Genomic DNA, 136,760 nt, shown 5'->3' on the forward strand with positions numbered 1-136,760 from the left:
ATCTCTACCAGCCTTGCCCGGGGCTTCCTGCTTGAGCGAGGCGCTTGCCGCTGCCTGCCTGGCCTGAAAGTCCGAAGCAAGGCCACAGTATTATTAGGGTCAGCCCGCCAGTCCTCGTCCTGCAGGTCCAGCTCTTGGGGTGAGGCACAGGGACCAGCCCAGCATCTGCTCTGACCCCAGGCGCATGACCCAAACTGTCTGCATCCTGATCTAGTTCCAGAGTCAGGAGAACACTTAGCGGCCTACGTCCAAGGCTTCCAATTTTCACGTGGGAGCACAGGGGCTGATCTCCCCTCCCCTCCCAGTGCACGGGCTGCAGGCCTCCGGGCTCGGGAACATTGGAAGGAACTGAGGCTCTACCCAGGCCCAGGGTACCCAGCTCTCTGGGGACACCCTGTCAGCTTCCATCCCACGCAGCTGTGGGTCCCAGCTGTGTTCCTTACTGCTAACAGGCCCGGCTGCAGCGGGGGTAAAGAGCTCTCGTCGGGTGCTCTCAGCAGCCTATGGGGTGAAGTCCAGGCACCTTAGCCTGACGTCTAAGGCCCCATCCCCTCTACCTGTTGCCCCTCATCCTCTCCACTCCTCCCCCGAGACAGAGGGAAGCCGGCGGGGCCCCTCAGCCTGTCCTTCCCACAGAGACGCTGGGCCACAGGCCTGTCCATCCGCATTCACAGCCGACCCTTAGCGGGCTGTGGGTGTTGGCCCAATGCGCGCTCTCTGCAGCGTTCAGTGAGGGCTAAGACAACTGTGACTTCATTATCTCTGTGGGTCAAGGACACGGAAGGACCCAGTCGGGCCATTCGCAGACTGGTCTTCACATGGGCCCAGACTGGAGTCCCTGACAACACACCCCTTCTCTGTGGCCTGCCTGCCTGGGCTGGCTGGGGTTTCCCCGCAGCACGGCGGCTCAGGGCTTCCGGTGCTACAGCATGGAGGCCTTTCTCCTGCGGCTTCAGCTGTCCCGACCACCCAGTTCCACGCCAGCCACTCCCAGCCCCTGGGCTCTGCCTGGCCCTTCCTCCTCCGGCCCCCCAGGCTCTTCCTGCCGTCTCTGGTCAAACCCCACGCAAGGTTAGGTCTTCCAGGACTACCTCCCAAAAGAACGCGCGCGCCCCCTCCACAACCTCCCCGGCCCCCAGCGGGGCTGTGTTAGCCTGTTGGAGCTGACGTCTGATCCATTTTATACCCATTATTCTGCTGCCTGCTCCCTCTTTGGGTGGAAGGCTCCCTGCGGCCTAGCCAGGGCACCGCGCGGCAGACACTCGAGAGAAGCTTGATGAACAATAACTCATAGTCCACCCCCAGGAATGCCCACTTAGCTCGGCGCACGGTCAGTCCTCCCTCCAGACAAAGGGCAGGTCGCCCACCCGCAGCCATATTTCCTTCCATTCTCAAATCCCCTCCCTGAAGCCCTCCTGGCACTTGCCTCCTCCCTGAAGCCCTCCTGATTCATCCACTGCTTTCTCTGGTGCCCTCCTGAGGGGGACCACACACTCCGGTTGCTGTCTCAACTGGGGCTGTCTGCCCTGTGGCCCTGCTCCTGCTACCCTGTGCTCCCAGGCAGGGCTGCTGCACAGCCACAGCCCAGTGCTCACTCAGCCCTTGCGAGGGCACTTGGTTTAGTTTGATATCCAGGGGCCTGAACCTCTCAGGAGCCTTTTCTGCCTTCCCTTATGACCTGGGCCAGCTCTCCCTGGTCTCTTACCTGAGTCAGAGTGTAGTGCGGACCTTGCAGGGGGCTCTGGAGGGTCTCCAGGCTGGGCAGAGGGGGTGAGGGTGGTCCCTGAGCCACAGAAGGGGGGGAATCCATAGACTGGTGGTCCAGCCTTGACCTCAGATGTGTCCACCCACGGTAGACCCTCCTGGTCTGCCCTCGCCAGGCCCTGAGTGACTTCCCCAGGCTCCCCAAGTGCAGGGGGGCAGCTGGGAGAGGTGGAGGAGCCATTGTCTGGGGTCACCTGCCTATAAGCTGGGGTTCCTGGGGAAGGAAGTCCCTGAGACGGTTTGGGGGACTGCCCTGTCCAGTTTCTTCCCAGACTCAGAGGCTTGCGGCTCTAAAACCAGGGTTATTTGCAGAAAATCATGGAAAAGAACCAACTCTGCTCCAGAGGACTCTGGGAAAGAAGAGCCAATGCATGGGGTCCTGAATCAGACCTGGCCAACTGAATCTTGGACAAGTCATTTCCCTCCCAGGATCCCCCAGGACACCCTGGCAGCGTGACCCTTGGGCTGCAGGTTTCCCAGCTCTTCTCCAAGCTTCAGAAGCCTGTGGACCACGGCTGCCTAGATCAGCAGTGGAGACGACAGCGGCCAGTGCAAGGCCAACTCAGCACAGAGAAGGCCATCGCGGGGGGCCCTGCAGAGTAGCCAGGCTGAAGTTGCCCCAACAGGGAAGACAAACTTCCCATTTTGCAGAAGGGGAAACTGAGTCCCAGAACAGGAAAGCAACTGTTTCAGGCACTAGAGACCAGAACCCAGGAGACCTGGGTTTCTCCCCTCCACTTCATCCACCCCTGTCCCTTGCCACTCTCCAGAGCTTTCCTGGGAGGGGGGCAGCCTGGAGGCACCACAGGTAGAAGTGAAAGCAGAACCCCCTTCTGTGTGGATTGTCTGCCCCCAGGCCCCCCCCAATTTCTCCTCTAAGGATTGAAGTCTGTCTGCTTTTGTGGCAGCCTGGGTGTGTCTGGCACAACAGGGGGCCCGTCACCCCAAGTGCAAGGGACGCCAGAAGTGGGCCAGGCCAGGGGGGGCAGGGCGCCAGTGCCCCTGACAGTGAGAGGCAGCTGGACGGGGCAGCCGCCAAGAATGCCAGGAATGCGAAGCGGCTGCGTCCTGCCCGCTCCTCTTCCTCCCCCCACTGGGGAACAGGATATTCCCTGTCCAGGGAAGCCCGGAGCCAGGCCACGATGGGAAAGCCACAGGACATGGGTGGGCACTCCGGTGGGAAGCCTGGGGTCTGGCGCTGCAGGGGCGGGCACGGGGTACACAGCCCACCAACTCTGTGCTGGGGGCCCACTGGCTTCACGGCAGCCTGCGAGGGTTTGTGCCCGGAACTTGCCAGGGGCTCCAGCGGCCAGGGGCAGCGCTGGACTTCCTCAGGCCCACTGGATGCTGCTGCTCCGATACGCGAGGCCGGGGGAACCCGAACTCCAGCACAGCCCCCATGGCACCTGCAGGAAGGTGCTGGTGGGGCCTGTTCTGCTCACGCAGGGTTGCGGGGGAAATTTAGGAAGTTTAGGAACTCCATGGCTGTTCTCAAGGGGTCCTGGCCCTGGGGGATCCCCAAGGTCCAGGCCACTGGTTCCAGGAGGGGCTCCCCTGGCTCCTCGGCAATGAGCAGAGGGGGCTGTCACTTGGGGGCCCCAGGGAGAGGAAGCGGGGTTCTGGGAAGGTTGAAGCGGGTGTCAGGAGGGAGGGCAGGGGAGATGGGCTGCAGCTGGACGCCAGCTGTGCGATTCTAGAGGCGCCACCTCCCCTGGGCTGTGCACCCACCATCTCCTCCTGCTGGGCCCCTCAGCATCGCCCCGGGCCTGGCACTGGACTGTGTTCCGGGGCTCTCCACACCAGGCCCCTAAAAGCAGGGCCCAGGTGAGTGCAGAGCAAGGGGCAGTCCTCACAGGTGGGTCACTCCATTAGAAATGGGAGAAAGGGAGGCTGGGGCGCCAGGTGACCTGCTCAAAGCCACAGAGCTGTCGCCTGGCAGCACGGGGTTCTGGCCTGGAGCGCCCTGCGCTCCTGGAGCCTTGGCCTTGTCCCTGGCCCCCTGACCCCCAGGCCTGGCTGGTTCGGTTCTGCTTGTGGTGCTGTACCCGGCGGGTCCCCCGGGGGGCTGGGGTCAGGTAAACAGGATCCCAGACGCACTCCCTGACCTTGTTTACCTCCCGAAAGAATGCGAGGGCATTCTTCTCCTCCCCAGGCTGTGAGTCACCCCTCAGCAATGCACCAGGCTCCCGCCACCCGGCCCCCCATTCACTCCCTCCGGACCCCGGCCCCCAGCCTCCTCACCCGGTGATGTCAGCTTTGTCACCCCCTCCCCACCCCCTTGGAGCCCACCGGGCCTTGGGTCGCCATGGCAACAGCTCACAACAGGAAGCAAGGCCCCATGGCGGCCTGTGCTGGGGCAGAAACACAGGAAGCCGCGCGAGCTCTGTGCAGCTTCGTCAATCCCGTAAAAAACAAAACAGAACAAAAAGATTTAATGAGAACAATTAGCCCAAAGAAAAGGGAAAAAAAAAAAGGCCAAAAAAACAAACAAAGCCAAACAGCCTGAAGGCAGGAGGCTGGCTAGGCTCCAAGGACCCTGCGCTTCCCTCCCAACACAATGTCAGTTAAATAATACTTCCTTCTCGGAAGAGGGCTGGGGGGGGTCCATCGAGGGGCTCCTCTGCTGAGCCCACCAACTTCTGCAGGAGCCCAACTCCTCCTGGCACCCCGCCCCGGCACCCCCAGTTCAGGCCAGCTCTGCAACTTCTACTGAAGGCGTTGGGGTCCAGGTGGCTAGTCCCCCTATGCCCAGATAACATTGCTCCCCAGGTCCTGCCAGGGGAGGCTTCCAGCTCAGTGGAGGGAAGTGTCCCTTGGGGACCTGCAGAGAGAGACTCAACTCCCAGCCCACCCCCACCTTGACCCCATGTGGGGACAGCTCTGCAGCCTCAGTTTCCTCGGGATTCCCCCCCCATCACCACCCTGGCCCTGGTCCTCTCCGCCTCACTGAGCGGTTGTGAAGATGAAACGAGTTGGCATGCCACCGCCGCTGGCACGGCGTAGGTGCTTGATGAGTGCTGAGCGACTAGAGAAAGAATGAATGAACCGGGCCTCCCTGGGGGTGCAAGGGGCTGAGTCTCAGCACTATGAAGCTGTCCGCAGCCTCTGCAGCATGAGTTCCATCCCCGGCCTGGGAGCTACCCACAGGGCGCAGCAGACCTCTCCTGTCTCCCCGCTGGTCCTCTCAGCAGCGCTTTTGGTCTGTCTGCCTGTTCTGTTCCCCACTCTGTCTCTGGTGAGTCCTCTCACCCCCCGCATCTCTGGCCTGTACCCCAGCTCTTGTATGCATAAATAAATATTTTTTAAAAAATAAAAAGAATGAATGAACCAGAGGGGTTTCAGAGGGTGACTCAACCAGCCCCCAGAGATGGGACGGAGGCTGGGAAGAGGGGGCGCGGCCTGGAGCAGGGAGGGAGGCCGAGAAGTCTGTGGTGGTGGCGCCCCCGGTGGTGGGAGACGAGACTGCAGCACAGGAGGGAACTGAGGCTCTGAGCAGGGAGGTGGGGAGAGGGTCCGGGGGCTCTGTCCCCATCACCTGAAGGGCACCAAGGACCTCAGGAGCTAAGCAGGCCCTGGCGGAGGAGGCCGCATTCACGGCGGTAGCGCTAAGAGCACGACCAGTGAGGCCGCTGCACAGCGGTTGATGCAGCTCGTGCTGCGGCCTCACCCATGGTAGAGACAGCACAGGCGGTGCAGGGCTGCTGCTGGGTGCGTGGGGCAGAGGGTCCACTTGATGCCGAGGCAACAGGCAGGCCCCTGGCAGCCAGGGACACCCCTCCCTAGAAGGGACCAGGACAAGCCGATGGGAGATTGTCGGCTCAGGACACCGTCAGGTGCGAGACGGCGGTGATGAGAAGCCCGGGATGTGCCCTTCCAGGCCCGGCCCCTCCTGGCTGCAGTGGAATTGATGTCAAGGAATAAGGGGAGGCAGCAGCTCTCCTGGCCGCCCGAGACTCTGCAGGCGTTTCTCTTCACCCAGCATCTCCCTTTGCAGAGAGACGCGGCTCCTCCGAGACTGCCCGGTGCCTGCAGGCCTCTCTTTGAACAAAACTGCCCCTGTCAGGGGCAGCTCTTTCTGCCCACTTGTGTCTGTGCAAGTGTTCTTTTCTCTTCCTTTTATAATAAACCTGCCCTTTGGATTAAAAAAAAAAGGAATAAAGGGAGACCCCGGCTACAGAGGCCTTGAGCGCCACCCCCAGCCCCCCAGGCCCTTCTCCAGGCACCAGAGGTGCTGTGTGCAACACATAATCTAGGGCGGTTCCCCTGCCACACGAGGGGTGGGGAGACGCCAGGAGAGAGGGCAGGAAGGGAGATCGGAGCACCTGGGGTCTGCTGACTTGAAATCAATAGCAAGAACACACAGCAGGTGCGCAGTCGGTGTTTACCCACGACGGCGCGATGACCACTTAGCCCGAGGGCACGCACCCTCTCATTCCTGCTCACGACAGCCCCTGGAGAAGGCCTCATTCTTCTCGGATGTACAATGAGAAAGTGGAGGCTCAGAGAGGTTGAGGGACCTGCGCCAGGCTGCAGAGCATGCAATGGTGGAGCCAGACTCCAGCCCAGCTGACTCCACCCCACCGCTGGGGCTGGCTGCACGTCAGCATTCCCAGTGTCAACTCAGAGGCCGGCCGAGGGGCCACAGGGGATCAAGGTCCAGCCGTGCCCCCCAGGAGCCCCTAGGTGAGTGGCCTGGGCTTTCCCAGGTCCCTGTGAGCGCTCCCACCACCAGCCTGAGAGAGAGAACACATGCGCACGCGTATCCGTGGCCCAGCTGGCGAAGGTTAGGCTGAGCTGGAGGAGGGCAGCAGGGGTGTGGGAAGAGATCTAATAACCACGGGGTCCAGGAGGAAATGGAGCTGAGACCAGGCCTGGTGGGGGGAGGAGAACAGACGCGATGAGGGGCAGGAGCAGGTGCGGCGGGGCGTGGCAGCTGACATGCAGCTCCCGCCCAGCCCCTGGCCCTTCCTTCGGCCCCGGGCCTGCTCTGCCGGATGGCTGTCGCTGAGGACCTCGGGGGGACCCAGAAAGGACATGCCTGCCCACACCCATCCGGCGCTCCTCACGCACCTGCCGGGGTGGGCTGTTGAAGTGGGCCACGGGAAGGGCTGAGTGTCCTCCGGGGGCGGGTTGTGCCGGAGCAGGTGAGGGAGAGGGAGCTGGGCGGCGCAGGGAGGGGCCTCTGCGGTCCCATAGGAAAGAGGAGGATCCTCACAGCGCCCCCCTCCTGGCTAGGAGTCGCTGGGTGCATGCAGGAGCCTGGATTTCTCGGGGGTCACTTCACCTCTCCAGGCTCAGGGCACGTCTCTAGAGTGAGCTGTCACTGCAGTGACCCAGGACTTCGCAGTATGGGGTTCGGCACACCTGCCCCCAGGGAGCCCGGCGGGTCATCCTCTCCCCTGCCTTCCCGCATGGCGCGGCAGACCTCTCCTGTGTCCCCGCCGCTCCCCTCAGCAGTGCATTTCAGTCAGCCTGCCTGTTCTGTTCCCCGCTCTGTCTCTGGTGAATCCTCTCACCCCCCACACCTCTGGCCTGTACCCCAGTTCTTGTGTGCATAAATAAATCTTTACAAAAATATATAAAGCACTCTGAATGTGCCCGCAGACAGCCGCCAGGGAGTACCTGTCACGCAGCGGGTGGGGGCCACGATGGAGCCTGGGTCTCCTGGATCCCGTCCTGTCCCCTCCATGTTTCCTGGGACACACGCCTCCCTGGGCACGCCTTCCCGTCGTCTGCGGTCAGGGTCGCCCGGAGACATCGCCAGCACAGGAAAGCAATGGAGCAGCATCCCTGGAGGACCTGGGGTGGCCCCACGGGCCGCAAAGAGGGGTCCTCCTGTGTTGCTGCAGGACCTGCAGGACCTGGCTCTGGGCAGACGCCGCGGCAGCCGGACCCCTGGGCGCCTGGCGCCACCTGGTGGCGGGAGCGGGTCCTCGGGCCGTGCGGCCGGTGAGGCGCCCCAGGAGCCTGGCCCTGTCGCCCGCGCTCTCCAGTGGTTTTTTCAGCAGAGGCTGAGCCCTGCTCACCGCCCTCCGGCCTCCTGCTGCATGGCTGCCCTCTCCTGCCCTCTTCCTCGCTGCAGCGGCAGGAAGGCCACAGGGCAGGTTCTCTCTGACTGCGCAGGCGGGGTGAAGATGAGAGTCCTGGAGCCCTCGGTGGCTTTTCAGGCTTTTATTGGGATTTTACTGGGTACACAGCAGGCAGGGGCCCCGGGGAGCCTGGCGGCTGGCAGACCTCCCAGCTCCCAGCAAGTGTTCACTCTTTTCTGGGCTCTCCGGCGTTCTCTGGTTGTTTCTGCTTCTCTGCTTTCTGCTTCTCTGCTTCTGCTGGCGTCCCCGTGACGCCGCCCTTATCAGCCCAGTCTCAGCCCAGGTGAATCCCATCTCCATGCGCCCACACCCTACTCCAGGTGCCCGCCATCAGGCGTGCATTCGGGACCGCTGGGATCCATCATCCATCCTAATGGCCGGAGGGCAGAAAAGCCTGATGCTTTTTCATTTACCCTACACACTACACACGTGCCTTGCTGAAGGTCGGCCTCTGAGTATTTATATATTCATTCAACAAACACTAAACCCCTATTGTGTTCCTGGGCTTAGGACACCTGGCTCTTGAAATGAATCACACACGCTCTTTGTCTGCAGGAGCTCCCGATCTGATGGGGAGACACACACAGACCCACGGCTGGATCAGGGCCATGATGAGGGGAAGGCCCCAGGTTTTGCTCAGGCAGAGAGGTAACCCCGTCCCCTTGGGTTTTGATGGAGATTCCATGACATACACACCACTGATTAAATCACTGGCCATTGACTTTGATTCAATCTCCAGCCACAATGCAGAGGCCATGGGGGTGGGGAGAAGTTAGAACCCTCAAATTGCTGGTTGGTTCCCCTGGCAACCAGCCCCCACCTGTAGGTACTTTCCAAAAGTCAGCATTAGCATAAACTCAGATCTGGGGGAGGGGGTTTGTTATGCATATCAAGACACCTTTATTACTGCTCGAGACTAGCAAATTCCAAGGGTTTTAGGAGTTTTGTGAAAAGGCGAAGAAGACTAAATATACATTTCTTACTCTAAATCACAATATCACATGAATGGTTAGTAGGGACTGACACTGGTTTTGAATGCCTGGATGGATGAGGCTGCAGGAAGGGCAGGGGTCTGGGAAGGAGGGCGGTGGTGTTGGCAGACACCTGGTCTGGAAAAAGATGAGGGAATTGAGTGGGGGTAGGAGATGATCCCAAATGGATATGGGTCTGGGAGAGCCATGAGAATCTGCATTTTATATTTAAAATTCAAACTTAAAAAATATTTTATTATTGTTTTTAAAAACAAAATATTAATTCACCATATTAATCACAAAAATAAGATTACAAGCATAAACAAAAAAAACTATATGATCATCCCAACAGATGCAGAAAAAGCGTTTGACAAAAGCAAACATTCTGTTATAATAAAATTCTCAGCAAACTAGGATTAGAAGGAAACTTTCTATTAAGAACAAAAAAAACCTGTGTAACTGATATCATAAATATTAGTAAAAACCTGAGTGATTTCTTTCCTAAGATCAGGAAAAAGGCAAAGATGTCCACTCTTTTTAAAAAAAAAAAATTATTTATTTACTCATACAAGAACTGGGGTACAGGCCAGAGTTGGGGGGGAAGAGGATTCACCAGAGACAGAGTGGGGAGCAGAACAGGCAGACTGACTGAAATACACTGCTGAGGGGAGAAGAAGGCAAGTAAGGAGAGGTCTGCTGTGCCATGTGGGTAGCTCCCTGGCTGGCTGGGGGATCTAATTTGTGCTGCAGTGGCTGTGGATAGCTTCACAGTGCTGTGCTTAACCCCTTGTACCACCAGGGAGGCCCAAGATTTTTTTAATAATTTTTTAAAGATTTATTTATTTATTTATTTATACAAGAACCAGGGTACAGGCCAGATGCGTGGGAGGGTGAGAGGATTCATTAGAGACAAAGTGGGGAACAGAACAGGCAGACTGACTGAAATACTCTGCTGAGGGGAGCAGTGGGTGAGACAGGAGAGGTCTGCTGTGCCATGTGGAACCCTCACCGGCTGGCCGGGATCGAACCAGTGCTGCAGAGGCTGTGGACAACTTCACAGCGCTGCGCTCAACCGCCTGCACCACCAAGGGAGGCCCACCAAGATGTCCGCTCTTAATGTAACATGTGATACCTATAGGGAAGGGGCAGAAGGGGCCAGGCAAGTTAACATGCTACTGGATGCCAGAGCCAATGCAATAAGGCAGGGACAAGAAAGGCACACAGACTGGAAATGAAGGAAAACTGTCTTTATTCATAGACATGACCATCTACATAGAAAACTGGATGAAATTTGCAAAATACCTAATAGAATTAATAAGGGAGGGGCCTCTCTGGTGGCCTAGAGGTTAAGTCTCAGCGCTATCACCGCTGCAGCCTGAGTTCCATCTTGGCCAGGGAGCTATCCACATGGTGCAGCAGACCTCTCCTATCTTGCCTGCTGCTCCCCTCAGCAGTGTATCTCAGTAGATCTGCTGGTTCTGCTCCCCACTCTGTCTGGTGAATTCTCTCATCCACTCCACCCTGCACACCTCTGGTCTGCACCCCAGTTCTTCTACACACACACACACACACACAGAGAGAGAGAGAGACAGAATTAATATGGGAGATAAGCAATGCTGTAGAAAATAAAATCAATATAAAAAATCAAATTTAGTTCATATACTAGTCACTGACAATTGAAAAATGAAATTAAAAAATACCACTTACAACAGCAATAAGACACTTAGGGGGGCCTCCCTGGTGGCTCAAGGAGGGGTTAAGCACTATGAGGTGATCTGTGGCACGAGTTCGATCCCTGGCTGGCCAGGGGGCGACCCACATGGCAAAGCGGACCTCTCCTGTCTCGCCTGCTGCTCCTCTCAGCAGTGTGTTTCAGTCAGTCTGCTGGTTCTGTTCCCCACTCTGTCTCTGGTGAATCCTCTCACCCCCCATGCCTCTGGCCTGTGCCCAGCTCTTGTATGCATAAATAAATAAATCTTTTTTTAAAAAAAAGACACTTACGGATAACTCTGATGAGATGTTTAACAACTGTACCCCACAAACTACAGAACATTGACGATGTTGCTGGAGCTGCAGCAGCCATTTTGTGATCAGGAGGCAATACTTAGCAGGTGAAAGCACCTAGAATCAGAGATGCTAGCCCTAAAGCCGTTCATCTACTGAACAAGCAAACAATGCTTCCTTATCTTGTTAGATGAGGACAGTGGCCTCCTATCCATTTAAGGCATTATAATTTATATTTTCTGTCAATTCAAACATCTTTAACTCATCCAGAAGGTATATAATTTTAGGTTCAAAGCAATTTTCCCTTAGAATTTGAGGACCTTTCTTTGCTGTCTTCTGGCCTCTGTTATTGGTGATTCATGTTCCTTTCGTTGTGATTTTTGTAAACAGAGATCTTTTAAATTGATGCTCTTTCTCCCCCGATGTTCAGATATTTCTTAGTAATTATAGGTGTTAGTCTCTTAAAAATCCATCTTGCTCAGCACTTGAGGAGCCTTTCATTTCCATGGATGTGTTTCCACTCGGCTTAGGGAAATTTTTCCCATTTGCTCATTCCCTCCTCTTTGCTCTCCCTACTTTCTGGAACTCCAGATGTGGAGGTTGTTGCTCCGGTATAGAACTTTGATAGTGCTGGCCTTTTCTTTCATAGTCTCTATCTTTGTGTTTTATTTATTTTTTTTAAGATTTATTTATTTATACAAGAACCGGGGTACAGGCCAGATGTGCAGGAGGGTGAGAGGATTCACCAGAGACAGAGTGGGGAACAGAACAGGCAGAATGATGAAATACACTGCTGAGGGGAGCAGCGGGTGAGACAGGAGAGGTCTGCCTCGCCATGTGGGCATCCCTGCAGCCGGCGGGGATCAAACTGGTGCTGCAGAAGATGAGGACAGCTTCACAGCCTGCACCACCCGGGAGGCCCTATCTTTGTGTTTTGAATATTGTATTTACCTTTTCATTTTCTATGTGGTCTTCTGACAAATAAAGTTCACAATGCTAATGTAGTGGAAGTTATCGTTTCCATGTGACTCGTTTCTTGTGTAAGAAATTATTCTGTATCTCATGATAATAAAGATTTTTTTAATACTGTCCTTGATAAGTTTGAATTTCACCTTTCACACTTAGGCTTTTAAATCAGATGACGTTAATCCTTGTGATGTAAGAGGTCTAATAGTAATCCCAGCAGCATCTATTGAAAAGTTTATATTCACTGACCAGCAGACTCAGTCTCTGTGTGTATATACATGCATATCTATCTACCTGTCTGTCTATCTAATGTATTTATCTAGCCATCCAATCTGTTTACCTATATTTACCTACCTACCATAGATTTCTGTAAAGTGATTTTTATTTTTTTTTTTTATTTATTTTTTTTTTTTATAGAGGCATGTTTATTTATTTATTTATTTTTTTTTTTTTACATCAGAAGCGCATTTATTTATTATTTATCTGTTTGTTTGTTTGTTTTTGTTTATACAAGCACTGGGTACAGTCAGAAGCGCGGGAGGGTGAGAGAATTCACCAGAGCCAGAGCGGGGAGCAGAGCAGGCAGAAGGACCGAAGTACACTGCTGAGGGGAGCAGCGGGCGGCAGGAGAGGTCTGCGCGCCATGTGGGACCCTCCTCCGGTGGCCGGGGAGCAGCCGGGGATTGAACCAGCGCCGCAGAGGCCGCGGGCAGGTTCGCAACCCAGCGCTCAACCGCTGCGCCACTGGGGAGGCCCTGTAAAGTGATTTTTAAATTCAACAATTTTGTTAAGTTCTCTGATTAATACTAATAAAGAATCTGGAGAATTTTTTTCTACACAAAATCTGAAAATATTGTTTCTTTCTAATTCTTTTTTTTTAACATTATTTATTTTTATTTATTTATACAAGCACAGGGTACAGTGAGAAGCGCGGGAGGGTGAGAGAATTCACCAGAGCCAGAGCGGGGAGCAGAGCAGGCAGAAGGACCGAAGTACACTGCTGAGGGGAGCAGCGGGCGGCAGGAGAGGTCTGCGCGCCATGTGGGACCCTCCTCCGGTGGCCGGGGAGCAGCCGGGGATCGAACTGGCGCTGCAGAGGCTGCGGGCAGCTTCGCAACCCAGCGCTCAACTGCTGCGCCACCGGGGAGGCCCCCTTTCTAATTCTTTTACCATCATTTCATATTATTTTCCTACTGTCTAGAGCAGCACAGTCTGAGAGAAATCTATTTTGTCATAAATGCCAGCCTCCTGTGTCATTTGAAATTTTCTCAACACCACATTAAAAAAATTAAAAGCAGGTGAAATGAATTCTTATGTCATGTAATCCAACATACCAAAAATATTGTTTGAATATGTAATCTATATAAACTTATTGAGATATTTTACGTCCGGGGGTACTAAGTCTTTAGAATCCAATGTGCATTTAATTTTGCTATTCCATTTCAGTTCAAACTAGCCAGTTTCACGTTCTCAGCAGCTGTAGACGACCAGGGGCTACTGGTTGGGTAATGAAGGACGAGGGTACCCAGGGCAAGAGCTAATGGACAGGGGGATTGCGTCTTCGACTTGTGACCCGTCTCAAGGGGGGTATTTTCAACATTTCCCCCTTAATTAGGCTATTTGCTGTAAGTTCTCTACCAGGATAAAGACATTCCTTTGTCTTCCAAATTTGCTACAAATTTTCAAACATAAAATGATGTTGCCCTTTTCTTGCATTGTCATGTTTCTATATTGCCAGATTTTGGTTCCCTAATATTTTGTTTAGGATTTTTCCATCCATATTCATAGTGACAGTGGCCTATAATTTTCTTTTTTGTATTGTGCTTTTCACAAAAAGAATTGGGACATATTCCCTCTTCTGTTATGTGGAAAAGTTGGGGTAAGACTGGAATTCTTTCTTTTTGAAATAAACCAGAGGGGAAGCCCTACGGGCCTGAGTTCTCTTTGTTACGTTACTGATGATTAAATTTCTCGAATGATTTGGGGGAGGTCTGATGTTCACCCGGTGCCACAGAACAGTCTTACTGCTGGAAGTAGTTGTACACCAGTTGGTACGTTGCTAGGGCTCCCAACCGAAGTTAGAAACCCTCCCTCCCCTCCGTGGCGCCCTGGATGCCCTAGACCCTCTGATGGCTTGTGGATAAGGTCTGGACAGCCAGGAGCTTCTCTCACTTTTGTGCCCGTGCGACCTCCGGTGACCAATCACTGCTCAGCAGCGCCTGGTGGTCAACATTTTGGTGCCAAGACCAGAGATGGCACTCAGTCGGGTTTTCTCCTGAGTCAGTTTTCGTTTTTTTTCTTAAAGATTTATTAATTTAGGCATACAAGAACTGGGGTGCAGGCCAGAGGTGCGGGGCTGGAGGTGAGAGGATTCAACAGAGACAGAGTGAAGAGAAGAACAGGTGGATCTATTGAAACACACCGCTGAGGGGAGCAGCGGGGAGACAGGAGAGGTCTGCTGAGCCATGGGGGTCAGCTCCCTGCCGGGGGATCCAACTCACAGTGGCTGGGATGTAGTGATACAGCACTTGATAGTGTTGAGACTTTAACTCCTGAGCCACCAGGGAGGCCCCTGAGTCAGTTTTGATGTTATCTTTTTCTAGGAATTTTCCCATTTCATTAAAAATTTTAAGCTATTTAATGCAGTTATGAATAATATCTTTTATATTTCCTTCATGTTTCCTGACACCTGAGCGTTTCACTCCTGATACGGGCTAGTCATGCCTTCTCCCTCTCTTTTTTCTTGATCTGTTTCTCCAGCGGGCTGTCAATACCTAAGTCTTTACATAAAAATTACTTCTAGTTGTTCTGATCCTATTTCATTACTTTTTGCTCCTACCTTTATTCTATCTTTCTTTTTGTTTTGTTTTGTTTTGTTTTGTTTTTGTCTATTTTACTCTTCCTTTTCTAGCTTCTGAGATGAGGACTTATTTCTTTTAGTCTTTTCTCTTTTCTCATAGAAGCAGTAAAGGTCACAAACCTCGCTTTAAGTCATGTTTTAACTAATTCTGCAATTTTTAAGTACATATTTCCATTCTCATTCCGTTAAAAATGGTATCATTTTCATTAAGATTTATTTTATGATTCATCAGTTATTTAGAAACATACTTCACAATTTCCAAACAAATGGTACTTTTGAAGTTATCTTTTTGTTATTGATCTCTGGCTGCTTTATGTTGTGGTCAGACTTGCGATCAACTGGTTTTGAAAATATTCTGTATGTCCTGAAAAGAGAGTATTCTGTGGTTGTAGCTGTAGTGTTCGATAAAATTTCGTTAGTCGAGTGTCTTCACAGTAACATTTTTTAATACATTTCTGCTTTTTTTACCGATTGTAGGAGATGCTTGAAAATCTCCCACTGTGACTGGATTGGTCTGTTTTTCTGTGTGGTCCTCTCCTCCAAGTTCCTTCTGTTGTAAGATGATGGTCTACACATACAGTTTGGAAATTTTTTTTTCTGGTGAATTGGACTATTTTCATGATGAAGTGACCTTCTTTATCCCTCGTGATGCTTTTTCCCTGATATTAAGATAATTGCACCGGCTTCCTTGTGTAAGCCTTTGCACTGCAGCTTTCTCTCACACTTACTTCCCCCCTTTCGGTCTGTTTATATTTTGGAAGTATCTCTTGTAGAGTCTCCCTGACAAATTGTCTATATGATCGTTGTATTTTACCCAGTCTGATCATCGTTGTATTGTAGCTACAGTATTTAATCCGGTTGCATTATGTTTATTGAATTATAATACATTTGCCTTTAGATCTGTCATCTATGTGTCCCATCTGTCTTGTGTTTATTTTTCTCTCCATTTTTACTGGCTTTAGTGTTGAGTTGATTTTTCTCATTCTAATCCCCCCTTCTAATAACTGGGGTAAATATGGTGCAGGGCATTTCCATTCTTGTAGTGCTGACCTGGTAATGACAACTCGCCATGAACGCATCCAAGTTCAAGTGTATTTAGTATCTATCTGGACTTTCCCCGGAAGAATGTAAGGATCTTGGAAAGTTTTCAGTCCTCCCAGTCATGCTATCCCTTTGTTGTGTGTTTTAATTCTATTTTTATCCAGAAGACCTTGTTATTGTTTTATAATTATCCATGTTCTTCATTGTTCTTGACTCCTATCACATCTGCTCTGTCCGTGACATCTTCCTCCCGCCTCAAGTTCCTTTTGCTGGAATTTCCTTTAGGGAGTGTCTTTTAGCGGCAAAGTTTTGTTGTCTTTTTTTATAAAGAAATGCTATTATTTCACCCTTATCTTTTTAAAAATAAATGCTATTATTTCACCCTTATCCCGGGAGGATATGTGCACTGAGCACATCATTCTTGAAGGAACTTTTCACCGGGTCTGCGCCGCTGAGATAATGGCGGCTTTCCCCCGGGACACCGGGCGTCTCATCCCCCGCTCTCGCCGTCGGGCCTGATAAAAACCCAAGTGTGAATCCGGCATTTACTGCTCCTGTGCGCGCCCGCCAGGCGCCCGGGCTCCGCTGGGGGACAGCGCGCACAGGGAGGCTTTGAAGCCCCGGGTGGCCCGGCGGGCTCTGCCGCCGACGGGGCGGCCCCGGGTCGGGGCGAGGGAGCAGCGGCCCGGGGGTGGGGGAGCCGGAGGGGTGCCGAGGGGGTGCCGGGGGGTGCCGGGCGCGGGACTGGGGGCGGGCGCAGAGGCGCTGGGAGCGCGAGGGGCGCCGCCGAACCCGGATTCCAGGCAGTACGAATGGGGGCGCCGCGGGAACGAGCCGGGGTCCGGGCGAGGGGGGACTCGCGCTCCCCTCGCGGCCGGGTCTCCCCACCGCCCGCCGCGGCCCGCGCCCGCGTGAGGTGTCGGGGCGGCGGCCCCGCGCGCCCCGCCCGTCCAGGCGCGCCCCAGCGCCCGGGGAGCCGGCGCGGCTGCTGACCGCGGGGACGGCGGGGCGCGGGGCGCCCGCTCAGACCCGCCGAGCCACGCGGCCCCGGGGCGCGGGTCGGGGGGAGCGCGGCCCCGAGACGCCCCGACAGGTGGGGGCCCCGGGCCGTGCCGCCGCCCGGGCCAGGCCAGGCCCGGCCGCTTCCGGCCCGCCCGCCGCGCCGGGACCCGAGGGACGCGCCGCCGGCCTCGGGATCCCGCGCCGCGCCGGGGGCGGGGCCTCCGCGGGGCGGGGCCGAGGGGCGGGGCGCGCGAGCCCCCGCCCCGCCCCCGCCCGCGCGCCCGCTCGCTCGCGCCGAGGAAAACGTTGCGCAGGTTCAAAAATGGAACGTCGGTGGCGTGAGGGAGCGCGAGGGGGTGTGCGCGCGTGCGCGTGCGCGTGCGCGTGCGCGCCCGGGCGAGGGTGACGGGGTCCCGGCCGGCCCGAGCCTCGCGCGCCGCAGCCGCGGCCCCGCAGCTCCGCCCCCGGCCCGGCCCGGCTCGGCCCGGGCCCGCCGCCCGCGCCCCGCATGGAGCTGTCAGCCATCGGCGAGCAGGTGTTCGCCGTGGAGAGCATCCGGAAGAAGCGCGTGCGGAAGGTGAGGCGGCCGGGGCGGCCCGGGACCCCCGGGCCCCCCGCGCCCCGCACCCGCGGCCCCCCGCGCCGGGCAGGGAGGGGGCGGCCCGGGCGGCCGCGCGCGGCGGGCGCGTCTCCCCCGCGCGCCTCAGTTTCCCCCCGCCGCTCCGGCTGCGGCGCTGAAGTTGTGGCCGGGAGGGGGCGGCGAGCCGGGCGCGGGGAGACTGAGCCCCCGCGCCCCCGCGCCCCCGCGCCCGCCCCCCAGCCTGAGCGGCCGGGCCCGCGGGGACGGCGGCCGCGTGCGTCGCGCCGGCGCCGGGTCTCGAACTCGGGGCGCGGGCCTGTCGGCACCAAGTCCCGAGAAGTTGGAGGCGGAGCTCTGGGCCGGCCCCGGCGCGCGGGGCTCCCCGCGGGACCCCGGCCTCCGCGGCCCGCCGCACCCCGCCTCCACGTTCCTCCCGGGTCGGACGCGCACCCCTCGGTCTTCCCCACCCCAACTTCCAGCCCCGCCCCAACGGGCTCGGCGAAGCCGCCTCCATCGCCGGGGCGTCCTCGAGGCCCCGCCCCCGGCGCCCGCGCCGTCCACACGCCCCACCGTGGCCGGGGCGGGGGCTGCCGGCGGGGGCGCCGCGGGGCCCGGGCCGCTTCCTGCCCGGGACGGGTCGGGGGCAGCCCCGGGGGAGGCGCCCGCGCCGGCCGCGCCGCCTCCCTCCCCGCCGCTCCGCGGCTGGCGGCGGCCCCGGGGCGGCCCCGGCCCCCGGGCTGCCAGAGGGGCCGAGGTCGCAGCTCCGCCCGACGGGCCCGAGACCCAGACCCGGCGGGAGGCGGCGGTCAAGGTCGCCGGCGAGGGCCAGAGGGAGCGACCCCGGCGCCGGCGCCCCTCGGGGAAGCGCGGCCCGGCCGGGCGAGGGTGCGGGGCCGCGCTCCCCTCCCGGCCTCGTGTCCTCGGGGCGGGCGCCCTCCCGCGCCCCGGCGCTCCTGGGTGTTCACTGGTCTCGGCAGCCCAGTCCCCGGCGCGGGCCGGTGAGCGGCTCCCTCTGGCCACTCGCGCCGGCCGCGCCTGTGAGAGGCTGTTTTGTGCCCGCCGTCCCTCGGGGCGGCCTCCCGGGGATAGGGGGGCTCCCTCCTGATGGCGTGTGGGGAGGCCCGCGAGGTGGGAGGGAGCTGGCGCCCGGGCCGGCCTCCATGAGGAGGAGACAGATTTGGTCTTAAAGTTCGGGTGAGACAGGATTTCAACCTGGGGTTGGGGGTCACAGGATGCCCTTGTCAGCTGCGAAGGGGGCGCTGCAGAGGAGGGGCCGCCCCTTCTGAAGGTCAGACTTTGCCCGCCTCCTCCGCGGTCCTGCCCCGGCCTCTGAGAGTCCTGAGGCAGTTCATGGCCGGGCCTGAGCGGCTACTTGCTAGGATGGGGCTGGCGGGGTTAGGGCCACGGGGCACCCCTCCGGGAGCAGTGGGCCTCGGGCTCCTGTACTTCCCCATGTGTGCCCTGCATGCCCAGCTTCTGCCAAGGAGCCCCAGAGGTGTTTGGGGCCAGGTGCATTTCTGCATTCTAGGGGTATGCAGCAGCCAAGCTTTGGGCAGATCTGATGGGGCCAGGGGTGGCCCCCTGAATATGTGGGGAAGTTTGTCTGCAGGGGGGAGAGGGCCACATGGCCCGCCAGGCTTGTCAGGGCAACTGTGTCTCACCGGGTCTGCTTTTCTCTTCCCAGGGCAAAGTCGAGTATCTGGTGAAGTGGAAGGGATGGCCCCCCAAGTAAGGCTTCTTTGTGTGTCTGTCTGCCCGCCCCGCCACCTGCCTCTTGCCCTCTTTCCTGCCCAGCTTTTAGCTCCAGCTGCTCTAACAGATAGTGCATCTCGAGTAAATCAACCTCTGAGGCTCAGTTTCCCGCCTGCCAGTGGAGGGGCTCGGGCTCATGAGGGTGGAGGTGGGCCCCAGCTTCTCTCCTCACCTGGACCCTCAGTGTTGAGCTCTGTCTTCTGCTTGGCGCCTCCCCTCGCCAATTCCTAGCTTGTCTTGGCACCGGAAGGTGAAGGCCCAACATCTTGGTCCACAGATAGCTGCTGGCCAGGGGGAGGGGCCCCAAGCTACAGCAGGTACGGTACAGGTTTGGGCTTGTGGGGCTGGGCAAGGGAAGCGGAGCCGAGTCCTGGTGCCACAGGGGCCACCTTGCCTGGGACAGCACTCTCCAGTCTGAGGAGCAGGTTCCCCGACAGCCTTGGGAGGCAGGTGCGGTCCTGACCTCTAAAGATGAGGAAATAGGTGCGGAGAAGGGAAGCAGCTTGCCTTAGGTCACACTGCAAGTGGAGGCAGAGCTGGGGCTTGAGTTAGGCCTCCCCAATCCAGGTGCCTCCTGTGCCTCCTCCATCTCCTAGTGTGGGAGGCAGGGAGCTGGGTCCCAGACCTCTCCCAGATGCTCCACCTCTCCTGCTGAGACCCAATCGGTAACCTTCCCACCCACCAATCACCTCCCATTAGGGAGCTGTGGGGAGGGAGGGAAAGAGCAAGTCGTGGGGCCTTCCTATTGGTCTGTGGGTGTCCCACCCCCTCCCCTGCCTTCTAGAGACTGGCTTCTGGAAACCCCCTCTGCCCCGGCCACTACTGTCTTTACCAGGGTGAAGCTCCTCCTGGGCTGGTGTTGGGGTCCACCTAGTATCCCATCCTGGGAGCATCTCTGGGGTCCTGGTGGGGAGAGAGCAGTGAGGATGAGTGCCTGTGATGCCCCAGCTTCCCTCTGCGCGAAACGGGTTCAGGAGTCTAGACCCTGCTCACCTCTCTCTGGCCCCTTCACCTGTGGAGGGGAAGACCTTGGGTGTGTGTGCAGGGTGACCCACGGGCATCCTGATCACTAGCGATGGTGCTGGCCGGGCAGCTAATGCATGTCCTCTCCTGCTGCTGCTCCCCAAACACCCTGGACAGAAGGCAGAGCCCCACCTCCCCTGGGCAGATGAGAGGGGACTTCCTGTCCAGGTGAAGGGGTGGTGAGAGGAAGAGAGCTAGAGAAGGCAGATGCCCAGAGAGGGCAGCAGGAGCACTGGCACCTGGGTACTCACTCCACCCCCATGCTGGAGTGTGGTCACCAGCCTGTTGGCCCTCAGTGCAGCGCTGGCTGTTTTCCCCCTCTGTAGATGCCATCTTTGGAAAGATTTGCTTCTCTAAACAGATGTACTTATCAACGAAAAGCTCCTTCTCCCACTTTGATTAATCCCGAGTGCGCCTATGTGCCTACCAGTCAGGAGGGGGGACCCTGTGTTCCAGGAGCAGTCCCTGGGTGCTTCAGCTGGCCCAAGTGCCCCCCACCCCATACTGAGACCACCAAATGGCACCTCCTGACTGTTGGTTCTAGGAACCCTGTTTGACCAGATGATCTGGAGCACCTCTGGCTCTGCCACTCTTTGACCCTGGTCCAGTTGCCCAATTGGCAGCTGTGAGCCCTTTGGCAGGTCCCCAACATGGTGGGGCCCCTGTTGCCTCACCTTCAAATTGGAATAAGAAATCCTCCATGGCGGTGTTGTGGAGATGAGATGTCGGCTGTGAAGGGCCTGGTGCGAGTTTGTCAATAATACAAAGTCAGACAACTTGGCTTCTGGGCCCCTAGCTCTGCCTCCAAGTCAGGAGAGGGCTGGGGGATTCCATTTCTCACTGGAGTTCCAAGGAGCCTTAAAATCATTTAGCTAGGGCCTCACATTTTTCCCATAGGGAAACTGAGGCCCAGAATGGGGAGGTCATTGCAAGAATATAACTGCCAGCATCGTGCAGTGTGGTACCCACTTCAAGCCAGCCGCTGTTCCCCTCAGCTTCCCTAGGGGTTGTGGGGGGAGCTTGAGTACCATGTGCCTCCCTGCAGACCTAGCAGCCATGGCTAGGGCAGTGCCAACCTCTGTGGGGAGGGGAGCAGATTCTTCTGCTCAGTCTGGGCAGGGAGACATCTTAGTAACAGAAACTGTGATTTAAACACATGATCTGTGCCAGACCCGTTAAGCCTTCACATGTTTTGTCTATTTTCTGACCCCAACAACAAATGACTCTCCTTCCTTCCCAGCAGATGGGGCAGAGGACCTATCTTGATTAAGCTGGAAGGCTCAGCAAGTGGCACAGGGAGGACTTTGGTGCAGGTAGCGGAGGATAAGTCCTCATCTACAGGTGCTCTCAGCCACCGGGGACCCTCGGATACCCCACTCTCAGTGCAACTGCCCGAGATTGCTGTTGCCCCTTTGCCAATGCCTTCTTTCCTGCCTTGCCACTTGGGAATGCAGCCCTGTCTTTTAGGGAGGAGAGCCTCCATGGATCGTTAGTGAGGATATTGTTAGTGGGTACAGCAATCGCCAGGTTTGCCAAGGAGTCTGCCGCTGTTGTTACCGGGCATTGGCCCATTTTACAGATGGAGACACACACCCTCGGCAGAGGAGTCTTGCCCAGGGCACGGTGCTAGGCCCGTGTGAACTACTGGCTGCGGGACCCCAGGGCCGGGCCTAGCCCCTGGGATGCACGGCTAGATCCACCAAAGCTGACCAAGGATCCCTTGTATGTTGGCCTTTTCATGCGCCCAGGAGGGCGCGCTCAGGCTGTGCGACTGGGGCAAAGCCTTGGGCCCCTCCGCACCTCCCTTTCCCCACCTGGAAAAGGAGGCCTAGTCTCACCTGCCCTGCAAAAGGCTGCTTTTTGCCACGCGCCAGGGGCAGAGGCGGCGCTGTGGCCTCCAGGACAGGCTGGGCAGCGGGGCTGCCAGGCCGGGGCTCGTCCCTGGTGGGTGTTCGCGTTCTTCTTTGTTTTGAAGTTGATTGAACGAGCGCGTATTTGCTGTTAGTGTGTTTCAACCCTGACCTAAGTGTTTCGGGGGCCGAACGCATCCGATCTGATCTGCACCCTAAAGACGGGCTGTCGGGGGACCCCACTCACGGCTAGAGCCGCAGGCCCCGGGGGCGCGCCCCGAGCTCGCTTCATCCTGGCGGCTGCGAAGGGACAGGGTCGGGGCGGCCCAGGTGCCAGGCGGGCGGGGCGGCCCGTTTGCGGGCGCGGGGGCGGGGCGGCGGGTCACGTGGCCGTGTTTACTCCGGAGCCGCCGCCCCGCCCCGCCCGCCCCCGCCCCGCCCCCGCCCGCCATTGGCCGCGGGGCTGCGACGCCCGGTGCCCCTGCGCGTGCTGGGCCCGCCCGGGCGGTGGGGAGATCCAGCCCCCCATCTGCCCACTCTGCGGACGGCACTCTGCCTCCAGGCCAGGTCCGCCCGCGGCCCGCGGCCCCGACCGGCCCGGCCTGGCAGCAGGACCCGGCCACACCGCAGCCCCGTGGGGACCCAAATGTGGGTCACATCGGGGCCCGAAAATAGCGGGTGCCGTTCCGCTGAGTCCCGGCCGCAGACCTGCCGCTCGCCGCCTCCGCGACCCGGGCACAGGGCCTGCCTCCTGGGCCGCAGTTTCTTCCTCTCTAAAACTGGGGGGGGGACCCTGCCTCATAAGGGTGTTCTGGGGGCTGGATGAGGCCCCGGCGGCCGTGGTGTCCCCGCACCTTGCAGTCAGTGGGTGTGAGGGTGAGTGCTAGTAAACAAATTGGGGTCCAGAGGCGGCTCGGGGCTTGCCGGCAACCACACGGCGGCTGCCTCAACAACAAGCAGGTGGGGTGGGGAGGATTAGGACACTGGAGAAAGCAGGCATGGGGGGACTCAGCTCCCCCTTTCTGCACTAGTTAAGTTTACAAAATTCACACCTGGTGGGGGGCGGGGGGAGTCTGCCAGCATCTGGTTACTTGTAGTTTGGACATTTCCCAAACTATAAAAATTCCATTTTCACTTTCAGCATTTCTTCAGGTGAGCAGGACTGTGCAGCGGCTCCTACGGCCATTCCCCAGAGCACCAGCACCCAGCGTGGCTGGGCTGGGGCAGGTGACCCTTGCCAGGCTGAGTCCAGCTGGGCTTGAGTAATCAGGGCAGGTGCCGCAGCCGGTAGGGGGCAGTAGGGAGAGTTGGTTTTGCCACCAAGGGGCAGTTCAGGAAAACTACTGGGACCTGGCTCTTAAGGAGTAGGAGGGCCCTGCTGGGTCTGGCCTTCCAGGGGAGAGTGTGGCATGTACCACTCAGGCCGGGCATGAGGCGTGCAGTGCGGGCCTTCATCATGGAGTCCACAGAGCCTGACCCCAGACTGTACTGAGTACACGTGTGGAAAATGTCAGTGGAGAGGAGGAGAGGGTTCTGTCCTGGGGTGCTTGTTGCCCCAGTGTTGGGTATCACCGTGTCCCGAGGGTTTAGCTCAGCAGTCAGGAGGCAGCTGGGGCTCCCCTTGGCCACTTTTCACTCCTAACAGCTCCCTCTTACCCAGCAGAGCTGGGCAGCAGCTTAGCCAGTGTCCTAGACCAGTGGTCTGGTTTTGTGTGTGTGTTTGCATTACACATGTGCACACATGTAGGTATGTATATGGTAGTGGATATTGTGTGTTGTGTGCATACATATAGATGCACATACACATGAAAGTATTTTAGACCTTAGTTTATGGTGAGTGACACTGGTTTTTCCATATATGGAAGTCATAATGCTGGCTTTTAAAATAAGAGTCATTAGGGGGCCTCCCCGGTGGCGCAGCAGTTGAGCGCTGGGTTGCGAAGCTGCCCGCGGCCTCTGCGGCGCCGGTTCGATCCCCGGCTGCTTCCCGGCCACTGGAGGAGGGTCCCGCATGGCGCGCAGACCTCTCCTGCCGCCCGCTGCTCCCCTCAGCAGTGTGCTTCGGTCCTTCTGCCTGCTCTGCTCCCCGCTCTGGCTCTGGTGGGTTCTCTCACCCTCCCGCGCTTCTGACTGTACCCAGTGCATGTATAAACAAACAAACAAACAAAGAAAGAAAGAAAACATGCCTCTATTAAAAAAAAAAAAAAGATTCATTAGGGACTCCCTGGTGGCACCAGGGGTTAAGTCTCAGCATTGTCAAGCTATTGCCAGCCACTGCCTTTTAGCCAGGGAGGTGACCCACAGGGCGCAGCAGACCTCGCCTGACTCACCCGCTGCTCCCCTCAGCAGTGTATTTCAGTAGATCTGCCTGTTCTGCTCCCTACTCTGTCTCTGGTGAATCCTCCCACCCCCCCACCCTGCACCTCTGGCCTACACCCCAGTTCTTGTATGCATAAATAAATAAACCTTTAATAAATAATAAGATTAGTTTAACAAAAAAGGTGAGTTGCTTTAAGGCAGATATTAACAGCATCTGGAGGGTGGCCGCGCTGTCACTTCCCGGGCAGAGGATGCTCTGTGGTCTAGGAGTGCGGGGAAATCCCTGCGGAGATCCCAAGAGCTTCTGCTGGAGGTTCCCCCGCCCCATGCGGTCACTAGCAGTTACAAGATTCCTGCTGCGTGCCAGGCCCAGACACAGGGCCCTTCAGACCTGGTCATGATGGCCCAGATGTGCACCCGGGAGGGGGGGAAGGGGGGCTGCGCAGGCCATGCTGGTAAGCAGCACAGACCCGGGCGCTGTCTGCCGGGCAACGCTCTGTGCGCCCGGCCACATGAGCCGTGTCATCAGCGGGGGCGTCCTTCGCAGGTGGGGAAAGTGAAGCATTTCACAGTGAAATTGTCCAGGTTTGCACAGCCAGCGAGGGCACAGCGGGGTTTGAATCCAGACAGGGCTCTAGAGCCCCAGCCCTGTGCCACGTGTTCTTTCCTCTCATTGGAAGGGAATCCTGGGATTTTCGGGGCCTGCCCTCTTCCCTGGCACCCCGTACTTCTGAGGTGACCTTGGGGCCTAGTGGAGAGCTGTGCACTGGGGACCTCAGGCCATCTCTCCCTGAGGAAAGAACTCAGCATTGAGACCAGAGCTCAGCGGAAAAGCGACACTGATTGTCAGATAAGGAGGAGGACAGGAGGCTCTGAGCAGAGGGCTCCCTGAGGGGTTTCCCGGGAGTTCAAATGGGTTTGGTGGCCACGAGCGGGGTCTGCGCGTTGGGTGTCTCGGCATGTGTCTTGCTGACGGATGGAGGCCCGTGGGGTCTCCCAGGTTACTGGGTCCACTGAGTCTCCCGCATTACTTGGCTGCTTTCCCAGAAGGAGTTTGGTCTTAGGAGCTTAGGGCACTGGGCTTGGGGTGCCCTGAACCTGTACCCAATTCCTTACATCCTCATTCAGATGGATATGGTCGCGTATAGGGTGGAGTGGTCAGTGCTCAGAATGAGGGGAGTTCCGGCAGTGTCCCTGCCCTCGCCTGGGCACCCAAGGGTGGCTTCTGGGATTAAAGCCAGGACTGGGAAGGGGCAGAGGCCTGCAGGAGTAGGCCTGGCGTCTCTGGGGGCCTGGACTGTGGGGCGGGGCTCAGGGCGACTCTGACCTCATTTCTCTTCCCAGGTACAGCACGTGGGAGCCAGAGGAGCACATCCTGGACCCCCGCCTGGTCATGGCCTATGAGGAGAAGTAAGGGGGCTTGGGGCTGAGCTTGGCGTAGGGGGTCTGGCGGGGACGGCCCCGCCGAGTGTCGCTGGCTGGTGAGGGCCCTTCCCTGGCCTTCCTTGGCCTCCGTCTCCGCTGTAAGAGGGGCGGCCTCTACCAGCTGCTGCGCCTCCCCCGGAGGTGGGCCTCTGTTTCGGTGGAGATGGAGAGCTGCTCACGTCGGCGTCCTGGTGCGAGGGCAGCCCTCTCAGTGATGCCCGGTCCTGGCCTTGGTGTCGGGTCAGAGACCTTCTCCCTGGAGAGTCTGTCACCAAGAGGAGGAGAGTCTGAGGCAGCTTGAGACCGAGCGGGCGGGAAGCGGTCTTCTGAGTCTGGTCTGCCCCCCTCGGCCATCGCCCAGCTCCTGGCTGAGCAGACCCCGCCCCACTCCACTGCGGGTCAGCGCCCACATCTGCCGGGGCTCTGCTGGGGCTCCCCCAGGCTCCCCTGGTTGGTTAGTGAGTGGCAGCTCCACCCCATGGCCTGTAAGGGGCACACCTTAGTGGGGAGCCTTTGACCAAAAAAAAACAAACATCTCGACCGCTGTGGGGCTGCTCCCCTCTGCTGCGGGAGCCCAGGCCGCACTGACCTCTGCCAGCCGCCCCCTCCGCGTGGCCACCCTGTGCAGTACCGGGCATTTTGTCAAAAGGGTTTACCTACCCGCTGGCGGCAGCCTCCTGCGGCGGGGGAGGGTCTCTTTGACAGGTGAGGAGAGGAAGCTTGGAAGGCAAAGGGCGCCTCCCGGGACCTCCTGGGAGGAACTGGCTGGCCAGGACTTGCCTGGGGCTTCTCCCCTCGTTTTCCTGCCTGTCCCTTTCTGCTCCTCACCCCTCCTCCCCCAGGAGTTTCCTGCTGCTGAGCCAAGTCCAGGTTCCCACTGTCATTTCTTTCACATCCCGGTGTCCCTGCCCCTCGGCTGCTTTCTGGGGTTCCAGTGCTTGGCGGGGCCTGAATCCAGGAGGGTGGTGGCACTGGGGAGAGGCCTGCGGCGTGCCAGGCCACAGAGGCTTGGGTTGGAATCCTGGCCCTCCGCTCACCAGCAGTGAGATGTGGGGCGATGCCCTTCCCCTCTCAGAACCTGTTTCCCTGTCTGAAATGGGGCGGCAGTGCCGCCCTCCCAGCGCTCCCCTGGGCAGCGGGGGTGAGGGAAACACTGCGAACCAGTGACGCGGGCACCGCGTGGGCGGGGTCAGCTCGGGCATCCTTCCATCAGTTCTCTGAACCTTTGCTGAGACCCTAGCACGTGCCAGCCTCCATGCCGGCGCGGGGCCAGCGGCAGCCTCCCCTCCCGCGCTCGCGCTCCGGAGCAGAGACGGCGACAGGGACGGGCACACGACAGTCGCTGGTGCTCGGGGAGGCGACTGCAGCAAAGAGGGAGTGAGGGCGCGTGGGCTGCTGCTTTCCAGGGGGGCTTGGGTGGTGGTGACGGGAACCCTGGGTCAGTGAGGGCGAGAGCCCCTTGGGTGTCAGACAGCCGTGTGTGCAGGGCCTGGGCTAAGGAGCAGGGCAGGGCAGGGCTGCCTCTGTGGCTGGGCAGGTGGGAGCAGTGGGGGGAGAGCAAGGCAGCTGAAGGAATGGGGGTGCAGCCCACAGTCCCTGTGGAGCATTTGAGTGGGTCAGAGGAGCCGGTAGTTAAAGAACAGATGGGAGTTTGGAGACAGGCGGGAGCACCGCAGGCCTTTGCCCTCACCTTCTTAGACTTGGTGGGAAGGCTGCAGGGGTGACGTTCATTCTTACACCTGCTCTGCAGGGTTTTTCACAGGCCCAGGAGAGTGGGGCAAGGGCCGCTAATGGGGAGTCCTTGCTCACTGGGAGGGCTAGGGGGTGCAGAGGGCTTTCGTGGCCAAAACCCGAGGGGCCTTACCACCCTGCACAGTCAGTCACAAGCGAGGGCACGGGGCTGACAGAACCCAGGCCCCGGGTAGGAAAGGCTGGACGGAACGGAACCCCCCCACAGCCACTGTCCCCCCAGCACGCAGAGTAGGGCGCTGCAGACTGGAAGGCCGGCCTGCCCCTTGCGGGCCTGGCAGGCTCAGCATCTTCTCCGGTGGGGGACATTGTCCACAGTTTGGCTTAATGTCTCTGTGGCTCAGTTTCACAACTCTCAAGTGCAGACGGCGACAGCGTCTCCCTCTGGTCGCCTGTGAGGGCGAGGGCCGGGGCAGCACCTTGCGTCGGGCCCAGGCCGCGGCCGTGCTGCTGGGGCAGGTGGCTGGGGAGTGCGATAAACACGTCACTGGGCTGTTTCCTCCCAAAGCCCTTCCTTCCGCCTTCTACTCCTTCTTTACCTCTTTCACCTACTCCTCCCTCCCCCGCTGCGCTCTTCGGCCTCTTCCCCACTTGGACAAATACCAGGTACCTGTCTTGGCCCCCAGAGTGCCAGTGGTCAGCTGAGAGAAGCCTCTTGTTCCAGACAAGGAAACTGAGGCCCAAAGAGGGGAGGTGGCCCATCCAGGTCCCCCTGGGGTCGGGCACAGCAGACCTGGAGTGGGGTGTCCCATGGTCACAGGTATCACAGTGCCCCGGGTGCTCTTCCAGATGCTCCTTTCGACCTGCAGCGGGCCCTCTGCACCCTTGAACACCACGGTCCCTGGGGGCGCAGCAGCTGCCCCCGGAGGAGGGCCCCCAAAGGGTAGGTAAGGCTGAGCTGGGGCCGAGGCCTTGAACTAGGGAAGGGCAGGCCAAGCCCCTGGGCCTGTGCCCTCTGCTCAGGGGCTTTGCTCAGGGGCGTGCGGAGTGCAGTGAGAGGCGGGGGTGATGGGCCTGCTCACCTGGCACTGCTCTGCGTGTCTGTGGTGTCGTGTGCGGGCAGCACATGGCAAAGAGTAGGCACCCACTAGGCAGAGGCTAGTTTTTCTTTCCTTCCCAGAGGAGAGGGGGCTGCCCACTGGGCTCGTATCATCCCCGAGGGGGCGATCTGGGCAGTGCTGCTCTCCCAGGAGGACATGCGCATTCTTGGCAGGCCTCTGGCGCCTCCGTAGCCAACCTGGCCAATAGGTCTCTCCGCAAGTCTCCTGAGAGTAGAAGCTGGAGCTGCAGTGTTTTGGGGGTGTCCCAGTGTCAGGCAGAGAGCTCCAGTGTATGTCTGGAAATGCTGCCCGAGTCCCATCCCTGAGTCGGGACTGGCAGAGCGCCCTCCCTGGTGTCGGTTGCGGAGCCTGAAGCCCGGGAGCTGACACTTGACCACATTGTTATGGCCCAAAAAGAACAGTAGGGAGGAGCCCCTACCCCAGGAAGGGAGATGGCCTTGGAGGGTGTCCTCTCCCCCCCCAGACAGCAGAGGCTGGAGGAGAGGACACCTTATTTTCCCTTCAATGTCACCAGTGTTTCCTTTTCTTCTGCCATCTGCTCTGCACCTCAGGGAGGAGAAGGACCGAGCGTCGGGGTATAGGAAGAGAGGCCCGAAACCCAAGCGGCTTCTGCTGCAGGTAACCCCGCCAGCCTGGGTGCCGCCCGCAGGCCCCGCACTCCCCACAGCCTCTCCCCCACCCCGCGTTGGTGCTGGCTAGTGGCGCCTGCCCCCAACCCTCCCCAGACCCCCAGGGCACTCAGTGGGTAGAACTGGTGGGGAGGAGCAGGGGCTGTGGCTGGGGAGACAGCCTGGGGGGGAGGTGCCCTGGTGGGGGAGTCTATGTTGTGGAATCCTAGAATTTGAAAGTTTAAAATCTTGTAAGTCTTTCTGGTGCTCAGAGTCCCCAAGGCACAACGTTATGTTTGAGCCCCTTCTAAACATCCACTTTAGAACTGAGGTCATACGGGATTCTAGAATCCAAAACATGGAGACTTGCAGAATTCTGGAGTCACAGCCTTTACGTGCTCAAGAAATGTGGGGAGATGCCCGCAGGGCCACCTCACCCAGCTCCCTGCCTCATCCAGCACTCCTGGATCTTGGAGCGCTCTGCTGCCCTCGCTGGTGTGCAGCGAAGAGCAGGTGGAGTGTGACGTGAGCCGCGTCTCAGAGCTTCTCCGAGCTTGACTTCTCTGTAAGATCAGGGCGGTGCAGACGCCCGCTCTCCTGCCCTCAGCCAGGCCCACCTGTGTGTGTATAGCCCCAAACCAAGGCTTCTAGTCCATGGGCAGCGGGAGCCACGTCGAGCCTCCTGTCCACACTAGCCTGTAGATCACCTGGGGTTTTTGCCAGAGTAACAGGCCTTCCTCACGCCGCGACCGCGAGAACTGGGTCCCAGGGAGTTACACAGCCCGCCATGTCTGCTGCACGCTGCGCTCCGTGCTCGGTGCCCCTACAGGCCTGCACATCACCCGCACGCACCGCCTCGGGGAAGGTGTGTCAGTCACCTGCTGCTGAGGGGCAAGTGACCCCCAGCTAACTACCCACAGAGCGCAAGCCCCTGGCGCGGGGTTTGGTGGGTCTGCAGTTCCGAGTGTTCAGCTCTCCAGTGGCTCTGGTTCAGTCCTGGCCGTGGTGTGGGGGCTCCGCTCCTCTGGAGGTGGACGATCTGCTTCCAGGGCGGCCCCTTGTGAGCCTGGCGAGCCAGTGGGGTGTGGGCTGGAGGCCTGGCTCCTCACCACCGGCCCCTCTTTAGGGCTGCTGAGTGGCCTCCCGGGATGGCCACCGGCCTCCCCGCGAGCAGATCTGAGTGATAACAAGGAAGCAGCTCGGGGTCTGACCCCGTCTCGCCGTCTCACCCCCAGTGAGTGTGGGTGAGGACTCTCGGCAGCGCGTCCCGGGGGCCAGGACCAGACAGTGGTTCCCCCGCTTTCACTGACCGGGGAGGAGGCCTGTGGCTCGCCCAGAGTCACATAGCTGGGTTGACTCCTGGCGCTCCCAGGATCCCCATTAGTAGCTGAGGACAAAGACTAGTCCGCCACAGGATCGGACCAAAGCTCAGCGGCCTAGGGATGGCCTGTGAGCCCGGTGGGGGGACTGGGTTTTGTTAGGGTTGCGTATAAGGCCAGCCCTCCTCGATTTGGGTTGCCCACTCGCCCTGTTCTGCCTCCTCCCATCACCATGACAGTCGTTCCCCGTGCCAAGCGATGGGCCTTGGTGGTGGGTGTGGAGAAGGAGCCTTCACGAGTGACCTGCGGGTCTCCCTGGTGGCCGCTTTTGCCGGCGCTCTTGGCCTCTGGTGTCGGGGAGTGGAAGGAACCATCCCGGAGTGGTGTGGTCGCTCCCAGCCCTTAGCACCGAGGCTCTGTCTTGGATCTGTGTAAAGCCAGTAAGACAGAGCCCCAAATTAAAAACTCCAACCCGCAAATGGTGCAAGAATGCGTCCTCCTGCCCTATTCCAAGGAAGTGAGCCGGCTGCCGGGGCCGGAGGGCCTCTGCGGGCAGACTCGCGGGGCTCAGGCCGCGCGCCCTGGCTCTGTGCTCCCCTTGGTGGCTGGCCCCAGAAGCCTGGCCCCGCCGCCCACCATCCTGTGGCGAGCTGGCTGTTTGAAACCTGGGGTCCTTAGTAAAGATTCTTTATTACAAGGGGTGACTCCTGAATGGGTCAGCTCTGAAAGCCAGGTTTCTTTTCCCTTGGTCCATTTTCAGTTTGTCTGTCTTGTGCCCCCCTATTGTGTGTACCCAGGGGCTATGCCCTGCCGCCCTCTCCCCGCCACTTGCAGCCCCCCCTCCAGGGCAGATGCGGCTTCCTCGCCAAGACAGTGGCTGGGCAGGCGGGCTGGCAGCCCTCCGCAGGCCGTGGGCATGGGGTGATGGCTGACTCGGGGCGGGAGGAGCAGCATGAGGCCAGGCGTGGCTGAGGGTGGCGGGCAGGGCTGACCCGCCGTGCCCTGGCTTGCCCCCGCAGCGGCTGTACAGCATGGACCTGCGGAGCTCCCACCAGGCCAAGGGCGAGGAGAAGCTCTGCTTCTCCCTGACGCGCCCGCTCGGCAGCGGGAGCCCCGAGGGGGTGGTCAAGGCAGGGGCACCCGAGCTGGTGGACAAGGGCCCCTTGGTGCCCACCCTGCCCTTCCCGCTCCGCAAGCCGCGCAAGGCCCACAAGTACCTGCGGCTCTCACGCAAGAAGTTCCCGCCCCGCGGGCCCAACCCGGAGAGTCACAGCCATCGACGGGAGCTCTTCCTGCAGGAGCCCCAGACCCCGGACACCCTGCCGGCCGCCGGCGAGTGGGAGCCTGCCGAGCAGCCCCCGGGCGAGGAAGGTGAGTGCCGGGGCCCACCTGCCTGCTGCTCCGGGCCGGCGGGGAGGCCCTGCCCCTGCCCCGGTCGGGGCACCGAGGGAGACACGTGGGGGGGGCGAGTCTGCCCGCTGCCACCTGCTCCCGCTCCCCGCCTCGTGGTCAGCAGCGCCCCGTCTGTCTGTGTCTCCCGCGGCTGCAGCAGAAGCAGACTTGGCCGAGGGGCCCCCTCCCTGGACGCCCGCGCTCCCCCCCAGCGAAGTGACAGTGACCGATATCACTGCCAACTCCATCACCGTCACCTTCCGCGAGGCGCAGGCGGCCGAGGGCTTCTTCCGAGACCGTGGCGGGAAGTTCTGAGTCGCCGTTGTCGCTCCTCAGCTGTGGCTTTCGGGCTTGGGGTGGGGCTTCCGGAGATGGGGAAGGTAATTATTTTATTTAAAAAAGTTCGGAACAGAAAGGGGCGGATCCCGGGCGCCCCGACCCTGCCCCTTCTCCAGGAGTCATGTTTACAGAGAGGCCTGGGCGCGCGGGGAGGCCTGACCCCTGTCAGTCGGGCGTCACCCAGGCAGGATGGGGACAGGCCTCCTCGGACACCTGCCACCGTTCCTCTCCAGAGAGAGCCCAAGCCTCTCCCGGGGCTGGCCCAGCCCAGCCTTTCTGCTTGCTGTTCCCTTTCCTGGGGGCTGGGGGGGCTTTCTGACCTTCCACTCCAGCTGCTCGGTGGGATGCGGAGCTGGCTTTGTCCAAGCATGGCTGGTGCCGAGAGGGGGGGCAGGAGGAAGGGCTGGGGTGCTGGGGCGGCCCCTTCCCGGGCCGGCTGCCCACTGAGCCCTGCCCCTCCGGTGCCCTCCCCGGCGCCCTCTTGAGCGGGGGCACCTGACTGCGGACGTGTGCGGCGGGGCTGGCGAACTTTCTGCTTAGGAGCTCGGACCACGGGAGGGGGAGGCGGGTCACGGCAAACAGGAGCTTGCCATGGGCACCCCGCCCTCACCCCACCTGCATGCACACCCCTCCACGCTTCTGCCCGGCTCAGCAGCTGTCAGCGGAGGGGAGGCCGGCCCGGCGCGGTGGCCAGACAGCCCGTGTGGCCCTCGGCCTGCGCGCGGGAGCCGCCTCTCTGACTCAGGGGACTTCAGCCCGGCCCGCTCCTCCTTCTGCCCGCCCTCCAGTTCAGCCCAGCGCCAGCACTCAGGGCCATCCTCGGCTCCCTGCACCCCCCTTCTGTCCCGGGTCCCTTCCCAGCCCACCCTGAAAGCTGCAGCTGGGGCGCGGGTGGGGCCTCTGCCTGGCCTCCTGCGGGCGGCGGACAGGCCCGCGCTGGAGCGACCGCTGCCCGGAGGGGCTCCTTCCCCAGTCTGCACGCTCAGGCCTGGGGCTGGTGGCTTCCCCCGCGGTGAGAAGCGACCCCTCCCCTCCCCCAGCCCCGGACTGGAGGAAAAGCCAGACTGGGGGGCCCAGGGGGCCATGGCTCCCCCCTCCCCTTTGTCAGAGTGGGGCACTTAGGGGGAGTTGGAGCCCTGCCTGCCCTCCCAAAGGACCGTCCCCCACTCTGTGCTTGTTCTGAGGAAGGACAGGGCGGGTCTGGCCCCAGACTCCTTTTTTCCTAGTTCCCTAACCAAAGACAGCCTGCACCCCAGTTCTGCGTAGGGCGCCCTGCCGGCGAGATTCCCCAACCCTTGACTCTGCCCCCTTCCTCTCTCATCCGTAGTTGTCCAGGGTCAATTCAGTGCTTCCAGTGGGGGTCAGCCCCTCATCACCGCCAGCCTGAGGAGTGGAGTCTAGAGTGCGGGGTCAGGGAGAGGAAGGGCAGCCTCGAGCCCCGCCCCCCCCCCCCCCCCCCCCGGCTGTGGGACCCCAGGAGGGGCAGGAGCGTGGCGTGGGGGCCCTGTCAGCACGGGTGATGTTGCCCCCGTGCCTTTGGGTCAGAGTTGGCAGCTTCCGGTCAGAGTCACCCCCCCCTCCAGGGGTGTGGGGGTCTCTTTCGAAGAGCGGTTTGTGCAATGTGAAGATTTGGGGGGATCGTTTTGGGGGATGAGGCAGATGCTTTTGTCTGTGGCAGAACATGTTTTGCCTCTTCCTCAGCCTTTCGTGCCCCCGGTGCCCTGCATCTCAGGGAGGGCGGAGCCCAGGGGCCGGGCGGGCAGCTTCCTGGGGGAGGGCTGTGGGCTCTGGGGCTTTCCTGCCTGGGACAGAGGCCTCTGGGGGGGTCGTGTGGCCACGCAGGCCCCCTCCCAGCCCTGCGCGTTCCGGCGAGACAGGGGCAAGGTGGACAGTGACCTCCCCACAGCCCCCCAGAAGGCCAGTACTCTTGGGGGCGCGGGCCTCCGAGTTGGCCCGTCTGCCCGCCGTGCCCCACCCGATCTGAATGTAGAGAGACTGAGAAGGGCCAGTAAGTACTTTTCTTCTGCGGCGCGGGGGGCGCGAGGAGAAGCTTCTCCGTTCCCCCTGCCGCCTGGGCCCGCGCTGCCAGGCGCCCCCGGGCTGGAGGTGCCCTCGCCGGCCGCCGCGCCCGCTGGGGAAGGCGCTGCTTCTGGACGGTGGACGGGCTCTTGCGTCGGGAGTGGCCAGCCCGGCCCCCGGGGCTCCGCACAAGCGCCTTTGCACAGAACGAGCTGCAGCGCCAGACAGACTGAATGTAGGGGCGGCCGGCCGGCGAGCTGGGGCGGGTGCAGAGCGCGGTTTTATTTTTGTACTGATATTGGGAAGAGACTGTATAGCATCTATTTATTTAGATGATTTATCGGTAAATGAGGCAAAAAATATTAAAAAATACATTAAAGATGATTTTCAAAAAGCTCTCGGGCTCCTCCTCACGGTGTTCTGTCGCTCCCGGTGGCCTGGGTTTCGGGCCCAGGCCTGCCCGTTCCTGACCAGGACAGCTTGTGTCTCTGCGCCGCTGGCTGGCGGGAGCCACCTGGGCATGGGGGGTGGGGCGGGGAGAGGGAGGGGGAGCCAGAGCCTGGGGTGTGAGCGGCTGGCGGCCCCAGAGGCCCCGAGGCCCTTCTGCTCTCCGGAGCTTCTGTGCCTGAGCTGAGGTGGTCAGCACCCCAGGCATCTGCAGCCACAGGTTCTGAACCCAAAGGACAAAGGGGGGGGCAGGAGAGTCCTCTGGACCCATCTGCACGGGGTGGGGGCGCAGGGCTGGACACGGAGGCCCGCAGGGAGCAGGCAGGGGAGAGCGGGCAAGAGGTGCCGCGGCAGGAAGGGCCCGAGCAGGATCCCCGTGATCGGAGCGGACGGGTGAAGGAGTCCGGAGCGCTCAGTGGCTTTTTCAGGCTTTCGAGTTTATCAGGTACACGACAGGCCGGGGGGCCGGGGGACCCCCTCTTTCTGGGCTCTCCGGCGTGCTCTCGTGGCCTCTGCTTCTCTGGGGTGCTCTTCCGGTCTCTCGCGTGTCCTCCTGGTAGTTCTGTTCCTGCCCCTATAAGCCTCGTCTCAGCCCAGGTGAATCCACCTACGCGTGCCCACACCCTTCTCCAGGTGCCGCCATCGGGCGTGCATCCGGGACCGCAGGGATCCATCATCCCTCCTAATGGCGGGAGGGCAGAAAAGCCTGACATTTACCCTACAATCCACCCCCTCAGGGTTTTCATTTTTCTTTTTTTTTTTTTTGTGGGACCCTTGCCGGCGGCGGGGGAACAAACAGGTGCTGCAGAGGCTGCGGGCAGCCCCGCAGCCCAGTGCTCAACCGCTGCGCCAGCAGGGGAGGGGAGGCCCCCTCGGGGTTTTCTGCCACGCAGTCTGCAGCCTGTACACAAGTCACATGCAAGCTAAATACACATTTCCCTGAGCACTGCAGCCCCGGCCCGCAGAAGCACAGCACGCATCTCCATAGAACAACAGACCCCAGGACGGCAGAACACAAGTAAGCCCAGGCAGGGCACCAACCCAACGGCAAAAGACAAGATCCCTGGCATCAGCAGATGAGCCACCACTTCTGCCGAAGGCGCGGGTCATGCGAGGGGGGGAGCCACACCTGCCGTGGGGCTTCCTGGCCCCCTCCGGCCGTAGTCTCAGCCACAAGCCACACGCCGCATCCACCCCAGGACGCGCTCGCTCCTGGACTGGCGGTTCTGTACTCTTTGGGGGCAATCGCCCAACCCTCAGGGTTTCTGTCGCCGGGCACCCCAACGCTCGGCTTCATAGCCACCCACGCGACACGCAGGCCCTGCGCTCAGGCCAACCCACTGCACATGCTCATGGGTCGGGGAACTGTGAACACAAACGCCACACGCGGCCTCTCTTGGGTCCCCTCCTTGGCTGTGGGCCCCACCACCAGCACGTTCCCCACCCGTCCCCCAAAGACGGATGCCTCAGCGCATCACCCTCACTCAACCGCGAGCAGGGCACCAGCCACAGGTGATTTCACGAGACTCACTGGCCTTCGTCTACATATTTAAGCTGCTTCACAGCCGCTCAGGGCTTCCCAATCCCAGCACCAGCTTTTTGCCTTTCTAAGTTGGCTTTTTTTTTTTTTCTTTAAAGATTTATTTATGTGTGCATAGATGATGCGCGGGAGGGTGAGAGGATTCACCAGAGAGAGCGGGGACAGAACAGGCAGACTGACGAAATCCACTGCTGAGGGGAGCAGCGGGCGAGACAGGCGAGGTCTGCCGCGCCACGTAGGCACCTCCGCTGCCGGCGGGGATCGAACCGGCGCTGCAGAGGCCGCGGACAGCTTCGCGGCGCTGCGCTCAACCACCTGCGCCACCAGGGAGGCCCTCTAAGTTGGCTTTTTTGATCTGTCTCCTCTGCCTGGCTGCAGAGAACTTGGCAAGGGCACCCTCCCTCAGCCAATCTTGGGCTCTTGCCATGCCTGCCCCTTCCTCTACTCTGGCCATTGCCTCTCTGGGCTGTGGCCCTGGGAGTGCTGGGCAGTACCCAGGCTGCTTTTGGCCACCGAGGCCCAACTGGCCAGGCCTTTTCATTTCCTGGGGTTTACAAACGACACCATCCACCCCCAGGGCCCCCAAAACATAACATCAACCTGCCATAAGGTTCCTCGGCCTGCTGGCGGGGCTGTCCGTCCAAGTCCATCAGTTTTTCCCTTTGTCAGCACTGGGCGAGCTCCGAATCGTGGTCCTCTTTCTCCTATGATTCTGCTGCCTCGGGGGTCGTGGGCTGGTCCTCACAGGCCGCCGCCTCCTCCGGGCGGTCTCGTCCCGCAGCTCCTGGACTTTGTCCACCACCTGTGCTCCTGCCATGGCGCCTCCAGCGTTGTCACAGGCTCACGGTCTGCTACTCCTCGGTCCCTCCCGAGGTCTTCAGAGGGCTCCTACCCGTCTGCATCGAATCGTTCTGGTGACTTGCGCCAATTGCAGGGGCAGGAAGAGCACAGGGCAGGTTCCCCGTGATCAGAGCAGGCGGGTGAAGGAGGAGTCCGGAGCCCTCGGTGGCTTTTTCAGGCTTTTATTGAGTTTCCCAGGTACACGGCAGGCAGGGGGCCGGGAGGCTGGCAGGGCCCCCAGCGCCCAGCAAACCTTCACTCTTTCTGGGCTCTTTGGCCTTCTCGCGTGGCCTCTGCTTCTCTCCTGCTGCTCTTCCGGCCTCTCCGTGCTCTCCTGGTAGTTCCGCTCCTCTGGCGTCCCCTGACGCCGCCCTTCTAAGCCCCATCTCAGCCCAGGTTTTCCCAGTTACGCGTGCCCACGCCCACTCCAGGAGGCCGCCATCAGGCTGCCTCAGGGCTGCAGGGATCCATCATTGATCCTAATGGGGGGGGGGGGGGGGGGGGCGGGCGGGGCGCAGAAAAGCCTGACAATTACTCACCCTACAGGGCCTCTGCGGTTCCGCGGGCTGGGGGTGGCTACAGCGGGCTCCTGCCGGTGATGAGGATGGACAGGCAGGGGCACCCTCAGGTGGGGGGATGATCAAGGCAGGGAAATGGCATAGTGAGAGGGTGGGGGTGGTCAGGCCAGGTAGATGCTGGTGCCCCACCTGGGTGGAGACTGGAGGAGAAGCAGAGTGGAAGGGCCTCAGTCACCCCCAAAGCAGGGCCTGTGGTGAGGACTTAATGGGCAGGAGTTGCTGCGCATTGTGAGTCAAGGGGCAGGGAGGAGTCCCGATGGGGGAGGGCCAGGTGCTGGTGTCGACATGAGCAGTGTAGTTCCCGGGGGTCTCTCCTGAGGGTGCTGAGGTCACGCGGGTCCGCACGGGTCCTGGACTGGCCTCTGCTGTGCGCTCTTCCTCCAGGACGACGAGGCATTTTGGTGCAGTCTGATGACGGTGACAGTCAAGTGTGTCGTCCACATCCGGGCCCTCTGTACCTCTGTGGGTGCGGGGGCCGCTCCACTTCCTCTACAGTGATTTTCGGGTCTAGTCCAAACCAAACACTTGCTTTCCTTCCTCCACGTCTGCCCGCCCCGACTCCCCCACAGCAGGCAGATCTCTTGCTCATTTGCCACATGGCCTTGGCCCAGGCCCTCTGCCCAGCGCCCCACCCCTGAGGTCCTCCACGATGCCCACATAGCAGGCAGCTCTGTGGGGGAAAGCCTGCATCCACTGCCCGTTTGACCCTGAGTGCCCATGGGGCCTGTCCTGGCTCAGGCTGCCCTTCCACTTTTTTTTAAAAGGTTTATTTATTTATGCATATAAGAGCTGGGGTGCAGGCCAGAGGTGAGAGGAGTCACCAGAGACAGAGCGGGGAGCAGAACAGGCAGACTAACTGAAATACACTGCTGAGGGGTGCAGAGGGCGAGGCAGGAGAGGTCTGCTGTGCCGTGTGGGTAGCTCCCTGGCCGGGGCTCAATTTCCTGCTACAGTGGCTGGCAATAGCTTCATAGTGCTGAGACTTAACCCCTTGCACCGCCAGGTAGGCCCCCAACCTTACTTTTTCCCCTAAAGACTTATTTAACTGTAAATGTAGCTTTTAATTTTCTCTCTTGACTCTCCATCCCCACCCCTAGGCTGTGTCCCCTCCAGAACTTCACCTCTGGCCATGGCAGGTTGAGTGGAGGGAGGGTGGGCTGTGATGGTGGCCAGGGCGGGAGGGCTCCAGGGCAGCGAGGTCTGGAGAGGAAGCAGGCCAGGCAGGGCCAGGTGGGTATCAGCCAGCACAGACCCACCACACCTGCTCTGCCCGGCGTGCCCTGGGCCTCAGTGTGGGCAGAATGTGCCCCCGGCTCCTGCCCTGTGCCCTCACCCAGCCCCTGGGGGACCCCAGTGTTTGAGACAAGCCTCCACAGAGGTGACTCAGTTCCAGGTGGCCAGGGTGGCCCTGTGCCCCCTGGCTGGAAATGGGGACCCGCAGAGGGAGTGGGGGTGAGAAACAGGCACAGAGGGGAAACCAGGTGAGGCCCCCGGGAGGTGGATGCCCTGTGGAGACCAGAGAAGCCGGCCATCCCCCGGGATCTGGGCTCTGGGGGGCACACATGTCTCTCCATTCCAAGTGGGGAGGCTGGGATGGAGGCTGAGAAGAGAATGGGACGGGCCCCAGGGATGCTGAGGGCCCTGAGGTTCTTGCCTTGTGCCCAGGAATTTGTGCAGGGGTCCGAGGTCAGAAATAAAATGTTTTTTCCTTTTTGGGCCTCCCCTGGTGGCGCAGCAGTTGAGCACTGGGCTGCGAAGCTGCCCGCAGCCTCTGCAGCGCCGGTTCAATCCCCGGCCACCAGCGAGGGTCCCACATGGCACGACAGACCTCTCCTGCTGTGCCCGCTGCTCCCCTCAGCAGTGTATTTCGTTAGTCTGCATGTTCCGTTCCCTGCTCTGGCTCTGGTGAATTCTCTCACCCTCCCGCGCTTCTGACTGTACCCAGTGCTTGTATAAATAAATCTTTATTAAAAAAATGTTTTTTTCTTTTTATTAACTTTTTTACATTGTTGTTCATATTTTCACAGCATTTCATCCCCCCAGGTGTTGTCCACAGACCTCCTAGGAGCACACCACCCCATCCCCTGAGCTCTTCCCGCCCTGTGGTGATTGCCTTTCCCTTCCCCTCCTGCTTTAAACCTCAGAGCTGCTGTTGCCTGCACGTTTGTCTTTTTTTTTTTTTTCTGCTCAGAAATGAAGTTTTTACAGCAGGTGACAGGACACACTCCAGAGGCCCCGGGGCCCTTTGCTCTTTTCCTTCCAGACTTGTCTGGTTGTTTCTGGTCCTTCTCTGTGGGTCCCCACGGGAAGGTGCTTTAGACTCATGGCAGCTTTCGGGCCTTGCTCTGGGCCAAGCCCGTCTGGGTGGACTTTTACCCACAAGGGGACGGGCGGCTTTGGGTGCTTGATATAGAAACTATATTCCTTGCCTTTCCCGTGTTGTTTACCGATTGTAGATTGAATTAAGGTTCCTTTTCATTAGAGTCTCATGTTTTGTGTGGATGCGGCGGATGCCCCTCTCCCTGCCCTGTAACAGGTCAGCCAGGCCACGGAGGCGACCTCTCTTGACTGCTGCGTCCTCTGGGGACCTGGGTGCTAGTGATTTAGGAGCCAGGGCGGAGAGCAAAGGAGTCAGCAGATTCCAGGAACAGCAGCTCAGCTGCAGGAACCCGGGCTGGGTGGGCTTTGTTTAAACAGGTGGGGGAGGCAGTCTCTTTAAGGGGTTCATTCCACCTCTGGGGAGCGCTTCCTTCTGTGTTTTTAGCACTGAGCAGCTCTGTGGCCCAGCTCCAGGTTGTAGCCATTACTGGTTGTAAATACGGGCCTCAGAGAGAAAAAAAAGTTAGATAAGGTATTTTCCTTTTTGTGTTTTCAAGGTCGGAGCAATTTAACCTTTTAGCCTCCCAAGACCCAGGCTTCCTTCTCTGCAAGGAGCCGCATCTCTAAGTGGAAACAGCCTTGAAGGATGTTTCTCGAATCCCCTGATGTTCAGGCTCCTGGATATTCGACCCATTCAAGTTCTGTAAATAACCAGATTTGAATAATGTCATGAGAGGGAGGAGGCAGGTTAAGGGGATCCCTCCGGAGGCCAGAGACAGACCTTGTGGGGTGAAGGGGGCTGCCCAGGAGGCGATGGTGGGGTGACAAAACCCTTACCTGAGAATATCTTTGAGTATTGTGACCAGGGAACGATAATTTCGTTGCAGTTCCTTCCAAGGCCTAAAAGGCGTTCCCTGATTGTCTACAAAGTTGTCCCAGCAGTATCTGAAGTCTGAGAAGAGGGGTGTGGTGAGCAGCTGTGGGCAGGGCCTCCGGAGGCCCCTCCCCCCCAGCATGGGTCCCCCTCAGGCCTCTGTCCTCCCTGCCAGGAGCCACCAGGCTGGCCTCAGTTCCCAGGCCCCCCCCACCCCATCCCACCCCAGGCCCTCAGCCCTGCCCCCGACCCTCACCCTCGAAGGACATGATGTCCACCTGGGCCCCCAGGCGGCGGAGCCCCTCCCGGTACTCGGGCTCCCAGTGGTAGTAGAGGCGGGCAGCGAAGACGCTCAGCTGCACAGTGTGGTGCTTCTGCAGGAAGTCGGCCACCGCCCGCGCGCAGCCTGCGCAGGGGCTCCAGGACATGAACCAGGTGACGTGGTAATGCTCCCGGGGGGACAGGAGCTGCTCCAGCCAGGAGAGGAGGAGCAGTTCTGGGTGGATTTGAGGCCCGGGTTCAAACTGGAAAGATGGGGATGGAAGGGAGCCTTGGCATCGGGGGGCAGAGGGTCGGGGCCAGGCGGGCACAGGGTCCCAGGACACGCTCCTCACGGACGGCTCCTCTCCACCCGCCTCTCCTCTTCCCGCGCCATCATGGGCTCATGCATGAACCCCAACATCCATTCTCCATCTCTCCTACCCCCTGCCTTCCCCACCCTGAACCCCAGGCCTGACTGCCCTCTGCTGGGACCCCCACAGGGAAGCCGCAGGCCACCGGGGGCCCCTGAGCTCAGGGAAGGGGCTCCTCTGAGGGCAGGTGTGTGACACGTGTGAGCCCCACATCGCAGGTCAACGAATTAGCGTGAAGACACGCGGCAGCGCCTGTGGCGATCTGGGCTTCCTCTCCGGGGAAACACCCCACAGGCCACCGCCGCCCGCACCACCAGCATCTCCCCATTCCTCTCCCTTGTGCAGCAGCGGGTCAGGGCCAGGGGACATCCGCCTGTCTCCGTGGCGCCTCCACGGAGCACCCTGCGCGCGGTCTGGCCCCCACCCCAACAGGTTCCGGAAAGCGGGGGTGCCGAGGGGTGGGGCGCTGCCCGGGACAGGTCTGGTCGGCGGGGCTGCGGGCGCGGGGCTGGCTCTAGTCCCTGCTCGGGCTGCAGGTCCCGGGGCGGGGCCGGGGCTCAGGGCAGGCTGGGGCGGGCGGTCGGGCTCGTGGGGTCTCCCGTGGCTCCCACGCAGGCCCTCGGCAGGGAGGAGGCAGGGCGGGCCCGGGGAGGGTCTGTCAGCCCAGCAGCGAAGGGGGCACATCAGGCCCCACCTTCCAAAGATGCTCTTTCCTCCGGGCCCTGGGCGCCAAGTGCAAAGGCCAGACGCGGACACCCCGAGGCCTGGGAGTGTTGGCGCTTACAGGTTAGCAACAGCCCCTGCGGCTGGCTCGGCAGCGAGGACGGTTGATGCCAACAGATAAGGGACCCTCGGGTGCCGTGGGAGCCGGCGTGAAGCCTTGGCAGATAAGGGAGGCAGAAGCCTGTCACTGGAAGCCGCCACAAGCCCGGTGGCCAGCACAGGCGACAGGCAGGGCATCATCCCCGGGGAGCGGGGCTGATCCTGACCCCACACCCAGCAGGTGATCGCCAGGGAAGGCGGTTCCCCAAATGTCACAGGAAGCCCCTGAGACCTGAGGACAAGAGGTGCCCCGGCCCCGTGTGGACAGCGCCCCTCCAGCCTGGCCCTGGCCCCACCCCTAAGCAGCAGGCTCCGAACATCTGCCTTTCTGTGCCTGCACCCCCTCTGTGAGCTGCTTCACCTGCGCCGCCGCCACCGCCCCGGCTCCCCCAGGGCAGGGTCAGTCCAGTGCCGCCCTGTACAAGCGCCAGGCCGGTGGGAAGGGACACGGCTGCCCAGGACTTGGGAAGAAGCCCTGGGAGGAGCCCGGCCGGAGCCCGCCCTGGTTTCCTGATTCCACCTGCTCCCGCCTCCCCTGGCCAGCCCGGCCGACGCCCCTACCTGGTTTGTAAAGACCCCGCTGGCCACGTGGAAAAAATAGCCACGAAAACTTTTTTTCACCTCGTAGCAGATGAAGGTACGGTTTCGACCATAGGCTCGGAGTAGGTTTTTAAAGTGGAAGTAGAAAGTTGGTCTATATATGTAGTAGCCTTCTGGGACTCTGAAAAAGAGAGAAAATAAAATGCAAGAGGGGTCCCTGGGGTCACGCCAGGCCCCTGAAACCCAGCCTCTTGGGCCCACCTGGGCAGGGGCCTCCCTCCCCTCTCCCCAGCCCTGAGCAGTCCAGGCTTCCTTCCCAGGCAGCGAGGAGGGGGGTGGGGGTGCCAGCGGGACCCCAGGGCCAGGTGACCTCTCCACCCGGCCCCATGGGCTCCCTCCACCTGCACACCCCCCCCTCTTGCCCACGCACCCCCAACCCACTAGAAAAACAGAAAGGAGAATCAAAAGCCCCCCACCCCCACATGATAGTGGTGAAGGACTATAGAAAAAAACTGAAAAGGAGGCGCCACAAGCCCAGAAGCCTGGCTCACTCCAGGAGGTGGGGGCGGAAGAGATTAGCATAACCAGCACCAGCATCACCGGGCGTGGTCTAAACATATGGAGATTGAGCCCAACCGACCCCAAAGGTGAAGACATGGAGATGGAGCCCATCCTAGAATCTCCAGTCCCTTCCACATTCCGCAGTTATCCAAAATCAGCAACCAACAGACACCTCGCAAGGAGAGACTCCTCCCCAACAGAAGAAACCTACAGCAGGGCTGTCTGCACGGCTGGGGGCAGCTCCCACTGCCCACCTGAGAGTATGCAGGTTCCTCTTTTCACTAGCTCCCTCCCTCTGCAAGGCAGCAGCCTCCTGCCTGCCCATGCCCTGCCTAGGCCGCCCACCTGCAACCAAGCAGGCCTCTCTCAGCAAACCTGTCCCTTCTGGGGCAGCTCTTCTGCCAGCTGTGTCTCTGCAAGTGTCTTTAGCTGTTTTACCCCTTCCCTAATAAACCTGCCCTTTAGCCTCCCCGCTGGTGCAGCAGTTGAGCGCTGGCTGTGAAGCTGGCCCCAGCCTCTGCAGCGCCCTTTCCATCCTCCTCAACCTATGCAGCGCCGGTTCGATCCCCGGCCCCTGGGCAGGGTCCCACATGGCACGCAGATCTCTCCTGCTGCGCCCGCTGCTCCCCTCAGCAGTGTACTTCGGTCCTTCTGCCTGCTCTGCTCTCCGCTCTGTCTCTGGTGAATTCTCTCACCCTCCCGCGCTTCTGACTGTACCCAGTGCTTGTATAAATAAATCTTTATTTTAAAAAGTTTTTTCCTTTTTATTAACTTTTTTACATTGTTGTTCATATTTTCACAGCATTTCATCCCCCCAGGTGTTGTCCACAGACCTCCTAGGAGCACACCACCCCATCCCCTGAGCTCTTCCCGCCCTGTGGTGATTGCCTTTCCCTTCCCCTCCTGCTTTAAACCTCAGAGCTGCTGTTGCCTGCACGTTTGTCTTTTTTTTTTTTTTTTTCTGCTCAGAAATGAAGTTTTTACAGCAGGTGACAGGACACACTCCAGAGGCCCCGGGGCCCTTTGCTCTTTTCCTTCCAGACTTGTCTGGTTGTTTCTGGTCCTTCTCTGTGGGTCCCCACGGGAAGGTGCTTTAGACTCATGGCAGCTTTTGGGCCTTGCTCTGGGCCAAGCCCGTCTGGGTGGACTTTTACCCACAAGGGGACGGGCAGCTTTGGGTGCTTGATATAGAAACTATATTCCTTGCCTTTCCCGTGTTGTTTACCGATTGTAGATTGAATTAAGGTTCCTTTTCATTAGAGTCTCATGTTTTGTGTGGATGCGGCGGATGCCCCTCTCCCTGCCCTGTAACAGGTCAGCCAGGCCACGGAGGCGACCTCTCTTGACTGCTGCGTCCTCTGGGGACCTGGGTGCTAGTGATTTAGGAGCCAGGGCGGAGAGCAAAGGAGTCAGCAGATTCCAGGAACAGCAGCTCAGCTGGAGGAACCCAGGCTGGGTGGGCTTTGTTTAAACAGGTGGGGGAGGCAGTCTCTTTAAGGGGTTCATTCCACCTCTGGGGAGCGCTTCCTTCTGTATTTTTAGCACTGAGCAGCTCTGTGGCCCAGCTCCAGGTTGTAGCCATTACTGGTTGTAAATACGGGCCTCAGAGAGAAAAAAAAGTTAGATAAGGTATTTTCCTTTTTGTGTTTTCAAGGTCGGAGCAATTTAACCTTTTAGCCTCCCAAGACCCAGGCTTCCTTCTCTGCAAGGAGCCGCATCTCTAAGTGGAAACAGCCTTGAAGGATGTTTCTCGAATCCCCTGATGTTCAGGCTCCTGGATATTCGACCCATTCAAGTTCTGTAAATAACCAGATTTGAATAATGTCATGAGAGGGAGGAGGCAGGTTAAGGGGATCCCTCCGGAGGCCAGAGACAGACCTTGTGGGGTGAAGGGGGCTGCCCAGGAGGCGATGGTGGGGTGACAAAACCCTTACCTGAGAATATCTTTGAGTATTGTGACCAGGGAACGATAATTTCGTTGCAGTTCCTTCCAAGGCCTAAAAGGCGTTCCCTGATTGTCTACAAAGTTGTCCCAGCAGTATCTGAAGTCTGAGAAGAGGGGTGTGGTGAGCAGCTGTGGGCAGGGCCTCCGGAGGCCCCTCCCCCCCAGCATGGGTCCCCCTCAGGCCTTTGTTCTCCCTGCCAGGAGCCACCAGGCTGGCCTCGGTTCCCAGGGGCCCCCCACCCCATCCCACCCCAGGCCCTCAGCCCTGCCCCCGACCCTCACGCTGGAAGGACATGATGTCCACCTGGGCCCCCAGGTGGCTCAGGCGGCGGAGCCCCTCCCGAAACTTGGGGTCCCAGTGGTAGTAGAGGCGGGCGGCGAAGACGCTCAGCTGCACGGTGGTGCGGTGCTCCTGCAGGAAGTCGGCCACCGCCCGCGCGCAGCCTGCGCAGGGGCTCCAGGACATGAACCAGGTGACGTGGTAATGCTCCCGGGGGGACAGGAGCTGCCTCAGCCAGGAGAGGAGGAGCAGTTCTGCGTGGCGGTGGCAAAACTAGACAAGATGGGCATGGAAAGGGGAGACTGGGTCTCAGGGAGGCAGAGTGGTGCAGGGCAGAGGTGAGGGCAGGTGTGTGACACGTGTGAGCCCCCATCGCGTGTCAATGACGAGCGTGAAGACACGCGGCAGCGCCTGTGGCGACCTGGGCGTCGTCTCCGGGGAAACACCCCGCAGGCCACCGCCGCCTGCGCGCCACCAGCATCTCCCCGTCTCTCTCCCTTGTGCAGCAGCGGAGTCAGGGCCAGGGGACATCCGCCTGTCTCCGTGGCACCTCCTCAGAGCCCCCTGTGGCATGGTCTGGCCCCCACCCCAACAGGTTCCGGAAAGCGGGGGTGCCGAGGGGTGGGGCGCTGCCCGGGCCAGGTCTGGTCGGCGGGGCTGCGGGCGCGGGGCTGGCTCTAGTCCCTGCGGGCTGCAGGTCCCGGGGCGGGGCGGGGCTCAGGGCAGGCTGGGGCGGGCGGTCGGGCTCCTGGGGTCTTCCCTGGCTCATGAGCAGGCCCTCGGCAGGGAGGAGGCAGGGCGGGCCCGGGGAGGGTCTGTCAGCCCAGCAGCGAAGGGGGCACATCAGGCCCCACCTTCCAAAGATGCTCTTTCCTCCAGGCCCTGGGTACCAAGTGCAAAGGCCAGACGCGGACACCCCGAGGCCTGGGTGTGTTGGCGCTTACAGGTTAGCAACAGCCCCTGTGGCTGGAGACGCCAACAGATAAGGGGACCCCAGGGTGCCGTGGGAGCCGCGTGAAGCCTTGGCAGATAAGGGAGGCAGAAGCCTGTCACTGGAAGCCGCCACAAGCCCGGTGGCCAGCACAGGCGACAGGCAGGGCATCATCCCCGGGGAGCGGGGCTGATCCTGACCCCTCACCCCAGCAGGTGATCGCCAGGGAAGGCGGTTCCCCAAATGTCACAGGAAGCCCCTGAGGCCTGAGGACAAGAGGTGCCCCGGCCCCGTGTGGACAGCGCCCCTCCCGCCTGGCCCTGGCCCCGCCCCTGAGCAGCGGGCTCCGCACATCTGCCTTTTCCGGGCCCGCACCCCGCTCTGGTGAGCTGCTTCACCCGCGCCGCAGCCACCACCCCGGCTCCCCCAGGGCAGGGTCAGTCCAGTGCCGCCCTGTACAAGCGCCAGGCCGGTCGGAAGGGACGCGGCTGCCCAGGACTTGGGAAGATGCCCTGGGAGGAGCCCGGCCGGAGCCCGCCCTGGATTCCTGATTCCACCTGCTCCCGCCTCCCCTGGCCAGCCCGGCCGACACCCCTACCTGGTTTGTAAAGACCCCGCTGGCCACGGACACAAATGAGCCGCCATCCTGTCTCTCCACCTCGTAGCAGATGAAGGTACGGTTTCGACCATAGGCTCGGAGTAGGTTTTTAAAGTGGAAGTGGAAAGGTCGTTGATATATGTCGTAGCCTTCTGGGACTCTGAAAAAGAGAGAAAATAAAATGCAAGAGGGGTCCCTGGGGTCACGCCAGGCCCCTGAAACCCAGCCTCTTGGGCCCACCTGGGCAGGGGCCTCCCTCCCCTCTCCCCAGCCCTGAGCAGTCCAGGCTTCCTTCCCAGGCAGCGAGGAGGGGGGTGGGGGTGCCAGCGGGACCCCAGGGCCAGGTGACCTCTCCACCCGGCCCCATGGGCTCCCTCCACCTGCACACCCCCCCCTCTTGCCCACGCACCCCCAACCCACTAGAAAAACAGAAAGGAGAATCAAAAGCCCCCCACCCCCACATGATAGTGGTGAAGGACTATAGAAAAAAACTGAAAAGGAGGCGCCACAAGCCCAGAAGCCTGGCTCACTCCAGGAGGTGGGGGCGGAAGAGATTAGCATAACCAGCACCAGCATCACCGGGCGCGGTCTAAACATATGGAGATTGAGCCCAACCGACCCCAAAGGTGAAGACATGGAGATGGAGCCCATCCTAGAATCTCCAGTCCCTTCCACATTCCGCAGTTATCCAAAATCAGCAACCAACAGACACCTCGCAAGGAGAGACTCCTCCCCAACAGAAGAAACCTACAGCAGGGCTGTCTGCACGGCTGGGGGCAGCTCCCACTGCCCACCTGAGAGTATGCAGGTGCCTCTTTTCACTAGCTCCCTCCCTCTGCAGGGCAGCAGCCTCCTGCCTGCCCGTGCGCAGCCTAGGCCGCCCACCTGCAACCAAGCAGGCCTCTCTCAGCAAACCTGTCCCTTCTGGGGCAGCTCTTCTGCCCGCTGTGTCTCTGCAAGTGTCTAACTGTTTTACCCCTTCCCTAATAAACCTGCCCTTTAAATATAACTAAGGCCTCTGTCTCGTGGAGAAACTCGCCGCGTGCCGCTGAAGCCAGAGCTCTGGTGACACCTGCCCCAGAGTGACCCAAGGACCCCTCACTCCAAACCCAGACTCCAAAAACAATCCTTTGACATTTCAACTCAGTCCTCATTTTCCACCTGTGTCTTGCCTGCGAGTGCATGTGCGCACGTGTGCTGACGCCAGGCTACACCTCCGCCACAGGTGCAGACTTCCATTTTGCATCTGCACATTGGGGCCACCCCCACTTTAGGAATGAGGAAGCAGGGGCGCTGGAGCGTGAGGGCTGCCAGGAGGTGCAGGCCTGCCCAGGCAAGGCCCGCCCCTGCTGCTTCAGGCTGCCCCGCCCTGCTCCGGTAGCTCCTTCCTGCTAGTCTACGAAGGGGAGCCTACTGCCCGGGGCCTGTCTCCAGGGGGGTTTGGGCGCAGACCGCCTCCCCGCCTCCCCCCCCCCACCCCGCCCCTGCTGCTCACAGGTGAGGCGCCCTGGAGAGCTGAGGGAACCTCACCAAGCTCAGTTTGCTGGCTTCCAGAGCTGTACACACTACAGAGGAGCGAAGGGCTCTAGGAAAGTTCCCCGCTGCCTCCACCCCCTTTCGTCAGAGTCAGAGCGGGAGCAGAGCTGAGGTCCTGAGCCCGGGGTGGACTCCCTGCTGGGAGGAGGTGGCCTAGACGCCGGGGGCTAAGGGGCTGGGAGGAGGTGCGGGAGGGGCTGGTGCAGCAGCCAGAGAACAGGGTCAAGGCCGGAGAGCGAGTGGGTGTCAAAGAGAAGAGGCACAGAGACAGAGGGTAAGCCCGGGACTTCTTGGGGGAGACCTGGGGCTGGGGGTGGCGGGGGGGGCAGGGAAGAGCATGATGGAGCTGCAGAGGGGCCCAGTGGTACCTGATACTGGACATCTGGAGGCAGAGTCCGGGCAGGCCCGTCCCAGCCCTGCCCTTTGTCAGCGCTGGGGCCACTTTCCTGTAGAGGTCCCGGGTTTAGGAAAGTCCCTTATCTGAGAGGAAGTCACAGGCCACGTCACCGAGTGTCCTTCCTGCTCTGGCACAGGAGTGGGAGGGCTCTGGGGCTGTTGCTTCCTCAGGCCTCCCTTCTCCTGGACCCTCCTTCTTATGCAAAGCTCCACCTCTTAAGAACCATTTGTTTCTGTGCTAAAGAACCCAAAATTAATTGACAAGCCAAATGAAAAAGAAACCATGGAAAGCTGGGAAGTATCCTGGTTTGTGGGTCCTCACCCCAATGCTCATGTTACAGGCAGGAAGAGGGGTACCTCAGAACCCCCAAACTGCCTGCTCTAAACAGGTTCCGCCATCTGCTGCATCAAGACAAAAACATATAGACCTTTAATGGAAAGGAACTTTAACAACAATACAGAAAGGACAAGGAAAATAGTTTCCAAATCAGGCACCCAGAATTACCCATCCCCTGGTGGGGAAAAGTCCCCCCAAACGGGATTGGCCCAGAGCAAGGCCCAAAAACCTGCCACAAGTCAAAAGCACCTTTCAGTGGGGACCTGTAGAAAAGGGTTAGAAAGAGCCACAAAATTTGGGGAGGAAAAGAGCAAAATCAAAATCAGGATAAAAACTGCCATTGTTACCGTCCCCACGGGTCTCTCACCCGCATCTGCTCCAGCCAGTCCAGGGCTAAGAAGCAAAAGCAGCTTCTTCACTTGTCTCTGCTCCATGTGCCTCCTCCAGGCCTCCTGGCTCTCCATCCTGCTCCCTCCCTTCCCAAATCTCCTCTCCAGCTTCTTCTCTCCCTGCTCAGCTCCACCCTCCCTCGGATGGGGCAGGGAACTTGGAAAATTCCCTTTTCCAGGGGACCCCCCTGTTACTATAATTGCAATACAGGACTCAGGTTCACACTGCACTCAGGTCAACACAGGGGAAAATGGGACAAAGGAAAGTTTTTTTCTTTAATATTTATTTATTTATTTATACAATCACTGGGCACAGTCAGAAGCGCGGGAGGGTGAGAGAATTCACCAGGGCCAGAGCGGGGAGCAGAGCAGGCAGAAGGACCGAAGGACACTGCTGAGGGGAGCAGCGGGCGGCAGGAGAGGTCTGCGCGCCTGTGTGGGTGGCTTTGCTCGAGTCCACCCTGCGCTTGTCACCATGGCCATGGTAACCTGTTACAGGGCAGCCCCGATATAAAACGGGTTGCCTGACTGTGGGTCCTCACCCGCGCTGGCAAGGGACTTATTAATGCTCAACTGCAGGTACACACAAAAGGTTCATAAAAGGTTTATTTACAAAAGAAAGGGAAAATGAAGACATGAATAACTCAGGGAGAGAAAAGAGGGAGATAAACTCATGGATGCCTCCTACCTGTTCCACAGACCTGGAATCCCAAAGGCGCACGCTGAGAGGTGGCAAAGAGCCAAGCCCAGGGAGGCCAAAAGAGAGCCCCAAGGCCCACGCGTCTGGTTTTATACCACACCTGGCTGCTTAACTCCACCCGCAGGTCCCAGCCGCCCTCCCTTCGGTGGTGATGGGATCTGTCATTTCCAGTGTCTTGATGGCTTTGGTCTGGGGTGGGGGTGGCGTCCATAAACCTGTGTGGAATTAGCTCAGGACATCCTTTCCCCCTAACACTCCCACCGCCGCCATGTTGTTATAGGGCAACCCAGATATAAAATAAAACGGGCTGCCTGGCTGTGGGTCCTCACCCGCGCGCTTACAAGGGACTTATGAATACTCCACTGCAGGCACACACAAAAGGTTCATAAAAGGTTTATTTACAAGGGAAAAGGAAATAAGGAAAATGTACAACTCAGGGAGAAAATAGGGAAATAAAGTCTTTAATGCGTCCTACCCGATCCGCCTGAGACACAGGGCAAGCTAGGGTTATTAGGCAGTTTCAGGGACAGTGCAGGAGGGGACCTCTGAAGAATTTAGGGAGGCTTCAGAGATAAGGACAACCCAAGGAATGTAACCAATTCCACTGGGAAAAACAAACATCCCAGGACCACGGACAATATTGTTATCGATGGTCCTGGTTTCCTTCAGGTGGTAAAGGGAGGCAGAGATTGGCGAAATGGAGAGTGGTTTAATTTATGGACAACTTAGAGGGGCAGCTGTTTAACTTCAATGCAGGGATGCCCATCCAGAGGACTGGGCCATAAATTTAAAGATGCAACAAATGGGGAAAGAGAAAGCTGTTAGATAAGGAATGTGAAGATCCCCCGCTCAGTAGCAAATTAGGTGAGACAGCCGAGAACTAACCTGCTGCACCTCCCCCTGCCGTGACCTTTAGGGCTAATGGCTGTTGCCACGGTCCCTGAGGTCCTGCGTGGGCCAGGAACCATGCGTGCAGGGGGAGAACAGCAAACTCCCTAAGATGCAGAGAAGCCGGATGCCTGGCAAGAGATAACGACCCCCAGAAGCCGCCACAAAGGTGGTTAAAAGAAATGCTGACCACCTGGAACCTTATCTCGCTTTCTCAAGGCCCACACACTTTATTCTACTATGACTGTCTTTCTAAAATCTTCTCTTTTTCCCGGTCTAAAAAGGTTATTGGTTGCTAATTAAAAAACATACGTAATTTAATAACTAGGCTAATTCAAATGAAACATTACTAAACTCTGTGTAATAATGGAATTGTTAGTTTAATGATTTCTCTGTTGTGTGCTTGGCTTTGTTAGCTTTAATCTTAATGAAAAAATATTACTTTGTAAAGAGTAAATTCACCCATGCTAATTAATAATGATTTAGTGGTAGTGAGTAGTTATTAAAACAAAAAAGTAGTTACATGGAACAAAAGAAAAATCAATAGCCTGCCTACTTAGGAATGTGACTAGGTCCAGATATAACTTCGGACATAGATCACTGCCCTGTCAATGACAAGCTAAACCTATGAACAAGCTGATTTCGCTCACTGATGTTCGCCGTTCCTATGCTTTTAGAGAACATATACATACTGGCCACCGACTCAAAGAAAATTACACTCAGATTTTCACTCTCTTGAGGTGTGTCTGTGTGTCATTTATTCGCCTAATCCTTGACCACCCTGTGCGATCTCTCAACCCTGAGACTGCCTCGTTGTCCACTGCTGTGCTGGTCCGTGGCACTAACCAATCACAAAGAGATTGGTGGAGCTTTAGAATAATGAGGGAAAGAAGGTCTATATTCCCTGGGACACAACTCCACTTTGGCTTCCTTGCCCCTCCCTGGCCTGGTTTCCTGGCCTGGGAGTCCCACTTTATTTCTGCTCTTTTTCTCCTTAATAAACTTTTTCTTTCTCTAAACAAACCTGCCTCTTCTCGCTTGCTTGCCTGAGCGTCTGCAAAGTTCCTGCTGCGGCTTCGTAAGACACCAACCCGTGGGGGTCTAGTGGCTGGGGCTCAGCGCTGCCCTGCAGCCTGGGATCCGTTCCTGGCTGGGAGACTAGGCCTGACAATTCCGGTATCACGCCGACCTGGAAACCCAAGGGCACTCTCCGAGCTGGCCGGATGCTGCGAGCTGGCGGAGAGCCAAAATGGGGGACCCCTCCAAAGCCCACGTGTCTGGCTTTATACCAACCTGGCTTCTTAACCCCACCGTCAGGTCCCAGCCACCTTCCCTTTGGTGGGGATGGGATTTGGAGTTCCCATTGTCTTTGGCTTTGGCCTGGGGTGGGGGTGGAGTCCACAAAGCCTGTATGGAATTAGCTTTAGGACAGCCTTTTCCCCCTAACAATGTGACCACTCTAGCCCGCGGGAGTGCCAGATCCTCCACTGTAACTGTTCCCATCCCCATCCTTCTCAGGGACCCAATGATTACCTGTTCCATCCCTGCTGGAGCCTCCCATTCCAGAGCCTCCAACAGGGCCACACAGCAGCGGGCATCAAGAAGAGGCCCACATGGCATCGAATGCCATTCTTATCTTTAGACATGGTGTAGCGGAGTTCTGGCCACCTGTGACCACGGAATGCCAACAGAGACAGGAATTGAACCTTCAAGGTGAGCTTTACTCAGACAGGCAGCCGTCTGGAGATGGGGATGAAACTGGTGCGGTTAACACACCCTAAAGAAACTGCCTTAACATTCATTTCTGGCAGGCTTTTGACAGCGAGTTGAACAGACAGTTGTGCAGTGAGCGGCCCTCCTCACTGCCAGGAGCCGTGTGATGTCCAGCACAGAGGTCCCCACAGCCCTCCTGGGCCTGGCCTCCAGGGGGTCCCAGCGTGCTGAGGCTGGTCTGCAGGTATCTGTGCTATCTCCCTGCCCTCCTCCAGAGGTGTCCTTAGGCTGGAAAATCCACTCAGGGCAGACAGGCCACAAACAGTTGTGTTTGGATTACCTGCCACACCCTGCACAGGACGCCCTCCCCTCCCTAGCCCTATCAGTTTCTGGAAAGCAGGCCAGGTAACCTGGGAGACTCAGTGGGCCACGTAACCTAGGAGACCCCATGAGCCCCAACCAACAAGCAAGAGACACAACGTCCAGACACCCAACGGCTGAACCCCACTCCTTCCCCACTATACCCCCATAAATACCTAGTTCTTGCCCCATCCATGGCTAACGAGTTGCCCCTCTCTGCTCTTAGCGCTTTCCTGTCCTGCTGCTTATCTGTCAATAAACTGGTGCTTTTCTGCACTCTGGGCTCCATGTGGAATTGTTTCTTTGCTGAGAAAAGGACTGAGGGCCCTTTGGGGCCCTTGTGATGTTGTTTTTGGAGGTGTTGAGTTCGGGGAGCGGGGTCCTTGCGGTCACTCTGGGAGAGGTTTCACCAGAGCTCCCCTTCCAGCGGCCGGTGGCGAGTTTCCCAGGCGCGTTTGCGTTTCTCCACAACGCAGACTTTACTTGTATCCAAAAGGGCAGGTGTGTTATAGAAGGCAGAGAAGAACAAAGGACACTTGTGTAGACACAGGCGGCCAGGAAGGCTACCCTGAAGGGGACGGGTTTGCTAAGAGAGAGGCCTGCGAGGGCACAGGCCGTGGCCTTGAGGGAGCGGCCTCCGCTGAGGGGGTCAGTAAGGAGGCCGCTGGCCTGCGGAGAGAGGGTTGGCCAAAAGAAGCACCTGCACAGGCCCGGGTGGGCAGAGGCTGTGCCGAGGGTCTTCTCTGTGGGAGGGGATCGCTCCCACCGGAGTGGTTTGTTTGCTCTTGACTTTGAATAAACTGGAGAATTTGAAATGGGCCAGATTTCTACAATGGCTCCATCTCCGCGTCTGCCCCTGGGGTCTGCGCTCCTGACACCCGCCCACGGCCTCTGACACCCCTCGGGTCTGCGCTTTGTGATCCGGACCCTGGCGCCGGAGGCTCTTAGCTCCCCGGCTGGGTTGATGGTTATGCTAATCCCTTCTCCCCCTCCAGCTCTGGGTGGGGGGTGGGGGGGTGGGGGTGGGAGCCAGGTTTCTGGTCTTGGGGCGCCTCCTTTCGATTTTGTATCCTGACCCTCCATCACAGTCCCCACGCCCACCGCCTGCGCCCCCGCCCCTTGGGCCCCCGAGTCCGTGGCGCGGGGCCGTGCAGCGAGCATGGGTCCCCCAGGATTCTCCTCCACCTGGGGTGCGGGTGCCCAGGACACCCCGACTCCTCCAGGCCTGGCCTGAGGCCGGCCCCAGCGCCCCGGCCCTGCCCCCCAGGGTGAGACGGCGCGGCCGACTTTGCGGGGGTCGTTCCCTGCGCCTCCAAATAACAGCGTCAGCGGGAAAGAAACACTTGCGACGGCAGCAGCAGACTCTTCCCCCAGAGCGCGAGGATGCCCGGCCCGAGGCGGCGGCCCGGAGCTCGGCGGGCTGGCGGGGGCGCCGGCCGCGGGGAGACCCCGGCTCGGCGAGCAGGTCCGTGCGAGCCCCGCCTCTGCCTGTGGGATCTGGGGGTTCAGCCACCACCTCTGGGCCTTTGGCGTCCTCATCTGTAATTCAGATATTATCGCCGGCCTCATGGAGTGATGGGTTGGATAAAATTAGGGGGTTTATGGCGAGACCTTAGCACAGTCCCCGGGATGTCAGAGCACTGGGGGGTACGGGGGGGCGCTGGCACGTGCGTCTTAGTTAATTCCCTGGAGCTGAGTCCGCCGCCCGCGCTGGCACTTGCCTGCTCACCCCAGCTCCGCAGGAAACCGCGGGGCATCTTGTGGGGGGCTCTGCAGGCCCGGGGCCGGGAGTTGCAGGTCCTGGTGGACAGCCCGCCCCGCCCGGCCCCGCCCCGGCCCCGCCCGCCCCGCCCGCCCCGCCCGGCTCCTCCACGGCCCCGCCCCGCCCTCCCTGACCCCGCCCCTCCCGGCTCCTCCCCTCCCCGCCCCTCCCTCCCGGCTCCTCCACGGCCCCGCCCCGCCCCCGGCCCCGCCAGGCCCTCCCTGTTCCTCCCCGGCCCCGCCCCGCCCACCGGCCCCGCCCCTCCCTCCCGGCTCGGCCCCGCCCCCGGCCCCGCCCCTCCAGGCTCCTCCCGCGACTTTCCGGTCCAGGAGCCCCCCACTGCCCTCCACACACAGCGCCCCCCACTCGGCAGAACAGATGCCATGTGACATGCCCCCCACCAGAGGTCTGCACTAGCCAGGCTAGAAAAGGACACCTGTGTGCGTATGGGGGGGAGCCGGGGAGATGAGGTGCAGAGCCTGACTCACGGGAGGCGGGGCCCGGGGGATCGGCGCGAGCCATTTAGCCAGTTACAGAAATCAAGACCCTTAGGCATCAAGGCCCAGAACAGGAGGCGCAGCACCCAGGAACTGTCAGACTGCTGTGGGGAGCGTCAGGAGCACAAACCATCCACCCACAAGACGAGCCCCTCCCTGAAGATGATCACACCTAGCGCTGCCCCCACAACGGGGCAGCCGTCTTTCTACCCACCTGTGCCAGTGCAGGTGCTTCCTTTCACTCACCCTCTCCCTCCGCAGGGCAGCGGCCTCCTGCCTGCCCGTGACCACCTGCCAGGGCTTCTCCTCACTGACCCCCTCAGTGGAGGCCGCTCCCTCAAGGCTGCCCGCCTGCAACCAGGCAGGCCTCTCAGCAAACCTGTCCCTTTCCGGGCAGCTCTTCATGCCCGCTGATGTCTCTGCAAGTGTCTTTTACTCCTCCGTCCCTTTCCCTAATAAACTTGCTCTTTATTTTTTTTTTAAAAGATTTATTTATTTATGCATACAAGAACTGGGACACTGGCCAGAGGTGTGTGGGGAGGGGGTGAGAGGTTTCAGCAGAGACAGAGTGGGGAGCAGAAAACAGGTAGATCCACTGACACACTGCTGAGGGGAGCAGCGGGGAGACAGGAGAGGTCTGCTGCGCCATGTATGTGGCTCCCTGGCAGGGGATTGAACTCATGCCACCGTGGTAATAGCACTGACACTTAACTCCTAGGCTACCAGGGAGGACCTAATTTGCTCTTCTTCTTTTTTTTTTTTAAAGATTTACTTATTTATTTATGCATACAAGAGCTGGGGTACAGGCCAGAGGTGTGGGGTGAGAGGATTCACCGGAGACAGAGTGGGGAACAGAACAGGCAGAACTGACCGAAACACACTGCTGAGGGGAGCAGTGGGCGAGTCAGGAAAGGTCTGCTGCGCCATGTGGGTAACTCCCTGGCTGGGGATCGAACTCGTGCTACAGAGGCTGCTGATAGCTTCATAGGTTGCGTCTTAACCCCTTGAGCCACTGGGGAGACCCTCTAAACCAGTTTTATAATCAATTTATTTCAGCTGCCCAAATCATTCAGAGAAAGTAAAACTGACTTCCACTTCCTGAGAAAGTTAAATTCTAACACTTGCAGGGCTGAGAGAACTCACCTGAGAACCTCCTAGGCCATTAAATTGACAAGCACATGGTGCTCTGGCTTTTAGGGAGTCCCAGCTCTGTCCTACCCTGGGATGGGAGAGTATTGGGCTCTTTCCCGGGAAATGCTTAACCTGGGAGGGGAAGAGCCTTGTCATCTGCAAGGCCCACTCTGGAGGAGCTGCCTCCCCCTCTGGAGGCTTCTTGCTTTCCTGGGGCTTCTGCCTGGTCAAAGGAGGAGGCCAGGGAGCTGACCCACATGGCGCAGCAGACCTCTCCTGCCTCCCCATTGTTCCCCTCAGCAGTGTGTTTCAGTCCGTCTGCCTGTTCTGTTCCCCACTTTGTCTCTGGCAAATCTTCTCACCCCTGCACCCCTGGCTTGTACCCCAGCTCTAGTATGCATAAATAAATAAATCTTCAAAATAAAACCAAACTGCACACTCACTGTGGAACAGGGCTTTCTTCTCTTTCTTTGTTTTATTATTGAACAAATACCAAACAAACAAACTAAAAGACCAAAACACAAAACACCGTCCCTTTTCCTCCATGCACTCTCGCCGCCTCTGGGAAGCCCCCTCGGTTATCAGAGAACTGCCCGAATGGCAAGATGTCATCTCCCCGGTGGCCGGGCGGTTTGGCTCATGTGTCTAGACCACATCTTTATCCGGGTCTCTGTGGGCACTTAGGTTGCTTCCATGGCTTCGCTAATTGTAAATAATGCTGCACTAAACTTGGTGGGGCATGTGCTTCTTTGAGTTGATGGTCTCCTGTTCTTCATAAAGATACCGGAAGTGGCTTTGCAGGATCATAAAGCATTTCTCCGGGTAGCTTTTTAGGAAAGGTCCAGATTGCTTTCCAAAATGGCAACAGCAATTTATATTCCTGCTTCTCCCACACCAGCACCCTGTCTCTCCCTAGGGAGTCATGTGGTAACAATATTGTAGTAGAATTTGGTCACATATATAACTCCCTGGATTCTTAATCTGTATCGAATTTGTGGAGTGGACCTCAAACAGAAATGTGTGCCCTTAGAAGTAAATGTTAGAAGAGGAAAATACTTATATTTGAAGTTTAAGTGATCCATTTAAGAAGTTAGAAAGGGAAAAAGGATGAAAATCAAAACCTAGTACATTAAAAATAAAGCTGGAAAATCTCTGTAAACAAAGCAAAATTACACTAACTTGAATGAAAACAGGGTCGGAAGAGAAAAAAAACCATCAACATTTGCCAGTAACTGAAAAATGAGGCAAAATGAACAACTTCCTACAAAATATAAAAGTCATACAAAAAGGCAGAGGACACATGATTAACCCTAAACCACTAGAAAATTTTAATTAATAATTAAATTATTAATTAAGTACTCTCCCATCCCAGGGTAGGACAGAGCTGGGACTCCCTAAAAGCCAGAGCACCCCACTCAGGAGTTGCAAGCCTAGAGCTCTCCCTGGAATTACTTTCATTTTGCCTCTAATGAACTTTTCTTTTGCTTGTGCTAGAGCTTGGTTTCAGCTTCACAGCACATGGACAAGGAAACAGAAACCCCAAGCATGAAAGCGGCGGCCCACACCCTCCACCAGCCGGTCTCATCGAGACTCTGTCCACTCCACAGCGGGCGCAGAGTAGTGCAGCCAGCGGGGCTTGGGCTGGTGCAGGGGTGGCGGTCCCCAGGGTTGCAGGCGAGTCTGGTCTCTCCCCCAGGGCCTGCCCCATCATTACTTCCTGCTTTCACTTTGCAAGTATGTTGAGTCCATTTCAAAAAAAAGAAAACTGTCCAAGAGGAAGGGCCAGGGAGTAGACAGGGCGGGTCTGAGTCTGCAGAAGCGACAGCCCGAGGGCCCTCCCACTCCTGTGCCAGAGCGGGAAGGACACTCGGTGAAGCATTCTGTGAGCTTCTCTCAGATAAGGGACTCTGCTGAACCCGGGACCTCTACAGGAAAGTGGACCCAGCACTGACAAAGGGCAGGGCTGGGACGGGCCTGCCCAGACTCGCCTCCAGATGCCCAGCATCAGGTACCACTGGGCCCCTCTGTAGACCCGTCCTGCTGTCCCCGCGGCCCACCCATCTCCCCACAGCAGTCCCGGGCTCACCCTCTGTCTCTGCGCCTCTTCTCTGTGGGACCCACTCTGTCCCCGGCCTTGACCCTGTTCTCTGGCTGCTGCACCAGCCCCTCCCGCACCTCCTCCCTGCAGGGAGTCCACCCGGGGCTCAGGACCTGGGCTCTGCTCCTGCTCTGACTCTGACTAAAGAGGAGTGGAGGCAAGAGGGAACTTTCCTAGAGCCCTTCGCTCCTCTGGAGTGTGTACAGCTCTGGAAGCCAGCAAACTGAGCTTGGTGAGGCTCATCCCTCAGCTCTCCAAGTGCCTCACCTGTGAGCAGCAGGGTGGGGAGATCTGCTCCCAAACCTGCCAGCATCCAGGTTCCCCAGGTCTCTGCGGCATCAGCACCGGCCTGGAGACAGAGGCCCCGGGCAGCTGGCTCCCCTTAGGCTCCCCTTCGCAGACAAGCAGAAAGGAGCTGGCAGGGCGGGGCAGCCTGGAGCAGCTGGGGTGGGCCATGCCCGGGCAGGCCTGCGTGTCTCCCAGCAGCCCTCACTCTCCCGCGCCCCTGCTTCCTCTTTCCTAAAGTGGGAGTGGGGGTGGCCCTGCTGTTTGGGGTGGAGTCCAGATGCAGAATGGAAGCCTGCACCCGTGACCAGGGGTGTAGCCTGGTGTCAGCACACACGCACACACAGGCGAGACACAGGTGAAAAGCAAGGACTGAGTTGAAATGTCAAAGTTATCATGTGGGGGTGGGGGGCTTTTGATTCTCCTTTCTGTTTTTCTAGTGGGTTGGTGGTGCGTGGGCAAGAGGGGCGGGGTGTGCAGGTGGAGGGAGCCCATGGGGCCTGGTGGAGAGGTCACCTGGCCCTGGGTCCCGCTGGCACCCCTCCCCTCCCCCCTCCTCCCTGCCTGGGAAGGAGCTGGGACTGCTCAGGGCTGGGGAGAGGGGAGCGAGGCCCCTGCCCAGGTGGGCCCAGGAGGCTGTGTTCAGGGGCCTGGCGTGACCCCAGGGACCCCTCTTGCATTTTATTTTCTCTCTTTTTCACAGAGACCCAGCACACTTGCTAGATCCACACAATTTCTTCTTCCACTTTGAAAACCGACTCTATACCAATGGCCGAAAGCGCATCTACATCTGCTACGAGGTGGAGAGACAGGATGGCGGCTCATTTGTGTCCGTGGCCAGCGGGGTCTTAACAAACCAGGTAGGGGTGTCGGCGGGCTGGCCATGGGAGGCAGGAGCAGGTGGAATCAGGAAACCAGGGCGGGCTCCGGCAGGGCTCTTCCCAGGGCATCTTCCCAAGCCCTGGGCAGCCGCGTCCCTTCCCACCGGCCTGGCACTTGTACAGGGCGGCACTGGACTGACCCTGCCCTGGGGGAGTTGGGGCGGTGGCTGTGGTGCGGGTGAAGCAGCTCACCAGAGCGGGGTGCGGGCACAGAAAAGGCAGATGTGCGGAGCCCGCTGCTCAGGGCCGGGGCCAGGGCCAGGCGGGAGGGGGGCTGTCCACACGGGGCCGGGGCACCTCTTGTCCTCAGGCCTCAGGGGCTTCCTGTGACATTTGGGGAACCTCCTTCCCTGGCATTCACCTGCTGGGGTGTGGGGTCAGGATGAGCCCCACTCCCCGGGGATGATGCCCTGCCTGTCGCCTGTGCTAGCCACCGGGCTTGTGGCGGCTTCCAGTGACAGGCTTCTGCCTCCCTTATCTGCCAAGGCTTCTCCCATGGCACCCTGAGGGTCCCCTTATCTGTTGGCGTCTCCAGCCACAGGGGCTGTTGCTAACCTGTAAGCGCCAACACTCCCAGGCCTCGGGGTGTCCGCGTCTGGCCTTTGCACTTGGCGCCCAGGGCCCGGAGGAAAGAGCATCTTTGGAAGGTGGGGCCTGATGTGCCCCCGTCCTGCTGGGCTGACAGACCCTCCCCGGCCCGCCCTGCCTCCTCCCTGCCGAGGGCCTGCGCGTGAGCCACGGGAGACCCCAGGAGCCCTGTCCGCCTGCCCCAACCTGCCCTGAGCCCCGGCCCCGCCACGGGGACCTGTAGCCCGCAGGGACTAGAGCCAGCCCCGCGCCCGCAGCCCCGCCGACCAGACCTGTCCCGGGCAGCGCCCCACCCCTCGGCACCCCCGTTTTCCGGAACCTGTTGGGGTGGGGGCCAGACCGCGCGCAGGGGGCTCCGTGGAGGCGCCACGGAGACAGGCGGATGTCCCCTGGCCCTGACTCCGCTGCTGCACAAGGGAGAGAGACGGGGAGATGCTGGTGGCGCGCGGGCGGCGGTGGCCTGTGGGGTGTTTCCCCGGAGACGACGCCCAGGTCGCCACGGGCGCTACCGCGTGTCTTCACGCTCGTCATTGACACGCGATGGGGGCTCACACGTGTCACACACCTGCCCTCACCTCTGGCCTGCACCACTCTGCCTCCCTGAGACCCAGTCTCCCCTTTCCATGCCCATCTTTCCAGTTTGAACCCGGGCCTCAAATCCACCCAGAACTGCTCTTCCTCTCCTGGCTGGAGCAGCTCCTGTCCCCCCGGGAGCATTACCACGTCACCTGGTTCATGTCCTGGAGCCCCTGCGCAGGCTGCGCGCGGGCGGTGGCCGACTTCCTGCAGGAGCACCACACCGTGCAGCTGAGCGTCTTCGCCGCCCGCCTCTACTACCACTGGGAGCCCGAGTACCGGGAGGGGCTCCGCCGCCTGAGCCACCTGGGGGCCCAGGTGGACATCATGTCCTTCCAGCGTGAGGGTCGGGGGCAGGGCTGCGAGGGCCTGGGGTGGGGCGGGGTGGGGGGACTCTGGGGGTCCCCGGGGAGTGAGGGCCAGGGGCCTGGGAACCGAGGCCAGCCTGGTGGCTCCTGGCAGGGAGGACAGAGGCCCGAGGGGACCCATGCTGGGGGGGAGGGGCCTCCGGAGGCCCTGCCCACAGCTGCTCACCACACCCCTCTTCTCAGACTTCAGATACTGCTGGGACAACTTTGTGCACAACTGGGGCAGACGCTTCAGGCCTTGGGAAAATCTGCTGGAAAATTATGAGTCCCTGGTCTCAGAACTTGAGAGTTTCAGGTAAGGGCTCCTCAGGCCCTCCCCATGCCCAGCTCTTCCCCTCCCCTGACCTTCGCCTCCTGGGGTCCACTGCCCCCTCCTCCCCTGCCCTGGCCCTGCTCGCCTTCCTCCTGGGCAGCCCCCTTCACCCCACAAGGTCTGTCTCTGGCCTCCGGAGGGATCCCCTTAACCTGCCTCCTCCCTCTCCTGACATTCCTCAAATCTGGTTATTTACGGACCGTGAATGGGTCTGAATATCCAGGAGCCTGAACATCAGGGGATTCGAGAAACATCCTTCAAGGCTGTTTCCACTTAGAGATGCGGCTCCTGGAGAAGCGTCCTCAGCCTCCATCCCAGACTCCCCACTCAGGATGGAGAGACACGTGTGTCCCCCGGAGCCCAGGTCCCCGGGGGGTGGCCGGCTTCTCGGGTCTCCAAAGGGCGTCCACCTCCCTGGGGCCTTGCCTGGTTCCCCCACCCGATGCCGGTCTCCCCCGGTCCCTCTGCGGATCCCCATTTCCTTGTCTGATCGGTTCCAGAGAGGGGGCACGAGGGCCACCCTGGCACTGAGTCACCTCTGTGGAGGCTCGTCTCAAACACTGGGGTCCCCCAGCGGCTGGGTGAGGGCACAGTGCAGGAGCCAGGGGGCACATTCTGCCCACACTGAGGCCCAGGGCGCGCCGGGCTGGGCAGGTGCGGTGGGTCTGTGCTGGCTGATGCGCACCCGGCCCTGCCTGGCCTGCTTCCTCTCCAGACCTCGCTGCCCTGGAGCCCTCCCGCCCCGGCCACCATCACAGCCCACCTGGGTGGTGTTGGCATGGGGGCTCTGTCCCCTGAGGGGCCCCCAGCACACAGGGCCTGTCCATCAGGAGCCCAGACTCCTCGAGCCCCCCTCCGTCCCCAACATAGCTCCCTGCAGCCCACAGTGGAGGGAACTCAAGCAGGAGATTTGGGAGAGAGGGTCTGCATCAGGACCACATCCTTCCTGGGGTGCAGTGTTGGGGGAATTCCCAGGAACTCTAGGGCTCGGAACCCTGGGCTTTGTGAGACCCCCATAGGGGAGCGAGGTCTGGTGTGTTGCGTGTGCAGATGGTGTGCTGGGGACACATGCAGAACACCCCAGAGAACCTGGGCATGGAGTCTGGGAGTGGAGTCTGGAGGACAGAGGGACAGGCCTCGGGACAGAGGGGTGCTCAGGGCGCTGGCCGTCCCTCATGAGAAGGGTCCCACCTGACAATGAGGGGGCACTGAGCTGAGTCACCCAAGGGAGTGACCTGAGAGTGGGGCCTAAGCAGCCTGGCCTAGGGCGGGTGGGCAGGCCGCACCAGGGCGCCCAGCCTCGGGGTGGGGCACATCCCCTGGGGGGAAGCCCCAAGCCAGACGGGGTGTCTTTCCTCCAGGGAAATATCCCTGGAGGGGCTGTCACTGTGGTCAGCGGGGAGCTGAGGGAATGAGTGTGGGTGCAAGGGGAGGAGCTGGGAGAGGAGGGGAGGGGAGGGCAGGGGTCAGGGAGGCGGGGGAAGGGATTGGTGCGGGAGAAGAGTGGGTGTCCCAGGAGGCTGCCATGTCTGGCTCTCCCTGCTCTTGTCTGCAGACACAGGATGGACGAGGCCACCTTCTATCAGACCTTCGGGAATATGCATCGGCATAAGGAGACCCACCTGTGCTACGAGCTGGAGCTCTGGGAGGGAGGCTCCTGGGTCCCACTGACCAGGAACAAGGGCTTCCTGCAGAACAAGGTGCCCCCAGCCCCACCAGCAGTGGGGCCTCCACCTCATCAGGGTGCAGGCTTGGGTTGCACACTGGGTTGGCCCCCACGCCGCCTCTCATTGGGGTGTGGCTGTGGCTCTGCAGTCAGGTGGGGCCCTTTCTGGCAGTTTAGAGAGAGCGTCCCGGGCCTCGCATCACCTGTGTCTCCCCAGACACCACGCCTGTCCCTCCCCTCCTGCTAGGCCTCTGGGAAGGATAGGAAGTGGGCAGTGAGCAGTGGGCCTGGGCCCAGGCTGGGGGCCTCCTGCTGTGTGAGCTGGGGCCTTTGTAGAAAGCCTGAGTCTGGGTAACCTTGTCATGCAAACACTACCTGCCTGCTGAGCTGCCCCCACTACTCAGGTGCTTCCCACCATGCCTGGTCCTGCCCACAACCCCCCCCCCCCCTTCATAGCAACTGACCTAACTTGCCCTCCAGCCCTCCATCTGTGCAGGGGAGCCAGTCCACGCAGAATTGTTGTTCTTAAAACGGATCCTTTCTTGGATGTTGGACCGGAAGAGACACTACAGGGTCACCTGCTACATCTCCTGGAGCCCCTGTGTTAACTGTGCCTACGAGCTGGCTGCCTTCCTCCAGGAGAGGAGCCACATGCATCTGCGTGTCCTCGCTGCCCGCATATACAGTCTCCCGGGACACCAGGATGGTCTGCGGGCCCTGCAGCAGGCTGGGGCCCACCTCGCCATCATGAAGGCCCAGGGTCAGCGTGGGGCTGGGGGGTGGGCGGTGGCGGGAGGGGCCTGAGGAAGTCACTGGGAAGGGGTGGGCAGGATTAGAATCCCTGTGGAGAAAGGCCTTTGCCTGCCCAGCGGACCATGGCGTCTTTGGGGGGAGAGGAGGTGGGAGGTGAGGGCTGCTTCTAGAAAGGAGCATTGGGCTGGCTCAGATTCCACCTGGAACCAAAAGTAGGAGGGAGGAGCTAAGCCCCTGGGAAGGAAGGAAAGGAGACTGGACTCTGCTGGGAAAGCTGGCCCCTCTGGCCAGACATGGAGATGGGTGGGGCAGGGACTCCCCAGAGCTGAGCACACCATGGCCCTGTCCCCCACAGATTTTCAGCACTGCTGGGAGACCTTCGTGGACCACCAGGGAAGACCCTTTGAGCACTGGGAAGAGCTGGAGGGGAGGAGCGAGTGCCTGTCCGGAGAGCTGCTGAGAATCCTCCAGGTGGGGCGCCCCTCCCTGCTGCTCCTGCTCCCCCTGCCCTCCCCCTGCTGGGGTCCCAGTTGTCCCTTCTCACCTGGTGCCTCTGCCCTCCAGCTTCTCTCCCCTCCAGCCATCTCCTCCCTCCCCTTCACACCACCTTCTCACCCCAGGGCAGGAGAACTGAGGCTGCACTTGGGTCCCTCTGAGGAAGGCGGCACCACTGCTGAGCAGCAGGTGACACACTGTCAAGAAATGTGAACTGGGGCCTCCCCTGGTGGCGCAGAGGTTGAGCGCTGGGCTGTGAAGCTGTCCGCAGCCTCTGCAGCACCAGTTCGATCCCCGGCCACCGGGTCAGGGTCCCACATGGCGCGCAGACCTCTCCTGCCGCCCGCTGCTCCCCTCAGCAGTGTACTTCGGTCCTTCTGCCTGCTCTGCTCCCCGCTCTGGCTCTGGTGAATTCTCTCACCCTCCCGCGCTTCTGACTGTGCCCAGTGCTTGTATAAATAAATAAATAAATCTTTAAAAAAAAAAAAAAAAAATGTATGTGAACTGGCCCTCCACCACCATCTCCGCTTCATCCAGAAAAGTCAGCAAAGTCAATTTATTCATAAGAAAAACATATTAATTGAACAGATGGACTTTTCATTGAAATGTATCTGATATTCCCACTACGCAGCAGAGTGTCTATACCCAGTGCCATGTGAACAGGTTTTGATTTTTAGAGAAATAAATACTTGAATTGATTTGAAATCCTCTGGAATAAAGAGGGATGTGAACAACATTCCGCCAGCCTTTCCCCTGAAGCGTAGTATGAAGTTCACTGCAGTTAAACACTTGCAAAGAACCCAACACCTTTCTTTCTCGAGTGGACCTTCCTGGGGGGCCGTGGGCGCACTTTGGTTTCTCCCCCTCCTCAGCACTCCCCCACTTAAGTCCCTGCTTCTCCCCAGTCCTTTTTCCTCCCTGATTTCCTCCCACCTACTCGTCTCCGAGTGTGTCTTCCAAGCAGCAAGTAGCCAGACCCGGGCTCCGCTAACAGGCGGGAGGGAGAAGCCAGGAAGGGAGCCGGTCCTTACGACAGGTCACAGCCGCCAGCACTGCAAGGCCACCTCCCCCGGAGCATGACTGGAGCCGGGGTGGCACCGAGACCCGGAAGCACCTCCATGAAACAGGCGCGTGCCCTCCTGGATGCCCCTGACCCAGGCAGACCCTCTGCGCCAGGCAGGTGGCGTCAAATGGGGGGTTGTCAGCTGGGTGGGAAGCCGGTTCTCAGGACGCTTCACTGCAAATGACCCCCTCCTGCAGGCGCTCTTGGGCTCGCAGCACCCCCACCCTCCCGCCCTCCGCTGTGCTCATTCCCTTAGAGCCAGGAGCACCTACTCTGAGGCCAGGCCTCATCACCCCGCTTGCTGGTAAGAAGCCAACCCTCAGCGAGACTCCCTGGAGCTCTGTCTCGCGCTCACTTACAGGAACCCCACTGCTGTCGACCCGCTGGGGGCCCCAGCCTTTGTGGTATTCTTTTTTTGTTTTTATTTTATTTTACATATTTTTTACATTATTTTTCATTTTTGCACATTTGTGGTATTCCTGAGCAGGCTCTCAAGGACCCACAGCAGGTGACATTTGCATCCGTGCAAGTGTGTTTTCTGTGGCAGCCTCTGCCGCTGAACGCAGGTGAACTTACTGGAAAAAGGGAGGCTTTTACTCAGACACAGAGTAAGTCAGAGTAAATAAGGCCCCCTTCCCCTGTGCGCTGGACTGGACAGTCAATGACGGGTAAGATCGGGGGCAGACGAGATATAGCACTGACTAGTCGCATGTCTGTGACTCCTGACGACCTAAGACAGGCGCAGTCCCCGAGGGGTTTCATCTTTTGTTCTTTTGCTATCGCAATGGAAATCTTTGGCTTTCGATTCAGGCAAATGCCTGTAAGCCCAATCTAGGCACTAAGCCCGCAGTGAAAAAAAACCCTCCTTTACTTGAGAACATGGTTGCTGCAGAGCGTCATCAAGAAATAAGCCTGGGCCTCCCCGGTGGCGCAGCGGTTGAGCGCTGGGTTGCGAAGCAGCCCGCGGCCTCTGCGGTGCCAGTTCGATCCCCAGCTGCTCCCCGGCCACCAGAGGAGGGTCCCACATGGCACGCAGACCTCTCCTGCCGCCCGCTGCTCCCCTCAGCAGTGCACTTCGGTCCTTCTGCCTGCTCTGCTCCCCGCTCTGGCTCTGGTGAATTCTCTCACCCTCCCGTGCTTCTGACTGTACCCAGTGCTTGTACAAACAAAACAAACAAACAAACAAATAAATAAATAAAACATGCCTCTATAAAAAAAAAAAAAGAAAGAAGCCTAATGGACTTACCTACAAAGCAGTTTAACTATTAACCAGTTGGCCATTGTTCCTACAAAGAAGCCACCTAGTAACCACTCTATAATTATACTATTTTCTCAACTACTTTACCTTTTCTATACTGATGAAATCTTTTTCCTGGAAATGCATGACAAAGAAAATAATTTGTGCTAATGTTAATTTTTAAAGTAATCATAATACTTCTCACATGAGATAACACTACAAATATTAAAAAGCTTACATATATAAAAAATTGCTTATAATTACCTAACGTAAAATGTAAAACTAGTTGAATATTATAAAATCTCATAGGTTGTAGCCTTGGAAACAAAACAAGTTAAATTAGCTTAAAGAATGTTGGTCTGTGTAATCATTACTTGCAGATTGTTTTTTGTACTTTAGTATGAACGCTGCACACGTCTACATGAAAAATGAAATAGAATATCTTGTATTAAGTAATCATATATCACTAAGTAATAATTAACTTTGATGAAATATTGTATTGTTAAAAAAGTATAAAAGTGTATGATGATTTTGAGCACATTACATTCAGATCTTCACTCTTGAAGTGTGTCTGTCTGTCATTTACGTGCCGAATCCTTGACCATCCTGCACAGTTTCTCATCCCTGGGACGGCCTTGCCAGTCCACCGCTGCGCTGGTCCGCAGCAGTTTTCTGCTGGTTTGTCGCCAGCTTCCCGCCCCCACTCCTTCGTGCTGCCCGAAAAAGGGGGCATTTTCAGGCCTCCTCTTGCCCCTGCTCCCAGCAACAGCGCCACAGCCCACAGCCTCCTCCTCGAGCCCTCTCCTCTCCGCTGGAGCTCACACCCTGTCTGGCTCCCTCGGGCCTCGGCCGGTTCCCTTGTCCTCCCCTCTCTGGGATCTGGTCCTCTCGGTGTCTCCCAGTCTCCCCAGGAGACTCGGCCTGCCCAGGGGCAGAGCCTGCGTCTGCAGTCCCGCTGCTCCTCCGGGCTGGACACTGGGTGGACACCAGCTTCCTACTGGACATCTGCCCTGGACGTCCCAAGGGGAACGTGCACTTAACCGTGCTGAACAGACCTCCTTGTGGGGAACTGTCCATGCTTGGCTACCTCAGAGACTATCCTGTACAGTATGTGTGCCTAGTGTCTGTGGTAGCATTTCGGGGGAAGCAGTTGTATACACAAAAACAACATGGGTGGGGGGCGGGGAAAGGAGGGTTTGGAGTCAAAATAAGGGGGTTGTAATTGTAAGGGGAATATAAAAATAAAATTTAAATAATAAAAAAAGAAAATGAGATTAAACAGGAAAAAAAATATTCATTTGACAAAAAAAAAAAAAAAACCAACCATGGCAGGGGGCCTCCCCGGTGGCGCAGTGGGTTGAGAGCAGCACTGTGAAGCTGCCCGCAGCCTCCACGGTGCCGGTTCGATTCCCGGCCGGCCAGGGAGATTCCCACATGGCATGGCAGACCTCTCCTGTCTCACCACTGCTCCCCTCAGCAGTGTATTTCGGTCCCTCTTCCTGTTCTGCTCCCCACTCTGTCTCTGGTGGATTCTCTCACCCTCCCGTGCCTCTGGCCTGTACCCCACTGCTTGTATAAATAAATCTTTAAAAAAAAACATGGGGGGCCTCCCTGATGGCACAAAGAGTTAAGACACAACCTATGAAGCTATCTGCATCCACTGCAGCACAAGTCCGATCCCCGGCCAGGGAGCTACCCACATGGTGCAGCAGACCTCTCCTGACCCACCCGCTGCTCCCCTCAGCAGTGTATTTCATCAGTCTGCCTGTTCTGTTCCCCACTCTGTCTCTGGTGAATCCTCTCACCCCCCACATCTCTGTCCTGTACCCCAGCTCTTGTATGCATAAGTAAATAAATTTTTTTTTTTTAAGAAATGTAAAGGACTACTGAGAAAAAAATTCTTGATCTATTAGAGATCTATTAGATAGAGAAGGTCAATTTGTGGAATTTTAAATGTTTGCTTTTTAAAAAATCTAGAACTGGGCCTCCCCGGTGGCGCAGTGGTTGAGTGCTGGGTTGCGAAGGTGCCTGCAGCCTCTGCAGCGCCGGTTCGATCCCCGGCTGCCGGGCGAGGGTCCCACATGGCGCGCAGACCTCTCCTGCCGCCCGCTGCTCCCCTCAGCAGTGTACTTCGGTCCCTCTGCCTGCTCTGCTCCCCGCTCTGGCTCTGGTGAATTCTCTCACCCTCCCACGCTTCTGACTGTACCCAGTGCTTGCATAAATAAATAAATAAATTAAAAAAAAAAATCTAGAACTGATAATGACTGTACAAACAAAATAGCAGGATTCTGGGTGACCCTATTTGATCAGGCTTCATGATTTAGAAGGAAATTATGTCTGTGGTTAAAAGCTATTATCTGGGCCATCCCTGGTGGTGCAGGTGGTTGAGCGCCGCGCTGTGAAGCTGTCCGCAGCCTCTGCAGCACAGGTTCCATCCCAGCCAGCCGGCGAGGGTCCCACATGGTGTGGCAGACCTCTCCTGTCTCGCCTGCTGCTCCCCTCAGCAGTGTATTTCATTAGTCTGCCTGTTCTGTTCCCCGCTCTGTCTCTGGTGAATTCTCTCACCCTCCCGCGCATCTGGCCTGTCCCCGGTTCTTGTATGGATAAATAAAATAAATCTTTTAAAAAAAACTATTAAAAAAGATATTATCTGCTTTCCTCATCCCTTTAACAATTAATTTGTGAACTGAGGTTTATGTTTAGTTCAGCAGCATTTATGTTACAAGTCTCCAAAACAGTGGCACCAATTTTCCTTAAATGTAACAGCACCCAATTTTTAGTAGCAATTCTATTTTCTAAAGATTAGCAATTTACATCACAAAATATTTCCACTATCTTTGTTTTATACTTTCTGCTCACCCTTTGCCACAATATCTGCAAAAAACTGAATGTTCTTTACCCCTTCTTACTCAAAGGATTTTCCTCCAACCTCATTTTTTTTTAGATTTTTTTTATTTATACAAGAGCTGGAGTACAGGCCAGAGGTGCGGGAGGGGGAGAGAATTCACCAGAGACAGAGTTGAAATGAAGACACTGCTGAAGGGCCCAGGGGAGGAGGCAGAAGAGGTCTGTGGCGCCATGTGGGTATCTCCCTGGCTGGCCGGGAATTGAACCTGCGCTGCAGAGGCTGCGGACAGCTTCACAGCGCTGCGCTCAACCCACCCTCCTCCAACCTCACTTCTAACCTGACTGTGGGAAGTGGAGTTTTGAAAAGGTATTTTTAAGCAAGATTCATTTTATTTATTTATGCACACAAGAATTGGGTGCAGGCCAGAGGTTCAGGGCGTGAGAGGATTCACCAGAGACAGAGTGGGGAGCAGAATAGGCAGACTGATGAAATACACTGCTGAGGGGAGCAGCGGGGAGACAGGAGAGGTCTGCTGCGCCATGTGGGTAACTCCCTGGCCCGGGATCGAACTCATGCCGCAGTGGCTGGCGATAGCTTCATAGAGCTGAGACTTAACCAGGGACCGCACAATTATATGTTTTTAAGGCTAACTAATTGGTAGTCTTGGTTCTGCTGAAATCTGTCCAGGGGTCTCCCTAATTTCCCTTTGACCCGGGTGTGGGGTGAACCTGCTCTCCGACAGCCCGAGGCTCCAGAGGGCGCCGCTCGCTGCTGTTGCCGCCGCCGCCCCAAGGGGGCAGTGGCGAGTCGGGGGCGCGGGCGGCGCGGAGGCGGCGGGGCAGGTCTGGGGGCGCCCGCGGCGCCGCGGACCCCCCGCCGCGGCCGCGCCCCCCCTCGAGCGCGCCCACCCCCTCCCGCGACACCCCCACCGCCAGACCGGGGGCTCCCGAGAGCCTCGGGATAGTAATAAAGCTTTGTCTTTAACTGACCTCGGGGGGCGTTAGCACAACAGGAGCTTCGTCTTTAAAAAAAAAAAAAGGCGTTAAAATTATTTTTATTTGTTGAAAATCCATACCAGTACAGCAGTCCATGAGGGTAGTCCTGATTGCTGGTGCGTGATTGGCGAACAGAAAATGAAAGCAAGGCGGCTCGAGTAATGACAGCTTGAACATCTACGCGAGTCCCCCCGGGGCGCGGGGGGCAGGCGCGCTCGGGAAGCCCACCTGTTCTGCTCGCTCCCAGCACCCACCTGTCGGGTCCGAAGAGGCCGGGTAAGCTGCAGGGAAGAAGCAGGCCCCAGGGCGCAGGGGTTTACATCAGGGGAGCCTTTGTCTTGCCCTGGTGAACCGGGCACCGCAGGGGGTGGGGAAGGCTCACCTGCAGCCTCTGCCCGGCACACCTGTGCCGCCCGCCTGCAGCCTCCCTCTGGAGCCGGGCAGGGACACCCGCCTGGCTCTCTGGCTCGGTAAACTTGGCCTGGAAGTGAGGGGTCACCTCAGTCACCTTCCATTCCCCAGAGCAACTCAGATGTTCACATCTGACCTCAAAGGTGGGGGAGAGGTGACTCCACCATGAGCCCCAGAAGCAGGTGGTGTGTTTGCAAGGTGGAAGACCCCGCTGTCATCCTGCCACCGCACTGCCTGAGGGGCTGCGCCCAGCGAGACAGCACGGAAAAGGATAGCGGTGTGTCACCCACAAAGAAGTCACACTAGTCATTAAGTCCACTTGTTTCTCTCTCTGGTCTCCACTGGGAAGGACAGGGGTCACGGAAGCTGGCAGAAGTCGGCAGAGTGTCCCAGCTCAGGCCAGGCCAGTCTGGCGCTGCCCCTGCCTGGGGCGCTCGCACAAGACTTCCCCAGCGGCGAAGGCTTCCCTGGGGAAGCTGGTGAAAGGCCCCCACTTGCAGTTATAAGACAATTACATTCCGGGGGTGTCAGGTACAGGTACAGCGACTACTGCCGACAGTATTGTGTCTTTGAAAGCTGCCAGTAAATCTTAGTTCTCATGAGAAGAGAAAAAAATGGTGACTGTAAGGTGACCGATAAAAATGGTGACTGTAAGGTGCTAAGGAAATGCGTGACCATCTCTCACTATGTACATGAAGCCCTTGTGTCGTACACCTGGGACTCAGGACAGCTGTTTTTTTTTTTTTTAAGATTTATTTATTTATGCATACGAGAGCTGGGGCACAGGCCAGAGGTGCGGGGAGGTGAGGACTCACGAGAGGCAGAGTGGGGAACAGAACAGGTTGCATCTCAATCCCTTGCGCCACCCGGGAGACCCCCTTAGGCCAGTTTTATCTCAATACAACCAAAGAACAGCAAAAGGTTTCTATAGAAAGTTGAGAATGCAGGTCCTCCCCGGAGGCGCAGTGGGTTGAGCTGAGAAGCTGTCCGCAGCCTCTGCAGCGTGGGTTCGATTCCTCGCTGGCCAGGGAGATTCCCGCATGACATGGCAGACCTCTCCTGTCTCATCCGCTGCTCCCCTCAGCAGTGTATTTCAGTAAATCTGCCTGTTCTGCTCTCCGCTCTGTCTCTGGTGACTCCTCTCACCCTCCCGCACCTCTGGTCTGCACCCCGGTTCTTGTATAAAAATAAATAAATCTTTAAAAAAATAATAAAATTAAATTTAAAAAAAAGTTGAGAACGGAGGGGACGCGGCTTCAAAGTATTAGTGCTTTCATCATCCTGACAGGTTTTTTTTTCAAAGACTTGCCTGGTCCTTGCCACCTGCTTCCATCTCTCCTTCATCTCTCTCTGTCCCTCCCTTCCCCTCTCGCCTCTAAAAGCCACTGTGATGCTTCAGTATATCAGGAATGAAAATGAAATCTCAAAAGCTACTAGTTACAAAGTCCTATTGTTTAGAAAGGGACAAGAATGAAACTTACTTGCACACTGTTGTTCACATTTGCTTTTTGAGTATTTTGTGGTTACTGTGATAGGATATTATGTCTCTAGTTCACAAAAATGAATCAATGGCTCACAAGAGGTCCTTCAAGAAGTAGTGATGAAAACGGTACCAGAAATCTTCAGACAAACACTAGAAACATATTGAATGAAACTCCCTTGAAATTAGGAGCGATGGCACTGCACATTCTAGGACAAATGAATTTCAGGGCAATGATTTTACACATGTAGCCACAAAATAAAATCATGAATGTAATTTCAGTGATAAGTACTTAAAATATCCTTTTATGGGACTGGCGGTCCATGAGTCCCTAGTCCTCAATATGTTACTATTAAGATTAAAACTTTGAAGAGGGCCTCCTGGTGGTGCAAGAGGTTAAGTTTCAGCACTATGAAGCTACCTGCAGCCATTGCAGCATGAGTTCGCTCCCCCGCCAGGGAGCTACCCCCATGGCGCAGCAGACCTCTCCTGTCTCCCCGCTGCTCCCCTCAGCAGTGTATTTCAGTCAGTCTGCCTGTTCTGCTCCCCACTCTGTCTCTGGTGAATCCTCTCACTCCCCCCACTCCTGGCCTGCACCCCAGCTCTTGTATGCATAAATAAATAAAGCAAATCTTATGAAAAAAATGGAAACTTTGAATAGCCATTTAAGCCCCCCCAAATCTTTTCTGTTCTCTTCCAAAGGAGCCACCAATCCAGTTTTTTCCCAGAACAAAATAACGCTTTCTGAAGCCGGGTTGACGATTCTCATTGCCAGAGGCACCCAGGAGACCAAAGCTACCGAGGCTTCACTGTAAGTTGTTCTCCGAACAAACGCACAGAAAATCAGTCACACGGTGACCAGGACGGCGGGAAGCCAGCTGCAAAAACAAAGCGGAGACGATGCTTGGAGGGAGGGGTGGGGCAGGGACGTGGACGAAGCTCCCCGGCAGCTCTCCCGGCCGGGCCCGCCGGGCCTCGAGGGCACACCCGCGGGACAGGCCAGGCGTGTGCACACCCGCGGGCGCCGCGCGAGCGGCAGGGCCTGGGCACTCGGGGCGGGGCCTGAGGAAAACGCTGCCCGGCTTGCGGTTTCGGCGCCTGCGCCAGCGCGATAAGAGGCGCGCGCCGGGACGGAGCCTGGGGAGGCGGGGGGTAGGGGGGCGGGGGGTGGGGGGGTGCGGGGGGGCGCCGGGACGGAGCCTGGGGGGGAGGGGGGGGGGGCGGGGGGCGCCGGGACGGAGCCTGGGGGAGGGGGGGCGGGGGCGCCGGGACGGAGCCTGGGGAGGCGGGGGGTAGGGGGGTGCGGGGGGCGCCGGGACGGAGCCTGGGGAGGCGGGGGGTAGGGGGGGCGGGGGGCCGGGACGGAGCCTGGGAGGCGGGGGGTGCGGGGGGCGCCGGGACGGAGCCTGGGGAGGCGGGGGGTAGGGGGGTGCGGGGGGTGCGGGGGGCGCCGGGACGGAGTCTGGGGAGGCGGGGGGTGCGGGGGTCGCCGGGACGGAGCCTGGGGAGGCGGGTGGTAGGGGGGCGCCGGGGCGGGGCCGCGCGCGCGGGAGAGGCGGCTCGGCGGCTCCCCCGGGCCCGACTCGGGGTCACGGAGGGCGACGTCAGGGGCGGAGGCCCCGACACGGCAGGGGAAGGGAACGCTTCTCGGGGGGCTTGGGGGAACCCAGCGGGCCGGGCCGGGCCCAGGTCGGCAGCCGCGGCCAGAGCGGCGGCCAGTTCCCGGAGGCCCGACGCTGCCCGGAGACGGCGAGACCACGCGCGGCGGCAGCCCCGGCTCCTCCCGCGGCAGGTGCCCCCCCCGGCCCCGCCCCCGCCCCCGCCCCCGCCCCCGCCCCGCCCCCGCCCCGCCGCCCCCGCCGCGCCCCCCCCCGCGCTGGCGTCTCCGCAGACGCGCCTCCCTGGGGCAGGGCCGCCGGCCCGGGCCTGGCTCCGCTGATTGGACGGACTCGGGTCACGTGGAGGCTTCTCAGCCAATCACGGCGCGCGGTGTGCCGGCGGCGGGCGTCAGGGTGGCTCCGCCCCTGCCCTCCCGGCCGAGCCCCGCCCCAGCCGGCGGGCGCCCGCGGGAGGCGGGGTGAGGGGGGCTCCCCGTGACCCGAAGCTCTGCTCAGTGCCCGTCGTGCCGTTTCACGTCATTCATAAAGCGCCGCCTTTTACTACAAATCGGCGGGCTCTGTGAGGCGAGCGCGGCCCCGCGCCGCACGGGCGGGCCTCGAGGAGCCAGTGCCCGAGCGCCCCGGCGCGTCCGCGGCCCCGAGCGCGGCGCCCGCAGCCGGGCCGACCCCCCGGAGCTCCTCGCCGGGCGCCGGCGGCCGCAGGAGACCGCTGGAGGCGCCGCGGGCTTCCCGCTCTGCCGTCGCGGCGAACGCGGCCCTGGCCGGCGGCCCCTCCCCGTTCTGGGCCCGCGGCCCCCGCAGCTCCTTCGCCCCCACCCGCGGCCGGGCTGCTCCGTGCGCACGGGGGCTCCATGCCCGTCCCCCGGGGAGCCGCAGGCCTCCTGCTCCTCCAGGTCCGGCGACTAAACCAAACCCGGGGGAACCGCCGCCCCCGGCTCTGACGCTCCAGAGGGGCGCGCCTGCCGGCGGGGTCGCCTCAGGTGTCCACGCGGGCGCCGGGGGCCCTGGAAGCCCGGGGAGCGCAGTCCGTGGAGCGGGGAGATGGCACCAAAGGGTGTGTCGGCTCAGTAGGTACTTCAAAAGCGAGCTACTCATGTTGTGGAGGACATCCGGACCCCCTTCAGAGGACAGCTTGTAGGGTGAACACGTGACGATCAGTTACCAATTAGTGACGAGCAGTTGACCAAGCAGACAACCAAGTGGACCACGTGTGATCAGGACAAGCCCCCGCAGACTCGGAGAAAACCCTTCTCTGGGGATGTGAGGCGAGAGCCTGACGGATCCAGAGCCGGCTGCACCTCTGGGGCTGAAGGAAGTCTGGGCGGCTGCCAAGCCGATTCACCCAGCAGCTGGAGAAAACACCTGCCTGCAGCTCAGACGGAGCCTCCCTCCGCATCACCTGAGCTGTCCCTTGTTCCCCTGCCAGGTCTTCCGTGGCTCCCCTAGTGACTGCTCTTGTTAGGAGTTACCCATTGCTCTTGCCGTCTAGAGCGGGAACATGAGATGAAAGAAAACCCTGGGTCCTGCTGAGACCTGAGTCCACCCTCTTCCCCTCAGACCTGAGCTCCTGTCTCCAACCCTGGTCAGCAACAGCTGCCATCACAAAATCAGCTTTCTAATCTTTCCTCATGGTCTCCAGGCCTCAAGTAAGATGCTTGCCTGGACTGAAGCCCATTTCCACCTGAGGGCACGAGTGTCTACCTCTTTGCTTAAGAAGGTAACTGCCAGAGGGAAAGTATGTCCTTCGGGCGTAGCAAGATCTGGGGTGACTCCTAGGCTCGCCATATAGGAGCCATGGGGTCTCACTCTGGAGGCTCAGCTCTATGAGCCTGATTCTTGATGGGGAAGTTTGTGATCAATCTCCCATGAGGTTAAATTAAAGAACCTGATAGCAAATGACCAACAGTTGGCTCTCAAATGTTAGCCCCTTTGTCCTTCTTTGGAGTAGGGATGAAAGCAAATTTATTCTGAGTGCTTAGCCCAGGCTCTCGCAACATCTTATCTGTTCAACCAGCACTGCTGGACTCCTACCAAGTACACTGGTGAGGTGATAAGGGAACCCAATATGGACCCCGTTTGGACCCCAAACTCCAGCAATTCCCAAACCTGTGTCTTGGTTCTCTTCTATAACATACCCTTGGAGGGAAATGGTGGGGCCATGGTGACTGTAAAACTTAGTGAATGAAGACCAAAAGAAAAAGTCTCATTTTCTCCTCCCTGAAAATGTCTCTCTAGCAGGATTCTCCAAGGGACTCAGTCTGTTTTTTTCTCTTCCTGTCTCTCACTTGATTCCCAATCCCTGGAGGGGTAAACAGGTGTCACCGCTGCTTCAGTGGAAAGGTGGAGTAACGATGCTCTAGTGACCCGAAGCTATTTTTCAGAACCATGGACAGCGCCAGAGGGCCCCTCCCGCCCCAACAGGTGAGTCCTATTAGCCCAAGGTCCCAGGGCTCTGTCCAAAGCCTCCCGCCTCTCCTAGGCTATCCCTGCTACCGCAGTTACTGGAGCTACACCAGGTTCATGTTGTAAACAGTCCTTCCCATTAGGACTGGAAGATGGAGCCAAAAAATGCCCAGGAACACTTCCCACTTGGGCGTTCCATCCGACTATCAGCTTCTAGGGAAAGTAGGTGTTATAGGTCTGGGCATTTGTGATTTGCCTGAGAGCAATTCCTAAGCCAAGTCAGTGTTTTTTCGGCTTTAAGCCTCCTACTAAGCCAGTCAAAGACTTTCGGCAGATAAGTGTAAGGGCAAGAGAAGCCCAAAGCAAGCCCTTTATGGGATACCTAGGAGGGCTGGACTCCCCTCCTGAGACTCTGCTTTTAAAACAATGGCTTCTCATAGCAACTCCTGATGACACGTCTCTTCTCACTCAAGACCTCGAGCCATGTCAAGTTTGGGCCACCCTGTATGCTCCCTCTCTAGCCCTTCTTTCCTGCTGTCTTAAACTCCAGCCCCTTAGATTTGCCATGGGGACTCACTTTTGATTTTTTTCTATCCTCTTGTTAAATCTGCAAAAAAAAAAAAAACAAACCACCTTTCAGCCTTTCTTTAGAAAATTTTCTAAATCAATCAGTAATCTATCATTTTTCCGGATCAAAACATATGTAGACTGGAGAATAAGGATTAAATCCTAGTGCAGACTTCCAGTTGAAGTACAATGGCCTAGGCATTCAGCCCCTTCTCAACGCCGGAGATTCCTTCAAGATGAAAGTAAAGAATAGAGAGGGAAAAATCTACCATTAAAAAGATAAAGAAGGGGGCCTCCCTGGTGGCACAGGCAGTTGAGCTCAGCACTATGAAGCTTTCCACAGCCTCTGCAGTGCCGGTTCGATCCACGCTGACCACAGAGCAACCCACATGGCACGGCAGACCTCTCCTGTCTCACCCGCTACTCCCCTCAGCATGTATTTTGGTCATTCTGCCTGTTCTTTTTTGCTGCTCTGTCTCTGGTGAATCCTTTCACCCTCCCGCACATCTGGCCTGTACCCTGGTTCTTGTATAAAATAATAATAAAAAAAGATAAAGGGACATCATAGAGAAGAAACTATCTGAAAGACTGAAGATACATGAAGAGAAAGCAGAGAGGCTTAGAGTCTGCACAGACAGAAACCAGCCCCACCACAAGCTCTTGGCCCAAGGACACTTGGCCCAGTGGAGTGCCAGGCCCGGGCTCACTCTGACTCTTGGCTGGGTCACCCCAGATCTGCAGCCCAGGAAGGCTGTGACCAGGGACTCCGCCACCCTCTGATGTGTTTGTGGGTGTGACTGGTGAACCCCAACCCAAGGTAACAGCAGAACAGTGACCGCCCAAATTGCCCCTATGAGATGGGGTCCAGACTGGAGGCTTGAAAGGCCCAGTAACTGAAAAACAATGGCCAGGGAAGGTGATGAAAAGGGAGGGCTAAGAGAGAGAGCGAGTCCTCTCAAAAATGAGTCTGCAAAACCATAATTTCCAAAACCTAGAAAGAAATCTAATGCTAAGAAAGGAAACCACTACAGATTAGCAGCCCTTTTTTTAAAATCAGCTATATTTCTTTTTTAAAAGATTTTATTTATTTATGCATACAAGAGCTGGGTATAGGCCAGAGGTATGGGGGTGGGGGTGGTGAGAGGATTCACCAGAGACAGAGTGGGGAACAGAACAGGTGGATCCACTGAAATACACTGCTGAGGGGAGCAGCGGGTGAGTCAGGAGAGGTCTGCTGCGCTATGTGGGTTGCTCCCTGGCCAGGGATCATACTCATGCTACAGTGGCTGCGGAAAGCTTCATAGGATGTGTCTTAACCCTTGCGCCACCAGGGAGGCCCTCAAGGGTCTTATAAGACTGAGACATTGGGCCTCCCTGGTGGCGCAGGTGGTTGAGTGCAGCACTGTGAAGCTGAATGCAGCCTCCTCTGCAGTGCAGGTTCAATTCCTAGCCAGCCGGGGACATACCCGCATGTCATGGCAGACCTCTCTCACCTGCTGTTTCCCTCAGCAGTGGACTTCAGTAGATCCACCTATTCTGCTCCCCACTCTGTCTCTGTTGAATCCTCTCACCCTCCCACACATCTAACCTGTACCCCAGTTCTTGTATAAATAAATAAATATAACCAAAAAAAAAAAAAAAAGACCGAGACATGAGGGTTAAAGTCAGAAAGGGGAGAGATGATACTGACACCAGAAGTGAGAGCGAGGTGCTGTGAAGATGGGGGAGGCGCCAGGAGCCAGGAATGCAGGTGGCTTCGAGATGCTAGAAAAGGCAAGGGCTTGGATTCTCCCCTTAGCACCTCTAGAAAGAACCAGCCTGGCTGACACCTAGATTTTAACCCAGTGAAAATGATTTTGGACTTCAGATCTCCAGATCTGAATAAATGCATGTGGTTTTAATCTACCAAATTTATGGTAATTTGTTACAATAGCAACAGAGAACTAATATTCCTAGTGGAACAGAGTTTCTCAATTTAAAAAATGAGATCCAAAATCCAAATGCAGCATGTGCATATGCACACGTGCACAAAGACACACACCCAGGCACACACATTACTGCATGTGCACACACACATTGCACTCACACAAACTAGTTTTCTTGGAATATAAATCATGATCTTCAACAAAAAAATTCAGCAGGTATATTAAAGATTATCAACACCCAATTAGTGACCTGAAGATGACACGCAGGAAATAATCGGAAACACGGAGAAGAAAGATTACCCTCCCCAGTGTAATTTATGAGGAAAAGGAGACTTAGCGGGCAAAACCAGGGGAACTAATGGACAAGTAATAGCTGTTCCAGATGGAAACAAAACAGAAACAGATGGGAAGAAATCGTAACTGAATACGGGGAGACATTTTCTCTGAGCTGAGAAAAATAAGTCTATTCACTGATTAAAAGACTCTCTTGAGTTCGGTCTGGACTGAAGAGTAAGCCTCACGCAAATCCCTCTCCTGGTAAAGTGTGGATCTTGGAGGGTAAAAGAAAATCCCCTGGGCGTCCGGACAGAGCAGCCTGAGGATGGAGCCGTGTGCACGTGTGTGTGAGTGTATGCGTGTGCATGTGTGTGTCTGTGTGTGTTTTAACTGTTTTTTTCTTCTCCCTCTCCCTTGCCAGGACGACTTTATGTAAATTTTGCTGGAGGTTAACTTCCATACGTAGGTCACAGAATATTCCAGCAGGACTGGGGCAGGATTTGAGAAGTTACTCGCGGTGCCCGGGGTGGACATCTGCCTGGCGGGACTCTGTTTCTCATTTTGGGGAGAAACTGGGGATGTTTTTATTTGCATCCTGTTGAATGGAAACATGGCGTTGCTCTCTTGTGTGAAAGTCAGATTCTGCACGACGGTAACAAGTGTTGAGGTGCCCGGGGTGGACTCTGCGCCCCTGAAGGGTCACCGGGCAGGGCAGCCCTCACCCCGCTGCTGCCCTCAGCTTGGCGGGGCGAGCCCGCGGCCGCCTCCGCGGGCGCCAGGTCGGACCCCGCCGGCAGGGGGCGCGCGGGGAGCACCAGGAGGCGGGAGGGAGCGAGGACCCGGCTTCTCGCGCCCCGGCAGGTCGTCCCCCGAGGCCGCGGCCACCTCAGCCTCCCAGCCCCCTGCACACGCGCGCGCGCGCGCGCACACACACACACACACACACACACGCGGCCCGGAGACACCCGCACTGGGTAGCGCGGCCCCTCCGCGGAAGTCTGGTTTCCACCCCAGGGGCCTTCCCGCCCGCTGGGGGCACAGGCAGCCCGGCTGTCTCTCTCTCTTTTTTTTTAAGATTTTATTTATTTATTTTTGCATAAAAGAAGCCGGTGCAGGCCTGAGTGGGGGGTTGGGGGAGAAGATCCACCAGAGACAGAGTGGGGAGCAGGACAGGCGGATCTGCTGAAATGCACTGCTGAGGGGAGCAGCTCCCTGGCCGGGGATTGAACTCAGGCCACAGTGGCTGGGGATAGCTTGATAGCGCTGACTTTAACCCCTGCACCACCAAGAAGGCCAGGAATTAAATAATTTTTAAACTTGTCTAAACTTACAGACAACAGACTTGAGCCTAAAACCAAGATATTGAAAGTCAAAATAGAAAGAAGATGAAGCAGCCAGGAACTAGTAATTGCTGTGCAGGGTTCATTACTTTTTTTTTTTTTTTAAGAATTATTTTTATTTTATTTATACAAGCACTGGGTACAGTCAGAAGCGCGGGAGGGTGAGAGAATTCACCAGAGCCAGAGCGGGAAGCAGAGCAGGCAGAAGGACCGAAGTACACTGCTGAGGGGAGCAGCGGGCGGCAGGAGAGGTCTGCACGCCATGTGGGACCCCCGCCCGTGGCCGGGGATTGAACCGGCGCTGCAGAGGCTGCGGGCAGCTTCGCAGACCAGCGCTCAACCACACTGTGCCACCGGGGAGGCCCTCATTACTTTTTTACATATGTAGATACGAAAATTCTCATAGTATCAAACTTACAAAGAGAGCAAGGTCAATTTAAAACTTAACAGGGGGCCTCCCCGGTGGCGCAGTGGTTGAGTGCTGGGTTGCGAAGCTGCCTGCGGCCTCTGAGGCGCCAGTTCGATCCCCGGCCACCGGAGGAGGGTCCCACATGGCGCGCAGACCTCTCCTGCCGCCCGCTGCTCCCCTCAGCAGTGTGCTTGGGTCCTTCTGCCTGCTCTGCTCCCCGCTCTGGCTCTGGTGAATTCTCTCATCCTCCCGCGCTTCTGACTGTACCCAGTGCTTGTATAAATAAATAAATAAATCTTAAAAATAAAATAAAACTTTACAGGTAAGATAAAATAGAGAAAAGGTATTGGTTAGAATATATACGATAAATTGCAGGGTAGCCCCTGAGAGAATAAATACAATTAGTATAATTTCCAAATCAGCAAAGAGAAAAAAGAACTAAGAAAAATCTTTATCTATTCAAGAGTACATAAGACAGAAAGTTTTTAAAAAAGTAAAAAAAAGATATAGACATAAACTCATCTACAGATAATCATAATAAATATGAATTGAATAATTTTCCCATGAAAAGATAACGACTTAATGGCGTGCAGTGAGACTAATGTTTGAAAAGAAAGTTATAGTAACACATATTAAAAAGGAAGAAAGATCTTAAATCAGTAACCTAACTATACCTTAATGAGTTAGTAAAGGAAACGCAAATTGAACATAAAACTAGAAAAAGGAAGGAAACAAGCAATAAAAATAAAAGATTAGAGAAGAGATTAAATAAAATTGAGAATGGAAAAATAGAGTCAATGACATTAAAAGTTAGTTCTTTTTGGGGGGAACAGTAAGATCGATAGACTTTCAGCTAGACTAAGGGAAAAAAACCACAAATAACTAAAACCACAAATGAAAATGGAAACATTTCTACTGACCGCACTAGAAACAAAATGTATTATAAGAGAACAGTATCAACAGTTACACAGGAAAAAGTTAGGCAGATGAAATAGACACATTTCTAGAAAAAGACACATTGCCAACACCAATTCAAGAAGAAAAAGAAAACTTGAACAATCTGTAACAAATAGAGATTGAATCAGTAATAAAATGCCTCCTCCAAACAACAAAAAATGTCCAAGACAGATGGCCTTGTTCGTGAATTCTACCAGACATTTAGAGGAGAATTAGCATTAATCCTCTCAACTTTTCTAAGAAATAAGAGGAGAGACTGTCTCCTAATTCTCTATGAGTCTTCTATTTATTACCTTGTTACCAAAGCCAGGTAAAGTCACCACACACACACAAAAAAAAAAAAATACTACAGAAGAATGCCTCTTGTGATTGTTGACATAAAATCTCAACTAAATATTCACAGACTGTATTTAACAGCATATTAAAGATCATATTAACAGAATGAAGGAAAATGAGAGAGACACTTTACTCAATTGGTCAGTGTGCCCTGCTGAGAGAATGCAGGGGCGGGAGGGGGGCCACACAGTCATCTCACTCAATACAGAAAAAGCTTTGGAAAAGTCTAATGCACACTCATGATTTTTCAAAACGACACTCAGAATACTAGGAATAGAAGGAAATTTCCTCAACATGATAAAGGGCATTTATGAAAACCCACAGCTAACCTCATATTCAATGATAAAAGTCTAAGACTCCCCCTTAGCTAAGAGCAATACAAGGGTGTCCTCTTTCACCTCTACTATTACACTTGATCTTAGCCAAAAGGCCAAGAAGTGATTCACCTCGACTCTTCAATAGTATGTGAAAGTTTCAACTAGAGCTGTCAGGCAAGGAAAAGAAAGAAAAGATACCCAAATTGGAAAGGAAGAAGGAAACGATCTCTATTCACAGATGATGTCATCCTACAGATAGGAAACCCCCAAATCTCTCTCTCTCTCTCTCTCTCTCTCACACACACACACACACACACACACACTTCTAGAGCAAATAAATCAATTCAGCGAAGTTACAGGGAACAAGATCAACATACCCAAATCAGTTAGGTTTCTATACACTAGCAATTTGAAAAGAACAATTAGAAAAAAAATTAAGAAAACAATTCCATTTACAATAACATCCAAAAGATGAAGCCCACTTCGTAAAAAAATAAATTAGGAACCGTTGACATTTGTTCTGCTTTCTGAAAAGTTTACATTAGATTGAAATTATTGAGTCCTTAAATATTTGGTAACATTCCCTGGCTTCTTTTATTTTAAGTCTTGTTCTGGTGTTTCTTTGATATCAAGGTTTTGGATCACCAATTCAATGCTTTAAATGGTTGCAACATTAGTCATAGCTTTTATTTTTTCTGGAATCAGACTTTATTACTTGTAAACACTGAAAATGGAGCGTTTGATTTAAATTTTCAAAAGTGTTGGCAAAAATGGCTTGTAATGTCCTCTTACATTTTTCATTTATTCTTTGTCTGAAGTCATGTTTTCTTTCTCTTCCTACTACAGTTTATGGCTTCCCTCTGTCTCTGAATTTGTCTGGCAGGGCGTGGGGGTGGGGTGCCAGTTTTATTAGTCTTTTCAAAGAACCAGAATTTGGCTTTGTTACTCACTTCTATTTTATGGTTGTTTTTATTTCATTTATTTCTGCTCTTGACTCCTGGTTCCTTCCCCTGACTTCACTAGGTTTATTCAGCTGTCCTCTGCTAACTTCTTATGTTAAATGTTTGGCTTATTGATTTTTCAGTCTCTTTATCTCATATAAGCTTTTCTCTGTTCTGATATGTGAAATTTCCATTATTTAGTTCACTTCTAAGCATATTCTAAAATCTGTTATGTTTCTTTTTTATCTATGAGTTATTTAAAGAGGGTTGTTTTCTTTTTTTGTTTACTTATTTTTTGTTATCGATTTCTTCTTGAATTACATGGTGGTGAGAAAATGTGATTTATTCAATCCAACTTTCTGACATGAAGCAATGATTGCTTTTTGCTAAGGTAATGGTCAGTTTTCATAAATGATCCAGATGTCTTTGAAAAGAATGTGATATCTCCATTACTTGATGGAATGTTCTAGAATTTCCCACGAAGTGAAGCTTCTAATTCCATAGTTCTCACCTTCTCTAGCCTCATGGGTATTTGTTGTGTGTGTGTGTTTGTGTGTGTGTGTGGTGTTTCCAGGCAGCTTACTCCATCTGAGTTACTGGGTGAGGTATACCAGACAGGAGAAAGACAAGAGACCAAAGACCAACTAAAATCACATCAAGGAGCCTTTCAGACAAATCCAGAAGGTAGAACATGCCACAGGGCAGTAGTTTAGCCCCTGAGATTCACATTCTGAAAATAGGGGCTGTTCTCAATTAAAAGTGATTTATAGATGTAAACAGAATAGACTCTGGGTCCTTATTTAGAAAAACCAGCTGCTGTAAAGGAAATTTTTGGGATAATTGATTTTGGATTCTCTAAAGCATGCGGATCCTCTTGCCCAGGTTCAAGGGCATTCAAGTGTCCTGCCTTTCCAGATGGCCGGAGTTTGGGTCATGCAGAGGAAGGCTGACATCATCACAATCTGTCTATAATAAAATCTCCTGTGGGCCTCCCTGGTGGCACAAGGGGCTAAGCACTGCTCTATGAAGCAATCCGCAGCCTCTGCAGCATAAGTTCGATCCCCGCCAGGGAGAAACCCACATGGCGCAGCAGACCTCTCCTGCCGTGCCGGCTGCTCCCCTCAGCAGTGTGTTTTAGTCAGTCTGCTGTTCTGTTCCCCACTCTGTCTCTGGTGAGTCCCCTCACCCCCTGCATCTCTGGCCTGTACCCACCTCTTGTATGCATAAATAAATAAATCTTTAAAACAATAATAATAAAATCTCCTGTTGCTGTGATAACAGAAGTTGTCCCCAAGACCCAGAGAGAGTCTGAAAAATTTTAAACAAAAATATTGCTTTGGGTGATTTACCAGTGGACTTTAGAAGCAGAATGTGTTACTGGTCTTGCTAGGAAGATCGTCTAAAGTCTCTGCTGATGGAGTGGCCTCTCCCCTGCCCCTACCCCCCCTTCATTGTCCCACAAAAGCCAGAGCAGCCTGGTGGTTACCCTTGCAGCTCTCTCGGGGACCTGCTGATGGGTTGGTCCCTTCTACTGCTCTAACTCCTCCTGCGCAGGGGATGTGTCTAATTTCCCCACATCTCCTGGGCATCTAGGCTGGTTGTTGAGCAACCATAAAATTAGCGAACTCTGGAACCCAGACCTCTGTCTTGGCACAACCTCCACGGGATCTATTTGTAAAGTTGTGGGTCCAACTCCCTTCACCTCCTTTCAGAAAGGGACATTCAATTCCGCCACAAGCGAAAAACACACGGCACGCAAGCCTGGCCCCAACAAGTGGGAAGAAGGGCAGATGCAGAGGGGCCTTGTGGCCAAACTATGACTAGGTATGTATGTCCAAACGGGGTAATTCCAGGATCTGGAAATTCCCCAGCAGTGGACGGGCAAAAGATCTGTCCTGGCCAGTTATCCAAGCCAATGACCAGAGAGGATTGCTTCATTTGGGAGATGAGGTCCCAGCAGAATGAATCACTGTTCAGGAAGTTGAGTTGGGGTGTCCCTGGGTTTGTAGAGAAACAAGAATCTACAACTAGACTTGAAGCAGAAGCAGCGGTACACCTCCCACTGTCAGTCATTTCTCTTTACACTCTGTCTGCCAGAGGCATTCTAAGAAAATCGCCAGACGAGTGCAAGAAGAGGGGTGTGTAAGGATCTTCACACAGTTTGCTTGCAATTTCAAATAACTGGAAACAATTTGTAGATCTGTCAATTTAGGATTGCATGAATGGATGATGGCATAAATTATATGGAGGAACATCCATACAGGGGGTTGCTGTACAGCTGTTAGAAAGATAATGGGGATCAATAGTTACTGATAGGGAAAGGAATAGATGGATGGATGGGTGGTGGGTGGGTGGATACATACATACACAGGTATATAGAGATAAATAGATCGATACCCAGACATTTATGTGTATGAGGAGATATCCAGAAGGCCATTCAGCGAACTATACCAAAGGTTATCACTGGATGATAGCATTTATTTATTTATTTATTTATTTATTTTTAAAGATTTATTTATTTATGCATACAAGAGCTGGGGTACAGGCCAGAGATGTGGGGGGTGAGAGGATTCACCAGAGACAGAGTGGGGAACAGAACTGGCAGACTGACTGAAATACACCGCTGAGGGGAGCAGCAGCAAGACAGGAGAGGTCTGCTGGGCCATGTGGGTTGCTCCCTGGCCAGGGATCGAACTTGTGCTGCAGTGGCTGTGGATAGCTTCATGGGGTGCGTCTTAACCACTTGTGCCACCAGGGAGGCCCTGGATGGTAGAATTTAGAATGCTATTTTACCTTCTTATTCATACTTTAGGTACTGTGTAATTTTTTTCACTGTGGGTATATATTGTTTTTATTATCAGGAAAAACAAAGTCAGTCATACTTGGGAGTAATGGTCACATTTTGGTGTCAACAAAATTTTCTTTTAAAAAAATTAAAAAAATTTTCTTTTGGCATTTTGAAATGTCTAAAAAGAATTATTTTATAATATATACATATAGCAAACCATTATTCACCTAAAAAACTAATACAATGTTGTATCTCCATCATATTGCAATAAAAAGGAAGCAGTCAATACACATAAAATTCCATTCTAAAAATGATCAAACTCCAGTACACTTTTTTCCCTCCTACCTCCACCCTAGCACATGTTTCATTAAAATCAGCTGGAATTTAAGTTAGAAAAGTTGGGTTTTTTAATTATGCTCCTTTTATTTTGGAAATTCTTTCTCAGCGACTGGAGACAAGTCCCTGGAGTCAAGTCCCTGGAGTCTCTGGGCTTCTGGGCTGTGCCATTTGCTGGACCTGTGATTCTGGGAAGTTCTCTTAACCTCTCTTTGACTCATATTTAAATTTGGGCTAATCAAAGGACATCCCCCAGCAGGCTAGTGTGAGGGTCAAATGAGTCCATGTAGTTACTGAAAACACTTCGAACTAAGCCTGACTTAAAGCACACCTTCATTAAATGTTTTCATTTTAATTTTTATTAAGATGCACAATCACATCAGTTATCTGGATTTACTGTACATTTTACTGAAATATGCTTAAAGTGCCTGTCTTCTATTTTAGATGTGCTTTTTTTTTTTCTGGAGTAATCCTTGAAAAGCTTTTTCCTGAAATATTCACTAGGGGCAAGCTTTCCATGTGCAAAATAGTCTGTTTTTGCTATCATTTGAAATGACATTTTCCATAGTCCAAACTAGTTGAAAATGATACTCATGTACAAGTGTGTAAACATTGTTCCTCTGCTTGGCAATCTGTATCATGGAGGATGCTGGTTTTTAGGCATCCAGAAAAGCCTGGGATTAGCAGTTAGTTATTGACATTTCAAGGGGCATAGAAAGTAAGTCCTTAAGATAACCAAACGTCTGAATATGAGAAGGGGGGTGGTGCCCAGAGATGGGGAAACATTGCCTTCCTGTGATGCTATTTTGGTTCATTGTTCCACAGATACAGATCTTCCTCAATTTATAATGGGATTATGTTTCAATAAAGCCATTCTAAATTGAAAATATCCTAAGTCGAAAATATACCTAACAACCAAGCCTCATGTCTTAGCCTGGCTCAGACCACCCGCCCTGGCCTGCAGTGCTGCTGTCCTGGGCAGCCATTGAACAGGAGCCTGTTCACAATGAAGTGCTGATGACATCACAACGTTTATCCTACGCTGTGCCGGCAGGACAACCCGGATGGTCGTGGGGCTCTCACTGTGACTGTCCACAGGGAGAGAATCCTGGGTTTGTAGAACGTCTGATGCATTGAACTAAAACTCATGACAGGATGGCTGGGCGCTATAGCAACAGACCACCAGTTTCTCTCTCTTCAGATGAGGCTGGAGAATAGCAGTGGGAGGTGGTATCCCCTGTGATGGCAGGCTGGCGGGAGCTGGCGGGAGCTGCCGCTCACTGCCTGTGTCAGCAGGTTCAAGATCTTTACTTACTACTTAAGTCAAAGGCATATGATCATAATATGAATTTACCAGGCGCTGGGGTGGGCGAGGTTTGCGTTACAGTAATATAAGCACACAATTCAATCACAGCAGAATAGGAGAAGGGGAAGGTAACGACCCCCTTAGCTTTGGGAAACTGGCCACGCAGAGTGAGCCGGCCCAGTTCAGAGAGTGAGTTCCTGACATTCTTCGGCCAGCAGGGAGGAGTGTGTCAGCAATCAGCCCCCAGCGAGTCCCTGCTGGCTCACCAAGGCAGGAAGGCACTGGGACCCAGGCCATGTTCACAAGCAGAGGTTGGTTATCAGGCCTACCTGCTAACTTCCACTGAGGCAGGGCCTCTCTGCCCTGCCAGGTTCTTATCTGCTCTTCCGTGTTTTTTTTTACCAGTGTCTTCACAAACAAGCGCTTGCTTTCTGATTGAACTTGCTCTGTCTCAAATGCCCTGAGCCTTCCAAGCAGCCAAGGTCAAGACAATGTCAATGCACATAACCTCTCATCACTCAGATCCTGACAACTTCAGTGCATGCTGCTGTGGTCACGAGAGTGGGGAGCAGCAGATCGCGCAGGAAAAGATCAAAATGCAAAGCACAGTTTCTACTGTAGGTGCCTCGCTGTCGAGCCCAGAGCAAAGTGGGAAATGGAAGTGGAACCACGGCAAGCAGGACGGCCTGCATCTCCTCCCCTCTCCCTGCCGCGTGGGTGGTAGATCCGCCCCCATCCTGTTAGCTTGGACTTGGGCGTGGGACAGACTTCAGCTAATGGGGTTCTTGGGATCTTCCTGGGGAAAAGGCAGGGGTGTGCTCTGTGTGTGTGTGGGGGGACTGGTCCCCCTGCCCCCGCCTTAGCGGAAGAACAGTGCCAGAAGACGAGACCTGGAGCCAGCTGAGACCCAAGCTGTCCCTGGAGGCCAGTTCCGACCTGTCCCACTTGACACACAAAAGCACAAGCAAGGTGACTTGACCTGCCCACAGGTAAATAAGTCGGGGCATAGCCATACAAGAGCATCCAACTCGGCACTAAAAAGGGAGAAACTACAGCAAACACACCATGTGGATGGATCTTAAAATAATTAGGCTCAATGGACAGAAACCAAGCAAAAAGTTCCATCAGGTGTACATTGGCACAAAGTAGATCGGGAGTTGCCTAGGACGTGGGAGAGGTGAGGGCAGCCAGGGAGAGGGAGTCCCAAGGGACTTCTTGAAAGGTTGGGCGCGGTAAAGGGAAGGCGAGCCAGGCTAAGCTTTCTCAAAGGAAGGGAAAATTTATTGCGCCCCGGGTGGACTTCACAGACCCAAGGTGGGGATCCGTGAAGCCGCGCACATTGTCGGGGGGAGGCAGGCTTTTATAGGGTGAGGAGAGGTCAGGTGGGAAACTGGGTTTGTAAGGCGGGAAAAAGTTTGTAGGGCTAGAAAAGATTTGTAGGGGGGAGGGCGGGGAGGTTCTTTGTCTGAATTCTCTAGGTGGGTTTCCTGGTGGGCTTTTGCATTCCAGCCTCCTGCATCGACCTTCCACTTCTGTGTGACGCTGTGTCACTGCCTTGACCGATGGGGTCACAGATTCATACATATGTCAAGACTCATCAAGGGCCTCCTTGGTGGCACAAGGGGTAAAGTCGAAGCTCTATGAAGCTATCAGCAGCAACTGCAGCACCCCGGCCAGGGAGCTGACCCACAGGGCGCAGCAGACCTCTCCTGTCTCCCTGCTACTCCCCTCAGCAGTGTATTTCAGTCAGTCTGCCTGTTCTGCTCCCCACTCAGTCTCTGGTGAATCCTCTCACCCCCTCACCTCTGTCCTACACCCCAGTTCTTGTATGCATAAATAAATAAAATAAATCTTTAAAAAACTCAAGTTGTACACTTTAACTATATGCAGTTATATATCAATTATATATCAATAAAACTGTTCTTTGTAAAAGAATAGCAAGCATTGGTTTAAATCACTGAATTTGGGGGTATTTTGTTATATTGCAAAAGCCTGCTGCGTAGTGAACACTAGCTGTTGATAGCATGCTGTGCAAAGGTGTTTAGACATTTTAATATCTTCAGAGATAAAGAAATACAAAATTTCATCAATGGAATGTCCAGAAACGGTAAAAAGAACAAAAATTGAAGTGTTACTATTTTTGTGTTAAGGCAATTTTGCTACTTTACAGCTACAGAGTGCTTAAGAGAACTTGGTCTACTAAACTAATAGATTGCCTTGAGATTCCAATTTAAAATTCGTAATTGAGCAATATTTGAATTTAGGATTTTTCTTTTCTATACACAGCTCATTGAACTTCAAGGTCATCATATTGATACGTTCAATGTGTTAGATTTATAAGAATTGCTTAAGTCCTTGAGAAGGTTTGTCAGCCAATTATATATAGGAAGTCAAGCAAATATAGTGTATGTGACAGATAATGCAATATGAAATGCTTAATGGAGCTTAAGTTTGCAAATGAGGCCAAAATTAATCAAAGTCTCGGGGCCTCTTTGGTGGCGCAAGGGGTGAAGCATAGCACTATGAAGCTATCCACAGCCTCTTAAGCATGGGTTCGATCCCCAGCCGGCCTCGGAGCCACCCGCATGGAGTGGCGGACCTCTCCTGTCTCGCAGTGTATCTTGGTGGATCGGCCTGTTCTGTTCCTCACTCTGTCCATGCTGAATCCTCTCACCCCCTGCATCCCTGGCCTGTACCCCAGTTCCTGTGTGCATAAACGAAAAATCTTTAAAAAAAAAATAATCAAAGTCTCCTTGAAAGTGATTGCAAAATTTTGCCAGATCTATCATTAAAATAATAAGTGTTTTAAGCTGAAGTTAAAAGCTTAAGGACAGAGTAGGTTTATTCCCTTTATGTGACTTTAATAAATTGAACATTAATATTTTTTAAAAGATTGATTTATTTATGCATGCAAGAAACACTTTTAAGGGCATCAAAAGACATTGATATTAATGCATTGGAGGTCACGGTTACTCAGGGTCAAGTAACATTCCAGCCGACAGCAGACCCCATAGAGGACGTGGTCCTTGGAGGGTTGGGGCGGGGCGTGGGGGTGGGTGACACCATCTAGGTTAGCGTGAAGTAAGTAGGTCCTTCCTGGCCAGTATGCTGGTCCTTGTGCCTAGCAGGGGGCTACCTGGCTGGACAGGTATGGAACCAACCAGAACATTCTCTTGGTTCAGATACAACCTTCCAACACACACCTGTCCACCTGTCAGGTGGCCCTAACCTTTCCATGTGTGAAAAGAGTCTGGAGAAATATTAACATTCCTCACCCTCCCCAAACTGAAAAGTATCTGAAAAAAATAAAGCTTCCCAGTAAAACAGGAAGAGCAGGAAGAGGACAAGTTTGCACAAAGCTGGCTCGGCTCTGCTGGGAGATGAAAGCGAACAGCCGGGGAACTTTCCTTCTCATCTGTTTTGCATTCACCAGAAGAGGGAGGGTCCGGGGGCCAGAGGGACACATGCACACCAGAATCTTCTCATTTGTATCTATAATTGCTCAGGAGGCAGCTCTCCACCAGGGCATTGTCTACCTCGGAGTCCCGCTGACCTTGCTGGAGCCACCAGCCTCAGCAAGCCAGGCTGCTATCCTGGAGAGAAACAAACTGTTTTGATCTGCAGAGTCTGGGCACAGAAGCTCAATGTCTGTGCAAACTAACCAGCAGACCAGAGAGGAATGGCTTCCTCCCTGCTGACCTTTCTGCAAGAGGTTGCCCAAGCTTGGAGATTCCAGGGACAGCTTTTCCGTTTTTATTTACAGCTTTCTGCCTCCCTCTAATATCAGGAGGATGGGCCACGGCAGACACTCAGGATATCCACAATCCACAGCTTCGCCTCAGATCAAGCTAAGCAGGCCAGGCCCCTTCTCCTCGCCGGGAGCTCTCTCCTGGAGACGCCACACTGTGCTTAAAACAAAGGCCAGGCTCTCCTTCCAGGCCTCTGAGACCCTGCACGTGGGGCCCCTGCCACCCTTGGAGACTTCAGTCTCCCCAACCACTCCGTTCCAGTCCCACCAGCTTCCTTCTGTCCCTTGGAAGCATGGCCCTGCCTCAAGGCCTTTCCACTTGCTGCTCCTTCTGCTTAGATAGTTCTTCCCTTTGGTTGATGCAGCTGCCTCCTGAGCCTCATGCAAACCTCTTCTCAGATGTGGCTCCTCAAAGGACTGGCCTGACCACTCTAGCTGAGCACCCACCTACACACCCTGTTCCTCTCTACAGTGGGACACTAGTCAGTCTCTTTATAACACATATCCGGCCTGAAAATCATCTCTTTGTTTATGAGTTTGTTGTCTGTCTGGTGCCCTCATAAAAATGGAAGTCTCTAGAGGGACGGGGCCTGCCTGTCTTTTGGCTATCATTTCTCCAGTGCCTAGAGTAGTGCTCGGAGCATGACTGGTACCCAGAAAATATTAGCTGGCTGGTTCCCTAGTGTCAGGGCCCTGTGGGTACAGGTAAATGACAAGTGACAAAACAGAACTCTCCTGTGTTCCTGGAGCTCCGCATACATCCAAACAAAGCAAAGGAAGGTTGGCCAGTTCTACCTGGGGGGCAGGATTGGCTTCATGCAAAAGGACACCCCAGAACTGAGTTTCGAAAGATATGTAGGTGCTTCTCACATGAACCAGAGGTGCAAAGGTGTGAATAAGCAGGGATGGCTCAGGAAGCAGCAAGGGGTTCAATGAGACTGTGGGAAGTGGTTGTGGTTGTGTATGGATGGGGGCAGGGAGGGAACCCGCAAGCAGGGCCCCTTAGCCATGAGAAAGCGCGTGGGCTGCTAGAGACAGCGACCAGCATCACACCCCTGAGAGGATCCCCCCACCCCAGTTGACATTCATGCTCCTGCCGGTGTCAAAGACTGTTACATGAGGGTGACTCAGTCAGAACCGCATTTCTAAAACGATTCCTCTGCCAAAATTGGAGTTCCCCAGGTCCCCGGCCCTATTATGACCATATTCAGGCATATTTCCAAACGACTCACTGCCCTCTTGCTAAAAATAGTTCGCCTTTCTTTGGGGGCAATAATGTCCCAGCACCATATTTCAGGAGTGACCCAGGCCTCCTTTCTCCTGGGCTCACATTGTCCTGGGCTGTGGGTCTGCAGCTGTTGATCCCCAGCATCTTACGCACACGGTGCCCTCACGGGGGCTGGGGAGATACAGGCCCCCTGGCAGACATAACGCCTGGGTTTGGTTCACCCCCGTGTCTTCCAAGTTTGGGTAGAAAGCCAGTATCCTCAACAGTGAGACAGAATAATAATAGCGTCTACTTGCAGGATGGTGCGAGGATCCAATTAGTTACTATTGATTGTGAAACAGTACTCAGAGTCTTCGTATAAAGAATGTTATGCAGGGGCCTCCCTGGTGGTACAAGGGGTTAAGCACAGCACTATGAAGCAATCCCAGCCTCTGCAGCACGAGTTCGATCCCTGGCCAGGGAGCAACCCACATGGCTCAGCAGACCTCTCCTGACTCGCCCGCTGCTCCCCTCAGCAGTGCATTTCGTCAGTCTGCCTGTTCTGTTCCCCACTCTGTCTCTGGTGAATCCTCTCACCCCCCGCATCTCTGGCCTGTACCCCAGCTCTTGTAGGCATAAATAAATAAATCTTTAAAAAAAAGAATGTTATGCAAAGTGTTCAGTGTTATTTTTGGCCAACAGAGTTTCCATTTCTAGAATGGAGCTGATAAACTTGACTTTGATTGGAAGAAAACGTGTGTCTACTTTGTGTGCACGCATGTGTGCGCAGGTGTGTGCTTGTGTGCATGTGCATTTCTCTAGCTGTGAGCTGGGCAGGGCAGTGCTGCACACATGTCCACTATCGAAACCCGCCTTTGTGCCCCACAGACTTCAGAGCGCTGTACATATGTTACCCTGTTATCCTCGCAAGAATCCTCTAGGACAGCAATCATTCCCTCCATTTTACAAATGAAGAAAACTGAGGCTCAGAGAGGCTGGCGACTAGAAATGGCACAGCTGGACTTGCACGTGCCCCTGATCTTTCCGAGCACCTCACTTCCTCGAGGGAAGGGACCCAGCACCTCCATCATGGCGTTTCCAGAGCCATGTCTGGGGGGCAGCGATACCAGTGGGTGGGTGATGGATAATTTTAGGTATCAGCTAGACTGGGCAGGGGTGCCCGGAGAGCTGGGAAATGTTCCTGGAGTGTCTGTGAGTGTTTTGGAAGATATTAGCATGTGATTCAGTGAAGAGATCCACCCTCACCGCGCGGACAGGCATCCCCTAAGCTTTGAGGGCCTGAACTGAACAAAAAGGTAGAGGAAGGGTGAATTGTCTCTCCACTTTTCTTGCCTCTGACCTTGAAGCTCCTGGTTCTCGGGGGTTTGGACTCGGGGATTTAATCAGCAGCCCTTGGTTCTCAAGTCTATACCATCGGTTTTGCCAACTGTAGTAAGTCCCCTCGGATTATCCCCATGCAGCCTATGGTTTGGGTTCTCCAAAGGACCCCATCTAATAATCTAGACTCCCAGGGCATCCTTTTGGGCTCAACTGAATAATGCACCCCACAAAAATAATGCATTCTGGCCCCAGAACCTATGTACAGGATACTTTCCATGTAAGGTATGTTATCCTATGGTAACAGGAACTTTCCAGATATGATTAAGTAAGGCTGCAGAGATGGAGAGAATATCTTTGATTATTTGGATGGGCCCAATGCCATCATGGTGTCCTTATAAGAAGGGAGAGAGAGGGATCAGTTAGAGGAAGGCAGAGTAAAGATTGCCATGATGCAGCCATGAGCCGAGAGATATTCTAGCAGCTTCTAGAAGCTGGAAGAGGCAAGGAACGGATTTTTCCTAGACCCTTGAGGGAACCAAGCCTGAGGCTCGTTCAACCTTAGCCCAGCGACACTGATTTGGGACTGCTAACCTTCTAACTGTAAGAAAGATTACACCTTTAAGTCAATAAATGCATGGTCATTGGCTACAGTGGCCAGAGGAAAGTCATTCATCTTTATTCTAGCAGGATTCACAAAGTAAGGAAGAGAGGGGCCTTTCTCACCTGCCACAAGTCCCCAAGCCTAGGGCACCCCAAATTTGCACATGTGTGCGCACGTGTGTGTGCGCACACACACACACACACACAACTAGTTCTTAGGAGTATGTATGTGGACTTCCAAGGGGGACAGGGACTCTTCCAAGGTGCTAATAGCACAAGTCTGCAGAGGCAGGGCAAGAAGCCAAAATTTCCACGAGGCTGATTCAAACCATGGGAACCCGTGTTGCAGCACAGAAATGTAAAAGTCCTAATAAATCACAAAGCAAGAGACTGGGAGCTCCTTCCCACACGCCCATGCCCGTCCACCTCCCGGGCCTGCTGGGGTCACTAAAATGAAGGTGAGATCTGTACTGAGTCACACCAAAGGGCTTCTGCTTCATGTCATCCGGTGAAAGCAGACAGGGTAAATCATATGATCCCATTTTGTTTAAAAAAAATACATACTACACACACGATACATATGTAGTTTGTTTATCCAGAAAGATAGGGGTTTGTCAAGATATAAACAAGGGTTTGGTGGAGATGGACAGGTGCTTTTTTTCTTACTTTTTTTAGTTCATAAAGAACAAGACAGTTGGTGTAATATAAAAATAAAATTTAAATAATCAAAAACAACAACAACGGAGGGTTTGTGGGGCTGCTCCACTTTGTGTCTTTCCAGGCAGTCTCCCCAGCCTCGCTGAATAGCAGGCAATGGTGGAGCCATCAGAGGAACTGCAGGCGGCAGGAGGGTGACCAGATGGGGGGCCTGGAGTCAGAAAACCCGTAGACTTGACCGCGAGGGCGGCCTCTGTCCAGTGACCCACCGCTGACCCAGCTCGGCCCACGCTGGGGTGAAGCAAGCCTGTCCTCACCCTGCAGCCCCTTCGCCGGGCACCCCCCAGGCCTCCGAGCAGGTGTCATCCAAGACCCCAGTGAAAATACACATCACCCGGGCCCTCCTTCACCCCCATTCACCGCAGCCCTGCCTCCCTGCGGTGGCGTTTTTTTTTTTTTTAATTTTTTTTTTTTTGTTTTTATTCATCTGAACTGGTTACAAAACCACACTCCCACGAATAACATAAATAATGGATAAGGTGTATGTGTGGGGGGAGGTAACGTTTTCAAAAAATTCCCGCAGGGCCCAGCAAGGCAGCAGCAAACGCATTTCTGCTGCATCATTTTTAACTGTTTGCAAACTTGCGCCCGGCGGATGCGCAGAGGCTGCAGCGACTCCTCGGCCAGGTGAGATTTGCTGGGAGGAGTTGAAAGGAGGGGGAGGTGGTCAGCAGCCGGGCTGGGCAGGTGGATGGAGAGGGGCCCGAAAAAGGGCGAGCGCGCTCGGCGCCGGCCCCGGCCTCGCATCCTCCGCCCTGCATCCGGCCGGCTCGGGGCCGGGGCTCCGGCCGCGGGGCGAGGCCCCTTTAAGAGCCCGCGCGCGCCCCCGGCCCGCGTGCGCACACTTTCCCTAGCAACCGCCCCGGGGGAGGGGAGGTCTTGGCAACGGCGCGGCCGCCGCGGGTCACGTGACGGCCCGCAGCTGGCACGCGAGCGCGCGCCCCGCCGGGGCCTGAGCGCTGCGGCGCGTGCGCGAGCGGTGCAGCACCGGCCGCGGGCGCGGGGAGTATTATGGGCTGTGGGTGCCGCTGAGCAAGATGGAGCTGTCTGCAGTGGGCGAGCGGGTCTTCGCGGCCGAGTCCATCATCAAGCGGCGGATCCGCAAGGTGAGCGGCCGCCCGGGGCGGGACGCGCCTCCCGCCGCCGGCGCCCGGCCGCGGGCTCTGGGGCTCCCGGTCCCGCTACCCGCGCCGCCCGCCCCGCGCCCTCCCCGCCCCCATCCGCGCTTCCGTCTGTTTTGCAGGGGCGCATCGAGTACCTGGTGAAGTGGAAGGGGTGGGCGATCAAGTGAGTGTGGGGGCCGCGCGGGGGGAGGGGCGGGGCCGGGCCGGTTTCCCCGGGGGTCCCCCGCGCCCCTCCCGGCGCCGGGCCGGCCCGTCTCACGCGCGTGCGGCCGCAGGTACAGCACCTGGGAGCCCGAGGAGAACATCCTGGACTCGCGGCTCATCGCGGCCTTCGAGCAGAAGTGAGTCGGGGCGGCGGGGGGCCGGGGCGGCGGGCGGGGGCCGGGGCGGGGCCGGGGCGGCGGGGCCGGGGAGCCGGGGGGAGCCGGGCGGCCGCGCGGAGCGGGGCCCAGGGAGGGGCTCGTTTGACCTCTGGCGTTTCTCGCCGCAGGGAGAGAGAGCGTGAGCTGTATGGGCCCAAGAAGAGGGGACCCAAACCCAAAACTTTCCTCCTGAAGGTAACCTGGCCCAGCCCCAGCAGCCCCCGCTCGGGCCCCTGCCCGGCGCGCGCGGGGCCTGCAGGGGAGGGACAGTCCGCGGCGCCGGCTGGCGGGCGGGCCTTCCCAGAGGGGCCCGGGCTGGGCAGCGGGAGGCCGGAGCCCCTGAGGAGCCGCTGGCAGCCGGCCCCGGCCAGCCTCGACGGAGGGGCCGGGGAGTGGGGTGCCACGGGGAGGCTATTCTTGGATGACAAACCGGGGCCTGGGAGGCTGGGGAGGGGCGCTGCTGAGGCCGGCGGGACGGCCCACCCAGGGGTGGCGGAAGGCCGCCTCTGCCCCTCCGCTTGCAGCTGGTAGGGTTTTACCTGGAGTGAGAACCCAACGCGGGCAGGGAGAGCGGGTTCCCCCCGCAGGCACCTGGGAGAGGAATTTGGGGACCACCTGCCTCCCCCGCCCCAGCGCCCCCCCCTCAGGGTTTGTGCCTGCTTCCAGCCTCGTTAGGGGCCCAACTTATATTTGACCTTAAATCGTCACACTTTGTTTATGACCCAGACTGTGCTGCTGGCTTCAGGGCGCTGAGCCTCATTCCCCTATCTCCTGTTTCTGGGGGGGTGCCAGTAAGGATGGGGGTGGGGGCAGTGCAAGCTTAGCACATTCGCCTTGGGGAGGGAGGGGGACCTAGCTCTAGAGGAAGCCATCTTAGAATGGGGGGGGCTACTTTATTTTATATATTTGTTGAGAAGGAACAGAGCCTGGGAATGGGAGGACCAGAGATCGGGGTGGCAGGTAAGACTGCAGGCAGACCTCCCTGGGTAACCACAGTCGCCCCATGAGTGCAGGTTGTCTCAGGGCCCCTACCTGCCCCTACAGCCTGTGACTTTGTCGCGGTTGGCACAGGAAGGATAGGGGGGGTTCCACAGAGAAGAGGCCTGGCAGTATGCAGAAATCCAGAATCACCAATGTGTCCGAGAAACACTCAAAGACCAAGGAGGGCGGGGTGGGCCTCTCCACCCCGCCCACCCCCCAAAGAGCTGTGCATATGTAAGGATTTGCTTTGGACTCGAAGCAGAAGTGAAAAAAGAAAGAGTTGGTTTCCAGAACTCTGTATTTCTGTGACATCCCCCACCCCCCACCTCTGCACTTCTTAGGGGGTCTCGGAGCAGCCTTAACCCTTGAGGCATCTTAGGAGGAAGGCCCGGGCGGCTGGAGGGCCGAGATGGCCTCTCAGTGCGGCCGCAGCACCCTCTAGCGGTGAAGCAAGTAATGACCATGAACCCTGACTCACAAGATGCCTTTTTAGTTTGGTTTTTGATAGCTCACCCTCCCGAGCTGGCCGTGGGTCTGAGCCAGTGCTGAGCCCCCCACGTGGGTTATTTCCTTTCATCCACCCAAGAACACGATGAAGTGGGGGAGTATCATCCCCATTTCACAGATGAGAAAAGTCAAGGTCCAGAGAGGGAAGTGACTTGTGAAGCCCCACCCCCCAGCTTCCTGTCTCTCTTCTTCACCTTCTCCCCCAGAGTCCACAGCAGGTTACAGGGGCAAGGTGGACACACACACAGGCCACTGGAGACTGCAGTTTGTGTGGCAGGGTGCAGAGAGGCAGGGCCAGGTGGTGTGAGTGAAGTGGGGGTGTGCTGGCCGGTGGAGGCACCTGGGGCTGGGCTGTGTACAGTAAACAGGGCTCGCTCCTTGCCGAGAACGGTTCTACAGGGATCAGGAGCCGGTGAGGATGGCATTACCCCATTTTACACAATGGGGAAACAGAGGCCGGAGAGCTTGACCCTTGCCTGTGTTCAGAGTCCAGTAGCATCTGGGTCTTTAGCCTCCCTGCCATCTGCACTAGTGCCCACCCCTCAGGGCCACGCCTTTCAGGGCCAGAGTGTGCTGAACACATCAGCTGCACCTTTTCAATTCACAGGCAGACCCAGGTCCTACCCTCAAACAATTCTCCACCTGGGGAGGACAGAGGAGGAGGACGAGTAAGCCAGCCCCTTTTTAAAAAATAGCAAAACTGCAGAATTTTAAAGTAAGGAATTTTTCTTGTAGGAAGTTTGGAAACCTTACATTTAAAACACATTGCTCACCGGCCGACCCCCATGCAGAAATCTAGTACTTAACGGGTACTTGCTGCATGTCAGCCACTGTGCGAAGCAGGTGGCAGCCTGATCAGAGAGGCCTGCCAAAGGCCCTGCTGGCAGCGCCAAGGAAAGGCTGGGCTCCCTGGCCTTCCTGTGGGAGGGTGCGCAGCCATAGCCTTCTGCGCTGCCACCTGCTGGCCAAAGGGAGTGTTCCCCAGGCAGCCCTCAGGTACTGGGTGAGGGCCCAGCACTACCAGAGACTCCACAGATCCCGCTTTCACAGACTCCAGGGGAAGGTGTCCTTGCCACCACCCCTTCTCCCCATGGACCAAGGCCCTCTCTGCCCACAGAGTTCCCACTGCAGAGGCCCGGGATTTCTGTAGGAGAATCATCTACCCCACTCTCCCATCCCCACCATTGATTTCGGTCCTGGCCCCCTGCGTCCTCTCCCCACCACATGCTCTCTGCCTGCTCTGTCCTGGCGGTGTCCTTTCAGCAGGCCACCTGGGCTCTGCTGCCGCCCGGGCACGATGGGGCTCGGGACACCCAGCGCACACTCAGCTTGGCCGGGATGGCCACACCCCCCAAGACTGGGGCCTGTGCCCCCCCTAATCTCCATTCCTCTAGGCCCCATACTGCCTCTTGCATGACCCTGTGTGCTAATTGCTTGTTGCTGGTGGTCCCCGTGGGGCACAGCCCCTCCCCCATAGAGGCTGTGTGGCCTAGTTCAGTCCCCAGCAGCTGGCATGTGCTCTCAGCTCTTGCTTTGGGAAGGAGATGCTGGCCGTGGAGGGTAGTGTGGTCAGTCTTGAGTTCCTTGCCTTGAACCTGGCTTCCCTGAGGGCCCTGCTACACCCACATCTCCCATGCGCTAACAGGTGAACTCCTGCAAAGGAGTTTCACCTGGTCTAGGTCCAGTGAGTTGCCTGGACCAGCATCCTGCCTGCTCACTGACTGCTGCTCTGCTGCTGGTCCCTAGGCCATCTTGGCACAGAGAATATGGTCCCATCTCTCAGTCCAGCCCCTCCAAACCCGTGTGTGTGTGTGTGGGGGGGTGGCTACCAACCAGGATTTAGGTGCTGGCTTCTAGTTCCCACTGGCACCGATTTGCTCGAACCCAGGCCCAGGCAAACGGAAGAATCAGACCCAGGAGGGGAAGTGCCAGGGGCTGGGAACAGAGGTCGGGCCAAGGGGCCAGGGGCCGCACCACAGGCAGGGTGGTCTACCTGGGAAGCAATTCTGCAGTGGAGCTGCGGGCTGTCGGGGGTGAAGGGACCCTGCAAATAGGTTAGGAGGACTAATCAGGGTGTGATTAGGTGCGCATCCCTCCTTTCTGGAGGGCTGCCAGGCTGGGCTGGCTCTTTCTCAGAGCCCCTGGTTGGTGGCCCTCCTGTGTCAGCAAGGACAGCCGCAGGTCCTGCTGCCCATTGGCCAGGCTCTGCGCGCCAGTGGTTCTTGAACCCGCTGGCACCCTCCGCCCACCGTGGGCACTTGCTGCAATTCTGACCTCGGTTTTCCTTTATTGCCAAGAAGGGGCCAGGGGTGCTCTCGGGAGGGTTTAGCTACAGACTGCCCTGGGGGGCGCGGGGCGGGGCAGCCCCCGCCACGGTCGCTCTGCCCGCAGGCGCGGGCCCAGGCCGAGGCCCTCCGCATCAGCGATGTGCACTTCTCCGTCAAGCCCGGCGCCAGCGCCTCCTCGCCCAAGCTGCACTCCAGCGCCGCCGTGCACCGGCTCAAGAAGGACATCCGCCGCTGCCACCGCATGTCCCGCCGGCCCCTGCCGCGCCCAGACCCGCAGGGCGGCAGCCCGGGCCTGCGCCCGCCCATCTCGCCCTTCTCGGAGACGGTGCGCATCATCAACCGCAAGGTGAAGCCGCGGGAGCCCAAGCGCAGCCGCATCATCCTGAACCTGAAGGTGATCGACAAGGGCGCCGGCGCGGGGGCCGCGGGGCAGGGCGCCGGCGGGGCCCTGGCCCGCCCCAAGGTCCCCTCGCGGAACCGCGTCATCGGCAAGAGCAAGAAGTTCAGCGAGAGCATCCTGCGCACGCAGATCCGCCACATGAAGTTCGGCTCCTTCTCGCTGTACAACAAGCCCCCGCCCGGCCCCGCGCAGCCCCCGCCCGCCGGCAAGGCCGACCTCGCGGCGCCCCCGGGCCCGGGGCTGCTGCTCGCGGCGCCCGCGGCCCCCTACGACGCCCGCAGCTCCAGCTCCTCGGGCTGCCCCTCGCCGGCACCGCCGTCCTCCGACCCGGACGACGCGCCCCCCAAGCTGCTCCCCGAGACCCGGAGCGCGCCGGCCCCCGACTGGCGGGAGCCCGAAGTGCTCGACCTGTCCCTGCCGCCCGAGGCGGGGGCCACCAGCCAGCGGGCGCCTCCCGAAGTCGCTGCTGCCGGCCCGGCTCTCCCCCCAGCCCCGGAGCCCCCCGGCGCCACCTCTGAGCCCGAGGCTGGGGACTGGCGCCCCGAGATGTCCCCCTGCTCCAACGTGGTTGTCACCGATGTCACCAGCAACCTCCTGACGGTCACTATCAAGGAGTTCTGCAACCCCGAGGATTTCGAGAAGGTGGCTGCTGGGGTGGCAGGTGCCACAGCTGCGGGTGGCAGCAGCGGGGCCAGCAAGTGAGGGGCCCAGCTAGGAGGGGGCCTTTGGGCGGGGCCCTCCTACCCAAAGTCATACCCTTGCTTCCGCCCACACCCTCAGACACCTCTGCCTGTGCTTTGCTTGTTCCAGTGGCTCGGTGTTGACCCGGGGAAGGGGCTGGGCAGCTGGCGCCCCTTGAGGCCCAGTGGTGGGGGGGTCTGGAGGGGGCCTGGGCACTGGGAAGTCCTCCCTCTTGTCTCAGCACCCTCCCTGCCCACACAGTGGGCCCCAGAACCTGGGCTTCAGCTGCTCCCCCACGTTCCTCCCTTGTTTCTCCCCAGCTTGCTTCCTGCTCTCGCACAGCATCTGACCTCTCGGTGCTAACCCGGCAGCTGCGGCCCCTTAGCAAGACCCCTACACAGCGGGGCCAGCCTGGGTGCAAAGCCCCGCGGGCTGAGGACCAGGCTGTCTGGGCCCTCCTTCCACAGCCGGCGGGCAGGCGGCTGGACTTGGGCCGATGCCTTGGGTCTTCCCACCAGTTTGGTTTCTGGAGGAGCCCCCAAGCCGGCCCCCTTGGTCCCTGGTGTCTTTCCTAAACCCCTTCTGGAAGGTGGGAGGAGCTAGCAGGGGCCTTGCCCCAACAGCCACCTCCCCGCCACCACGTGGCACCTAAAGGCCCTTCAGTTCTCTACCAAAGGTGCTTCAAGAACCCGCCATGGGAGCCTGCGCTGTGCGCCCGCTGCCCCCGCGTGTTCGTGCACTGGGTGCTGGGCCCACGCTTCCCGGAGTGGGGGCCTTTATGGTTCCTCACTGTAGGGCCATGGACGGGCCGCGCAGGCCTCAGCTCTGAACTTTCTGGGGAGGCTGGCCACCCCTTCCAGCCCGTGTGTGCTGGGGTCATGCACCCTGTGCCCTTCTCCTTTGGGGTAGTCAGCCCGAGCTGCCAGGCCTTCACTGCAGACACGGCTTGGTGGGGGCTGGGTTAGGGTTAGAGAGGGGAGACCCTCCAGCCCAGCTTCCCATTCCGTCGGGGCGTCGGGGGAGGAAGGAGGAAGCCCTGGGTCCCCGCCTGCCCTGCCCCCTCATCTGGGTTCTGACTGCCGAGGCGCTCTCAGCCCAGCCTGCCCCGTGCGGGGCTGCGGGGAGGCCTTCATGCTCTGCGCAGCTGCAGCTGCTTTTCCCCCTGCTGCGCCCAGGCGGCCCTGCCAGTGGCAGGGACCAGAGCCCCTTTGTTGGCCAGGCACTGGGAGGACCGGCCAGCCCGCCAGAGGAGGGGACGGAGGAGGGATGTGTTCTTTGGGAGAGCAAGGCTTGGGGGTGCCGCGGGAGGTGGCCATGCGAGCAGGCTGGGCCGCTGCCAGCGCCAGTTTGGCCTAAGCCACATGTTGGGGGCTGGAGGGAGGTGTCTCCCCCGAGCCACTTGCCAGCAATGGGTTGGGGCGGGGGAGGTGGCAGAGCTCCCCCAATTGAGTGACAAATGCCTTTTGTTCTGAGTAAGGAAAGATACTTTCTTCCAAGTCTCCCCCAGGGCCAGGGGCCAGGAGGCTGACCAGGGCCGCCCTTCCCCTTCCCCTCCCCTGCCTTTGTGTTGGCTCTGTGGCCGCCCAAGTGCCAAGTGGCTTCCCCCCAAATAAGGGCTGGTATTTCTCCTCTGTCCTTGGAGGTGATTTCCCCCTGCGCCCCCACCCCAGGTGAGCGACCACCTGGGTGCCAGTTACAGGTGTTTCCAGAGACCATAGAAATGTGTTTTCCTGAGAGTCCGTGTCATTCGTGACTTTTTTTGTAAAGAAGTTGTGTTTTCAGAGGTGATTTTATGACAGGAAAGTGAAAGAATTAGTTTTGCAAAAAAATTACAAAAAAAGAGGAAAAAAAAGAAATAGAAAAAAATATTGTGGGGTTCCTGTGGGGTGGGGGGCTCTGGGAGAACGATATTTAAAGAAAAAATAGTAACGCAGTGATTGCACAGGGGAGACAGCAGCGTTAGGATGGGGTGGGGGCCCGGTGGCGGCTCCTGGGGTCACAGCCAGCTGCCTCCTCCCTTGCCTGAGGCAGGGAGAGACCTCCCCACAGCCCTGGGCCGGACTCCACACCTGTCCTTCCTCGAAGGGGTGGATGGCAGCTGCTCCCAAGGGAACTAGCTAGAAGCTGCAGGGGCCAAGCAAGTCGAGGGGGAGGGAGAGTTTAGATTTGGGCAGGTGGGGGTCCCCAGGAAGGCTGATGAGTTGAGTGGCTTGGATTTCTTGCTGTCCTCCATTCGAACACCTGGTCCCTACTGCTGCCACCCCATGGGGGCATCTCCCCATCACCCCAAAGACCATGATACCCCTGAACTCCCCTGACTAAGTGGGGGTTATGGGCTCAGGGAGATGGGAGCTGTAGACACTGGGGAATCTTAGGTGGTGACCCTAAGGGATGGGGGGTAACCATTGGGAAAAGGGGTGAGTGCCCCGAGCCCCAAACCTGCGGTCCCACTGTGTGCACGCAGAGGGCATGCATGCGCACTGCTCCAATGGGGACAGCGCCCCTGCAGGACCTGAGCAGGCACCAGGTCAAGAGCAAGAGGAGCTTTACCTCTCTCCTGGGGTGGCTCAGAGCAGGGGTGGCTCAGAGCATGCCCCCCCACACTCTTGCACAGATCAGCCTCCCACCAGCCCTTCCTCCCTTACCCCCCAGCTGCTTTCCCGTTTGCCTAATTGCCAAGCAGAAGTTGCAGTCTTGTTTGCTTTATTTTTATATGTGAAATACCCCCTACCCCCAGCCTGATCCCCTTCCATGTTCAACATTGGTCGGGGCATCAGTCCTCTCCCCTTAAATGCCGTCACGTGTCATAGGAAACAGGTGAGGTCTGGTGTCTCTGGTCTGAGGTGGGAAAATGGGCCGCATCTCTTCCTTGTTCCCCTCTCTGACCCTCCCTTGCTCATGTGTGAGGTGGGTGTGTCTGCAGCAAGGCCTCTTGAAAAGCACTGCGGGGCCCAGGCAGCTGCTGAGGGTGGGTGGAGTCCGGGTTGCCGGCCCCCCAGGCTCCTGCACTTCTGGGCACAGAGGTCGGGGCCAGAGGAGCCCCATCCTCCCTCTGCTCTGTCAAGGTGATGACCCCAGGCTCAGTGTGAGGTGGGCAGAGTTGGGGTGGGTGGTCACCCCATCACAAAGAGGAGGGAACTGGGCCTCTGGGTGGCCTAGCTGCTTTGCTGGGTAAAGAGCCCAGGCTGCTCTGGCCTTATGGGGAAAACCCCTTTAAAAGGTGGGGGATAGGTCCTGGAGGCCCCACAAGTCCGGCAGTCAGGTGAGGGTCAACCCAGAGGAAACTCAGTGAAGGGACTGGGCCACGCCCAGCCTTGAGCCTCTGTGGGGATCCTTGGGCGTGTACCATGCACCTTTCCCACCCTTTGGGGTTTTTGTTTTGGGGTTGGTTTTTTTTTTTTTTTTTTTTTTTTTTTTTTTTTGCACTTGGCCCACGCCGGACAGTGGAGCCCGCCGGTCAGTCCACGTCCAGGCTCCATGCACTAGCCCAAGGCAGCCTCTCTGGGGCTTGTGTGGTGTAAGGAATCACTTTTAAAAGAAAGAAGGAGCGTGTTAAACAGTTTTTGTTTTTTCTCTGTCTGCATCTCCTCTCAGATTCAGAAAACCCTGAATCGAGTAAAACACCAAGAGGGGTGATCCCCAGCCCGACCCCCTGTCTTGGTGGGGGAAATGAGGGGACAGCCTGGGTGGGGACCAAGGAGCCCACGTCCTGGGCCTGCCTCCCCAGAAGGAATCGGGACCCCCTCCCACGTGAGTGAGCGCCTGCTGTATGCAGAGCTTCTGCTAGGCAGTGGGTGCTGATGGCCAAACGAGCCCCCCTGAAGGAGGCCAAGGCAGAAGGGACAGAGTGGCGAGGGCGGCCTCTGCTGCGGGCAGAGTGGAGACAGAGACTTCTTTTTGTTGGTTTTAATTTAAAAACACAAAGCCCTAAAGAAATGTATCTTATAATTTTTTTTTTTAATTTTCGAAAAGCTCATTTAATGAATTGTGCACGAATGAATTCTATATATATAAAGTATGCATATATAGCTCTATATTTGGGGAGGGCGCTGTCTCTTTCTTCTCTCTCATTTAAAACATGAAGTGCTGTTGCTGTTGTTTGTGGTTCAACCATTCAGCTCCCAGCTGGCTAAACCTTGCTTCCAGGGCTTAGAGATCAGAGACGAGCAGGGTGGGCAGGAGAGCAAGGGGGCACTGCCTGGGCCTGGGGGTGGGTCCCCAGCCCACCTACCCCTTGTCTGGAGGCTGCGGGTGAAGAAGGTGCCCGTTTGGGGTGTGGGTTTTGCTTCTGTTCTGGATTCGGTTTCTTCTGGGCCAGGGGAGGGGGCTTTGTGCCGATTTACTCTTGTCTTGTATGTTTTGTTCTGCTGCTCTTCAATATTGTATCAATGCCAGGAAGGGGGAGTGAAAAGCCTCTTTTGCCCCCCCAAATAAATCGTCACATTCCGAAGCTAAGATGTGGCCCCTGGGCTCAGAGTGTCTGTCTCTTATTTCTCCTGCTGTGATGGTCTTTAAAAAGCATCAGGCTCCAGGGGAAGGGAGGGGCGACTCCGCCCATTTCCAAGCGCTCCCCCACCCTAGTCTCTCCACCTGCCAACCTGTGAGTGCGCTCAGGTGAGTGCACCTACACAGATCAAGCTGAGCTGCTGGCTAGTCTTGAATCTGGAAAAGGCCTAGTAGGTGCTGGCCCCCAGTTGGAATCCCAGCACCCATAGCCAGGGGTCCTGTCACACTGGGTCCCTAACAAGCTGGTCACCCCGGAGCCCAGTTGAGAATAGACCAGGTGGGGGGCACAATTGTGGGACAATAACAAGGAACCTCCACTCCCAGCTCGGGGAAACACCAGTTTCCTGGGTGCTTGTGTGCCTCTCTGGTTAGAGACCAGCCTTGGGGAGCCCTCACCCAACAAGCACAGATCTTGGGGGTTCAAAAGCAGAGCCCCAGCCTCTCACACCTTCCCCAAGGCCACTGTTCTATCTCCTGCATCCACAGCCACCTGTTTGCCAGGCCTTAAGCAGGTGTTGGCCTCCGCCTCGCCCCTGACCCGCAGACCCTCATCCCACGTTTCCCATCCTGCAGGAGCTGCTTTGGCCAAGCCGCCTCCCTGGCCCGCCAGGCTCCATCCTCGCCTGCACCACCCTTCCCTCTGCCACACCAGCCACCAGTCTGGCCATCCCGGCCCCAAGCCTTTGGGCAGGGCTGGGCTGGGCAGGTGGTGGTCTGTGACCCTGGTAACCAAGGAGCTTGGAATCAACCCCTGCAAGGGTGAGACGGCCCTTGCCAAAAGAAATTGAGAACATAGCTGGGCTCCTGTGTCAGTGGAAGGACAAACGGGGGAGAAAACTCACCTCCTCACCCCCAAAAAAGTTGTCAGAGAAGTTGCCTGTCTCATGGTTGGCGCTGTTAGAAAAATAGAAATGAAATCTATCCCAAGAAAGTATGACTCTAGATCTTTCTGACACATACTTGAGGTTGAATTAGCCTTACCCACGTGGGTCAGAACCCTCAAGTCTGAAGCTAAATCTAAGACGCGAAGGTGGGGTGAGTTCCAGAGCATGTAGCAAATGCAGGCCTCTCTGGAGGCCAGTTCCACAAGAAAGACCACATGGATTCTCACAGATTAAATGCTCGTACACAAGAGCTCGCAATCCCAAACCACAAGACATACAAAGACACCGGCCACAAAGACACACAGTGGAACCACAGGCAGCCCACGGCAAGCCCCGCGTGAGGCTTGTCATTGTCAAGCACGCACTGAAGTTTCCCAGACACTAAGAAACTGGCATCACAGTGCACGATGTAAGGTAATTACGCTGAAAATCCGTGACAAGAACACAAAACCTCATTCCACGGACAGACCTTTTATTCCCCGGGGCTCCGCTCCCTCCTCAAGCCTCTGAAGCTTCTTAGAATGAGCTTCCGTGGGATGTGACACAGATGCAGCTGAGTTGAGGCTGGGTGGGAACAAGTCCCCTCTGATCCCTCTAGAGGGCCCCGGGGTCCTCATTAGAGCATCTCCCACCAAAGGCTTTCGACCTTTTCTAAAGAAAGAGCTCGGAGTGTGACAAAGAGATGCTCCTCATTCACGCAACCGTCACCAGCAACCGGCCTTTAAGGGCCAAGGGCCTGGGAGACAGGCGAGCGGAGGGGGTGCCGTGGGCGGCTGTAAATGGGACAGAGCCGGGTGGCAGGGGCTCTTGATGCTGAGACATAAAAACCAGCTCCCTGCCAACCTTCTCGTACCCACCTTGCCTCGTGGCCTGAACCCCAGCAGGAGCACCGCTCTTTGGGAGAGGCTTTGGAGTTCCCCTAGGGGTTCTCTGTTAAGGCTCAGATGCTCCCAGTGGTGAGCAAGGAAATAGGACACACTTTGGAAAAGGTAAATGTGAACCCTGTCCCCCATGGGGACTCGTTAAAGGGATTGTCATCCCACTAGCTTGCGTGGCGGTCCCTGCGGACAGTCACGGCTCCGTTTCCAAGCCCTGGTGTCCCAGGCGGGGGCGGGGGGGGGTTGTTATCATCCCCGGCCCCTCCCTGGGCGCTCATCCGCCTGCCAACTGGTCTTAACTCAAGCACCTTAAAGAGACCCTTGTCCAGGAGTCGGCCTCTTCTGGCCCCGTGCTGCTTTGCAGGGCTCCCGGGAGGGACAGGACGCCTTCCACACCTCCGTCCGGACTCGACCATTCCTTTGACTTCTGGTCCGGGGGTCCCAGCTGCCTGCTCACCAATTATTGACGCCCTCCTTCCTGTGTAACGGCTTGGGGACAGAGCAAAACAGTGGACTGAGGGCCTCCCTAGTGGCACAGGGGTTAAAGACAGCACTATCAAACTATCAGCAGCCACTGCAACACGAGTTCGATCCCCAGCCAGGGAGCTACCCCCATGGTGCAGCAGACCTCTCCTGTCTCGCCCGCTGCTCCCCTCAGCAGTGGATTTCAGTAGATCCGCCTGTCCTGCTCCCCACTCTCTCTGGTGAATCCTCTCTCACACACACCCCCTGCACCTCTGACTTGTATGCATAAACAAATCTTGAAAAAATAACTTTAAAAAGGTCGTCTCGGCGGAGGCGGCGGCAGAGCTATGTCGGAGGAGCAGCTATGTCGGAGGAGCAGTTGGGCGGGGACGGGCCGGCGGCGGCGGTGAAGCAACATTTTTCCAATTTGAAGATTCATTTGATGGTGGCTCCTGCCACCTGCTAATAGCAGCTCAAACTAAATTTTTGTATTTTGAATGGGAGTATGATGTTGGGTCCCTCTGAAGTTTAATTCTGAGTTCTCATTAAAAGAAATCTGCTTTCATTGTTTTATTTCTTAATTGTTATGCTTCAGAATCCATTTGTGTTTTGTGCCCCTCCCCGCCAGGAGTGTAGAGCAAGGCTCTTGTTAAAAGCCCAGTGTGACAGAGTCATGATACACTAGTGTCTTACTGGTTCTTTAATAAATCCTTTGGTATAAAAAAAAAAATTACAAAACAAAAACAAAAGAGTGGACTGAACCCCAGCTGTGCCTGCTGTGGGATGTCAGGGTGGTCCGCCCCCCTCTCTATCCTAGGCAACTCGGAATCACTCCAGGAAGGACACCTAACACGTCCAGAGTGGACTTGACAAGGATTTATTAGCTCATTAAATCTTCACAACCTGGAGAGCACAGAACCCACATGGAGGAAGTTTCCAGAAGCCAAGGCCCAGAAAGGCGCAGTCCCCCAAAGTCCCCCACCCGCTAGAGGCACGTGTCACACTCACCCCTGTGCCAGCCTCTTCCCGCATGGTGTGGTGGGTGAGGACAGTCACTGGAGCTGGATAGCCCGGCTGTGTGGGACCCCAGCCTGCTGCTTGGCTCGCCTGTGCCTCAGTTTCCCCATCTATCAAATGGGGATCATAGTAAGAGCCCCTTCCTCATGGGACTGCAGGGAGCTGTGCTGAGGCTCAATGAGTAGGTCCTGAGCTTCCACAGACCCCCTGGTGTGGCCGAGGGAGCCGGAGGCGGGATGGAAACCCAAATGCCCCGACTTCCAAGTCTACAATTTCCACCTACACGTGATGCCCTCAGACATCACATCCAGAACCAACCTCGGGCCTGCACACCGGCCCTGGGCCCAGGCGCCCCCGACTCACCGCGGTCCCTCCTGCGGGCCCGAGCCCCGCCTCTAAGAGCAGATCTCGGGGAGCTGGAGAAGGGGCTTGAGCCCCTAGATCCCAAGGTGCATGGAGCAAGCACAGCCCAGCACGCCGGGTGCCAGGGACCCAGAGAACAGAAACTGGGGCCAGGGCCCTGGTGGCGGGTGTGTGTGTGTGTGTGTGTGTGTGTGTGTGTGTGTGTGTGCTGCAGTGTCATGTGATCTGGACAGCTCCTGGGTCGGGAAGGGCCTGGGGGTGGGGGAGGACTGAGTGCAGGGAGGAAGTTTCCAGGACGCACTTGGCCGCTCCCTCATCAGGTGGGGTCTGATCCACTCCTCTCTGAGGGACAGACCCCCGCCTGGGGTCCGAAACATCCGGGTTCAAATCCGCGGGGTACACCCAGTGACCCCGAGTACCCAGGCAAACGACTGTCTCCAAGCCGCGGTGCTCTCTCTGAAAGAGGGACCATCAGGGTTGCCGCGGGGGAGGGTCTGGCAGGGGTGGGGAGGAGGAAGGGACTGGGAGTGGTGGGGATGCCCACGGACTGGTGAGGGCACCCCCCACTCCCCTGCTGACAGCCAGAAAGAGGAGGGGCCTGATCGGGTGACCCCTCCTTCCGGTCTCTCTGGCCTGGGGCTGGACTCAGGCACACACTCCCCAGCCAACTCCCAGGCCCCCTGCAGGGAGGACACCCGTTTTCTCCCTGGCCCTTCCACCCTCCCGGGCCGGGAACAGATGTCCTTGCTTCCTGCCAGAGCTCGAGAGCTGGGACGGCTCCTTGTGTCACTTCCAGGGAAGCAGACACCCTGGGTGGGAATCTCTGGGCTTCCCCGGAGATGACAGCGCTCTTGCCTGGTCCCCTGCCTGCTCTGGCCTGACTCCTCCCGGCATCCACTGCTCATAGGCACACGGTCCTGGGCCTGCTCTGGGGGTTCGTCGTGCACGGAGCCTGCATTTGCTTTGCTCCTCCCTCACAGCTCACCTTGACTCCCAGAGATCAGGGGTGCAGGGTGGGCAGCATCCGGCAGTCGGGGTGAGGGTGTGAGGTGGCGTACCAGGATCCCAGTGGCCAGACAGTGTCCCCGGGGCTGTTGCCTCTTGAGAAATGTTCTGGCTTCTCCCAGCCCCCAGCACTGCTGGGAGACCACACAGGCAGCCTTGGCGGGCAGCGCCCCTGGGAACCTTGCCTTCCAGACAAGCGCACAGGTTTACCTAGCTGGGGCCAGGCGTCCCCCCCATGATCGGCAGCACCCCCTCAGGCCACCGCACCCCCTTACCCACAGCCTCCCTAGCGCCCTTCCGGCCCGGGGAACCCAGCTGGTCAGAAGCACCTTGTGGGCGATGGGAGCTAGAGCTGGATTGTGCGGGAGGATTTTTTTCGAGTTTTTAATTGCAAAGTTAATTTGCACCAAAATTGCAGAGTTAATGTGTAGCCAGGCATGTTTTTATTTATTTATTTATTATATATACATGCACTGGGTATAGTCAGAAGCGCGGGAGGGTGAGAGAATTCACCAGAGCCAGAGCGAGGAGCAGAACAGGCAGAAGGACCGAAGCACACTGCTGAGGGGAGCAGCGGGTGGCAGGAGAGGTCTCCACCGCCCCCCGGGCCAGCAGCCCAACCAGCGCCATCCTGGCTGTTCCTTCCAGTGGCCCACCGCTGGGCTTCCACGCGCCACTAGCGGGGGCCCCCTGCGCGGGGGGCTGGGGGGGCGTCTCCTCTGATGTTCTGTGCGCCCCCCACCCCCTTCAAGCAGGGACCATCTGCTCGAAAAGATTTTTAACTTTGCTCCTCTTGGAGGCTGGGGGTGGGGCGACAGGCAGCGCGCCACAGCAGCAGCAGAGGTTGGGTCAAAACCTCATCTCCGGCCACGACACGGGCGTTTGCCCCCACCCTGGCGCCCTGGCGCCCACGCTGCTCCGGGGCTCACTCGTCCGCGTGACCTTGGACAGCGACCCGCCCGCCGCGGGCCTCAGTTTCCTCGTGCGCGCCGAGCGCTCCTCCCGCGCGAGGCTCCTCCGCGCGCCGCCGCCCTCCCTCCGCGCCCTTCCCGGAGCGGCCGGAGCCCGGAGGGGCGGGGCGGGGTCCCCGGGAGTCCCGCCGCGGCCCCCGGGTCGCCGCCCGCCCCGCGCCCGCGGCGGGACGAAGCCCCGGGCGCCGCCCCCGGCTCTCGCCGCAGCCCGCGCCCTCCGCGCCCGGCACGCAAGGGGTGCGGGGCCGGGCCCGCGCCGGCCCGGGGGAGCCGCCGGGGCGGGGCCGCCGCGCCCGCTCCCCTCCCCGCCGCCCGCGCCGCCTCCCGCCGCCCGGGCTCAGAGCGGCGGCAGCAGCGGCCGCGGCGACAGCTCCGGCGCCGGCTCCTCCCGCTCCCGCTCGGGCCCCGCTCGGCCCCGCGCGCCCGGGCCCCGCGCCCCGACCCCGCCGCCGCGCCTGCCGGGGCCCCGCGCGCCCCCCCGCCCGCCTCACGCTGAAGTTCCTGGCCGTGCTGCTGGCCGCGGGCATGCTGGCGTTCCTGGGTGCTGTCATCTGCATCATCGCCAGCGTGCCCCTGGCGGCCAGCCCGGCGCGGGCGCTGCCCGGCGGCGGCGACAACGCCTCGGTCGCCCCGGGCGCCCCGGGCGCCGCCGCGTCCCCGGGCCCGCAGCGCAGCCTGAGCGCGCTGCACGGCGCGGGCGGCTCGGCCGGGCCCCCCGCGCTGCCCGGGGCTCCCGCGGCCAGCGCGCGCCCGCTGCCGCCCGCGCCCCTCTTCAGCCGCTTCCTGTGCACGCCGCTGGCCGCCGCCTGCCCGTCGGGGCCCGAGCCCGGGGACGCGGCGGGCGCGGCGCCGGGCGAGCGCGAGGAGCTGCTGCTGCTGCAGAGCACGGCGGAGCAGCTGCGCCAGACGGCGCTGCAGCAGGAGGCGCGCATCCGCGCGGACCAGGACACCATCCGCGAGCTCACCGGCAAGCTGGGCCGCTGCGAGAGCGGCCTGCCGCGCGGCCTGCAGGACGCCGGGCCCCGCCGGGACACCATGGCCGACGGGGCCTGGGACTCGCCCGCGGTCATCCTCGAGCTGGAGGACGCCGTGCGCGCCCTCCGCGACCGTCTCGACCGCCTGGAGGTGAGCGCCGCGCGCCGCGCCGTCGGGGTCCAGCCGGGGATGGGAGGAGCCGCCCGCGCCCGAGCGCGCGGGGCGTCCCGCAACCACCGCCGGGTGCGGGGCCCCCGGGAGGCCCTCGCGAGTGTGACCCGCGGGTCTGCCGTCCGTGTACAGGGAGTGCTGCGTTGGGGGGGGGTTGGAGAAGGGAAGACGCGGATAGAAAAAGAGTCTGACACCCCGACGACGTGGAAGGGGCGCGGGACAGACACATCGCCAATCCCTGTCCCTCCAGGACCCGCTCTGGGCCTCAGTTTCCGCATCTGTAAAGTGGGTGTAACAGTCTCCACGTGCAGTGAGGAGGGAAGTGGGGGCTGGTGGGGGTGCTGCTTGGCTCCCACTAGGGCCGCTTTACATGCCCTTTGCATTTCCGTCTTCCCAGCACAGTGAAGCAGCACCAGCCCCACACTCACGCCCCGCGGTCAAGAGATAGGACGAGCTGACCAAGACACTGGGGTCCTCCTCTTCCGCAGAGGAAGGGGGTGTCACTCCCCTGTGTCTCTTACTACCCCAAACCCCACCCCAAATCACTCTGGCTGGGACCGTGAACTGGAGGACAGGAGCTCTCCCGCCCCCCAAACCTGGAAGGCTGCTGCTCTAGGGGGAGACCTGAGTGGAGACCAGGGCCCACAGGGCTCCTCCGCTCCTCCTGCCTCCGGGCACAGGATGGGGTCAGCCACCAGGGCTGGGACATGGGGAGTCTGCACTTGGTGTCGGGGGCTCCTGGGCCAGTCATTTCTCCTCTGAACTAGACCCCGTTCTCCCCTGGCAAGCTATTTGAGGCCCCCCCCGGAGGGGTGCCCAAGAGACTAGCCAGGACAGGCATTCAGAGACCCTGACCCCCACGCCTGACCATCCGTGATTTCCAGGCTGCTGCCAAGGGGGTGAGCAGCAACACGGGATCTGTGGAAGGAGGGGGGAGAAGGCCAAAGCACCGGCCGTCCCCGAACTTACCTCCCCCCAACTGAATGCAGCTGGACAAGGCAGAGGCAGGAGGGAGGCTCCACTGGGATTCTGCAGGGCCGGCCTCCCTCTGGCCCACTGCGGCCCCGGGGGCTTTGTAGGGTGAGAGTGAGGAAAATGACCCGGGACTGCTGGAAGTCAAGAGGGCGGCAGAGTCTCTTTCCTCGCCTGTAACGTGGAGACAACAGCACCTGCCTCCCTGGGGTGCTGGGAGGATTCAGCGGCGCCTCTTTGAGAGGGGCCGGGAACGGCGCGCTCAGTCTGGGCGGCTGCTTTCTTCCCCCGAGCAGTGACAGCACACTGCTCATTTGTAAAATGCAGCCCAAGCCAAAAATGGGCACAAACCCTCCTTGGAGGAAATAGGTTTTAGGAATGTAAAAAATAAATTGGCTTTCAATAAATTCCCTCCTGCCTGCCATCACCCCTGCCCCCATGCCCAGATGGCACCGCGGTTCCTCCCACGACTGGGGCTGGCAGGGCTGGGCTTGTCCTGGACTCGTGCCCCAGGCACCTGCGCATTTGGCAGGGTGGCGCCCCTCCAGTTTCCTGCTGAGGTTGGGGGGATCCTGGTGCTGGGATTTGGCACCAACCTCCCAGGCAGGGCAGCCCTGGCCTCCCCTACACACCCTCGCAGGCTTCCTGCGTGTAGTAGCCATGGAAAGGGCCAGCGGTCCCAGAGGGCGCCCACCGCATCGGTCTGCTGAGGACGGCATCGCCGGAGCCAGTCTCTTTGGGGGTCTTTGTAGGGGCTGGGCTCTGGAACCCGACAGATGTGGAGTCAGACGATGGGACTTTTTTGTTTCTAATATTTCCCCTCATCCGTATCCTCAAAAGGATGCTCCCGGATTGTCAGGGCTTTCCCTCTTCCCCCTCAGCTCTTCCCCCGACGCAGATGCAAGCGCTCTTGCAGATGTCACCGGGGTGACAGACACTTTCTGGTCCCTGTCGTGCCGGATCCCCCTCTGACGCCTCGCCTTGCTGCCCGCCCCCTCCTGGACATCTCGGTGCCCTGGCTTCCAGGCACCCTCACGCCCCCTGCCCCTTCTGCTCTCTGGCTCCTCGCAGGGTCCTCCCCTTTTAACCTCTGTGCCCCTCCTGGGGGTCCTCTCACTTTCGCTGGGTGAACTCAGCCATCTTGGCGGTGTCTACACCCACCCCTCTGTGGTGCCGAAGCCCATTCCATCTCCAGCTCAGGATTCTCTCCCCTGAGCTCCAGAACAGTGGCTCCAGCTGTGTCGTGAGCACCTCCATCTGGATATCCTACCAACCCCGACTCATCGTGCCCAGCCTGAACCCAACCTGTCTCTCCCAACCTCCTTTTCAGATGCATTCTGCGGTGTCCTCACTGTCTCCTACCCCCTCCAACCTCCCCTTACAGGCATCCCCAGGGATCTTCCTCAAGCTCACCCCGAGGCTCCACTTTGCTGCAAATTCCTCAGCCTGCTCGATGCCCAGTCTTTCTCACCTTTCTCTCTTTCTCACCTCTACCTAGGTTACACCTCCTCCTGGAGGCCTTTCCTGATTGCACTGTCCCTTCCCTGTCCCCACTTGTGCTCCCATAATCCTCAACACACCCCTCACCAGCTCTGCATTGCCCCTCCCCCACCCCACTGGACTGGCTACCAAGGGAGAGCAAAGGTCATTCTGGCCTGGCCTCTCCCCCCAGGTCTCAAGGGGGAGCCACGCTTGAAGGTTCAGGAGAAATTGTCATTTTAGAATTATTTGTTTAACCTCTTTGTTTTCATTTGTGTTGTTATTGTCGCTGTTCATTTTAAAAGTCAATGCCTGGAGAGGAAAAACACACCTAATTCCACCATTCCTCCCTCTGCAGCCTCCTGTCAGTCCTTTATCTGAAAGTAGAGGTTGTCCAGGGTTGCCAGGCATTGCGGGTAATTACCATCTTAATGACGGCCACGATGTCCAGGGATCTGGCCTGCGCCCCACGGCTACCGTCCACCTCCTGTTGCTGGAGATAGAGACTTTCTCATTATTTTTCTTCTCGAAGCTCATTGGGAGGTCAATTTCATGCAGATAGTGCTCTCTCGTTCTCTCTCTCTCTCTCTCTCTCGCTCTCTCTCTCAGTCATTGAGTGATTTCTTTAGGCTGACTTCCCAGGTCACAGGATATTGACTGTTTATGACTGTTGCCAAGAACCACTTGGCCACATCGGACTCTTTATGTGGCAACAGGCCGCGGATGCATGTTCTCATGTTCCATTTTTGCACTGGTTTAATATATGTGTAAAATGAGATTTCAAGATTGGTTTAAGCAGCAGATCTTTGACACAGACCACATCCATAACCCAGCCCAGCGAGCCAGCCACCTCCATCGTCTTGGAGAGGGAACCTTGGCAAAGCCATCCTGATGATGGTCACGGAGGAGCCTGGACTCAGGGATTTTCCAGCCATGCTGTTTGTTGCAATAACCACGGTATCTTGCGCTTACTGAGTACATTAGGCACTGGGCATCATCACGTCCCATCCTCATAAAACCTTGATGAGGGAGGTACTATACTCGCCCCCTTGTACAGATGGAAAAACAAGGTTCAGAGAGGTAAAGACACTGTCCCAATGTCACACAGCCATGGAACCTCGATTTGACCCCGTTAGTATCTGGCTCCAGAGCCACTGTCTTTCATCACTAACTCTGGAGGAGGCAGCGTTCATCCACCTTCCAGAGAGGGAGGAAGACACTCTTGCTTTCTTGCTGGACACCACCTGGGACCATGTCTGCATCAGAGCACCAGGAGAAGAGTGATCAGGGTCGACCTCAAAGGCTTGTCCTGCTGGCTGGCCAGATGATCAGGCGGCTCATGGGGGGACCTCTGCTGATAAACCTAACACCCACAACGATAATACTGACAACAGCAAGTCACACTGACGAAGCGCTTACGTGCCGGCTAACCCAGTCCTCAGCCCTGAGAAGTAGGCCAGGCACGTGACCCTACTGCAGACGAGGGAACATGGATGCAGAGCGTTGGGGGGAACCAGAGCAGGCAAACCAGCACCCCCACCTCCCCTGATTCACTTTCCCTTCTGTTAACCGATGCAGAGGTCCAGATGCTCCCCAAACACCTTTGCGGCGCTCACATATCCTCTGAAACAGGAAGGCTCGGCGGCAGAGCTGAGTTCTTGCTTGTGACTTTAATCACTCAGGCTCTCTGACTTCAGTTTTCCTCTAAGGACTTACCCTAGTGACCTGTTTGTGACTGTTTTGTTGCTGTTCTTGTTTGTTGGTTTTGGGTGGTTTTTTTTTTTTTGAGGTACACTTACTTTAAAAATCCGTAAGTGCTCATTCCTCGTACTTGTCGTAAAGCACACAAACCTTAATGAAGTTTCACCTATGGATACACCCAAGAAAGCACCACCCAAATCCAGCATCAGAACATATTGAGGGCCCCCAAAAAAGCTCCTTTGTGACCCCCAAAGTACCATCTGGGGCCTTCCTCACCATCGATCAGCGATGCCTGGGTCTGAGCTTCATGCAGGCCACTCAGATAGCTGCAGCCTTTGCATCGGCGGGTCCTGTCCATGTGAGGCCTGACACCGGATCCCGCCTGACCCCGTGGCTGTTCGTGTCCTTGCTGCCCAGTGCACAGCGCTCCCACGTATGGGGGGACCGTCCTTAGCTGCCCATTCTTCTAGGGGTGGGCCTCTGTTTCGGGCTTGGAGTTATGACAAAGCTGCCACAGACCTTCTGTGATGCTCTAAGCTGAGATCCCTGTTTCTCCCTGGGTGCAGGCGCCTGGGTCCTGGGAGAGGCGTGGCTTCAGCCTTGGCTGGCACTACTGAGCGCGCTTCCAAAGCGGCAGTGAGCCTTGGCACGCCCACCCAGGGGCGCTCCCCGGCTCAGTGTGGTCTTTTTCACGACTCGTTCTGGTGGGCGTGCAGCGCTGTGGCTTTCATCTGTGTCTCTGACTCACGCTGTTTGGCACCTTCTCTTGTGTTGTTGGCCACTTTGTGCAGCCCTTGGCCATGGGAAGTGGTACGAGGTCAGGGTGGCACCCCTCGCGGGAGAGTGTGGTGGAGTTTCCCGAGGACAACCCTGGATGCAGAATCCCCCTGAGCCCTGGGGACAGGGACTGAGACAACCAACCCAACGGGGGGCCCATTGAGGGGCACACAGTCCTCATCTGATGCTGGGGAAGCTGGTGCTCAGAGGGACCGAGAGCCTGGCTGAGTCAGGCAACACGGCAGGCCTGGGGCACAGCGGGATTTTCCGTGTGGACAGGCTGGGGGTGCTCTCTTTGCTGTAGCTCTGGGGCCTGAAGGGAGCTCTCAAAGCAGCAACTTGTCCAGGAGCCCTTGACGGGCGAGGCGAGGGGGCTGAGGTTGGGGTGTTCTATCACATTCGGGGGCCTCAGAGCCCAGGAAGGTGTATGGCACGGACCCCGCCGCTGCTCCAGCCTCTTGAAAAGAGCCTTCTCCCCTACCGTCCTCTCCGCCTCACTGCCCGCCTGTCACCCCGACGGCACCCGGAGCCCAGAGGCTGGTTCCTCCTCTCTTCTCCACAGTTCCAAATTGGCACTGGGGCACCAGGACCAAAGATCAGCCTGGTCTTTCCTGCTCATCCTCCTCCGCCTGGGGTCAGATGGAGACAGTGACTGCTGCGGTCCCAGAGGGGGAACCAGGGAGCAGGAAGGGCCCCCCAAGAAGCCTTCCCGACTCACCGTCCCCTGTCATGTTACAGCGGAGCCCATGGCTCCTTTGGGGTGCTTGCACCTGCACCACCGAGTCCACCTCTCTCCCCCCAGCTGAGAGCCGCACCCCCGGTACCCCGTGAGAGGCAGCAGGGCTGAGCCTGTCCTCTGCGCCAGCCTGTCCCGGGCCTGGCCGTTCAGTCCCACGAGAACCCTGAGACTGTCCCTTCCCCACTTCACGGGTGAGAAAATGGAGGCTCAGAGAGGTTAAGAAATTGCCTAGGACGCCACCTGCACCCCTCTCACCACTCCCCTGCCTCCCCGCTCCCCCGTCTCTCCCCTGCCTCTCGACAGTGGAGGTGGAGGTGGTGACGGTGGGGCTGGCGAGGAGGATGGCGGTGGAGGTGGCAATGGTGCAGGTGGTGAAGGTGATGGTGGTGGAGGTGCTGGAGGCGGTGGAGGTGGTGCTCACCGCCATATGCCAGACTTGACATCTGTTCCTTCACGTGCTCCTTACTGAGATCCCAAAACGCAGATACTATTATTACTCCCATTTTCTAGTTGAGGAAACAGGGCAAAGGAGAGTGGGGCAGCTCGTCCAAGGCCACAGAGCTACGAATGGTGAGCCTGGGAGTGACGCGCGCAGCCTGTCTGACGTGAGATGCGTGCCTGTAACCACGGCAACAGGGCGCTGCATGAATGAATGAGTGAGGGCACGCTCTGCGGTCCCTCCAGAGGGGCCCTGTTTCCCTCCCGTCAGAGCATCTTCCTCCGCTCAGGCGGCAGGGAAGCTGCCATGGGAGGCTGAGCAGGCATCTGGCCAGAGGAGGGGGTGGGGCGGAAGAATGTTCTAGGCAGAAGGAACAGCACGTGAGGACGTCCTGGGGCGAGGCCACTGGGGGCCTTCCATGGGAGTGAAGGGCAGCAGGCTTAGGGAGCACTGGGGCCAGTCCCCCGTGGCTGGGATTCTATCTGTACGGCGGCATTGAAGGATTGAAGGCTGGAGAGCAACATGGCTGGATCTGCAGCTTTGGCCTGAGCAGAAGCCCAGGTTTCAGGGCCTGAATGCGGGAGGGACAAAGGAGCTGAGGGAGGCTACAGTTAAGATTCCCGGCTGGGGACCTCCCTGGTGGCCTCGGGGTTAAGTCTTAGCACTATCGCCGCTGTGGCCTGAGTTCGATCCCTGGCCAGGGAGCTGACCCCCTTGGTGCAGCAGACCTCTCTGTCTCCCCGCTGCTCCAAAAAAAAAAAAAAAAAAAATCAGCATCAAATCTTTCAGGCACACAGGAAGGTATAAAGAATGCTTTGAGGTCCTCACCCAGGCTCGAGCCCCAGGGCATTTGCCACCAGCCCCGCCCCACCACCCACACCCAGGGGGCCACCACGCTCCTGAACTTGAATTCTCCTGCCTCTTATGCATGATCTCATTTTGAATCTGTACAACTTTATAGAAATGGGATCTAACTGCTTTTCTGTTAATTTGTGCTTCCTTCCTCTCCACCCCCACAATATTATGATGAAACAAAAAGATTGATAGTCGAAAGTGGAGAAGGCAGACCATTTCAAGAGACACCTAAGTAGGGTCGGTGATAACACAGCTCTTCCTCGACTCACAACAGGGTTATGGCTGCATAGACCCATCATCAGCTGAAAATATCATTAAGTCGAAAGTGTGTGCAATGCACCTCCCCCAACAAACATGATAGCTTAGCCTAACCTGTCTTAAACCTGCCCAGAACACTTGTAGCAGCCTACACTGGGGCGAAATCTGTCTTAGAAGTGTGGACCATCTCCTGGGATTTATTGAATACTATCCTCACAGTGAAATCCAAAGAGTTCTCATTCAAAATCCCAAGTGCGACTCCCACACACATATGAACTAGCTTAGTCCTCGCTGCAGCTCTGTGATAGTATTATTGTACGCTTTTTTGCCCGTGGGGAAACTGAGGCACAGCACTCTTACATGAGAGGGCCACTTGGCTGGGAGAGTCCCGTGTGAGCCAGACAGGATGTGCTCAGCACTCAGGGATGAGGAGATGTGGGGTGGTCAGACCTGATCCACACTGCGGTCCCCAGCCTGTCCTTGCTCCCCCTCCCCTGCTGCCCCCAAAAGCTGGGCCCCTGCTGTCCCAGGCAGGGTTGAGCTACACAGCAGGTGGCGCTCTGACCCTGAGTCCAGCACCTTCCTTTCCCTCTGCCCCCGGAAGAAGGGGACCATCCCCATCCGGGGCACTGGTTGGGTCTTGCCCTGTCCTCCCAGCCTCCCAGCCTCCTCCTCCTCCCCTGGCTGCTGTAGGCTCTGCCCCGGCACCCAGTCTGACTGCCTGCCAGGCCCTCCAGCCCTCCCAGGGTTACTAGACCCTCTTCTGCTGACTATGGGCAGGGGAGCCAGTACTGTGCCTATGTGTCAGACCAACAAACAAGACCCAGATGATCAGGGCAGCGCTGAGAAAGGGAACAGGTTCTGGACAGGGCCCGGCTCTGCAGCTGGGCAGCGGTATGATCTGGGCACCTGACGACCCCTCTCTGAGCCTCAGGCCTCCTCTATAAAGCTGGCCTCAGTGCTGCCCCAGGTTGTGGAAAGGGGTGGGGCATATTCGCACAGCGCTTCCTGGCAGGGCCTAGCAAGCAGGTGACGCGGGCAGCTGCCCCCCTTAGCTGGGCTGGACTGGAACTCTGAGCTTTGGCTCCAGGCCCCACGTACTTTCACCAGACCCCACCCGGGACCCCAGGGGGATAGGCAGTGGGTTCCAAGGCCCTGTTCCCGTCTCACTGGAGCTGAGCAGAGTGACGGCATCATCAGCTCCCTCCCATCTTAGGCCAGGAGCGCTTGGCATCGGGCCGGAAGCCCACACAGCACAGCCTGCACCCACAGCAGATGGGAAAGTGGGGCGGCGGGGAGTCATGTTCTTGTGATTCAGACATTGGGGTGCGGAGGGGGCCACACGATCGGGGAGCCCACCTCCTTCCTCCCAGGCCTTCCTGTCGGCAGCGGAGCTGGTGGCTCTAACAAAAGGACAGCTTGTGTGCCTCCCTCCCCACACACTTTCTCCGCTTTCTCCGGCAACGGCAACGCAGCACAGCAGTGTGTAAACAGCACTCAGCCTCCTGTTCCCCAGGCTGGTGTTGCTCTCGCTGAGGGGGGGAGGGCAGGTGGTGGAGGGGGAGGGTGCGGGTCCAGAGGTGTCAGATGGTGGAAAATTCAAAAGGACCTCTGCCTCAGTTTCCCCATCTGTGTAATGGGGATACACAGTGAGTGACTGTGAGAGTTTGAGTAAAATGTGTCAGCTGCCAAGGCCGGGCCTGGCAGGCTGTCTCAGGCCAAGCTCAGCACAGAGAAAGCGGGAAGCAGAATAGCAGGGTGCTGGACCAGGACCCATAGGCATGGCTCTTGGGGTGTTGAGACTGCGTGCCCCCTAAGCTAATTGCCTCTGCCCAGGCTTCTACGAGCCCAGCCAGCTTGTGCATTGGGCAGCTGGCCTGCTACTTCCCTGGGAAGGTTCTGGAAGGAGCATTTTCCCCACTGGCTAATGTATTATGCTTTTCCACGTGGATCTGCCCCCACACATCCTTGCACTGTCTTAGAGAAGCTTGGTGAGTGAATGAGCAAAGACTCAGACAGTCCGCCCCTTTCTGGACCCACCAGCATACAGCCTTCCGGTCACAAAGGACGTGGCAGGAGTTCTTAACCTTGACTGCATGTGAGAACCATCCGGGGGTCTTTTACAGTCGGGACCCCACCCCTGCCAGAGGCTGAGGTCCTTAGGGACAGGAGGCAGCCTACTTGCAGCTCACCATCAACACTAGAAACACCCACCAGAAACCAGTACGTGTTTGTTGCCAGAAGTTGGCACTGCCATCCCTTGTGTGCACATGGGGAAACTGAGGCTCACCTGCGGGCTCACTCATCAGGGGTGGAGGGCATTTTCCAGCCCCATGTCTCTTCCCTCCCTCCCTCCCAGAGCCCTCATGTGCTTCTTTCTCTGCCCTGTAAGCAGCAGGAGCTCCCAGCCCGTGTGAACTTCTCAGCTGCCCCAGCGCCCGCATCCGCAGCGCCCACCGCCCTGCACTCCAAGATGGACGAGCTGGAGGGGCAGCTGCTGGCCAAGGTGCTGGCATTGGAGAAGGAGCGCACCGCCCTCAGCCACAGTAGCCACAAGCAGCAGCAGGAGGTGGAGAAGGAGCTGGATGCACTGCAGGGCCGTGTGGCTGAGCTGGAGCACGGTGGGTCCCAGGCCCACGAGGGCACAGCAGCGAGACCCTGGTCTTCGGATGGGCCCTCGGGGTCGCAGATGCACTGGGAAACATTTGCATGCTCCCAGAGGCAAATACGAGGCCGGATGGGGGCCAGTGGACTGAAACATGAGCAAGAAAGAACAAGTGGGCAGTTCGATCACAAACAGCACCTGCTGGCACATAGGTTGTGGGAGTGGGCCAAGAAGGCGACGGGTCAGCTGGTTGAATCTCCACAAACCACACAAGGAGGTTATTACCTCCAAGGGTCATGGATGAGGAAACTGGGGTTCAGAGAAGTCAGTGACTTGCCCAAGGTCATACAGCCAGTAAGCAGCGGATCTAGACTTAACACCACGTCTGTTTGACTCCAAAGTCCGCGCAATGACCACTGCCATAAAATAGCACCTTCAGTGAATTGGGATTTTTTTCATTTGTATAATACCAGGCACTGCCAGGGGGTCAGAGAAATACCATGTAATAGACAGAGTTTGGGGACAGGCACCAGGGCACAAAGTTCCTGGACCTGCAACTGTCACTGGATCACTCTGTGGCTCTAGAAGCTCGCTTCCTTTCTCCAGCTCATTTTTCTCATCTGAAAACTAGGGGTTCAGGGACCATGAGCTCACAGGGACCTTACATCTTTGAAATCTCATAAGGATCACCCTTAAAGAGGCTTGGAGACATGTGGGGGATTCCAGGAGAAGCCATGAGCAATAGTGAGTCTTACTGAGACTCAGAGTAAGAGTTCAAGAGTAGGAAACCCAGGATGCTTCCTGGAGGAGGAGGGCCTCGAGCTAGTCCTTGAGAGCAGAGATAGAGAATAATTTTGGAGTGGAGGGGCACAGCAAGGGCACAGCTTGGAGGCAGACTGCCAATCCCTGCAGAAACCCCCCTGACGTTTAAGATATAGAATCCCTGCAGACTCAGCTGGGAGATACTGTGGAGATCAAGGATTCCCAGATTGTCTGATTTAGATCCCAGCTCTGCCCCGTCCTAGCTGTGTGACCTTCAGATTGCTACTTAACCTCCCTGTGCTGAGGTTTCCTTACTGTAAAATGAGCGTTTTAATAGCATCTGTCTCCGAGGGTTTTTGCAAGAATGAATGACAACGCATGTAACAGCCCTGAAGACGAGGCCAGCCCCAGCAGAAAGCCTTGTCTGTTGCAACAAACTCTAAAAATGACAACAGCTGACACCTGCTGAGCATGCGCCAGGCCCTTGACATGATTTGTCCCACCCCACCCTCACACAACCCTGGGAGGGAGGAGACGCTATTACCCTCATTTCACTGAGGAGACCAAGACCCAGAGAAGTGAAGTTGCACTTGGCTGGGCAGTGGCGGCGGCAGGACTTGAACGAGGGACTTCTCAGGTCCAGGGTCCTTGCGTGTACCCACCCCCTTCAGCACTGAGAGTAGAGAAGCCGTGACAGCACCTGGCACCTAGCAGGTGCCCTGGCCCTAGCAGCCCTCATTCTGGACTGCCCTGTCCCCCACCTCAGCAGTGTTAATTGACCCCCACCATGTCTACCTTGCTCACCCCCGCAGGACCCTCAGCCTACAGCCCCCCAGATGCCTTCAGGGTCAGCATCCCCATCCGCAACAACTACATGTACGCTCGCGTGCGGAAGGCGCTGCCTGAGCTCTACGCCTTCACCGTCTGCATGTGGCTGCGGTCCAGGTCGGGCGGCACCGGCCAGGGCACGCCCTTCTCCTACTCGGTGCCTGGACAGGCTAACGAGATCGTGCTGCTGGAGTCGGGCCACAACCCCATGGAGCTGCTGATCAATGACAAGGTGAGGGGCGGCGCTGGGCCGGGCAGGAGGGACCCGCTGGGGCGGGGGTGACCCTTCCAGAAGCACCTGTACTGCTTGGAAGCCAAACATGGGGGCCCTTCGAGTCTCCTGCTCAGCATACTCAGTACACATGAAATGCCTACTGGTTGCCAGGCTGGGTTCTGAGAAGACAAAGCCAAGCCAGACGGACCTGGGGTGGCAGAAGGCTCTAAGTGTGGTGTTCCCATTAACCGAAGCCTCAGGCCTTAACAGCGGGGCTGGGAGTGTCTGCCCCCAGGGCCCTGCTCTTTCTCCAAGACAAACAGAGGAAATGAGGTCTAAGGGGCCTATTGGGAGAGGAGAGGAAGGACAGAGGGAAGAAGTGATGGCGGGAAGGCGCTAACGAGGGAGGGGGCACCTACAGCCCCTGTCCCTCCCGGCCTATGGACTGTGGAATGGTGCCTTGGTGTGGCTCTGGGCCTGAATGCTGGGCCTGAATCTTGGACCTGCCACTGACCCACTATGTGACCTTAGACTGGTCACTTACACCCCGTACCTCAGTTTCCAGATCTGTAAAGCAGGAACGACAACTTTCTCTAGTTTACAGGCTTGTGACCAGAAAGCAGTGGCTTAGACACATGCAAAGGGCTTTGGGAAGCCAGGCATTCGGCAGCCTCGACACGCTGCGCTCTTTGCTGCATCAGGCCCTGTGCTTGTAACCACTTTCTTGACATTACCAACCTCAGCCCTCCCAGTGGCACTGGGAGGTATGTGCCCAAAAGAAGCTGAGGCTCAGAAAGGGAAAATAGTGCATCCCGGACACACAAGTGGTAATGGGGTGACTTGGGGTCTGGGGCTCCAGAAACCACCTCTTAACCTCCCCACTGTGCTGCCCTTGAGCCACCCACCCTCCCATGCCCCAAACGCCTGCCCCTAAACCTCCACTCTAACCTGGCTTCAGGGCAGGACAAAGACAGGCTTTGCGTGGAGGGAGTGATGTGACTAAGAGGAAGGATGGGAAGCATCTTCTCAGCCCCGTGCTCCCTGCCTGCTACTCTGCTTTGGGTTTTGCAAGCATGGTGGTCTCTCAAGACCCCCTGAAAATATCACATCCACTTGTGACCAGCCCACAGCCACTTAGAGCCACTTGGAGCGGTGGACGCCCATCAGAGCGCTGCTCAGCAGCAAGTACCTTCCATGGGTGTCCTAGAGGAGGGGGGAGGCGGGTCCGGGAAGTGAATGTCTCTTGTGGTCCAGAAGGTCCTGAAAAGATGGGAGGGGCTGGACTACGTTAGATCCTGCTCCCCTGACCCCGGCATAACCCTGCCTGCCCAAGGTCGGCACTCAGAGCTCAGTGGAAGGGTTCAGCACCCTGGATAGGGCACACAGAGCCCCTTCTGGGAACCTGGGGTGTCCTTTTGAGCAGCAGCTGCAGACTATACATGGTTGCCCTTTTTAGTTGGACCTCTGAGCCTTGGCTCCTGCTGTGCCCCCCCTTGGTGTACCTTGCAGTGGCTTGGTGAGGTTCCATCGACCTCCCAGGGGTGTTTAGAGGCCCTGTCTTGTTCCCATGCCCTCTTCTTCCTCTGGGAAGAAGCCTCTGTACCGCCCAGATGGCCCCCTATGTTACTCTGTCTTGTTTATTGTCCCGAAGTCCTTCTATTGCAGACTCAGTTCATTTAAGGCCAGGACCAGCTCCACACCCCCATGTCCAGAATAAGGCCTGGCACCCAGTAGGCCTCAGAGAATGTTGCATTAAATTGTGAACTCAGAAAATTTACGAGATGAAAGAACCTCTGGGGAGACCCAAATCCTCAGGCAGCAGGTGCCTTTCATCTCACCGGCCAAGTCTTCTCCATCAGCAGTGGCTTCTCAGACCACTGAGATGGGTAGATCCTGAGGATGAGTCACGAGATTGATCAGCCAGGTCTGCCTGGCAAAGGCGGCAGCAGTATTGGGCTCGCGTGCCATCCCTCACCTGACCTCCTCACTTTATAGATGAGGAAACCGAGGCCTTGTGGCACCTCTGACCTGGGGTTGGGGGACCTGTGTTTAGGTGGCCCAGCTGCCCCTGAGTCTAAAGGACAACAGCTGGCATCACATCTGCATCGCCTGGACCACAAGGGATGGCCTGTGGTCTGCCTACCAGGACGGGGAGCTGCGGGGCTCTGGTGAGAACCTGGCTGCCTGGCACCCCATCAAGCCTCATGGGATCCTTATCCTGGGCCAGGAGCAGGTAAGACTCAGAGTGGTATCAGGGTTTGAAGCCCAGGTACATGTCCCACTCACCCAGGGCCCCTTGGGAGGGGGGGTTAGGCGGAAGGACCTTGAAAGCAGAGCAGTCTGACCCAGCCCCGATGCAGTGGACAGACAGACCCAGAGAGGGTTGACCGTCAAGGGGCGGGGGTAGGGCCTGGGGGCGGGCTCCTGCCTTGGGGCTGGTCTGGAGAGTCATGGCAGGAATTTCAACAGGGACTGAGACCTGTCTGTCTTCTCCGTTCCCTCACTCTGTCTTTTTCCTTTCTCTGCTATTCTCTTGGCCCAGGATACCCTGGGTGGCCGGTTTGATGCCACTCAAGCCTTCGTGGGCGACATTGCCCAGTTTAACCTGTGGGACCACATCCTGACACCCACCCAGGTCCTGGGCCTTGCCAACTGTACCGGGCCGCTACTGGGCAACGTCCTCCCCTGGGAAGACAAGCTGGTGGAGGCTTTTGGGGGTGCAAAGAAGGCCACCTTCGATGTCTGCAAGGGGAGGGCCAAGGCATGAGGGGCTGCCTCGTGCAGGGCCCCTCCTTTGTCTGCCACTTTGGGGCCTTTGGGGGGCACGTTCCCTCCTCAGCCTACCCACACTCTGGCCTACCCCTCCTGCCCCACTCCTCGCCATACCTCCACCCCTGCCCCATCCCCACACCTCCAGAACGCCCTGCCCTGTGTTGGCTGTCCCCTCATCCCACTGGGCAGGGACAAGCAGCTCAAGTCAACAGGTCACGCCTGGGGTGAGTCCAGTGCCTAGGGTGGGGGGCGCAGTTAGCCATACTCACAGCTCTGCCCACCCTCCTGGCGACTGGCGCCATCTCTCACCCCCAGCCCCACCTTGCCCCATCAGCCCTATCTATTCCACTGACTTCAGCAGCGTCTGCCGTGGGATTACGTATGGGGCAAGGGCCTTGAGCTCAGCGGCAGGGGTGGCCTTCCTCCACCTTTCCCTCCCCACCCCCCACCCCCCACCCCCGCCCACAGCCTGCCTCTCCCCTCTTCCCCCCCAAACCCCGCCCACAGCCCGCCTCTCCCTCCTCACCACCCCCCCGCTGCCCACAGCCTGCCTCTCCCTCCTCTCTGTGCTCGCGGTTCGAATGTTGGCTCCATGTGTGGCTGGCCCCACCTCATTTTCTAGGACATTCCCTTTCCAGCTCCAGCCTGGAGCATTAGGGACCAAGACCCGCCAGGTCAGAAGGCCATAGTCACCCCTTGTGCCCACCCACAGCTGGGTTGCTGAGGCGCGGTCCCTTCTCCCCCTCCGTGCACAGGACAGAGCCTGGGCCACTTCCGTGTGGGCTGGGGCAGCATGAGGCAGAAGCACTGCCCCAGGGGACCCAGACTCTGGCAAAACTACCCCCTGCACGGCCCTGCAGCCTCTGGGGAAGGAAGAAGCCGAGGGATGTGCGGAGCACTGGCTGGGGAGGAGTCCCTGGTTCCCAGCCAGCCCCGCTCCCAGCCTGCTGTGTGGCTGCTCTGAGTCCCCGCCCGCTCGGGGCCAGCTTCCCCCTTCGGGAGCGAGGCCCGTGCTGTGGGGTCTGAGCTCTCCAGATCAGATGTCAGATGGCCGGTGGTTCTGGGACAACGGGATGGGCGAGCCCGAGGACCTTGGGTGACCTAGGGGCAGAGCAGGGGCAGGTCCAGATTGAACAGCACATGGGTCTGGCTGGGCGCAGGTCAGGGGCAGCAGCTGGCTGCAGAGTCCGAGGCGGGGGCGAGCGTGACGGCAGACCACCCTCAGGCACAGAGTTTTAAAACCTGCTCTTCTAGGTCCCTCCAGCCCAGCACCCTTTCGAGAGGCCAGAATGCTCCAGTAAGACCCCTGGAAGACACAGTGTCTCGGCAGTCACCACCCCGCTCCAGGAGGGAGGGAGAGGAGAGGTGTGAGCCGCAGGTGCGGCTGCAGGAACGGGGCGCTAATATGCAGGTGTCCTGTGCCCTGCCAGGTGTCTGGGTAGCTGCAGGTTACCTGATTCAGTGGGCATGGGTGCCTTCTACTCCCCTCCCCCATTTTGCTGCCCGTCGACACTCCCCACGGCCACGTAGCCTGTGGAGGACACGAGAGCTGCGGGCTGTGGGGCCCAGAGCCAGGGAGGTGTCTCCCAGCCTTGTCGCCTCCAGCCCCCAGACCCTTGTTTCCATTTCAAGAGCACAAACAGACCATTCAGCACCTCTGCCCAGCAACCCCTCGCAGAAGGCGCCACCGCGCCCAGCCAGAGGTCTGGGTTGCCCCAGTAACAGCCAGTGACATCAGCCCCAGTGCTGGGTCAAGCACCGCCAGAATGACATACGCTGTTGCTGGGGTGACAGTAGAATTCAGAACTTAGATTTGGGGGTACAGGGCTTTATTGGGTTCTGTTACTTTCTTTAAAGCTGCTTGGGTGGAGGCCTTGGGGGCAAGGGTCTTTCTTGGGGCTTGGGAGGGGGCAGGACTTGCTTGACCACCAAGCCTACCCAAATGCTCAGTCATGGTGACGGGGGCCTCTCTGACGTCCATCTTTGTTCCCGTGCTGGGTCACCCCGCTCAGCCTTCCACAGGCAACACAAATTGGGGACATGGGGTGCAGGCTCTGAGTCTGGGCCAGGGGCGAGTGGCCTGGTCCCCATTTCCATTGCAGAAAGGTGAAGCCCCAAGGTCCCCTCCCCTCCAGCCACCAGGTGTCCGGCCCCCTTGCTGTGGGGACCCAGCTCTGGCGTCTGCTTCACCTGCTCCCCGCACAGCCAGGACGCAAAGGGGAGCCAGACACAGGGCCCAGGTGTGGGCCGAGCTGCTCCCAGCCGGTCATGACACTGGGCCCCAGTCTGTCGCGTCCCGCACGTGTCAGCCGAGCATATTCCATGTATCCTCACAACAGTCAGACAAGCGAGAAGTCAAGTAACCCGCCCAGGGTCGGCCAGCCAGAGGGATGGCACCAGGGTTCAAACCAAGGCAGAGCCACTGGGGCCTAGGTCAGCCCAGGGGACAGGCACCCCACTGTGCAGTGGGGGTTGGGCTCCATGGCTGCTGGGGGGTTGGCCCTGTTCACCACCGCCTGGGGGTCTGCGGTGGAGGACCAGGCACAGGCCAGCCAAGCCCAGGGCGGGCGGGGGTCCAGCCCTTCAGTGATCCAGTCTCTCCAGAGAGCGCCCAGCATTTCGTCCTGCTCCAGTGCGGCCGGAGTTTGCCCAGGAGGAGGGTTGAAAGGGAAATGGCCTGCCAGGCAGCTGTGCAGGGCAGGGGAGGAATCGAGTATTTCGCAGACTCCCACTTTGGTCTAGCCCCAAGCCAGGTGCTTCACAGCTCTTATCTGCCAGATTTTCTTCCTTTGTGGCGCCTTGTGCCCCCAACTAACACCCCAAAGTGATGGGTCCCTTTGCCACAGTTGGGTGACCCGTGAGCACAGACTGAGGCAGGGACGCTCTCGGCAGGGCCCGAGGCACCCCGTTTTCAGATGCGGAGGCAGAGGCCCAGAGAGGGCGAGCGACCCTTGGGGTGCCCACCAGGCGCCAGGACGCTCCACCAACTTCCTGACTCCGTGTTCCCTGCTCCACAGCACAGCGGCCCCTCTCCCCACAACCGGGCCCCTCCTAAGGTCCCCAGCACCCTTCCCCCGAGCAAACTGGGGAAGGGGCCGCTCCCAGATTGGGGTTATCTTCTTCACCCCTTCATCCCAGCTGCCTGCCACTCCAAAGCGCGCCGTCCCAACCCTGCCGGGTGCGGGGGGCTCTCGTGGACCCGAATATACGTGGAGTCGTCGGACACTGTGAAATGAGTGCATCCTAAGGCCAGCCCTCCCCCACCCTTCGCTCACCTGATTTTGTACATAGAAGTGACATGAGATGTGACGTGTGTGTGTGTGAATGGTATGTCATGGTTTTTGTTACTTTTTTGTTTTTGTAAATTTGAACGTTCAAAATAAACATGATGTTTACTCTGAGCCTCTTCTTGCAAGGGGTGGGGGCTCCAGGGGGGCGGGGCATGCACAGAATAGGAAGGAGGCAAAGACAGAGGAGGTGGGTTCTGGCACCCCAAAGCCTCACCCAGTCCAGCCGTATCCCCCACCTGAAGGGTTCTGCCGGGCCCCAGGTGCAGACACCCTGTCCCCAGGATTTGGGCAGGAAAGATGTAAAGAACACAAGTCCCACATGGAACGTGGCCCAGTTCTGATAACTGGGCTTGGCCTCATTCCCGGCACCCCATCCCCACTGCGTGGCCCAGTTCCGAGAACTGACTTCTTGTGTGAGACCCAAGCTGCCTGAGTCACTTGCTGGACCTCAGCGCTGCCTCCCTGAGGGTCCTGGGCAGATGGGGTGGTGGAAAAGCCTTCCGGGGTCTGTCTGGACTCTCAGACCAGCGTCAGGGTCTGCTTCCCCACCCATCCCCCACCCACCCCCATCCCTGAGGTGCTTCACCTGGTCCTCCACCTTCCCACCACGTCAGTCCTCACTGCTCCAGGCTGAACCCTGTCCTCAGTGAGAAGCCTTGGGGATGGGGGAGGGCCACACCAATAGATTCAGTGGTTCCAAACTTTTCCAAAGTTTCTTGAACTTTGGAAGAAGACCAGAGGAGCTTCCAGAGCACCTGGAAGGGTCCTCCAACAGAAGACCATATTTCAAGAAAGCCTACTGAGTTATCTGAAAAACTGAAATGCTTTCACTCATGAATCTAGAAAACTTAAATAAGGGACCAGAGACTATGAACCAGAGAATGGGGTCAGAATGGGGCGTTTGCAATTGTATGGGGGAATATAAAAATAAAATTTAATATTTAAAAAAAAAAAAAAAAAAAAAAAATGTTTTTAAGGGGCCTCCCTGGTGGCACAAGGGAGCACTATGAAGCAATCCGCAGCCTCTGCAGCATGAGTTCAATCCCCGGCAGGCCAGGGAGCAACCCACATGGTGAGGCAGACCTCTCCTGTCTCGCCCGCTGCTCCCCTCAGCAGTGGATTTCAGTCAGTCTGCCTGTTCTGCTCCCCACTCTGCCTCTGGTGAGTCCTCTCACCCCCCGCACCTCTGGCCTGTACCCCAGCTCTTGTATGCATAAATAAATAAATAAATAAATCTCTTAAAAAATAAATAAATAAAATAAAAATGTTTTTGATGATTTTCCACCAAGTCAAATTAAGACTCCACCAACAGATACGCCTTGTTTATCCCTCTCTGGCACTGATTTACTCACAAACCTCCCCTCTCCCTCTGCCCCACTCAGCTGTCAGCATCCACGTGGGGCTGGAACCCCCCTGGTTGGTGCCAGCACCTGTGCAGATGAGGCAGATGCTGGGGCGGGGGGTGGTGGGGAGGGAGAGCATGGGGCTTCAACAGATGTTAACTCGTTTTTAAAATTTATGATCCCCCCTCCACACTTGTGGTCAACACCCCAGTTCTTCTATGCATAAATAAATAAATAAATAATAGCTCTTTAAAAAAAAAAAACAAAAAACAACTCATGATCAGAGACCTCCAAGGAGCTATCTCCCTGTTTGCCACCTCTGCACCCTCTCCCGGGAGAGGGTGTCTTCTCCGAATGGCCCCCCAAGTCAGACTGTCTCCTCAAACCACTTGCCGCCTTCCCCCCCCAATCCGCACACTCACCAGCCCTCACCAGCCACCACCAAGTCCCCGTCAGTGTCCCCACGCGCTCTGACTCCTCCTCCTGGGCCCGCCTCTCCAGAGTCACCAGAGTCACCCATCACCCCTGCTACTTGCTCCCTCTGCGGGGCACAGGGGTGTGGCCCAGTGTCTGCCACAAAGCCCGGGCTCAAGCCTACCTCTTCCTCCAGCCATCTCCCTTTTCTTGGCTCCTTCCACGGCAGGACTTCTAGAAAAAGCCAGTGTGCTGGGGTCCCTAATGCCACCCTCGGATTGGATGGTTCCCTAGGAGCCCCAGGACCCCAAAGTGCTGCCAGAATCATGGTGGCGGTCCGTGGCCTCAGATTCACAGTAGCAAAGGGATAAAGGGCCCGCGAGGCAAGTCCCAGGGCCAACCAGGAGCAAGCTCCCAGGAGCCCCCCGCGGCAGAGCTGTGAGCCACGCCTCGGCCCCCGGCGCAGGTGTGACATGGGGACACAGCCCGGCGAGGGGTTGTGGATGTCAACTCGGCACAGAGCACCCACTGAACCCCAGCCCCTCAGGTTCTCCGGCCTCCACCCCCAGGGCGCCAGCAAATAAAAACAGGTGCTGTGCACGAATCACGTTGCCAAGGCAAATTCTCTCTATGACCCAGTGTATAAAAAACAGCGGACATTCCATCAGGGTGGACATTCCAAGGACTCGGAGGTCACCTGCCTGGCTCGGTCCTGTCCTTCCCGCGGCACGCCCGGGGCTGGGGCACGTGAGCACTGCCCGGCGCGGCACCGCACGCGGGGTCCAGAGCGCTTGGACCACGTCCTTCCTCTCCCGCACGCCTGCTCCAGCTCCTGACCAGACCAGCTGAGAGCGCCACGTTAGGAAACCGGTGTCATCTAAGCGGAGGGCTCGCCGGCATGTGACCTCCGGTGAACCGCGCTTTCCTTCCTCCTGAAACACTTTCCTCGCCTGCCTTCCAAGACACGCCTTCTCCTGGCTTTCCTTCTACCACAGAGGTTCTCAAACTTCAGCCTCTGACAGAATCCTCCGGGAAAGCACGGACGTGTGGGCCCCCGCCCTGAGGTTTCTGAGGCAGCAGCTCTGAGTAGAGCCCGACATTCTGCATTTCTAACAAGTGCCAGGTGACAATGTGGCCGCCGATGCCCGGGCCACACTCTGAGACCCACCCCACAGGCCGCTCCCCCTCAGGCTCCTCCTGGCCCCTCAGCTCCCAGGCTTCCAGATGCGGCGCGTACCCCAGGTACAGGCTTGGGTCTCTCATTCTATTTGGACGCTCACCCCAGGAAAGCTCCAGACCTATGACTTTCACGCCCATTTGTTGGCTTTGGGACCCGCGGCTCCTCCCTGGAGCTGTCCCTGACTCCACACGCGCACACCCGCGCTGGCTATTGGGAGTCTTAAAATTAATTACACCCCCCCAGACGAAACTCTGGAAACCCTTTACCTTACCCCCATCCTCCACTTCTCAATAAATAGTCCTCCTCCTCCTCCAATCCGAAATCAGAAATGGTGTTTTTTTTAAAAGGCAAGTATTATCTTTGATGTCTCACTCTCTCTGGCCCCCTCAAGCCATCACCTACCTCTAGGGCGCACTCGAACCTGCCCACGCCGCTCCAGGTCTTCTGTGACCATGCTGTCCCAGGCCGCCATGGTCTCTCTGGACTCCAGGGGCCTCTCTCAGAATCTGTTCTCTCCGGAACATCCAGACGGAACAAGTCGTCATCAGAACAGCGTGGGCCCCTCCGCGAAACTGTCCCAAGTCTTGCGATACACTGACTACACTCCGCAACGCAGAAGGCCGGATTCACCAAGTCCCGCCAGGCCCCTCGGAGCTCATGCACTGGCCCTTCTCCCAGCCCACTCTGGGGCGCCAGCCTTGGGACTGCACCTGCTGCTCCTGCCGCCGGGAATGTACTTCCTGGTTCTCAGCAGACTCGCGCTCCTTGGCCTTTGAGCCTCGGCTTGTCGTGCAGCCATCACAGAAGTCCTGCTGGGCCCCCGGCAGTGAGTCTCTGCCTGGTCAACTCCCTGTGGTTCACCTCGTCCTCCCCGAGGTGTCAGAACTGGGAGTGACGTCCCTCGCACTCGGCCTGGGCCCCGGCCTGTCAGGGTTACCTGCTCCAGCATCCTCTTCTGTTCTCACCAACATACACCAGCTGTGAGATGATGATCTTGTGGCCTTTTCATCGTAGGTCACCCAAGGGTCAGTTCTCTGGGAGGAGGGTTGGTGTTTTGTCACCGTGAGTATCCGCACCTGGCACAGAGTAGGTGCTTCACATGTATTTGTTGACTGCTAAAAACAGATACACACTGAGTGCTCACTATGGGCCAGGCACTCGTCGCTCCTATGTATTTGTTTATTTAATTCTTCAGGGGAGGGACTTCAAGAAAACAGGCACGGAGAGGTGAAGTCACTGTCTCAAGGTCCAAGCCGGGTGGTGGCAACACTGAGCTTTCAGTCCCTCGACTCCAGGACGAGCATGCAAGCGCTGTGCACAGTTGTCTGAGATCCCGGATTGCCCTTAGCCCTCGGGGGTGTCAGGATGTCAAAGCACCAGTATGAGAAACAAAGGCTGATGTAGGAGATTTCTGCCCGCTGAGAAAACCTGGAAAGACAGAATGCCATATAGAAAGGAAGGTGTCAGAGAGGCATGGAGACAGGTGAGAGCTGAGCAACAAAGACCCATAGAGAAGGAAGTTCAGAGGGATGAGACTGAACTTGGGGTCACAGCCGCCCCTTGAGGCAGCTGCCCGCGTACAGAGTGGCCCAGGTGAGCAGACAGCTGGGGACTATGCTCAGGAAGTTATGTGACAAGGAGAGATCCCAGCTTCAAGTTGGAGTTCAGGATAAGGGGCTCTAGATGGATGACCCAGACTTTCAGTGGGACCCCAAAGAGTGACACTCTCAGAGGAGGTTAAACCGAAAATTTTTCAGCCTCCAAAGGCTGAACCCCCAGCTTTTTTAACTCTCTATTCACAGACTGTATTAGCCAACATATTGCCAAGGGCAAGAGAGAATTCCCTCGAGGAAGGTAGATCACCCACACTGACATTATATTTTTGTTACACAATCAGTAAGAAATTATCGTACATATCTAGAGACAAAACTGAATGGCTGAAAAATCAAGAGGACATAGAAACTTTTATTTATTTATTTTTTTTGGTGGGACCCTCGATGGCGGCCAGGGATCAAACTGGTGATGCAGAGGCTGCGGGCAGCCTCACAACCCAGCACTCAACCGCTGCGCCACCAGGGGAGGCCTGACATAAAAACTTTTAAAGGCCAATAGCCCCACACATGTGGATAAAGTTGCATGGAACTAAGCATACACGTGTGTGTGCTCACATGGGTACGCACAAGCACCAGTAAAACTGGGAAAATCTGGACAATATTTTATCATTGTTAATATCCTGCTGTGACCCCGTCCCTGTGGGCTGTTACAGTGGGGGTTTTCAGGGGGCCATGAAAATGGAGGTGCCATAGAGGGCACATGGGTTCTTCTTTTATTAATTTATTACACCTAAATGTGAACCTATGATTATCTCAAAATAAAAAGTCTAATCTTTTTAAAAGATTGCTATAGGAGATTGATAAGTTATAAGACACGGACTTGAAAATACCTATGGTTAATGTAGTCAAGAAATGACATGACAAATAGGAGAACCTCCAACAGAGAACTGGAAACTATTAAGAAAATTAAATGAAAATTCTAGAATTAAAACATGTGTTCACTGAACTTATGAGCTCAATAAATAGGACTAGCAGATCAGACACAGTCAAAGAAGGAATCTG

At 57.3% G+C, this 136,760-nt stretch overlaps 5 protein-coding genes and 1 long non-coding RNA gene across 12 annotated transcripts; 5 read left to right on the forward strand and 1 right to left on the reverse strand.

Moving 5' to 3' along the window:
- Positions 1–17,181: 17,181 nt before the first annotated feature.
- Positions 17,182–33,566, forward strand: CBX7 (chromobox 7). Of its 4 annotated transcripts, XM_037513540.2 has the most exons (8): positions 17,182–17,274; positions 18,962–19,005; positions 19,261–19,346; positions 25,566–25,631; positions 28,185–28,278; positions 29,008–29,074; positions 31,682–31,754; positions 31,933–33,566. In XM_037513540.2, the coding sequence occupies exons 1-8, from the start codon at positions 17,206–17,208 to the stop codon at positions 32,088–32,090; spliced, it is 657 nt and encodes a 218-aa protein (XP_037369437.1). In that variant the 5' UTR covers positions 17,182–17,205; the 3' UTR covers positions 32,091–33,566. The 4 variants fall into 4 exon arrangements, with proteins under 4 accessions (XP_037369437.1, XP_037369436.1, XP_054552007.1 ...); XM_037513539.2 differs by lacking the exons at positions 19,261–19,346; positions 28,185–28,278 and having other exon boundaries at positions 31,403–31,754; XM_054696032.1 differs by lacking the exons at positions 19,261–19,346; positions 28,185–28,278 and having other exon boundaries at positions 31,403–31,754; positions 31,936–33,566.
- Positions 33,567–39,501: 5,935 nt separating this feature from the next.
- LOC119247255 (DNA dC->dU-editing enzyme APOBEC-3F-like) lies at positions 39,502–49,147 on the reverse strand. Of its 3 annotated transcripts, none has more exons than XM_037513546.2 (8): positions 48,945–49,147; positions 47,041–47,200; positions 45,514–45,784; positions 45,221–45,335; positions 42,747–42,906; positions 40,988–41,255; positions 40,695–40,809; positions 39,502–40,362 (listed from the first exon to the last, which is right to left on the reverse strand). In XM_037513546.2, exons 1-8 carry the CDS (start codon positions 48,956–48,958, stop codon positions 40,299–40,301), a joined length of 1,167 nt encoding a protein of 388 aa, XP_037369443.1. In that variant the 5' UTR covers positions 48,959–49,147; the 3' UTR covers positions 39,502–40,298. The 3 variants fall into 3 exon arrangements, with proteins under 3 accessions (XP_037369443.1, XP_054552008.1, XP_037369447.1); XM_054696033.1 differs by having other exon boundaries at positions 40,320–40,558; XM_037513550.2 differs by having other exon boundaries at positions 40,320–40,809.
- A 9,429-nt stretch (positions 49,148–58,576) lies between these two features.
- On the forward strand, positions 58,577–65,115 carry LOC119247254 (DNA dC->dU-editing enzyme APOBEC-3G-like). Of its 2 annotated transcripts, none has more exons than XM_037513544.2 (8): positions 58,577–58,757; positions 59,836–59,992; positions 61,241–61,517; positions 61,729–61,840; positions 63,414–63,558; positions 64,005–64,284; positions 64,633–64,748; positions 64,898–65,115. In XM_037513544.2, exons 1-8 carry the CDS (start codon positions 58,744–58,746, stop codon positions 64,931–64,933), a joined length of 1,137 nt encoding a protein of 378 aa, XP_037369441.1. In that variant the 5' UTR covers positions 58,577–58,743; the 3' UTR covers positions 64,934–65,115. The 2 variants fall into 2 exon arrangements, with proteins under 2 accessions (XP_037369441.1, XP_037369440.1); XM_037513543.2 differs by lacking the exon at positions 58,577–58,757 and adding an exon at positions 59,375–59,490.
- Positions 65,116–75,406: 10,291 nt separating this feature from the next.
- LOC119247257 (uncharacterized) lies at positions 75,407–89,697 on the forward strand. The gene is made up of 3 exons (XR_005125691.2): positions 75,407–76,142; positions 76,731–76,846; positions 88,732–89,697. It is a non-coding gene; the product is annotated as an uncharacterized LOC119247257 (long non-coding RNA).
- Positions 89,698–96,897: 7,200 nt separating this feature from the next.
- CBX6 (chromobox 6) lies at positions 96,898–107,361 on the forward strand. The gene is made up of 5 exons (XM_037513542.2): positions 96,898–97,045; positions 97,183–97,226; positions 97,339–97,404; positions 97,554–97,620; positions 101,305–107,361. Exons 1-5 carry the CDS (start codon positions 96,977–96,979, stop codon positions 102,301–102,303), a joined length of 1,245 nt encoding a protein of 414 aa, XP_037369439.1. The 5' UTR covers positions 96,898–96,976; the 3' UTR covers positions 102,304–107,361.
- A 2,018-nt stretch (positions 107,362–109,379) lies between these two features.
- NPTXR (neuronal pentraxin receptor) lies at positions 109,380–128,347 on the forward strand. Its single transcript, XM_037515161.1, has 6 exons — positions 109,380–109,421; positions 112,870–113,496; positions 123,133–123,358; positions 124,917–125,164; positions 127,200–127,379; positions 127,689–128,347. Exons 1-6 carry the CDS (start codon positions 109,380–109,382, stop codon positions 127,911–127,913), a joined length of 1,548 nt encoding a protein of 515 aa, XP_037371058.1. The 3' UTR covers positions 127,914–128,347.
- The last annotated feature ends 8,413 nt before the right edge of the window (positions 128,348–136,760 follow it).

This window comes from Talpa occidentalis, unplaced genomic scaffold (assembly GCF_014898055.3).
Source record: "Talpa occidentalis isolate TD23 unplaced genomic scaffold, MPIMG_talOcc4v2.1 talOcc4.16, whole genome shotgun sequence".
Taxonomy (NCBI): Eukaryota; Metazoa; Chordata; class Mammalia; order Eulipotyphla; family Talpidae; genus Talpa; species Talpa occidentalis.

Excerpts from the sequence above, each read along its gene's own strand:
- CBX7 (XM_037513539.2), top strand. The coding sequence starts at position 17,206 with ATGGAGCTGTCAGCCATCGGCGAGCAGGTGTTCGCCGTGGAGAGCATC. Across the intron at positions 25,632-29,007 it reads GTCATGGCCTATGAGGAGAA|GGAGGAGAAGGACCGAGCGT; the intron begins GTAAGGGGGCTT and ends TCTGCACCTCAG. Across the intron at positions 29,075-31,402 it reads CCAAGCGGCTTCTGCTGCAG|CGGCTGTACAGCATGGACCT; the intron begins GTAACCCCGCCA and ends TTGCCCCCGCAG.
- LOC119247255 (XM_037513546.2), bottom strand. Across the intron at positions 45,336-45,513 it reads GGACATCATGTCCTTCCAGC|ACTTCAGATACTGCTGGGAC; the intron begins GTGAGGGTCGGG and ends CCCTCTTCTCAG. Across the intron at positions 42,907-45,220 it reads ATACTCAAAGATATTCTCAG|AGTCCCAGAAGGCTACTACA; the intron begins GTAAGGGTTTTG and ends TCTCTTTTTCAG.
- LOC119247254 (XM_037513543.2), top strand. The coding sequence starts at position 59,420 with ATGGAAGCCTGCACCCGTGACCAGGGGTGTAGCCTGGTGTCAGCACAC. Across the intron at positions 59,993-61,240 it reads GCGGGGTCTTAACAAACCAG|TTTGAACCCGGGCCTCAAAT; the intron begins GTAGGGGTGTCG and ends CCATCTTTCCAG. Across the intron at positions 64,285-64,632 it reads CGCCATCATGAAGGCCCAGG|ATTTTCAGCACTGCTGGGAG; the intron begins GTCAGCGTGGGG and ends TGTCCCCCACAG.
- CBX6 (XM_037513542.2), top strand. The coding sequence starts at position 96,977 with ATGGAGCTGTCTGCAGTGGGCGAGCGGGTCTTCGCGGCCGAGTCCATC. Across the intron at positions 97,046-97,182 it reads TCAAGCGGCGGATCCGCAAG|GGGCGCATCGAGTACCTGGT; the intron begins GTGAGCGGCCGC and ends TCTGTTTTGCAG. Across the intron at positions 97,227-97,338 it reads TGGAAGGGGTGGGCGATCAA|GTACAGCACCTGGGAGCCCG; the intron begins GTGAGTGTGGGG and ends GTGCGGCCGCAG.
- NPTXR (XM_037515161.1), top strand. The coding sequence starts at position 109,380 with ATGTCGGAGGAGCAGTTGGGCGGGGACGGGCCGGCGGCGGCG. Across the intron at positions 109,422-112,869 it reads GGGACGGGCCGGCGGCGGCG|TTCCTGGCCGTGCTGCTGGC; the intron begins GTGAAGCAACAT and ends CTCACGCTGAAG. Across the intron at positions 127,380-127,688 it reads TTATCCTGGGCCAGGAGCAG|GATACCCTGGGTGGCCGGTT; the intron begins GTAAGACTCAGA and ends CTCTTGGCCCAG.